The sequence below is a fragment of the Hylobates moloch genome, unplaced genomic scaffold, assembly GCF_009828535.3.
Source record: "Hylobates moloch isolate HMO894 unplaced genomic scaffold, HMol_V3 SCAFFOLD_23, whole genome shotgun sequence".
Lineage (NCBI taxonomy): Eukaryota > Metazoa > Chordata > Mammalia > Primates > Hylobatidae > Hylobates > Hylobates moloch.
In genome coordinates, this window is record NW_026652298.1 from 4,856,934 (window position 1) to 5,001,112 (window position 144,179).

Genomic DNA, 144,179 nt, shown 5'->3' on the forward strand with positions numbered 1-144,179 from the left:
AGCAAAACTCATGCAGGCTATACTGAATCAATGACAAGCACTGCACACTTCCCCTTGGGTTGTGCCAGAAATGAATCTCCTCCCATACCTGGTTGTTAAGAATTACTCTCTTTATCTGGGTAGCTAAAATAGTCAAATGCATAGAATTAAAGAGTAGAATGGTGGTTGCCAGGGGCCAGAGGAAGGAGTAAATGGGGATTTACTAATCAACAAGCACAAAATTTCAGTCAAGCAAAATGAATAAGCTCCAAAGATCTTCTATACAACATGTACCTGTAGTCAACAATAATGTATTATATGCTTAATTTGTTAAGATGGTACATCTCATCTTAAGTGTTTTTACCACAATAGGATTTTTAAAATTAAAAAATTACCCTCTTTATCCAGCCAAAGCACATTTCACTCAACAGTTTGTCAATTCCAGGCTCCTCCAGGCATTGTCACAGTCATACCCCCCCAAAAAAGGGACTGCTGCACTTCTCTTAACCAATTAGTGGTCCATTTGGGTCTGTCAGCAATTTAAAGTTCCAGAAACAGTTTGCCATTATGTTTATTTACATTTCTGCTGCCGTGAAAATGAAAATGATAGAAAAAAAGAGTGAGAAAGTAAGAAAATAAAGTTAATAAGGCTGGCAGAAATGCCTTAAACTAAAGCTCCATACTAAATCTTATCACAGATGGGAGGCCCACATATGAAAGATGCAGGCCTGAAATTGACGGGCCTTGGCCAGAACAGCGTGTTCCTCTGACAGGCCACAGAAGCAACACCTATAATCGCAGGGAGGATCTGGCCCTCCAAAGTCAAACAACATTGCTTTTGGGAATTCTCTTGGACTGGCTGTCCCCCTATTGTGGACAGTTTGAAGACCCTTTGACCCTAAGCAGGACCACAAACTCAGCTCCTATTCGATCTACTTTATCGCCCATGCTTTGAGGGAGGGGGAAGGGGAAATAACAACAGGGCCTAGAGAATGTTTTCCCAGAGCTATAGGCTATACCTCTAACTTATAATGATAGTCATGTAATATCTGTTGAGTGTCCAAATCATTTAGAAGACTCAAGAGAAGGAAAATCTATTGTACTTAGGCATATTTTGTCTTGCTATGTTCTTTCTTCCTGCCTGATGTTCCAAGATACCTTCTTTCATCATTTTCTTTCTGTTTAGAGAACTGCATTTAGCCATTCTTTTAGGGTTGGTCTGCTGAAAACAAACTCTCTTAGTTCTCCTTCATCTGAAAATGTCTTGATTTCCTCTTTATCCTTAAAGATTTACTGGATATAGGATTCTGAGCTGACAGTTTTTTCTTTCAGCACTTGAAAAATATTGCACACTTCCAGCTGGCCTCCATGATTTCTGGTGAAAATCAGCTGTAATTTGAATTATTTCTCCCCTAAAAGTAAGGTGTTATTTCTCTCATATGGCTTGCAAGCTATTCCTTTGTCTTGAGTTTTAGAGGTTTGACTACGATGTATCTTAGTATGGGTTTCTCTGAGTGGGAATTTCTCAGCTTCTTGAATTTGACCAAATTTGGGGAGTTTTCAGCTATTATTTCTTTGAGTACTTCTTCAGGCCCAACCTCTTCCTTCACTCCTTTTGAAATTCTGATGATACAAATATTAGATCTTTTGCTATAGTTTCACAGGTTCCTGAGGCTCTGTTCAAATTTTCTCATTTATTTCTCTCTGTTGTTCAGGTCATAAAATTTCCAGTTCACAGATTCTTCCTCTGTTCCCTCCCTTCTTCTAGTAAGCCTGTCTATTGAGGTATTTATTTGTTTATTGTATTTTCCAGTTCAAACATTTTCATTTGGTTCTTCTTTATATCTTCTATTTATTTGCTGAGGCTTTCTATTTATTAATTTGTTTCAAGCATTTTGTAATTGCTCAAAGAATTTTATGATGGCTGCTTTAAAATTTTTGTCAGATAATTCTAATATCCATCATCTCAGTGTTGACATTTTTGTAATTTTTTCATTCAGTTTGAGCTCTTCCCACTTTTTAGTATAACGAGTTATTTTGGATTGAAACCTGGATATTTTGGGTACGGGTGGTGTTTTAGTACATTCTCATACTGCTATGGAGAAATACCCAAGACTGGGTAATTTATAAAGAAAAAGAGGTTTAACGGACTCGCAGTTCCACCTGGCTGGCGAGGCCTCACAATCATGGCGGAAGGCAAAGGGGAAGCAAAGACATGTCTTGCATGGTGGCAGGCAAGAGAGCATGTGCAGGGAAACTGCCCTTTATAAAACCATCAGATTTTGTGAGACTTATTCACTATCATAAGAACAGCACAGGAAACACCCATCCCTATGATTCAATTACTTCCCACTGGTTCCCTCCTATGACACATGGGGATTATGAGAGCTACAATTCAAGATGAGATTCAGGTGGGGACACAGCCAAATCATATCAGGTGAATTTCTCAAGATTGCATTTGGTTCCCACTCATAATTGAGACATGAGTACAGGACACATTTCATAATCCATTAATTCAACTATAAGGAAAACAACAGTATAAGCACAATAATAAATGGTAAGTAGAGATCTCATTATGGAGGGACAACAGAGAGTGGTGGGGACTGTGGCAAACTGGAGGGTAATTGCTCGGTATAAGGTGGTAGCTGCTACTTACTTCTTCCTGGTTGTTGATGAAGGAGATTATAAGTCTAATGTTATTAGATATTCTTACCTTTTAGGAGAAGGCAGCCATCCAGATTTTTATATGTAATTTCTGTATTTTAAAATGATGAAAATGAATTTAAATTATTTTAAACAACGTATTGGTACACATCATGAAGACCAAACTAAACACAACAGTGATCAGAATATACTCTAGGTGTAGCCAGTCGACAATCTCTGCTTTAGAAAAATATATTTTCCTAAGCAAAGATATAGTGCCTGAAATTCATTTTCTGTTTTAGAGAAAGATATATGGCCTCATGTGTATTGCTCACAGAAAACAGCAAGTCAAGATATGAATCCTCACTATAGCTGGAACTGGAACTGAACCAATCTAGAGAAAGCTTAGTACTTTTGTCTTATTTGTGGAATTACTTAAGAATAAATTATCTAACTTTGGCAAAATGAACTAATCAAGGACTCATAAACCGATAGGAGTGCCCTTTGGGGGCCTAAAGGTAAGACCACCCAGTATGGGTAGGGGATGGGGTTTTCCCTGAAAGGGGTGCACATTCCCACTGTCAACCATCCTAGGAATGAAAGAGCCCATAAAAAACAAATAAGAAGTTGGAGAATGCGCCCTAGACTGAGAATGGGAAAATGTTGCAAACTGACCTAAGCCAATGTGTGCTTTTCACATACATCAGGTTTTAATTGCTAAAAATCTAGTTTTGGAGCCTCTAGTTTTGAGGTGAATGGGAGCTGCATGTCTTCTTTCCTAGAACTTCCTACCAGACAGAACTCTGCCACATCTTTCTCAGCAAGCACGAACAAAAATATTCAATGTGACTTGGGGGCTCAGAAAATCTCTAGCTGTCCTTTAGAAATCTGGACAAGCCCATTGCATGAAATATTACCTCATAGGATGATACAACAAGATTTCTGACAGCAGTATTAGGACAAACTCCTGCCATTAAGTGGTACCACATAAGACCACCCAGTTTTAGCCCTGCAGTTCTTTCCTGAAGGTATTAGACTCTCTTGATTCTTATATGCCATTCATTCAAGGGTTAAGGTGTCTACATAATCTTTCTAAACAGTCCTATTACAATCGTGTGCCACATAGACAATGTTGTAGTTAACGCCAGAATGCATATACAACAATGGTGCGATAAGATTACACAGTAGTACCATAATTTTACTGTACTTTTCTATGTTTAGATGCGCAAATACTTACTGTGTTACAACTGCCTACAGTAACATGCTCTACAGGTTTGTCACCTAAGATCAATAGGATATACAATGTAGCCTAGGTTTGTAGTAGACTATACCATCTTAGTTTGTGTAAATACACCTGTGACATTCACACAACAACACAATTGCCTAATAACGCATTTCTCAGAATATATCTTCATGATTAAGCAATGCATGACTGTATTTTGACATGACTCATTTCATCAATGAAAATGCATTCCCATTATCCTTTCTGCTACCTAACCAGTACATTGATACAGATTTACATAATGAACTTTGAAGCACGTCTGAGTGGTGACAACTCCTCATTAGAGACCTTCAAAATCTAACTCTCCCTTGAGTATGAATCATCCCCAACCAGGATGTGGATGAATGTTAATGCAAACATGCATACACACATACATATGCACATGTACACACACACACATACATACTCACACACATAAATATACAATATTGCACACACATACATACATGCACATATATGCATGCATGCACTCACACACACAAAAAAATACACATGCACATACACTCTCGTGCATCACATGGCTTCTAGAGCCTACTTTTGAATCTAGATGCACCCTTTAGTCAATGTTTGGCCTTAAATCAGTTACCTACCTTTTCTGTATTTCAGTTTCATCCTCTGTAAAATTGGTATGATAATAGTACCAATCTTACAGGATTGTTTTAAGGCTTAAATGAGTTAATATATGGAATGCTTTATATAGTAAACTCTATAGAAGTATAAACTGTGGTTGTCATTATTATTAATGTTAATATTGTTAGTGATCGATTTTAAAGTAAATGAATGATAATGTAGCAATAGAGAACGTCTTCCTCTCTGTTGAGGTTGAATGGGCGACACAGGTCACAGAGAACCTGATACTGAGGAGTAGAAATAAGTTTGTGGGGAGGGAGACATTGGCTCTTCTCCAGAACAGCAGGCTGGGTCTGACAAGGGACCAAAATAGAGGCTCCTGCCCAAGGGCAGCCACGTCCGGTAGTCAGTTGATAGTCACTCTTCATAATATAATTCCATTTGTTTACCCCTGAGTTATTAAAAAATACAACACAGGTGAACAGTTCTATAGGGAATTTAGGAGAAAGGATATGTATACACTCGCACTAGAGAAATGAAAGAGGCAGCATTAGCTGAGGAGTTGGCAGGGGGAGGAAGGAGAGGCATCCAGAGCTATAGACACAGTGGCCTGTGGCTGAGCAGGGAGAGGCAGTCCACATCTAAGTGACTGCAAAGGCTCAGATGCAGTGGGAACTGATGAGGCAACATCTGCCCCACCATCCCCCAGAACAGCTGGATAGGGGAGAAACTTGCAAAGAGGGAGTGGGGTCCTGCTCTCACTGAGTGGGAACATTTGCACAGCAGCAGATTTTGAGTTTACCTGCTAATGTAATCCCCTTTATATACTCAAATAAGTGAGAATGTAATTCCCTTTATATACTCAAATAAGTGAGACTTAAGGGCTATTTGCTTCACATCCATTACATAGACAAGTAATATTAGCCCACAGGTGATAACAGTAATAGCAGCCAGTAAATAACAGAGCTGGCATTTGCACCAAGTTGGACTGACCTCAGAATCTATACTGTGTTTACTAAGGGAGAGGGAAAGTGCTGAAAAAAAATACGTGGAGGACTAGGCAGATTTAATTAAACTCTATGAACAGTATGAGAGGAAACTTTAGAAAGTGGACACTCTAATGATGCTACCTAGGAAGAAGACACTAGAAGCCTGCAATTGGAGACCGAGAAGATTAGAAGAGACAGAAATGTTTCCAGCCAGGGCGTGAATGGCCAACCAATCCAGACAGAGCTAAGTCCTATGATTACATAATGAAGCCACGTATGTTGCTTCAAAAACAATGATAGTCTATTAGGCAGCATCCATTGACTGCAGGCAGAGTTCATGAAGTTAGAGGAAAAACAGAAAATGAAAAGCATACTGTACAGATGTTACCAGTGGAGGGTGTCCAGATTCTTGGCATTTTAAACAAAGAATTGAGGGAAATTGTATTTTCCCAACAGAAGTTACCTCTTTAGGGTCTAACATTTCTCCCTCAGTAAGACCTCTTTCCCTAAGCTCCCGGCTATACATTTCATCTGACGTAAATATTTGTATTGAATCTTCTGTGAAATGTTTAGACTGCCAACAACACTAAAAACTCTATAACAACTCCTTGCCCACATACTTTTCATATTCCACATAAATATTCGCTTAAGAGATACAGAGTATACAACATATGGTGAGTCCTGGTCTCAAATAACCAGACGTAACTTGAATAGGATCATTAAACCATCTTCCTTTCAGACACTAGTGAAAGTAACATTTGGGAATAGGAAATTCAAAAGAATGGTCTATCACAAGAAAACTAAAAATATTTCCTGTTACAATGGCATAGATTTGATTGGGTGAGATTTCCTGAAGTTTTGCAAATGAGATCTATTGGCACAAAAGGAAAAGGAAATAAATATTTGTCTACATTTGTAAAGCTAAGAGAGTAGGACTTAAAACCCTATTTACCTTTTAAAATTAAGCATAGCTGGAAATAACAATATACCCAGGAGTGAGCAGGAAGCCGTCTTTCCAAAGTAAGGCACTGTATGAACCAGAAACATGCCATGTAACTTGAACCATCTGGGAAGGACATGGATTGTACTCTAAGGATAACAGAGACGTGACATTTTCAAATGTATATACAACGATGATCAGAGCCTTGAAATCCTCGAGGAAACTCATTTCTGTTACAATACGTAAATAACTTCACCAGGAAAACACACATAAAATGCCTCCACTGAAAATTAAACCAGTTTACATAAATGTATAGTCAGTTCTGAAGCTTATTTTCAAATAAACATAATTTTAATCTAGATGTAGTCTTTTTTAAATTTAGCATTCTTTTATAAACTCTTTACCATGTAACAAAAAAGTCCACATAGTCACCATCATAACAACTGTCTTGGGTTGGGTCCCTCCAAAAACCAGGTGCTGAGACATGGATGTGAGTACAAATAGCTCTTTTAGGAGGTAATCCCAAGAAATACTTGCAGAAAACTAGGAAAATGAGGAAACCAGTGAAGGATATGTTATTGGGCAAGTTACCACTGTGAGTCACCAGGGCTCAATCCCCACTGGGGACCCCTGGGAGACAGTGTGGAACACACCTTAGAGTTAACCCAACCAAGGGGTGAAGCAGCCGGGGTATTTATTCACTAACTCTCATTGGCAAATGGCTGAGAGATGCTTCCAGGAGGTGTTAATCCTCAGCACTTTAAGGCTGCTCTGCTAAGGGGCTCAGAGGGCTTTGGCACTCAGAGAAAGCTCATTGGCAAAGATTTGCAGGTGCTTACAGTTGGAAGTGACTGGATAGCAAGCATATGAATGAGAAGTCCTGAGGTTGTGTGGTCATGGCACAAGAGAATCAGGTGAAATAACTGTATAATATTTCATCATATTACTATACTACCATTTTTCTATTTGCTTTGAGAACAGACTTTAATTGTCCAAGTTTTAGAAAGAAGTCAGTTAGTATAACACTCATATGAAACTTAGAATAGGTACCTAAGAGATGTATTAAATTGTTTTATAATTAACATTGTAGAAAGATGAATGCATTGTTTTTGTTCAAAAGTTGTTCATTCACTCTACATCATTAAGACGGCTATAATTAAAAGAAAGAAAGTGACGAGTATTGGGGAAGATGTAGACAGATCAGAACCCTTGCCCACTGTTGAGTGGGAATGTAAATTGTGCAGCCACTGTGGAAAACAGTATGGTAGTTCAGCAAAAAAATTTAAATTGAATTAGCATATGACCCAGCAATTCCCCTCCTGGGTGTATACTCAAGAGAATTAAAAGCAGGGACTTAAACAGATAAATATTCATATTCCCCTGCTAAGAGTAGCTTTATGCACAGTAAACAAAAGATGGAAGCAACCCAAATGTCTATCAATGTGTGAATGGATAAAGTGTGGTATGTACCTATAATGGAATATTTTTCAGCCATAAAAAGGAAACATGGCATATTCTATTACATAGGTGAGCCTTGAGGATATTATGCTAAGTGAAATAAGCCAGTCTCAAAAGAACAAATACTGTCTGTATAATTCTACTTATATGAGGTACCTAGAGTAGTCAAATTTATAGAGACAGAAAGAAGAAGGGTAGTTTCCAGGGGCTGAGAGAGTGGGGAATGGAGAGTTATTGTTTAATGAGTGTAGAGTTTCAATTTTGGAAGATGAAGAAAGCTCTGGAGATGGCTGGTAGCAATGGTTGCCCAACAATGTAAATGGACTTAATGCCATTAAACTGTACACTTAAAAATGGTTAAAAGGGTAAATTCCATTTGTATAAGTCTTACTTTAATAAAAAGAATCCTGCAAAAAATTTAAAAATAAAAATAAGCAGATGAACTATTACAGGCCACAACATGAAGTTTTTTAAGCAAAAAAGATGTACATTAATTTCCTCAATATCTGCCATGCTATACATACTTAGCTTTTTGAAATAGCATCTAGAGCCTGTGAAAATAGCAATAGCCATTTTGGGGCTCTCTGATGTTCTTGCCATCCTTACTCTAAATTCATTCACACCCAAAGTCTTCCTCGTGCTAGAATAAAGCCAGCATTTGATCCAAAAATACAACAGTTTGACCTGAGCTCTTCCGCCAAGATACAGTAGTTCACTTGCAGTTGTGTGTTTCTAGTGTTGGTGAAGAAAAGCCAGGAGCCTTCAATGTCCAGAAAGAGTTGGCAACACGGGTTGGCCAGTGGTGTCTTATATTGAGAGCTGGTTCACCTGCCCTCTTCAGAATGGCTGTCAAAATCTGTTCAGGAAGCCCTCAAGGAAGGCAGTTTTCAGGCTAGCCTATTGGTCCCCTCCCCCAGAGTATGTTAGTTCAGCATCTTTCTAGAACAAGAACTCAGTAAATATCTCACAAATTAATGAATAAATAATTAAACCAATGAATAAATAAATGAAATTCTACAAGAAAAGTCCAGCAAGCCTGGAAAAAAGCTGTGCCACCATTAGTTATTCTAATACCCCTGCTCCCCCATCACTGAAGGAAATAGATGCTGCACTGGGAGGACATCATCTTCATCAAACCCCTGTCCGGTGGAAACACCAGGCAGGCAATAAGCCCCACAGAGCCCTCTCTCTGCACACTCCCATCCCTGTGCCTCACAGTCCCTTCCAACATGGGAGCCTGAGGATAGATCACAAACTTCCCAGCTGTTCCCTGGAGCCCTATCATCCAAGAAGGAGAAGGAGCTATGAGGAGGAGGCTGGGGTGGCAAGACTTGGGACCCCCACACGTATACACACATACTCAGTCAGAGCAGCTCTGACTTTCGTCTATTTTATCTTTTAGTTTTCCACAGAAGATTCAATGAGGGGGGGAAGTTTCCCCTCTAAAAAAAAAAAAAAAAAAAAAAAGATATTTGAAAACACTGGTCTAGCCACATGTTACGTGACTATAATCTCCCAGAGGGCAAGAGACTGGAATTGTACCACCATCCCCTAATACCTGGTACAATGCCATAAACTTGATCGGGAAGTGTCTTGGGGCATCAGGCAAGAAGTGCCAGTTACCTGGGTCCTAGTCCCAGCTCCAACATAAACCAGCTGGGCAAGCTACATGATAAATACTGTTCCATCTTTACTCTTTAAAATAGTGCCACTCTGGAGATTTTTCTACACTAACATCTCCTCATGCATACCTCATTCATGATTTTATCAGCTTAGTTGAAATGTTTTATTTTAGCTGAAGACATCTGAATCGAGCCTTCACTTTCACATTGGGTCAGCATCCTGCACCCATGCATATGCACACGCTCTCACCCGCTCCATTCCCCAACACTGCACTCCACATCCCACTGCACCCCGCATTCCCATCCTGCCGCCCAGGGCACCCTGGGACTCCACTGCATCCCTCTCTAGATGCCAATTAAGAAAATAAATAGTTCTCATTATCTACTTACCCTTAAATACCTTCCTTGAGAAGTACTTACATCTTTTTTAATAAAGTGATCTGGTGGACAAAGCGAAAACTATAACCCAAATTGCCAAGTGCCCCCAGAAGTCCCAATAATTAGTTCTATTCTATTCTCCCATAATGTAAGATATGGTTTTTAGCCTCTAAATATTTGCTATTTATTACAGTAAGATGTGGTGTATCTAACTCAAACAGCTAGGGAGCTGCCACTCTGCCCAACAGCTGTGCTTTCAAGTGGTTCAGTACATAACCACAAACACTGTGGCTGTATTGCTCTCTGTAAACACTATAAAAAGTCAGATGTGCCTATATGTTTCTCAAGTTCACTCGGACCAAAAAAAAACTCACCTGTCCCGTAGACTATCAATAAAATAACCCCAGAAAGTCCAAATAAACACAGAATAAACATTTAAAATACTCTAGGCTGGATATTTTTTTACATTGTAATTCACTGTAATTAGTCAAATCTTGTCAGAACGTTGATACAGGATATTTGGTGAACTGGTCAAGTTTAATCATCTCTCTAAATATGAATGGCAAGAATATATTAATATATTATAAGGTCACTCTCCTGTCAAAGGTACAATTAATATAGACAGCACAGGTAAGCCACCAAGGACTCAGTTTTTTAACATCCAAAAGTACAGAGAATAATGTAGAAACCTTTCCATATCTATCAGCCCCTATCACCAGTTAACTATCAAATTTTGCCAATTCAACTATTTTTGAAAGGTCAATTTATAAATGTCTTATAGTATAATCTTTTGTATGTGTGTTTACAAAAATCAAACAGGCATGTGGCTGTTTGGGGGCAGAGAAATCAGAAGAGAGCACTGTCCCCTCTGACGGGGCAGGTGCCGCCTCATATGTTGCCTTGGGCTAAAACCCTGGGTCTCTAGGAGCTGAGAGAAGCTAGAAGGAAGGATGACAAAGTCTTAACCCCCTGTAATTCCTGGGAAATGAGACAGGGAGCATAGCCCATCCAGGCTCTGACTCACTTGGAGACCTCTCTTCTGACTCCATCCATCCCCCACGTCAATCATAACAAAGAGGAAATCAGCTTTGCCCTCGGGGATGCATCTGGCAACGATTATGATTTGGGGGTGAGTCCAGGTTTAGTTAGGGTATAGGAGATGCACTGCCATTTGCTGAGTGCCAACTATGTGCCATGCAACACTTTACCTTAGTACTTCTCTATGCTGACAACCAGTTCATCATCACCTGGAAAACAGGAAGGAAACGTGGGAAGGCCTGGGACCACTCCAAACCAAGTATTTCACAGTCAGAACAATTACTTTACCGTAATCCTCTCAACAGCCTCATAAACTAGGTACTGCTGTGCTCAGATATGACATAGACATTAAACTGCAGGGCCAGAATTTAGAGCCATGGCTATCTTCTTTCTAAAGTCCTACTCTTTTCCCTGACCACAGCACTAGAGACTAGCTACTCTGGTCTTCATTTAGACCGTAAAATCAATTCAGAAAGTAACTCCCAGTTCCAGCCCACAGTAGATACTTCATAGGTATTTTAAATGGAATAAATGAATATATCATGTTCTAAAACTTGAATTAGAAAGGTAAGTTTGTCCAAGTAGATCAGATTAATGAAACAAAGAATCAGACTGCAAATGTAGGCCCAGGTTAACAAAGAAGAGTGCAAAGCCTTTCATTCCTTCACTGTGGATAAAATGTTCACTCTATTCATCATGTCTTCAAATATTCTTCAGTCTCCTTGCCTGTTTTCTGACTGGGATTCCAATTACATGACTATTAGTCTGATATTGTCCCACAGCTCTTGGATAGTCTGCTCTGAGTTTATTTTTGTCTTGTCTTGGTTTTCACTTTTTTTCCTTTGTGCTTCAGTTGGGGCAATTTCTACTGACTTGTCTTCAAGTACCCTACTTCCTCAGCACAGTCACGTCTACTACTGAGAATAACAAAGTTATTAGTCTTTCATTATGTTTTTCATCTCCAGCATTTCCATTTGGTCCCTTTTTATGGTCTCCATCTCTCTGCCAATACCCTTATATGTTCATCCATGCTATCCCCCTTTTCCACTGGACACTTTAATATATTAATCATTATTACTTAAATTTTCTTTCTGATAATTCTAACATCAGAGTCATATCTGAGCCTGATTCTGTTGGTGCAGGACAGGGGCAGCCCTACCCCCTGCATCTGGTGAAGGATGTGTAGGAACAGGATTTCCCTGAAGTGGGGTGGGTGGGAGAAAGGTAATTGCAACTTGCTTGATTTTCTGACCTGTGGACTTAGAATGAACTTTGTCATGAGAATAGACTTTTATGGGGTTCCCACCGCATCTTTCTGGTTGCAGTTTGGTCAGTTAGATGTGGTCTAGGACTGGAGGTTTCTATGTGGTGGGTTTTCTATGTAACGAAGCTGCTAGACCATTCTGCCCACCCCTGCTCCCCAGCCCAATGGAAGGTCTGCATCTCATGTCACCCCACGAGGCCACTCACTGCCTCTCACTATTCTGCGCCTCTCGTGATCACTTGCACAGTCCCCTCATTTCTTTTTTATTAACCACTTTATTGAGATATAATTTTCATACCATAGAATTTACCATTTAAAATGTACAGTTCAATGATTTGGGGTATATTACATTATTAATTTGAAAAATTGTTGTAAATGTAGATAGTGAACTTTGCCATTTTAACCATTTTTAATTTTATAATTCGGTGGCATTAATTATATTCACAATGTTGTGCAACCATCACTACTATGTATTTCTAAAACTTTTTCATCACCCTAAACAGAAACTCTGTAATCATTAAGCAACAACTCCTCATTCCCCTCTCTCTGTAGCCCCTGATAATTTCTAATCTACTTTCTGTCTCCATAGATTTGCCTATTCTAGGTATATTATGTAACTAGAATCATACAATATTTGTCCTTTGATTTGGCTTATTTCACTTAGCACAATGTCTTCAAGGTTTATCACATTGTAGCATGGATCAAATCTTCATCCTTTCCTATGACTGGGTAATATTCCATTGTTTATCCACTCATCTGTTGAAGGACATTTGGGTTATATCCACCTTTTGGTTATTGAGAATAATGCTTTACAAGAGTCTGTTCTAGTCCTGGCTTTCGGTCTCTTTGGGTATGTTCCTAGGAGTGAAATTGCTGGGTCATATGGTAATTCTATGCTTAGCTTTTTGAGGAACCCTCTCCTTTCTTGATAATTTAAACCTTAGCTTATTGTTACTTTTTCTATCACTATTTTTGTCTTAATAATTGGTGATTTCAATATCCTTGCAGCATCCTGGCCTTTCAATTCCTTAAACTCTTCTCCTTCACCTCAATAGCTTGTCCTTCACACTGTTTCACTTATCTCCTATTCCCTTCCACCCACTGTGGTCATTCCCTAGACCTGTCATCAGCATTAAGGGCATCTCCGTAATCTTCATTTCAATCGTCTCTCCAGTACCATGTAGTGCAAATCCTTCAACTCTGCAGGAACTCCAATTCTTTGACCCTACCACCTTTTCACACTTCCTTGGTCTTTTCATGTCTTAACTTCCCCCCACTCACCAAGCTTGAATTCCATAATCACTTATTTTCTTCTTTATTTATTTATTTATTTAGAGATGGAGCCTCGTTCTGTCACCCAGGCTGGAGTGCAGTGGCGCAATGTTGGCTCACGGCAACCTCCACCTTCCAGGTTCAAGCGATTCTCCTGCCTCAGCCTCCCAAGTAGCTGGGATTACAGGTGCCTGCCACCACGCCCAGCTAATTTTTGTACATAATCACTTATTTTCAATCACTGCTGTGCCTACACTTTCAACTCCAGTGTCCCTTTATGACTTGGTTGTGTTTGCTTAGCAAAACTACCACCCTAGTTAAAATAAACTCTTCTCACCTGTAACTCATCATAGGCATCTAAGAAAAATCACACAACTCCTTGGCCTTATCTTAATTAATGACCATGAACCTCAAATGGGTCTTGAATGCCCCCTGGCAATCAGTATTACATTTCCTTAGTTCTTTCATTTTCCCTGTTCTTCTAAATGACTGTTTCATACTTTCTCCTCTCTGCACAAACCTGCAATATCCACTCCACATTCTTACTTTGAGCTGATGACCTGGCTCCCTATGCACTGCGGAAATTGAAGTTGTCAGAATGGGACTTTTGCAGACTCCCTCCACCACATCCACCCACCTACCACATCTGCACTTGCACACTCCACTTCCCATCTATAACTGTAGACAGACTCAGCGCTCCCATCCAAGACCCGCTCCTCCACTTTGCACAGGACCCATCCCCCTCACTTACTTAAGAACATTACACCACCAATTCTTCCTTTTTGTAAACCTACTTCAGTCAAATTTCCCTTTCTACAGAATCAGTCCCTCTAGCATCAAATACACTGTTATTCATCTCACCTTAAAAATAGCCTCCCCTTGCGCTCCAGCCTGGGCGACAGAACAAGACTCCATCTCAGAAAAAAAAAAAAAAAAGCCTCCCTTGGCCTCACTTTTCTTTCCAATTACTTCCTGCACCATGAGGCAAGACAAGTAGAGAAGCCCATTGCCAGCCCCACACTCCAATCCAGCCCACTCTTTCCTGGCCCTGCCCCCATATTCCTCTTGTCTCTTTGTGGAAACTCATTATCACTGAACAAACTAATTTTAACCCTTCTTATCTGTTCCTTCCCTTCCATCCCCACAGCCTCTGTTAATTCAGATCTGTTCTATAGTTTCCTAACTAATCACCCTACTCTAGCCTCACTTTCTCCTCCTTCACTGGAAACTTTCAGCCTCCCCCTGCTGATATGAGTTTCTGTCATTCCCTCCCATTAAACACTTCCATCCTTAGTAAGCATTCACTCTAGGTTAAAATTGGGTATTGCTATGAAAACACTGCTTCAAGATAATTTCCAAATTCCCCCTTCCAACAGACTGCTGCTCCTTAAACCTCCTAGATACAGACATTCCAGAGCTGCCACTGCTTCCACATTGGTGTCAGAGTGGTCATGAAGACAGAATCCTGTGCCTGCTTCAAACTCTTCACTGGCTCCCCATTGTCCTGTGAGAGTCTATCTACCTTACTTACCATGGTGCTGAAAGTTCTCCATAATGTTCCTCTCTCTCTAACCTCATCTCTTACTTCTTCCACACGTAGGCTCCTGAAACACTGAGCTAGGTATAGTTCCCACGTCCTGTATATAATCCAGGTCCTTAGGCCCAGATTTATCTATTCATCCAACACCGTACCAGCACATAAGAAGCACCTGAGCAAACACATGCTGAGTGAATACACTTACTGAAATCATATTCTATACCAATTCCATATGTTAGGAAAATTATTCCACATCAGCTTCAAGTGCCCAAGATTCATTGTGATAAGGCAACATCTACTTTTCATGCCTTTTGCAGTTTGGAACAAAATAGACCATCATTAAAGACTGAGTGAGTGAGTAGATGGATGGATGGATGGATGGATGGATGGATGGATGGATGGATGGAGAACTGTGAGAGAAGATAAGTAACATTAGGAGAACTTCCCCTCTCAATGGTGACTTCTTGAGTACAGAGAACATGTCTTAATTCTTTGCATTTTCAATGCTCAAAACACAGTCTAACACAAAAAGTTATTAACAAATATGAGAATAAATGAATGCGAATTACATGAATTATATACATATTATTTCAATTGTAAACCTTGATTTAACAGATATAGTGTTCAATTAACTATCTTACGTGAAATAATGTTTCAGATATAAAAAGTCAAAATATAGAAATTTCTACTAACTAGAAAAAAGTTTCGATCATTAAAAGAAATCTTAACATCTGAAACAACATGTAAATATTATAACTGCTACTGTCACCTATCTTTAGGGGTATCAATACTCTAAAAAAAATGACAAAGTAAAGCATATAGTAGATCATATGTAGGAAAAAGTTTCATCATTAATATTTCTTAAAAACAAAGTTCTATTATTTTATTAACAATTTTTGTCCTTTAACACATTCATTGTAAAATGTTAAAGCTATAGAACTATAATTAAATAAAAGGAAGAAAACAAACAATCACCCATAATCACCAGGAATAACTCTTGTTAACATTTGGTATTAAAATATGTTCTGGCGTGGACACAGGGAAGGGAAAAAAACACACTGGGGCCTGTCAGCGGGGGCGAGGGGAGGGAGAGCATCAGGATAAGTAGCTAATGCATGCTGGGCTTAGTACCTAGGTGATGGGTTGATAGGTGCAGCAAACCACCATAGCACACTTTTACCTATGTAACAAACCCGCACGTCCTGCACATTGCACACGAATCCCAGAATTTAAAATAAAATAGATTTTTTCAAAAAGAAAATAAATATGTTCTAGTATTCTTCTTCCTGTGTGTTTAAATGTGTATGTGCATGTACATAATATAAACAAAATGAGAATATTATATAACCTGCTTTTTTTAGCAATTGTTTCTGAAAAGCAAAGCCTGAAGAACAAGCTGAGATGCTACTATTTTATTAAGCACTATGATAGCAGAGAAGCAGGGCAAAGAAGGAGAGAGGCAGGGAAGAAGTCTCTAGAGGGTGCACTGCCGTGATGGCTGCCTCTGGTATGAGGTGCAGCGGATGCCTGAACTCATGGAACCACCCTCTGAACCGAACTGCCCTGTCTCAGTCTAGTTCACCTAGGCAGGCAAAGGGGAAGGTTTACACTAGCTTCTGTCTCTCATTGGTCTGCTTTTACCCTGAAGGGCATTTACTGTCCCATCTCCACTTCTGAATTATGTGTGGGCGCTAGGAAGACCTTTGGCATCTGACACTCCAGTGGCCATGAGGAAAAGAGGTGGAATATGAGACACACGTTGTTAGGGCATAAGCTAAGGTGACATTGGGTGGTGTCTATGTGAAGTTGGTTGTAGCCCATGCAGCCCAAGGATTAAGTGGCCTAAGAACAGATGAGGCAGAGATCATCTGGTGTACACTTAAAGATGTAGGATATAGATTCATTAGTGCTGTCCCATTACGACTGGACTGCATAGTAAAATATGACATCTCCATTTTCATAATAGCCCTGTCCGCACTTCTTCCCCACAGAGGTTAGGTTGGGGGTGGAGTCAGCGTCCCCTCCAAGTTGGTGGCCAGCCACAATTTCTAAAAAAGCTTAAGGCAAGAGAGTTAATGAAAAAAAGCTACAGTCTCTTCTACCACAGTTATTCCCACATTGAAATATGTCATCTCCTTTCTCTGCCACTCATTCCAGAATTTTCTCAACTTTGGCCAGGAATTTGACTGCTCTTGGTTTCTCTCCTGGTATAATCACCCACACTTTCATCCCCAGGGAGCCCAAGCCCTTCATTGGCTTGCCTTTATCAGGTCATGATAGCTGCAACTGCTCATTTACCATTGTCCTTGGGCACAGAAAGTCCAGGCGATACCCAGTGAAGCCTCTGGGTTCCATATATACTCCTCCCTGTTCACAGTGTGTGACAACACCCCTAGCTATCCTCTGCTTTCCTTTTGTTAAACAGGGTCAATTATAATCACCCCATCCCAGTATAATAAGTCTGTTCTTTGCTTTCTGGTCCACTGACATGAGGGGCCCAAATTGGCCATATTAGTCCCATCTTCCAGTTGGATGGAGCTCTTACTGTCTTACTTCGTCCTGGGAAGAAGCGGTTCCCCACCCTCCCTGATCCTGAACCGAGGCCTCTGTACCCATCAGAACCTAACACTACAGAGATGAAAAGGACAAATTGTACAAAAGAGGCACAGGGAATCTTTGTAAGAGGGACCATTCCAGCTCCTTTGCCCCTGTAGATTTGCATAATCTGGTTTCAGGAGACACAGCCCCATAGTATTGGCCATTGCTTCAACATCTCAAACCACCAGTTTTTTCTCAACTGCCACCTTTCCTAAGCCTCTGTTAGGCTACTCTGCCCTTCCATTAGGTTGGCTATTTTTTCGGATAATGGATTACATGAGACCCAATGGTCATTATCCCTGGTTTCACTTCCTCTGGGATAAAATATGTCCGTTGGTCTGAAGCTATGTTGTGTAAACATCATGTCAATGGGTCAATCAATGTGTTCCTAGATGCACTGCTAGCAAGGAAGGTAAACCCACATCTGGAGTAGAAATCAATTACAAGAAATGAGGCCTGGTGTGGTGGCTCACGCCTGTAATCTTTGCCCTTTGGGAGGCCGAGGCAGGAGGATCACTTGTGGCCAGGAGTTAGAGACCAGACAGGGCAACATAGCAAGACTCCATCTCCACAAAAAGTAAATTTTTAAAAAATTAGCTGGGCACAGTAACAGGTGCCTGTAGTACCAGCTACTCAGGAGGCTGAGGTGGGTGGATCGCTGGAGCCCAGGAGTTGGAGGCTGCAGTAAGCTATCATCATACCATTGGAACTCAGCCTGAGCTACAGAGCAAGACCCCATCTCTAATATATATACATACAATTTTTAATTTTAGAAAAAAAATAATTGTTGCCCCTGTCAGGGTGTAATTGAAATGGTGCCATACTAAGAGCTGAGCATGAGTCTCTGCTGCTGGCAAGGGGGCACTCAGCAGTGGTGGTAGCTGGATTGCCTTGGTGATGAGGAGCCCCTACCACCAGGCACCTTGGTCTGAGCACAGGCTGTGTAAATATCATTTCAATAGATCAATCCCTCTCTCGAAGCCTCCAGCCCTACTACATGGCCACTTTGGCCATAGCTCACTGTGTCAGCACCAGAATGGCAAGGAAAGCCTGAATGATACCCACTTTATGAGTTTCTCTATTCATACATTGGACAGTGGAGTTTTAAGTTGTGTAAATAGAGAAGAGAGGAGAGAGTGGGAAAGAGTGAAAGGGAGGTATGAGCAATGGTTTGGGTGTCCTAGTGGGATCAAAGGATCAGTAGTTGAGGCTACTAAAGAGAGTGAGCTGGAAATAGGGACAGTAATATAGAAGGATCCATGAAAGCGAGATGAAGGAGGGGGTGCAAATGCTGGAGATATCAAGGTCTGGGGTATGACCACAGGAATGAGTGGCTGAGGGAGGTTGGAGCACCTTGGTCTCAAGGCTAGCACCTTCACGACGCAATTGCACATGTGTTCTCTCAGTTTGGGCTGTACAAACCCATCAGGTCCTGTGATTCCTTTGGCATATAAGCTAGTTTCTCCCAGAGCAAAAACCATAGTTCTCTACTCAGGTTATGCTGAGATTTGACTCTAGTTGTCAGTCTGGAGTCAATATGGGTGGCAAGGGCAGAGCCTTTCAAAAAAAAAACTCCTTCTGCAGACGCATGCACTGCATTGTCTCCAAGCCAAGGAATGCGTATAGCCTCTGGGATCTGGAAAGGGCAAGGAAATGGATTCTCCCCAGAGCCCCTAGGAAGGAACACAGCCTTGCCAAGTCCTTCATTTTAGCCCAGTGACACCCATGTCAGATTCCTGACCTACTGAACTGTAAAATAATAAATTTGTGTTTTTTAAGCCACTAAGTTTGTGGTGATTAACAACGGCAGCCATAGGAAACTAATACTCTTAACTAAGTCCTTGTTTGGGGGCATTTTGATTATTTTCAACTTTTTTCTCATTATGAACAATAATACAATGAAACTTCTTATAGCTTAATTCTTTCACATGTCCACAATTTTTCTTAGTTCATAGGTATAACTTGTTGGGTCAAAGACTATAAAATTTAATAGCCCTTTATATGTATTGCCTTCCAGAAAGACAATAGCAGTCTGAAATACCATCAGCACATGAGAATTTCCAACAACAGAAAGTGTCCTTCTTTTTGGTTTTTTTTCTTAGCAATTCGAGAGGCTAAAATAGTACCTAAGTGTTTTAAATTGCATTTTCATTACTGATAAGCTTGTGCTACATGTTTAAGCATTCTTTTATAGAACAGGCACATAGCAGCCATTTTAATTTCTTCTTTTGTAAATTATTTCAAATCCTCCATTCATTTTCTTTTCAGGTGTTCATCTTTTCTTACTGCTTTGTAAAAATATCCATTTATGTCACACATATTGAAAATAGCTTCAATTTGATTTTAATGTTTGATATTTTAAGATAGAGAAGTTTTAACTTTTTATAATCAAATCTATCAATCTTTTCCTTTATAATTTCTGCTTTTAATATCACATTTAGAAGTACCTTTCTCATTTCTACATTTGTATAAATATTCATCCATATCTTCATTTAGTGCTTTTATGGTTGAATGTTGTGAGTTAAGAATCTAACTTCAGTTTTTCCTCAATGATTACCAGTCTCAATAAAGAATGCATCAAATGTCTATCCTTTCTCTACTATAATAAATTTGAAGATGATATTTCAAAACCAATTGATACAGACTTGAATTCTCGGCTTTTAAATAAACTCCTACTTGAAAGTGAAAAAGTTGTCAAAGTAGAGCAATTTAATGTTTTAGATTCTCAGTCTCACAACTTCACATTTACATTTATGTAGCAGACCTCTAACCCCTAAGGAAATGATCTCATTTGTGAAACAAGTAACCACACCACAGACAAAATAGGGTTATATTTTCCAGTAATAAAACACCCAAATCTTCAGCAGCACAGCAGAGAAAGAAAAATCCCACATCCTTTGTGTTTCATTGTATATTACTAATGTCATACCTGAAACTGAAAGGTCTGCATATGTGGATCACAGAAGCCAGGAAAATTTTTTTTCCCTTCTCTTTCCCTACTACCATGCTTCTCCTTCTAATTCCTGGAGATCAGACATGTTTTCATAGCTCTTCAGTATTGCTCATGAGAAAGTAGAATTCTATATTGGCTTAAATAATGTTTCACATCATGTAAAAAGGAAAAAGTAATCATAACTTAATTTCCAATCATTTTTAATGTTACCATTTGTCTTTCTAAAAGGAACATTGGCTTTTTAAGAAGAAAATATGTCCTGTGTGTCTACAGCAAAAATATGAAAGCATCGACTCTATCTGGCGGCTCTCATAAATTCATGTCAGATCTACAGAGAAAAATCTTTAAGTGAAAAACTGACAGAGCCATTAAATCAGGGATGTATAAATTACTCACTAACTGGATCTTCCAGTCATACAAATCCAACTGAATGGTCATAGTCCTCTATAAATCTTTCAACTTTTGGTTTCATGGCTGGGAGCGGTGGCTCACACCTGTAATCCCAGTACTTTGGGAGCCTGAGGAGGGTGGGTCACTTGAGATCAGGAGTTCAAGATCAGCATGGCCAAAATGGTGAAACCCCATCTCTACTAAAAATACAAAAGTTAGCCAGGCATGGTAGCACACACCTGTAATCCTAGCTACTCAGGAGGCTGAGGCAGGAGAGTCGCTTGAACCCAGGAGGCAGAGGTTGCAGTGAGCAAAGACCACACCACTGTACTCCAGCCTGGGCAACAGAGATTCTGTCTAAAAAAAAAAAAAAAAAAAACTTTTGGTTTCAGAATTTGTTTTTGACTATTTCCAGTGGTGAAGATTATAAAGAAAATAATATCAATGTGCACATGTACCCTAAAACTTAAAGTATAATAATAATAATAATAAAAATCTAATGAACCATATGTACTGTATACCTATATATATTTGCCAACACTTAATAAAACTTTAAAATAGAAGTATTCTAAGTACTTCATATATATTAATTCATTTAATCTTCTTAAGTATCGTTGTTATCAGCCCCATTTCACATGTGAGGAAACTAAGACACAGAGAGGTTAAGTCAATGTAATGTTTATCATCCAGTAAGTAGCAGGATTGGTATCTGAGCCCAGAGCTCATATTCTTAACCACACACTGTGATATAATTCAATGATACCTTCAGAGCCAGGGTCGTTCACATGAGATCCATGAGCTAATTCACAGCCATGGGTGGGCATCAGGAAGTCTGTGAATCTCCCAAAACTGTATGTAAATATTTACATGCACACGTATATCTATACTTCATCAGATTCTCAAAAGGCTCTGTAATTAAAAAAAAAATGTAAAGAGCTACTACTTTAGGAGTCAGTGCTTCATAATGGAAACAGTAAGGGTTTTGCCTGATATGAAACTGGTTAGAACACCACTTTGCCATTTATTAGCTGTGTGAACTAGGACAAGTTAATTGCCCTGTCTAAACTTCATCTTCCTTATCTCTACATGGAAATAATAACACCTACCTTGCATTGTAATAATTAGAGCCAGTGTCTGACACTAACAGGTGCCTGGTAAGTCATAGATGCTTTCATTAGTGTTGTTCCTGTAGTTGTTGATTTTTTCCTTTGATTTTAATATAGCTTACTAAACTATCATCCCACATAGTACTCTTGCCATGAAATATTATGAGATTTTTTTTTTTTTTAGACGGAGCTCAGTCTGTCGCCCAGGGTGGAGTGTAGTGGCACACTCGCAGCTCATTGCAACCTCCACCTCCCAGGTTTGAGCAATTCTCCTGCCTCAGCTTCCCAAGTAGCTGGGATTACAGGTATGCATCACCATGCCCGTCTCTACTAAAAATACAAATATTATAAGATTTTTAAGGCCCATAACATAGTGTCCAACTGAGACTGAGACAATCCAGTCTAAAGTAGGAAGTGAATGGCAAGGAGTTAGGAGGAGGGGTCCCTTCCCACTCTACCCTGTGATGGTGGGTCTCTAATCTTTTTCTTTCTTGAGCTTTAAGAAATTTCCTGACATTCCCTAATTCCAAAGGATAAGAAGGAGATATATATTAGAGAGATACATTACGTTAAAAGTGCTTTGAACTCTTAGGGAAGAGAAGTACTGTTTAAATTCAAAATACTATTATCCAGACAGATTATGGAAAATTGTAGAAGCTCGAATAAACTTAACCTGAACAATTAAAGAATGACAGCAAATCAAGTTGGAGCTTAAAAAAATCACTTTGCTAACAGTTAAATTTTATGGACTGGCTGTAAGATACATCTCAAGTCTGCAATTCGAAAGCTTTAAACATAATGAATCATTAAGCTCAATTTAATATTCCTCTGTGGGTGATCCGTTTCATTCTCATAATCCTTGAGCATATTGCCTTTTTTTATTATACTTTAAGTTTTAGGGTACATGTGTACAGCCTGCAGGTTTGTTACATATGTATACATGTGCCATGTTGGTGTGCTGCACCCATTAACTCGTCATTTAGCATTAGGTATATCTCCTAATGCTATCCCTCCCCCCTCCCCCCACCCCGCAACAGTCCCAGGTGTGTGATGTTCCCCTTCCTGTGTCCATGTGTTCTCATTGTTCAATTCCCACCTATGAGTGAGAACATGTGGTGTTTGGTTTTTTGTCCTTGCGATAGTTTGCTGAGAATGATCGCTTCCAGCTTCATCCATGTCCCTACGAAGGACATGAACTTATCATTTTTTATGGCTGCACAGTATTCCATAGTGTATATGTGCCACATTTTCTTCATCCAGACTATCATTGTTGGACATTTAGGTTGGTTCCAAGTCTTTGCTATTGTGAATAGTGCTACAACAAACATATGTGTGCATGTGTCTTTATAGCAGCATGATTTATAGTCCTTTGGGTATATACCCAGTAATGGGATGGCTGCAAATGGTATTTCTAGTTCTAGATCCCTGAGGAATCACCACACTGACTTCCACAATGGCTGAACTAGTTTACAGTCCCACCAACAGTGTAAAAGTGTTCCTATTTCTCCACATCCTCTCCAGCACCTGTTGTTTCCTGACTTTTTAATGATGGCCATTCTAACTGGTGTGAGATGGTATCTCACTGTGGTTTTGATTTGCATTTCTCTGATGGCCAGTGATGATGAGCATTTTTTCATGTGTTTTTTGGCTGCATAAATGTCTTCTTTTGAGAAGTGTCTGTTCATATCCTTTGCCCACTTTTTCATGGGGTTGTTTGTTTTTTTCTTGTAAATTTGTTTGAGTTCATCATAGATTCTGGATATTAGCCCTTTGTCAGATGACCAGGTTGCAAAAATTTTCTCCCATTCTGTAGGTTGCTTGTTCATGCTGATGGTGGTTTCTTTTGCTGTGCAGAAGCTCTTTAGTTTAATTAGATCCCATTTGTCAATTTTGGCTTTTGTTGCCATTGCTTTTGGTGTTTTAGACATGAAGTCCTTGCCCATGCCTATGTCCTGAATGGTATTGCCTAGGTTTTCTTCTAGGGTTTTTATGGTTTTAGGTCTAACATGTAAGTCTTTAATCCATCTTGAATTAATTTTTGTATAAGGTGTAAGGAAGGGATCCAGTTTCAGCTTTCTGCATAAGGCTGGCCAGTTTTCCCAGCACCATTTATTAAACAGGGAATCCTTTCCCCATTGCTTGTTTTTGTCAGGTTTGTCAAAGATCAGATAGTTGTAGATATGCGGCATTATTTCTGAGGGCTCTGTTCTGTTCCATTGGTCTATATCTCTGTTTTGGTAGCAGTACCATGCTTCTGAAGCAAGTATATATTTCAATCAGGGCTATTTTGTTGTTTTTGTTACTGTCATACCTGCCTAAAACTCCATTTCCTGTCTGTTTTCTAGCTGGAAGTTAAAGCAAGCATGAGCAAAGCTGTAGGAAACTTCATCTACCAAAAACAGGACAGGATGTAAAACTTCACACCAAGTGTCATGTGGCAGGATGGGGAGGCACAAAAAGACACTCATGCAAAGTTTTGAACACACCTTCAGAGAAGTGAACAAACATCACTATGACGGACCAAAAAACATGCAATGATGCAGAGCACTATAATTTCAAGCTGGTTATTGAAAACTGCATGACCTGTGCTAGTGGTAGAAAAGGTGAAGATGCCAGGAGGCTTCCAAGATGGCCAAATAGGAACAGCTCCAGACTGCAGCTCCCAGCGAGATCAATGCAGAAGACAAGTGATTTCTACATTTCCAACTGAGGTACCTTGTTCATCTCATTGGGACTGGTTGGACAGTGTGTGCAGCCCAGGGAGGGCAAACCGAAGCAGGACAGGATGTCGCCTCACTGGGGAAGTGCAAGGGGTCAGGGGATTTCCCTTTCCTAGCCAAGGGAAGATGTGACAGTCTGTACCTGGAGGAACGGTACACTCCTGCCCAAATACTGCACTTTTCCCATTGCCTTTGCAACCGGTAGACCAGAAAATTCCCTCCCATACCTGGCTTGGTGGGTCCCATGCCCATGGAGACTTGCTCACTGCTAGAGCAGCAGTCTGAGATCAACCTGCAATGCTACAGCTTGGCAGGGTGAGGGACGCCTGCCATTGCAGAGGCTGGAGTAGGTGGTTTCGTGCTCACAGTGTAAACAAAGAGGCCAGGAAACTTGAACTGGGTGGAGCCCACTGCAACTCAGCAAGGCCTACTGCCTCTCTAGATTCCACTTCTGTGGGCAGGGCATATCAGAACAAAAGGCAGCAGACAGCTTCAGCAGACCTAAATGTCCCTGTCTGACAGCTCTAAAGAGAGCAGTAGTTCTCTCAGCATGGAGTTCGAGCTCTGAAAATGGGCAGACTACTTCCTCAAGTGGGTCCCTGACACCCATGTAGCCTGACTGGGAGACACCTCCCAGTAGGGGCTGACAGACACCTCATACAGGCAGGGGGCCCCTCTAGGATGAAGCTTCCAGAGGAAGGATCAGGCAGCAATATTTGCTGTTCTGCAGCCTCCACTAGTGATACCCAGGCAAACAGGGTCTGGAGTGGACCTCCAGCAAACTCCAACAGACCTGCAGCTGAGGGCCCAACAGTTAGAATGAAAACTAACAAACAGAAGAAATAGCATCAACATCAACAAAAAGCACATCCACACCAAATCCCCATCTGTAGGTCACCAATATCAAAGACCAAAGGTAAATAAAACCACAAAGATGGGGAGAAACCAGAGAACCTCTTCTCCTCCAAAGGATCGCAGCTCCTCACCAGCAACAGAGCAAAACTGGACAGAGAACGAGTCTCACAAGTTGACAGAAGTAAGCATGAGAAGGTCAGTAATAAACTTCTCTGAGCTAAAGAAGCATGTTCTAACCCATTGCAAGGAAGCTAAAAACCTTGAAAAAAGATTAGATGAATGGCTAACTAGAATAAATAGTGTAGAGAAGATCTTAAATGACCTGATGGAGCTGAAAACCATACCATGAGAACTTCGTGACACATGCACAAGCTTCAATAGCTAATTCAATCAAGTGGAAGAAAGGATATCAGTGATTGAAGATCAAATTAATGAAATCAAGCAAGAAGACAAGATTAGAGAAAAAAGAGTGAAAAGAAATGAACAAAGCCTCCAAGAAATATGAGACTATGTGAAAAGACCACTTTGATTTGTGTTCCTGAAAGTGATAGGAGAATGGATCCAAGTTAGGAAACCTTCAGGATATTATTCAGGAGAATTTCTCCAACCTAGCAAGGCAGGCCAATATTCAAATTCAGGAAATACAGAAAACACCACAAAGATACTCCTTGAGAAGAGCAACCCCAAGACACATAATTGTTAGATTCACCAAGGTTGAAATGAAGGAAAAAATGTTAAGGGCAGCCAGATAGAAAGGTCGGGTTACCCACAAAGGGAAGCCCATCAGACTAACAGCAGATCTCTCAGCAGAAACCCTACAAGCCAGAAGAGAGTGGGAGCCAATATTCAACATTCTTAAAGCAAAGAATTTTCAACCCAGAATTTCATATCCAGCCAAACTAAGCTTCATAAGTGAAGGAGAAATAAAATCCTTTACAGAAAAGCAAATGCTGAGAAATTCTGTCATCACCAGGCCTGTCTTACAAGAGCTCCTGAAGGAAGTACTAAATATGGAAAGGAACAACCAGTACCAGCCACTGCAAAAATATGCCAAATTGTAAAGACCATCAATGCTAGGAAGAAACTGCATCAAATAACAAGCAAAATAACCAGCTAGCATCATAATGACACGACCAAATTCACACATAACAATATTAATCTTAAGTGTAAATGGGCTAAATGCCCCAATTAAAAGACACAGACTGGCAAATGGGATAAAGAGTCAAGACCGATCAGTGTGCTGTATTCAGGAGACCAATCTCACGTGCAAAGACACACATAGACTCAAAACAAAGGGATGGAGGAAGATCTACCAAGCAAATGGAAAGCAAAAAAAGCAAGGGTTGCAATCCTAGTCTCTGATAAAACAGCGACTTTAAGCCTACTACTTTAAGCCAACAAAGACCAAAAAAGACAAAGAAGGCCATTACATAATAGTAAAGGGATCAATGCAACAAGGAGAGCTAACTATCCTAAATACATATGCACACAATTCAAGAGGACCCAGATTCATAAAACAAGTCCTTAAAGACCTACAAAGAGACTTAGACTCCCACACAATAATAATGGAAGACTTTAACACCCCACTGTCAATATTAGACAGATCAACGAGACAGAAGGTTAACAAGGATATCCAGGACTTGAACTCAGTTCTGCACCAAGAAGATCTAATAGACATCTACAAAACTCTCCACCACAAATCAACAGAATATACATTCTTCTCAGCAACACATCACACTTAATCTAAAATTGACCACATAATTGGAAGTAAAGCACTCGTCAGCAAATATAAAAGAACAGAAATCACAACAAACTGTCTCTCAGACCACAGTACAATCAAATTAGAACTCAGGATTAAGAAACTCACTGAAAACCGCACAACTACATGGAAACTGAACAACCTGCTCTGGAATGACTACTGGATAAATAACGAAATGAAGGCAGAAATAAAGATGTTCTTTGAAACCAATGAGAACAAAGACACAACGTACCAGAATCTCTGGGACACATTCAAAGGAGTGTGTAGAGAGAAATTTATAGCACTAAATGCCCACAAGAGAAAGCAGGAAAGATCTAAAATCAACAACCTAACATAACAATGCAAAAAACTAGAGAAGCAAGAGCAAACAAATTCAAAAGCTAGCAGAAGGCAAGAAATAACTAAGATCAGAGCAGAACTGAAGGAGACAGAGACACAAAAAACCCTTCAAAACATCAATGAATCCAGGAGGTAGTTTTTTGAAAAGGTCAACAAAAATGATAGACTACTAGCAAGACTAATAAGGAAAAAAAGAGAGAAGAATCAAATAGATGCAATAAAAAATGATAAAGGGGATATCACCACTGACCCCACAGAAATACAAACTACTATCAGAGAATACTATAAACACCTCTATGCAAATAAACTAGAAAATCTAGAAGAAATGGATAAACTGCTGGACACATCCACCCTCCCAAGACTAAACCAGGAAGAAGTTGAATCTCTGAATAGACCAATAACTGGTTCTGAAATTGAGGCAATAATTAATAGCCTACCAACCAAAAAAAGTCCAGAACCAGATGGATTCACAGCCAAATTCTACCATATGTATAAAAAGGAGCTGGTACCATTCCTTCTGAAAGTATTGCAATCACTAGAAAAAGAAGGAATCCTCCCTAACTCATTTTATGAGGCCAGCATCATCCTGATACCAAAACCTGGTAGAGACACAACAAAAAAAAGAGAATTTTAGACCAATATCCCTGATGAACATCGATGCGAAAATCCTCAATAAAATATTGGCAAACCAAATTGAGCAGCACATCAAAAAGCTTATTCGCCATGATCAAGTTGGCTTCATCCCTGGAATGCAAGGCTGGTGCAACATATGCAAATCAATAAACATAATCCATCACATAAATAGAACCAATGACAAAAACCACATGATTATCTCAATACATGCAGAAAGGGCCTTCAACAAAATTCAACAACCCTTCATGCTAAAAACTCTCAATAGACTAGGTATTGATGGGACGTATCTCAAAATAATAAGAGCTATTTATGACAAACCCACAGCTAATATCATACTGAATGGACAAAAACTGGAAGCATTCCCTTTGAAAACTGGCACAAGACAAGGATGCCCTCTCTCACCACTCTTATTCAACATAGTGTTGGAAGTTCTGGCTAGAGCAATCAGGCAAGAAACAGAAATAAAGCATATTCCGTTAGGAAAAGAGGAAGTAAAATTGTCTCTGTTTGCAGATGACATGATTGTATATTTAGAAAACCCCATTGTTGCAGCCCAAAATCTCCTTAAGCTGACGAGCAACTTCAGCAAAGTCTCAGGATACAAAATCCATGTGCAAAAATCACAAGCATTCCTATACACCAATAACAGACAGAGATCCAAATCATGAGTGAACTCTCATTCACAATTGCTTCAAAGAGAGTAAAATACTTAGGAATCCAACTTACAAGGGATGTGAAGGACCTCTTCGATGAGAGCTACAAACCACTGCTCAATGAAATAAAAGAAGACACAAACAAATGGAAAAACATTCCATGCTCATGGATAGGAAGAATCAATATCGTGAAAATGGCCACACTGCCCAAAGTTATTTATGGATTCAATGCCATCCCCATCAAGCTTCCAATGACTTTCTTCACAGAATTGGAAAAAACTACTTTAAAGTTCATATAGAACCAAAAAAGAGCCCACATTGCCAAGACAATCCTAAACCAAAAGAACAAAGCTGGAAGCATCATGCTACCTGACTTCAAACTATACTACAAGGCTACAGTAACCAAAACAGCATGGTACTGGTGATGGCTGCACAACTGTGCAAATATACTAAAATCCATTGACTCGTACACTCTAAATGGGGGACCTTTATGGTGTGTGAATTATGTCTCATAAAGTTGTTAGAAGTCAACATAATGGAAGAGCAACCATTCACATAAAAATAAACAAATTGTCAATGTTTTCTTTAAGAATTTTTCAGTAGGTGTAGTTAATTACAATTTGACTTTTTTAAGTCTGCACTAAAATTACTCACCAAAACCAATAGCAGGGTCCTCATTGCTATTACTGAAAATGATTAACCTTTGATACACTTGTAATATCTGAGAAAAAGAAACACAGGGGTCTCAGCAGGGCTCCCTTCTAAGGTCACTTGATTTCTAAAGAAGTAACCACTAGGTTTGAAGTCATCAGGGTGTTAACTATGGGGATGGTTGGTTCAGTACCCAACATCCTGACAGCACATCTGACCATGTGTATTGTATTGGAGACCACATCCTCAGGTCAGAAAAAGAGCTGAACTCATTTCAAATAGAAAGCACACTGCATACTGTTCCTCCGGGGACTGAGGTTGACTCTTCTTAGAGTGAGACATTCCCCAACATTGGAACAAAAATGACTCCCACTTCTTTTCTCAGCTAAACCTGTTCAGAAGAAAGTAAGGAAGAAAGGCAGGAAGCAGGGGTAGGGGGGCGGAGGGAGGGAAACTCAGTTATAATTTCAGTATCTAAAGCTGTGAAACTAGATAAACAGGAACGCACAATCAGAGGGCTGGAAAGGGCCAAGAACCCCTACCCTCCTCCAGCCCATGTCCCCACACCTGCCACAGACCAGGCAGGAGCACAATAAATACTCACCACAAAGTGGGGAAAGAAAATCCAGGCACGAGCCTCTATGTAAATAAATCTCCCTCCTGTCCCTAGCTTGCACTTGGCCTACTAATTCTTATATAACCCAAGGAGACAGCTAGAAAGAAGTTTGATTGGTGACCAATTTTGAGGACTTTTATTAAAATTCTAATTTAAGTCTTCGAGAGTTTCCAGTCATGGATACTGCAGATAATATTGCAGATGATGAAAGCGTCTTCAAAATCGTAGCTGAGACACTTTACAGTCTTCCCTGGTGTACTCTGATGGCAACAAGGTCCCTTGCCCCTCTCCCACCCTGTAGAATTCCAGCGCCCCTCTCAGCAGTCCTAGCAAAGGAAAGCATGCCTGCTGGCAGTGAGCCATCATCCACCATTCTCACTTATTTGGATTTGGTTTCCTAATGCTAAACTTTGAAACTTGAAAAAAAAAAAAAAAGAAAGGAAACCACATCCTTTTTACTCTCAGTATATAGATAGGGGCAGTTAAGAACTGAAAACAGATTTTCAGGTTGATTGATGTGGGACAGCAGCCACAATGAGGAACTCCTATAGATTTCTGGCATCCTCTCTCTCAGTTGTCGTTTTTCTCCTGCTAATTCCTGAAGGTAAGACTGATTCTTCTCATTTCCATTATGACCATGAAGCAAAATGGAGCAGACTTTCAATGAACTTTTGGTAATATTACCTTCCTATACTGAAAGAAGATGTTTTCCCCCAAGCCTTATAATGTTTAGCCAGGCACAATGGCACATGCCTGTAGTCCCAGCTACTAGGAAGGCTGAGGTGGAAGGATCACTTGAAAGCAAGAGTTTGAGTCCAGGCTGGGTGACATAGTGAGACTCTGTCTCTATTTTTTTTTTTAAATAGCATTCTTTATTGGATTTTAAATATTTCTGTATTTTAGAAGAAAAAAATATCTTTTCTTCTCATAATTATTTTGCAAAAGATAGCAGAACCACCAGTGCTTATTGCTGCCAATTTGTAACTTGAAAATTGCCAAAAAGGACAATGTAAAAATAAGCGAACAAAACTCTCTTGTTAGTAAAACAAATGGTACATTCCAGGAAAGGAATAGTGGCAACTTAGTCAGCTCAGCCTTTCCTGCTGCAGAAAATGCATAAAAGCAATTAAGACAAATCTGACCTAGACACCAAAAGTGAATCAGGAATTATTAGAATTTTTATACTTACTTCTCTGGTCTAGAGACTCTTTGGCAATAAATTAAGACATGAGGCCAGTTCTCTCATTGACCCTTTGGGAGTGCTATAGTATTTTTTATTAAGCTAAATTTTTGTCTACCAAATGGTAACCAATATTTCTGCTTTTGTGTGAGTTGCACATACATGGGTTAAAATGCTGTATAATTCATGGTATTACCACTGAAAGGGTGACAGCTCTTGGGGAGCTCTAGATTTCCCTTGAAGAACCTGCTAGGAAGTGAGGACTACTCTCAAGCTGTGGCAATATGGAGCCAGCCACGGTTTTTCCCAGGATTCATCAGCTTTTGGAGGCAGGGACTTATGTAATAACCTGCCTTGCCAGGAATTCCCAAAGAACTCTGGTTTATCATGCACCTAAATATGAGAAGACTTTGGGAGGCTGAGGCGGGTGGTTTACAAGGTCAAGAGATCGAGACCATCTTGGCCAACATGGTGAAACCTTGCCTCCACTAAAAATACAAAAATTAGCTGGGTGTGGTGGCACGTGCCTGTAATCCCAGCTACTCAGGAGGCTGAGGCAGGAGAATCGCTTGAACCAGAGAGTTGGAGGCTGCAGTGAGCTGAGATCATGCCACTGCACTCCAGCCTGGTGACAGAGCGAGATTCTGTCTCAAAAAAAAAAGAGAGAGAGAGAGAGAGAGAGAAAAGAAATAAAAAAATAAGAAGGCTGCAGGACATTTGGGACAAAGGTTGGCTATGTTATAAGCAGGGCATTGTATGACTATATTCAGGCATGTTAAATCCTCCATAACAGAAAAATACAGGGCAGATAAATCCAGCCATATCTTTTCTTCAAAGGAAAACAACAAAAGCAACCTGCTGTGCTCCTCTTTGTTTCCTGTGTTCAGAGAGGGCAGTGTGGGCCCATATAAGGAACAGACACAGCAAAGCAAGGCACAGTTGAAATCTATCTGTACATGAACCACCCTAGGAAAATTGGGATTGGGTGAAGGTCTTTTGTTTCTATAAGCTCTTTACCCTTTTGTTTCTAGAGCCTAGAATTTCTTCCTCCTAGTTCCCTTTTTAAAAGCAGAGACCTCTGCTTTTTCAAATCACACTAGCCACATTTCATGTGGTCACTCTCCTCCTTGCTCTTACCCTCATCAAATCTTCAAAAGGCTTCTAGAGCTGTCATTAATACTTGCCTGTGAATTTGGCAATGACTTAGTCCTAATTATGGAACAAAAGGCACTGTGCCCTATTCAAGAAACCATGAGTCTCAGCAGAAGTATTTTGGGAGAATCCAAGAACATCTGGTGCAGGAGGTGGAGAGCTCAGAGTGTATCACTAAGACATAAGGTTCTCTCTATCAGCATATATGGTTTGCCTTGTGTTTAGTTCTCACTGTTCCTTAACCATGGGTCTCTACTTCTAGACTATCATCAAGGGAATGTCACTTAGGCAGAATTCTCCGCATACGGTATCTTCTCTCCTCTCTTCCCTATCTCATTGGAAAAGACCTTAGATTAAACCACATGGTTTGGTCTAGAGATTGAAGGGGAGGTGCAATTGATGTTATTTTCTTAACTTATGAGTGAGAACAGTGCAGTTTAACAACCAAAAGTCTCATAATGACCAAAGGACTGAGGGGTAGGGTCACAGCTAAACGATGCTAATATTGGTTCATAAGCTGTATTTTTGCAATGGCTTGGGGTTAAAATGGAAGTTATGAGGCTTCTAAAAGTCTTATCTATTTCCCCCAAATTAATACTTAGCCAAAAAGGGTGGGAGCACTTGAGGTTGTCACTACCACTGGCATCTCCTGCAGCAACTGTTGATGGTAAAGACCAAGGCAGAGCTTTCTGCCCTGGGGCCTGAGGTTGCTGGTTTGTGACATCCAGCCTAATGATCCTGGAACAGTCAATGGCCTCGCTTCTGTGGGTGGAAGAGCAGGACCCTAGAGTCCAATAGGAATAGGATTTGCATCAGATGTCTGCAGGTCTACATAGAGTAAAAGCAGGGGAAATGCTCTCATCCAGACTTCCTCTCTGAGTGCAAAAAGCATGGCTGGTCTTAGAAACATGACTTTGTGTAGAGCTCTTTGGGGGTGAGCACCAATCTGATTTGTCTTTTTCCATTGAACAGATGTCTGTGAAAAAATTATTGGAGGAAATGAAGTAACTCCTCATTCAAGACCCTACATGGTCCTACTTAGTCTTGACAAAAAAACCATCTGTGCTGGGGCTTTGATTGCAAAAGACTGGGTGTTGACTGCAGCTCACTGTAACTTGTAAGTGCCTGAGTTTTTAAAAAAAAATTTGTAAAGATATTCCAATTTGGGGAAACATTAATAAAAAGAGTAGGCCGGGCACAGTGGCTCACGCCTGTAATCCCAGCACTTTGGGAGGCCAAGGCAGGTGGATCACATGAGGTCAGGAGTTTGAGACTAGCCTGGCCAACTTGGTGAAACCCCATCTCTACTAAAAATACAAAATTAGCCAGGCATGGTGGTGCATGCCTGTAATCCCAGCTACTTTGGAGGCTGAGGCAGGAGAATTGCTTGAACCTAGGAGGCGGAGGTTGCAGTGAGCCGAGATCACACCATTGCACTCCAGCCTGGACAACAAGAGTGAGACTCCATCTCAAAATAAATAAAATAAAATAAAATAAAATAGAGTAGATCCCACTAAAGCCATGGGAGGTTCACATGTATCTTCACATCGCTTAAGTCTTTGGGTACTTGCTTGAGCCTAAAAGGAAGTTAAGCCCAGACTTCCCACAAAGAATCAAGCAATGAGGAAGCAGCATCCACAAGCTCTTTCTGTACATCTCCACTGAGCCATTGGGTACAGGTGCTGCAGAGCTTTGCTTCTGTCATGACAGTGTGACCAGGTAGAATTAGCCTCAGCATGGAAGGGTGAAACTTTCAGTGCCCCCTCAGAGCCCTGGGTGCAACCATCAAGTACAGAAAGCTTGTGTCCAATGCCTTCCTGTATGCCTCCGTGAATTCCTCTCACATCTTTGGCTATCTCTTCACTCCTGTCGACCACTACATTCAAACCTCTTCCCAGGCCTGGTCTTTTCCTACTCTCTAAATCAAGCCTCTAAACCTAGGCCATTCAATATGATAGCCACTAGCTACATGTAGCTATGTAAATTTCAATCAATTAAAGTTAAATAAAATCTCAAATTAGTTCCTCAATTGCACTAGCCACATTTCAAGTCCTCAGTAGCCACATGTGGCTAGTGCAGATTCATAGAACATTTCATCATAAAAATATGCTCTACTGGAAAGCACTGTTCTAAGGTCTTTTTCTTTTATTTTTTAATTATTTACTTTTTATTGACATATAATAGTTGCACATATGTTGGGGATACATGTGATCGTTTAAGTGAGACTAATCTCAGCTGATGTAATGGAAAAGAGGCAGTGTGCATAATCTGGTTGGTGTAGTTTATACTGGGTTGTGAATGATGATAGCCTTAATCATCAGTACATCAGAAAGCATTTTGATTTTGATAGCCAAAATGAACCTTTAAGAGAAAAAAAGACTCCTGGACCCCTCCTTCAGACCACCATCCCTTCAACACACTCAATGCCAAGCAAATAGGGTCCTCCACGGGGCAATCTGTTTCTGAAAGTTTTCCCATTTGAGTTTGTTGTTTTCTTGAAAAGATCCCTTCAGTGCATTACTTTACAACTATTGGCTGCTTTTTGCTTCTGTCTGTGGACTACTGAGATCTTTGCTTCCCATCACAGCTAATAAGTAATTCTCCATCACAGCTAAATAAGGCAGAGGTAGAGGGGCAGACAAGCACAAGACTTGGCTTTGCTGCCATGGAATTCTCTTGTTTTTCAATGAACCTAGTTTAGCTTTTTATAAATAAGCTGGTGATGATGATGATGACGATGAATTCATAAACATTCTTTTATTCATAAACATTATTTTATTCTTTAAAGCACACATTTTCTTTCTGAGCCACAAAGAAATCTCTCCACCTCCATATTTACAAATGGGACAATGAAACTGATCAGCATATATGCTCAATTGCTAATACAAAGAATAAATCCAGTAAACAATGTTGTGTCTGTTCTCAGGAACAAAAGGTCCCAGGTCATTCTTGGGGCTCACTCAATAACCAGGGAAGAGCCACAAAAACAGATAATGCTTGTTAAGAAAGAGTTTCCCTATCCATGCTATGACCCAGCCACACACGAAGGTGATCTTAAACTTTTACAGGTACGTATCTTTGATTGTCTTCTCAAAAGTCATAGAACCTTCTACAATCTGGCCACCGATGTGAGAATCTTTCCTTGGTGCTCCTGTTGTAAAAACTCACATAAAGAGGATCCTGAAAATTTGGACTATAATTTAAAATGTAAATATCTTATCCCATTAACACTTTATGTTTTTCTTCCAACAGCTGACGGGAAAAGCAAAAATTAACAAATATGTGACTATCCTTCATCTACCTAAAAAGGGGGATGATGTGAAACCAGGAACCATGTGCCAAGTTGCAGGGTGGGGGAGGAGTCACAATAGTGCATCTTGGTCCGATACTCTGAGAGAAGTCAATATCACCATCATAGACAGAAAAGTCTGCAATGATCGAAATCACTATAATTTTAACCCTGTAATTGGAATGAATATGGTTTGTGCCGGAAGCCTCCAAGGTGGAAAAGACTCGTGCAATGTAAGTAAAATAAGATCCCACATTTCAGCTATTGAATTAAGTCATGCAGACAGAGAAAATGTAATGTCATGCTTTGTTTTGTCATGGCACTGGCTCCTACAGGATCCTAGAGCTTTTTGAAATAAGTTTAATAAAACCCCAGTCAAATAAATGAATGTTCTCAGCTCAAGTGAGTCATTAATCAAAAATAAGAAGTTCACTGCTAGTGCATGGGGTGACCTACTACATATTTTTGATTTTTTACAAAAATTACTAAGAAGCAATGTTTGGTCTCATTTTTCATATTAACATATGTAGATCTAAACTTGAAGATATACAACACTTATGAGAGCTGAAGTCAGGGTTCCTCAAGGCCATTCAGTACTCTTTCCCCATTTCAGTACATTCCCTCTCCTTCCCCACTACGTTCCTCTGCCATTTAACGTCGGCATGTCTGAAATGTCTGTCAAGCCTGGCTGAATATTTCCAGCCAGACCCCATAGCTTCCTAGAGCTTAGTTTAATCCGCAGCAAACTTCAAAGCATGACTCATACCAGAAAATGTGTAAGCTTCCATCCTAGAACCCCCTGAGAAGGGGTGGGATAGGGCCATGCTTAAAGATGAGAATAGAAGAAACATTTTACAGATTTTTAAACTGAGTACTACCTTGCATTTCTCATTTGTCCCAAAGACCCTACAGAGTCTTACCCGAAGAAGGGTGTGCAGTATGCATGGTTTGGGAGTTACCAGAGATTGAGAAATCCAAAGGTCTCTGTCCTTCCCTAGATCTATGTCTTGCCTTCAGAACCAAAGCCAGCCAAATCCCAGGAAAAGAAAACATTTGTCTTTAGTACCTGTCCACTTTCTCTTCTCTGCCCTAGTTCCCCCATTCCCTCCCTTGTGCAGTACCCTGGGCTCCCAGGAACCCAGAACCTTCATGCTTTTGGAACCCACATGCAGCATCCTAAGGCCACGGCAGCATCCCAAGACACTAGTCCCCATCCCACCAGCCACCTGCCACCACCAAAGCTTGGCAATTCTTGCCTGTTCTCTCAATACCCTGGAATTGGTTATTGATGAATTAAACCTAAAGGACTAATTCTGCAAGTGCCAGTTACTGTAACAGGCAGGGGAAATAAACCTGTCCAGGAGGATCCTGGGTTCCAACATGGTTCTTTATTTCATATCTTTATAAGGCCAACTTTTGCCTGAAAGGGACTGATTTGGTTTTGTTTCTTTTGGAAGGCAATTATCTGCTAGAAGAACCAGAAAACATAGTTTTTATTCTTTGCTTCAGTGTACCATCTGCATTTGACTATTTTGCCCCTTGAGTTATTAAGCATTTTGAGAAGATGACAAACGGGAGACCTTCCTTTCCAAAAGCAGAGCAACAGTCTCAAAATTAGCTGATAACATGTACAAGTTTCACTTCGATTTTCACTAGCTCATAAATAAACCAAGCGAACCAATTCAAAAATATTAAAATATTTCCAAACATTTTAATTTTTAAGCACTATCTTCAATTAAGTCAAGGTTGGTCTTAACTCCATATTAAATGCTGCAGAATTTCTTCCATTTCACTAGTGGTAATGCTGAACACTGACCCCACACCCCACCCCTCTTGTTTTCCTCCAGGGAGATTCTGGAAGCCCTTTGTTGTGCAAGGGTGTTTTCCGAGGGGTCACTTCCTTTGGCCTTGAAAATAAATGCGGAGACCCTCATTGGCCTGGTGTCTATATTCTTCTCTCAAAGAAACACCTCAACTGGATAATTATGACTATCAAGGGAGCAGTTTAAATAACTGTTTCATTTCATTTACTGTGGCTTCTTAATCTTTTCACAAATAAAATCAATTTGCATGACTGTACCTGTTTCTCTCTTGTAACCTTAGTGGGCAGATCTGCACCAGCAAAGTGAAGCAGAGTTACATGGCAGCCTTGTAGATAATGCAAGGATTACGTGATCAATGTCACCAGAGTCATTGTGCGTCAAGTGACATGGGAACGCTTCCTGAATTATTCATCTCTCTGTCTCAGTGAAATCCAGCAAGAACGACCCTAAGATCAGGTCTAATAACAAATGCAGTAAAGGGCTCCACAATTCCACAGGAAACAGAAACAGCCAGTCTGGAACATTTGTGTTAAAAGGAAATATAGGGCATTGTTCCACATTAACACCTGCTTTTCATGTTATACACAAGAACCTGAGTCTATGGGAGAAAAAGAAACAAGCAATGCCTTACAGTATTTTCCAAATTCTAGGGCATACAAATAAAGTGCTTGGGCAGCCAAGAAAATGATACAATAGAAAGTCAGCCTTCTTTCTCAGTGGCTTGCATTTAAGCCTTGGATTACCTAGGTGATTTCTCAGTTCTCTTTGTTGTTGAGACAGGGTAGATCCAATCAACATGGTGGTTACAGTGGCTGCCAACCCATAGTAGGGGGTGAGTGTTGACTTGTATCCAGAAAGTTTTCTTTGGAAAAAGCGCTCATAATATTTTTTCAACATAGTGACTTTAGTAGGTAGTCATCAGCCTGCAGTCATTTCAGGATGTGATTATGTGAACAGATTCTTTCAATTTCTATAGTCCCTTTAGTAATATAAATTTTATATATGTATATTATATATATTATGTAATACAAATTTCAATATGTACATATATTATATATGTATGTATATACACATACACACATATATATACACATATACACACACATATATACATGCATAATACATATTCAAACCAATAACATACAGCAACACTAAGAGACAGGCTCTTAAAATAAAAGAAAGTGCAAAAAAAAAAAAACCAACAACAAAGGAAGGAGCATAGCTCAAAGACTGGCTAAAATAATAGTACTTTGGTTTTCAACCATGGTAGTTCATTAGACTCACCAAGCTCTTTAAAATGACCAGTGCCCAGGTCCCACCTCTAGAGATTCTGATTTAATTGGTATTTGGTGGGACCCAGGATGTAGTATTCTTTGTATGAGCTCTCCAGTGATTCTAATATGCAGCCAGGGACAAGAACCCTTCTACTAGAAAAGGAGACCTGGTGCTACTATATAAAAGAGAGGCTCTGAGAGAGTAACTACGATGATATTTTAAATACTTGCTACAATCCCTCATTGCTAGTTAGTATTTTAACTGCAAAAAGAGGATGGAATATTCCCTACTGTCAATATGTATTACAGATTTTGAACTCTGTTTAAAAAGTGGTTGTATGGAACCCTTGTTAATTGCTGGTAGAAGTGTAAATTAGTACAACTTCATACAAAAATTAGCAGTGTCTACTAAAACTCAACATATATATAAACCTATGATCTAGCAATTCCACTCCTGGGTAGATCCCAAACAGACATGAGTGCTTTTATCCACCAAAGACGTGTTCTGGAATGTACATAGCAGCTTTATTCTTGGAAGTCAAAACTAGAAATAACTCAAATATCCACACACAATAAAATGGATAAACAACGTTACACAGGCATACAATAAAATATTACACAGCAATGAAAAAGAACAAACTTGTTTTATGCAACACAAATTTAATGTTAAGGAAAAGTGAGATAAAAAAGAATATGCATGATGAGATTCCATTTATCTGAAAGTTGGCATAAGGAAAAACTAATCAATGGTGACAGCAGTCAGAAAAATGTAGAGCTGCAAACTAGGAGTGAGTATGAGGGATCCCTTTAGGGTACTAGAGATGTTCATATCTTGATCTAGATGTTGGTTACACAGTTATTTATTCATAAATTTAAAACTCATCAAGCTATAAACTTAAGATGTATGTGCTTTACTATATGTGAATTATTATTCCATGAAAAATTTTTAATTACGAAATTTAAAAATAAGTTGTAGCCCAGGTTTTTGTGTGCCATCTGAAAGCTTACCTTTTTCTTTATGAAAACCATATTCCAAACTTCCCAACAAAACTAATCGTAGTAACAGATATATTAATATTTTTCTTAAATGAGAGCCTCTTGTTCACATGCCAGTATTAATTGAGAGAAGTGCCCTTTGGTCATGACATAGTGTCATGAGAGTATTAAAACAGAAGTATCCAGAACAGAATGGCAGGAGACACTGGAAATGGTCTAATCATTTTGCTCATTTTCTTCTAAACATTTTCTTACAGTTTATACCTGGCATATTAGGAAGATCAAATTAAAACCATTAAAGAAGAGTGTGCATTTCAGAAAACTATCATATCTGTGGCTTTCAGTGGCCTAAAATTTTCTAAGGCAAGAATTACTAACATTACCAAACAGATCTAAATTTAAAAAACAGGGAAAATAAAAATATATATTGACAAATTAACACTAATTTAACAGAAGAGTCCTAAACTCCCCTGGTATATACTATTCTACTTTTGAATTCTTAAAGTTTTTGTTTTGTTGTGTCAATTTTGGGGACATAGGGAATAGGTATGTATTAGTAAAAAAAATTCATGTCAAAGCAAAAAAAAATAATCAACCAATATTTGTTATCTGGCACATGTAGAACATATGAAGGAGCACCAAAAAATATAACGCATGCTCCCTCAAGCCCTCAATTTAAACTCCTCAGGATGTTAAAACCAAAACAACCAATGATTCAAACAGTAATAAAAGATTTTTTTAAACAGCTATAATAGTATAATAATACCAAATAGATGATACAGGCTAATGCCAAGAACTCAAACCCAGGTAACATCATTTCAAAACACTTCCTGGAGAGGTTAGGACTTGTGTGGGTGTGTAAAGGAAAAGGAGAGAGAAGCAAGAATTCAGATTAGAAGAAAAGCTCCAACAAGTCAAGAAATCACAAGACTTAGCCAAAGTCTTAATATAGGAGATGAATGGGAATTCACATTCAAAAGACAGAACCGTGAACTGATCAAGTTTGAAGGAATCTTAGCAGTGATCAAATCCAAATTCCTATCCTTGCAGATGTTGCAACACATCCAAGGTTACAGGGTGTATTTATGTCAGAGCCAAGGCAAGAACAGATCTCCTAACTTCAAGTCCTGGGCTCAGGACTCCTGAGGTTGAGGTCAAAGGTGTTTGGTAAGAGGGTGTCCTTGAGAGTTGATGAGCAGGGGACTGAGAGGATTAGCACAGGACTTTTAGATGTTCAACCTAGCAGTGGTGTGGAGTCAAGAGGATCAGTTCTAACACGATTACAGCAGACCGGCTGTCAGGCACACAGGATGTGACTAGGTGAAGCAAAAGAAAAGAGAGCAAAGGGTGAACCGAGGAAGCACAGAGCAGAATAATCAGGAGGTTCCCTGAGTAGGAGTTCAGGATAAGGATGAGACCATTAGGAGGGGAAAGGGATTCCTACAGAACTGATTTTTAGAGAGAGTAATATGCATGCTTAACATACTGCCTAGCATATAGTGAGATTTTAATAAGTGTTTTTCAAGTGAATGAGTTGTGTTTTCAATGTGTTGAGATTGAGCTAAAGACAGGAAAGTATCTCAAAAGGGAACTATCCTGAGGCAATCAGAAATATGAGGTTTGGAGTTGGGGAGAAAAGTCATATGGGAAAGAAGCAGAAATCTTTGCTGTAGATGTTATTCTGAATAAAGTAGTGAAAATGAATCTCTGGAAAGGGGTAAGAATGGGAGGAAAAAGAGGAGGGGGAGGAAGGGGACAGAAAGAAGAAAGCAGAGAAGAAAAGAAGTCGATCTCTGGGAAGCAGAGCAAGTAAAGCAATCTGCGAAAGAAGAACAGGAGAACAGGCATTCACACCAAGAAGAGTATTTCAACTTGTTTGATACTCATAAAAACCCCATGGAGAAGACACAGCCAACATCATCATCTTCACTTAGAAATAAGGAAACTGAAACCTAGAGGGGCTGGGTGCTAGTAGCAATTCCATACAGAGGCTGTCCCATCAGCTGCAGCAGAAAACACCCGGGTCTGGTCTGGACTCAAAGCCAGGTGCAGCACTCTGCCCCTGTGGCCTGGGGGAAGAAGGAAAGACAGTTCATACTCTTCCATGTTACATGGGCTGCTGCTCAGGATTGTAGGCAATGTAAGTTGGGGCCATGAGTCCCATCCCAGGATAAAGGGCTTTCCCACACCCACCAGGTTCAGAGCTGCCACCAACTGAGCCATGCTGGGAGACAGCAGTCAGGGCCGACTGGGACAGTTTTCTCCCTCAGTGCTCTTGCCCCTCTATCAGTGTCCTGTGGCTGCCATAACAAATTACCACCCATTGGGTGGCTTAAAACAACAGAAATTGATTCTCACAGTTCTGGAGATGGGAAGTCTGAAATCATGGGGTCACAGGGGCTGTGCTCCCTAGGGAGGCTCTCGAGGGGATTCCGTGCCTTGCAGCTATTGGCAGTCATTGATTTCTGGCCACATCACTCCAGGCTCTGCCTCTGAGACCACGTCTCCTCCTCTTCTGTGTGTCTGTTCTCCTCTGTGTGTCCCTCACAAGGATTCTTGTCATTGGATTTAGGGCCACCTGGATAATCCAGGATGATTTTATTTCAAGATCCTTAATGATATCCCCAAATGCAATATTTCTAAATAGGTCCCATTCTGAGGTTCCAGAGATTTAGCATGGGTATCCTTTAGGAGACCACTTATCAGCCTACCACACCCTTCATGCCCTATACTGTTGTTAGTTCTGTCCTCTCTGATCCACCCATTCCTGCGAATGACAGTGCCATGCTCCTGCCACATATCCCAGCCCTCACCCAGAAGTATCCCACTGGGCCCCAGGTTTCAATAAACTAATCAGATAAACTGAAGCAGCTTAATGAAAAAGCACCCAAAAAGCTCTCCCACAGAGCATGCATGAGCCGCACTTAGGAAATTCTGGAGACAATACTTCTCCTTCTGTTAAATGATTATTTGCCAAAGAACATTCTATGGCACATAACCCATGGGAGGTTAATAGGTATTAAAAATGAAAAGACTGTTTAATATTCATGCTAATTTGGAAGCTTTGAGTTAAGAAAATTCAACATTTCCTTATTTCATGATTTCTTTATTTTAGGACTACTAGAAGCATTACAAATGTTTTGGAGATGAGGCTATAATAGGCAGTACTTCTCAGACTTGTCTGACCACAGAGTTCTTTTAATTTGAGCATCTCAAGGGACTAGTGCTCCTTGGAAAATGCTTTGCAGTGATGATGAGCATTTTTTCATGTGTTTTTTGGCTGCATAAATGTCTTCTTTTGAGAAGTGTCTGTTCATGTCCTTCGCCCACTTTTTGATGGGGTTGTTTGTTTTTTTCTTGTAAATTTGTTTGAGTTCATTGTAGATTCTGGATATTAGCCCTTTGTCAGATGAGTAGGTTGCAAAAATTTTCTCCCAATCTGTAGGTTGCCTGTTCACTCTGATGGTAGTTTCTTTTGCTGTGCAGAAGCTCTTTAGTTTAATTAGATCCCATTTGTCAATTTTGGCTTTTGTTGCCGTTACTTTTGGTGTTTTAGACATGAAGTCCTTGCCCATGCCTATGTCCTGAATGGTATTGCCTAGGTTTTCTTGTAGGGTTTTAATGGTTTTAGGTCTAACACGTAAGTCTTGAATCCATCTTGAATTAATTTTTGTATAAGGTGTAAGGAAGGGATCTCACACCAGTTAGAATGGCCATCATTAAAAAGTCAGGAAACAACAGGTGCTGGAGAGGATGTGGAGAAATAGGAACACTTTTACACTGTTGGTGGGACTGTAAACTAGTTCAACCACTGTGGAAGTCAGTGTGGCGATTCCTCAGGGATCTAGAACTAGAAATACCATTTGACCCAGCCATCCCACTACTGGGTATATACCCAAAGGACTATAAATCATGCTGCTATAAAGACACATGCACACGTATGTTTATTGTGGCACTATTCACAATAGCAAAGAGTTGGAACCAACCCAAATGTCCAACAACGATAGACTGGATTAAGAAAATGTGGCACATATGCACCATGGAATACTATGCAGCCATAAAAAGTGATGAGTTCATGTCCTTTGTAGGGACATGGATGAAACTGGAAAACATCATTCTCAGTAAACTATCGCAAGGACAAAAAACTAAACACCGCATGTTCTCACTCATAGGTGGGAATTGAACAATGAGAATTCATGGACACAGGAAGGGGAACATCACACTCCGGGGACTGTTGTGGGGTGGGAGGAGGGGGGAGGGACAGCATTAGGAGATATACCTAATGCTAAATGACGAGTTAATGGGTGCAGCAAAACAACATGGCACATGGATACATATGTGACAAACCTGCACATTGTGCACATGTACCCTAAAACCTAAAGTATAATAATAAAAAAAAAAAAGAAAAGAAAATGCTTTGCAAAATCTGGCCCAATCCAACAGTGACTTTAATGATCAAAACTTTAGGCCAAAATAGGTGATGCTGACTCTATGAAAGGAGCCTGAGGCTAGGAGAATGAGGGAGGAAAGGAAGTCAGATATGATTCTGAATGCGTAGGTATTTGTGGGCACAGCTGAAATCAAACTAGATGGGTGGTCACTGCTCAAAGGACCAGTACTGCCTACGACTCAATGGAGAGCTGGAATTTCGGAAATGATCATGTACTCTGATACAAGGTTCTCAGCAGAAAGGAGTGTGAAAACACTATTCCGCTCCCAAGAGAGACATATTTAAGACACTTATTTTTCTACACACATCACTCCCAACACTCTCCTTTGTGCCTATGCACATGCGTGCGCATACACACACACACACACGCATACACACACACCACACACACACGCACCAGTAAAGGGTGCCTCCAAGGGGACATGGGATTGGCCCTGGGTGTGTTGTGACATAAAGAAGTTTACATTTATAAAGACAATGCAGGCCCCTTACTTTATAGGTGAGGGAAAAGATTTGGGGATACCAAATGTGTTGCCCAAGGTCACACAGCTAATTAATGACAGAGCCAGAACTAGGATCCAATTCAATGCTGTGACTATTCAGACCACACTCCAAACCCTGACGAAAGAATCTCTTTTTTTATGGAAGACCACTGTCTATTATCTAAAAAATAATAAAACCATATAAACGAAAAGCAACTTGATTCAGTTGTTTTAAAAGGATAAATATAGGAGATGGACACAGTGGCACACACCTGCAGTCCCAGCTACTCAGGAGGGTCACTTGAAGCAAGGTGTTTGAGGCTACAATGCACTATGATCAAGCTTGTGAATAGCCACTGCACTCCAGCCTGGGCAACATAGCAAGATCCAGCCTCTTAAAAAGAAGAGGATAAATATATAATAGAACATTACTCTAATGTTTTTATTTATTTATTTATTTTGAGACAGGGTCTCACTCTGTCACCCAGACTGGAGTGCAGTGTTGCAAACACAGCTCACTGCAGCCTCAACCTCCTGGACTCAAGTGATCCTTCCACCTCAGCCTCTCAAATAGCTGGGACTATAGGAGAGTGCCACCACGTCTGGCTAATTTTTGTAATTTTTCTAGAAATGGAGTCTCACCATGTTGCCCAGGCTGCACTAATGCTTTTAAATTATTAAGAAAGAAAAGTCTATTCAATAAATATAATAGGTAATAAATATGCCTTCACTCTTTTGTGTTATGATGAAGAGAAAAAGGGAAAAGGAATAACGTTGGGGGGAAATCCCAATCTTTTCTAAAGCATGTACTGAAAACTATCTTGACTTAAAAATTGGAAAGCTACTTCTAGAATTGGTTAGGAAAATGGCATTTGGATTGGATGCAAAGGCATTCTTGAAGTTTTTCTCTCACATCAGTGACAATCTTAATTTACCAGACAGTGGGAAATGTCGTCTTATCTCGGACAAAGGTCCTTTTTAGGGTTTATTTTCTCAAGTTCTAAGAATACAGACACTGAAAGCATGAAAATGTTGTCTTCTTTCTGCAACTATAGTCATAAATGAGACCACATATTGATACATGGAATGATGAAACCAGCCAAAAGCCAGATCTCACCCTATAAGCTAAAAAGCTACCTACTCCAACATCATTCTCAGTAAACTATCGCAAGGACAAAAAACCAAACGCCGCATGTTCTCACTCATAGGTGGGAATTGAACAATGAGAACTCATGGACACAGGAAGGGGAACATCACACTCCAGGAACTGTGTTGGGGGGGGGGAGGGGGGAGGGACAGCATTAAGAGATATACCTAATGCTGAATGACGAGTTAATGGGTGCAGCAAACCAACATGGCACATGGATACATATGTAACAAACCTGCACATTGTGCACATGTACCCTAAAGCCTAAAGTATAATAATAATAAAAAAAATTACAACTCTTGAGTAGGTGGGAATAATCATAAGTTACCTTTCTTCTGTGGTCAGGTGGATGAGGTCTCTTTAACTAAAATTTTCCCCCCAAAAAAAATCATGACTATGGTTAACAGGGTAACGCTTAGTAAAGGTGTGATCAGAATCTAGAATAGTTTTGTTCCAAACTTTGTGACCACAACCCACAGCCAAAACTACATTTTATGTAGCAACCCCTTACACAGGCACGTACGTGTACTACATAACTATAACAAAAGTTTCATAAAATACTATCTAATTTTCCATTTTCCCATCCTACACTATTCTATTTTACTTTTTATTGCTGATCTTGGCTCACTACATTCATAATCCAATGGTCATGACCCCCAGTTTGAAGACCCTGATCCAGATCTCAATCATCAGGTGTATGTCAAGAGTGCTGTTCTTGACCCACAATGGAAACACAGCCTCACAACGAAAGCCATAAAAATTAAATACCTAGGCCAGGGGACACAGCAGTGCTCCCTCAGTGTGTTCATGGAACAAATACTTCAAGATGCCCCCCACTACAGATTTCCCAAATGTGTTTGGGAAACAACAAATGCTATCATCTTCTCTTGGTGATGCACAATACACATAATCTATCCAAGCCTTTGGAAGGTCCCTAAGAAAGATAACACTGGCCAGGCGTGGTGGCTCATACCTGTAATCCCAGCACTTTGGGAGGCCGAGGTGGGTGGATCACCTAAGATCAGGAGTTCGAGACCAGCCTGGCCAACATGGAGAAACCCTGTCTCTACTAAAAATACACAGAAATTAGCCAGGTGTGGTAGTTGGTGCCTGTAGTCCCAGCTACTCGGGAGGCTGAGGCAGGAGAATCGCTTGAACTTGGGAGGCAGAGGTTGCAGTGGGCCGAGATGGTGCCACTGAACTTCAGCCTGGGCAACAGAGTGAGATTCTGTCTCAAAAAAAAAAAAAAAAAGAAAGAAAAAGAAAAAACCATTCTAGCTTAACCCCAAATTTCCAAACTTACTGACCACATGGCATGTTTTTGTATTAACAACTTCGTATGCATGTTTTGTATAACTGCTAAACACTTTTGAGAAATACTGTACGTAGAAGAAACTAATGGGTTAGAGATGAAAATGAGTGTCTAAGAGCTCAAAAGTAACCTCATCTCCAACTATAAGCATTTTAAGAGAAAAGGTTAAATGCACTCTTGGAAATTCTGTCTAATATTAATGAAAAAATTCACAAGGAGTTAAAACTAAAGTACTTATAGCTTGTAAGGACCAGAGAAACAAGGAAATACACCTGGTAAGTACATTCTTTATTCTAAGCATCAGCAAATTGATTTGAATATCCTATCACATGCCCCCACCTAGCTGAAGGCCCAACCTAGCTGCTGGAATTAGTTTTGTAAAGAACCAGATTTTAAGGCTTGATTTACAATACTTCTCTAATCTGAAAAGGTCCAGGGAATTGCATGTCTTTTGATTAAGAATATGAGGATTGACTCATGCTCTTCCTACACTTGCACCTGATCACCAAAATGGCTCTGCTAAAAGTTGCCTGTATTCTGATCCAGGCCACAGAGTGTGACAGCTGAAGAATACAAAGGTCATTCTGAGGCTGAGGTCCAGTCAGGCTCATCATCAGAGGCAGGAAGTCTATCTGATAAGGCTGTTTCATTATTGCCCATTAACATTCTCAGAATCTCCAAAGAGAGTCATGGTATTATTACCACCTAACATTGTATATATTTGTTTTCTGCATGTCTCCTCTCACAAAGGTGTAGGCTCCCTGAAGGCAAGGATATTGTCTCTCTTGTTCACCTGTGCATCCCCAGCACCCCAAAAAGTACCTCCCACATAATAGATGCTTCATAAATAAATAATCAATAAGTAAATCCCAGGGATTGGCCAGGAGGCCAAGTGGGTGGAGAGAGGAAAAAGATGGGATATACAATCAGAGTTCTACAAGAGATTGGATGCCGGTGCCCTGTTCTTGCATCGACCACCAGTTTTGTCTTTCTGTTTCCCTGGGCTGGGTAGGGGAGATATTCTACTCACCCTTGAGCCCCCTTTAACATTCTAGATTGCACAAAAGGGGATTTAAGGCCCAGAGGACAGGGCCTGGGTCTCGCTCCCCATCATGGGGTCTTTCTCTCAAGAAGTACCCAGTAAAAGTTTGTAGAACTAAGCTGAGAAGAATAGTGGTCTACCTTGAAAGGGCAGATGTTCACAGAGGAAGCTCATGATCATCAGTGGCCTCCTGACACATAATAATGTCTTGCCCTTTCAGATCGCCTTATCTTCCACCCATTCTACACTGCTGGTTTTTCTTCAAAATAAGATGATTTGTGATGCTAACTCGAGTTCAAAAGCTGCCCAAGATCACCACTCCATCATTCATATACATATGCAAGGAGGAGATGACTTAATTTAAAGTGATGAACAATCTTAGTCAAATTCAGAAACATTCAACTATACGTTCTCTGAGGTAGGGTGGGTGTAGGACTTTTTCCTCTGATGAAATATGTACTTAGAAAAACCAGAAGGAGAAAATCTTTCATTCAGGGCTTTTCTCCCAAACAACAGCTCACTTTGCTATAGGTGCATGACATTTTACTCACCCATTTGCTTACCAAAAAACCCACCTGACCTGGACACAGTGGGACAGGTCCACACAGTCACATCATTCTTGGGAGTACCTTGGCCAGTTGCAATCTCCTTTGTCTTAGGTAGCCAGATTAAGGAACAAATCTGTAATAATGATAAAAAATAGATAATTATTGCAATTTCTGACTCCTTATGAATATAGTTAAACTGGTTATAGGCAGTATGCACTGTCCATGACCCAACCTCCAGTACAGCTGGGGTAGGATGTTAAAGAAATTACAACCATTCTAGGAAAGTTTATCCCAAGGCAACAAAGGACCAAGTATACAAATAGGCTTAGGTGCAATAAATGGAAGAATTTAAGTGAACTGTGATCATTGGCCAGGAAGAGCCAGACTACTCTCAAAGTTCATGGTCAAAGCAGTGATGGGAAAGAAAGGAAATGTGAAAAAAAGAAAACACAAATTACATTAACTTTGAACTCACAAATGAAGAGGTTTTTACAATAAAAAGAAACTCTTGAGAACTCAAATTCCTTATGGACTCAATAGAGAAAGAGAGCTTGTTGGGGGCATAGGCTCTGTCGTAAACTATTTTCACAAGATTCCAGAAGATCAAAATGAAGATGAAGCCCAGAGGAGATATTAACCTGTGAGTTTGTGCTTGGAGTCTGGATGCTCTTCCCAGCATTTATATCCAAGATGTGTAAGCGTCCATCCTTCATTCCTCCTCCAATGGCAAGGACCCCAGACTGCCAGGGACACCAATCCATGGCCTTTAAAGTTTCACATAATAGCACAGACAGGTCAGCTTCAAAGAAGGTGCACTCATGAATGTGATGCACTTAGGTAAGCAGCAAGTCCCCAGGTCTGCACCTGTCACAGCTCTCCTGGGCCTGCTATCTAAAGGCAGGAGCAACTGCACCCTCCAGAGATTACTCCTCAGGGACTAGCGGTCACTTCTGGAAGGGAAGGTACCTAATACAACTCAAATGATGATAACAATTGCGGATTTTTTAACATAGACTATGTAATAACAGTTGAAAAACTACATGCAATACATCCTATGGGGCAAAAATCTGCTGCTGGAGTAGTTTACATGTGCCCTTGCAAATTGGCTCTGAAAATGCAGGCTTTCTCTGATTTGTCTACCTGTGTCCTTATGTTCTAGGTAGTGGTCAGATAAGAGAAAAGAGAACTATATGTGATTGCTCACAACTCAACAGTCTCAAGCACTTCAAATCTTAAGGCAGTTCAGAAAATAAAATTGCCTTCTATTTATTTATAATTATAGTTAATTCTAAAAAATAGGATTTAATATCACACATTTATATTGATAATTGAAACTACAAATAATAATCACTTTAAAGGACATTTTAACAAATACTACAGTTATATGTATCTGTGTATCCTTATCAATCATCTTGGTAACTACCTTCATTTTTGCATCTTCTCTTCTACACATAAAAATATTTTATAAAGTAGCAAACATAGTGTTTATACTATTTGATTATTTTCTGTTATTTTCACCTATCATATAAACAGTTTTCCATGTTTTAATATACTTTTCACAATTATAATTTTTAACAATCCCATAATATTCCATCATGTTATTGTATCCTGATTAATTTTTGTTCTGCTTATGCTGGATCTGTTTTGGTTTTTTGTTGTATTGTGGTTTGATTTGTATTGGGTTGGGTTGATTTTTTTTGGAAAGGAGTATTTTTTTTGTTTTTGTGCGTGTGTTTTATTTGTTGTTTGCTCTCGTAAAGTACACTGTAATGAATATATTCCACGTGTCTTTTTTTTCTGACAAATTTTTAAGTAAATTCCAAAGTTCAAAAGAGTTGACATAAAGTTTTCCAAGCAGTTATAACTTTTTACAGCACCAGCATCCAATGAATATACTAATTTCACCCTGGCTAAAGGTTATATGAAGTTAAAAATGTTATTTTACATCTAGTGAAATTAAAATAATTATAAAACAGATTATAAGGGTAATTTATTTTCTTCTTAGCAAGAATGAACCTTTTTCTGTGTATTTATGTTCCTCTAGCACTTCCCACCATGTGAATTTTTTGCCATTTAAGCACCTACATCTTAATGCTTTTCTTACAAGTTTGAGTCCATTTTTTGAAAACACACATCTGAATATACAATAGTTCCTCTCATTCTTCATTTAACCAACTTGCTAAATTTACCAAAGTTCTCCACTCCTTCTGTAAAAGATATTTACTCCTACCCATAGCATGCTAATCTTCTGTTCTCTAGAATGCTCCACGCTTCTGCTCCCACTAATTAAGCTGTAGGTTTATAGAGCCCACTGTGTTTTGCCAAACCTGTTTATGACAGGTGAACTTGTTATTATAACTGTGATTTCATCAAATTACATGTAAATGTTTAATTAAATCACCTACTTTATTTGGACTAAAGATGATTGTTACTTCTATGAACTAAATTAAACAATTTGGAAGCTTTTTTTTTTTTTTTTTTTTTTAAGACACAGTCTCACTCTGTTGCCCAGGATGGAGTGCATGCAGTGTTACCACAGGGGTCACTGAAGCCTCGATCTCCCTGGGGCTCAAGTGATCCACCTACCTCAGCCTCCCAAAGTGCTGGGATTACAGGCATGAGCCACTGCACCTGGCCTCACTCTATTTTAAAGATTCTGTGGCAGATTGTATTTTCCAAAGATAGCTACAACACTATCTTTCATCCAACAAGTCCTTCTAAGCCTTGCCCATTCCCTCCATCAATAGGTACAATCTAATTCCTCTACCTTTGAATCTGGGAGGACTTGTGACTAACCTGGAACCAATAAATGTGACAAAAGTGACACTGCATGAATTGCAAAATTGGGTTATATTAATAAAAGGTGTTACCGCTTTCACCTTGCTCTCTGAAGCACTGGACCTATTGCCCTGGAGCACAAACTCCAACTGGCTTGAGGCAACCATGTTGTGAGGAAACCCAAATCAGCCCACACAACATGAAGATGCTCTGGAATTACAAGAAGGAGCATGCGCAGCCAGCCGGCAAACAACTGGTCCAGCCCCCCACACTTTTAGCTTCCAATGCTGTCTGACTGCAACCTCATGAGTGATTCTGAGCCAGAACTGCTCAGATGACATTTTCCCAGAATCCTTACCCAGGAAACCATAAAAGATAATGAAATGATTATTGTTTTAAGCCACTAAGTTTTTGAGTAATTTGTTGCACAGCAACAGATAACCAGACAGATACTATAAATAGAAACCTTGAACAATGAAATATGGTTATAGTTCATACAAGAAAGACAATGATGAATTCTCATCAGCCTACCTACACTCAAAGTAAAGGCCTTGGTCTCATATGGTGAATTAATGTACAGTTTAATAAATCTGGTGAATGTAATGTTTTCAGTCAAAATAAAATATCTACAATATATATCATAAGTTAAAGTTCCCTGCTTTAATTGTCTTTTTCAAATAACCATTCTCCACCTCTGATTAGGCTGGAGAAGAGGGCTATTTCACAGAACACAAAATTTTGCAATTTCAAGAGGCTCAGAAACTCCCCTGAGCCCATGGACCCCAGTTTTACCATATGATGGATAATAATTTTTTATATTTATTAATAATCATTTTCTTAAATACCCTAAACTTCCAGATAGCTTTTATAACAAATATTTTGGCAAAACTAGAAGCTACACCATGAGAGGAATCACGCAGATGTCAACCTGCAAAGTCTACTCCTGCTCCACCAGTTGGTTAGCTGTTGACTGAAGAGACACGACTGGTGACTGTTCAGTGATTCCCCAGGTGCTGACTCCCAGGAGGCTTGGCTTTCTCTGGTTTCCGGAGACTTAGTGAAAAGGACTCCCATTTAGTAGTTTAGTGCATCAGATTTTTGACAAGGCATTTAAAAATGTAACTTGTCTTGTTTGGCTTGGGTTTTCAACTATTTTTTTGTTTGGTTTTGTATGTTGTTTTCAGACAGAATATTTTACATATATTTTGCCTACTTTTTTTCAAGTCATGAATACTGGGAATTTGGACCAATCATCATTCTCAATATCCTGTAGACATGAAAAACCACAAGCCAGGAATATTGGGCCAGCACAATGTAGTGGCAGCAGTCACTATATATTTCATCCTATATTAGGAAGCCCTGTAATAACTTTTAAATCCTCTTGTAATAAATTTGCTTACTGTTAATAAGGTAGAATCATTTCTTTGCTCTGTGAGCGACATATATTCTGGGACTATGTTGAGGTCAAGACATACATCTGTGTCACCAAGTCCTCAAGAAGGAAAGTATGGATTTTTTTTTACTAGAAATAAGAATTTAAAAGTCAGAGACATAAATAATTATGCAGAACATGGTGGAGCATTGATCTAACTCCACAGCACCCTGCCATCTTCTGACAGTGGGTCTCCTTTCTTACGTGTGAGCTTGGGACCCAGGCCTGTCAGTGTGCCCATCTCTCTGGCCACAATTATTAACTGAGAGATGAGAATGTGACCAAAGGCAGATTAGAGTCCTCCCTGGCACATTTCCACCAGAGCTATAAGGAAAGATGGCTTCTTATCCAGCGCCCATCTGGAAGAATCTGAATCTGAAGCTGCCAAGAGCCATCTTGCCCAGAAAATGAAGTCTGAAGGAAGAATGAAACCAGAGATAAGCAGAGCCAAGAGCTAAAAAGATGGGCCCAAATGACATTACTCAAAGCCTTAGATCCAGCTGATATTTAAAACCAGCTGTAAGTACCCAGGACTCCATAGTTACATGAAAAAAATAGATTTACTTTTATGCTTAAGCTTAAGTTTGACTTTGATTTCAGTCACCTACAACTAAAAGATCTGACCAGTGGAAAGTATAAATAGGGTTGTCTTTCAGGAGAGCGATTACAAACTCCAAAGCAAATTCTAGAGAAAGAAAAATCTCAAAATATTGGCTTAATCATTTTCTTTTTATATGTGAAGGATACCCAGTGGCCTCCGAGTAACAGGAAACCTAGAAATCTATTGGGTTTCTTACCTTGACTGCTGTAGCCTGGGGTATGACTTTCAGCGGCTGGCCCTGTGCACTGGCACCTGGATCGTGGGGCCATATTGTCAGCAGTCCATCACTGCAGCCGCTGGAAAGCAGTCTGCCATCCGGTGACCACTTCAGAGCACACACAGCTTGCTTGTGGTGAAGTGTTCCAACATGATGCTGGGCTACCCGAACATCGTGATGATAAACACGCCCCAGTCTTGACCCACTGCAAGTTTACGTAACAAAAAAATTAAGCCCTGTTGCTACATAAACATTTGAAAACATGGAGGAAAGCACAGTTCAAAGTAAAACTTCTGAAAGACCCCTAGGACAGATTCAAAACACAGGTGGAGATTCCTTGGGTTAATAAGGATGGAGTGTTCTGCCTGGAGGATTCTTTTCACAAGTGAAATTGATTTGTCTGGCAGAGTTTGAAGTCTAGATTTAAAAATATCCTTTGATAGATGTTTCTAATGACTTTAATCTGATGTAGGCAGCGATGGAAAAATAAGCTGAGAAGATTACCAGATTTTCCCAAATAGTAGTTTATATATGGGACCTAGGAAATATTAATACTTTTCTGCAACTTTGAATATTTCAGATTATCTCAATTAAATGGTTTCAGTATATATTTATAGTAAAATGTTAGACACAGAAAAAGGAAATAAATTTCTAACAGGTAGATTCCTATTAACCTATAGATCCATTCTTAGTTTTGCTAAAGGTACTAATATGTAAAAGAAGTTTAAAACCAATTGAATGTCACAGCAAACTGCAATATGATTCCTAATCAGTGGATAATGTCTCCATTCATGCTCAGTGGTGTGAATCTAAACAACCAAAGATCACATCACTTTTTCAAAGATAATGAACTCTTTCTGGATTAATTTAATTTTCTCTAAGGAGTAAGTAAATGATGTTCCACAATTATTTCAGACATTTCTCAAAGTCCAGTGTCACACTGTTTAAAACTATGCAATGCTGAACAGCATTGTGATTAACAATATGGGCTCTGGAGCCAGAACAGCTGGGTTATTCCAACTCTGTCACTTACTAACCATGTGACTTCAGGCTAGTGTCTTAGTTTACTCATTTGAAAAAACAAAATTGAGGGTAAGAGACCACCTTATCACGTTACTGCAGTGATTAAAATGAAATTACACACATAAAAAGTATAGCACAGTGCCTGGCACAGAGTAGTCTGAAAATGTTAGCTGCTATTATCATAAGAAAGGATCTGTTCATTTTCCTCGTGGATAATAAAACTAAACTTTAACAATGCAGATTAGAAAAGGAGCTTGAGTACATAATTGACTGCAATAACGAAGTTGTTTTAAGTCTGGCCAAAAACAAGATATTCAAGTCTCAAGTTTACATCAAATTACTTAAATACATTTTAAAAGTCTTTGGGATGGCCAGGCACGGTGGCTCACACCTGTAATCCCTGCACTTTGGCAGGCCAAGGCGGGCGGATCACAAGGTCAGGAGTTCGAGACCATCCTGGCCACCACAGTGAAACCCCATCTCTACTAAAAATACAAAAATTACCCAGGCATGGTGGTGGGTGCCTATAGTCCCAGCTACTCAGGAGGCGGAGGTTGCAGTGAGCCGAGATCATGCCACTGAACTCCAGCCTAGGTGACACAGCGAGATTCCATCTCAAAAAAAAAAAAAAGTCTTTGGGATTTATCTAACTTAAGTCTACCTTAACCTTAAGAACTACAATATGAAAATGAATGGCTATGGTTAAAAGCAATATATATTTAGACCAGTTATGTAGGCTCATAGGAAAAAGTCACTTAATTTTTCTGGTTAAAAAGAAGCAGTTAAACTAAATCACTAGTTCTCAAAGGGATGTATCATCAGCATCACTTGGGAAATGAGAAATGCCAATCATCAGCCCCTCAAGACCTAATGAACCTGAACTCCCTCAAGTGAAGCCAGCAATCTGCGTTTTGAGGAGCCCTCCAGGTGATTCTGATGCATGTTCAAGTTTGAGAACTACTGAACAGGATAATCTGTAAGGTTCCTTCTGCTCTAATTTCTGTGGGTCTATGAATTGGAAATGTGCCCCAGAGAGCTTAACGTATCCCATAGTGTAGATACTGATAGCAATAAATACTTGATTTCAGCAAAATATCCCTTTAGTACCTATTACTTAGCACAGAGAAACCTTTTGCTTGAAGGGAGTTTCACATTTTACCTGAACAATTTAGTGCATCCCATGCAGAAGGCACACATGGTACATGTGGCCACCAAGACACTTACATCACCAGCAGATCTGAATATCTGAGAGGGTGGGATCATACCTGATATTAAGTCCAATGGCCTATTTTATTTTTGATTGGTTTAGGTTTTGAATATTATAATTGTTTACTCAGGCCCCATCATCAATTGTTAATACAAACATAACTGTCTCCAACAAGACGCTTCTTACCTGCTGAGGATAAAGTGATTCCAGCTCAGAGCCCCAACTACTGACAAATGACCAAGCATATTTCTCAGCCGCTGTTTAGTTACCACATCCCATAACTGAAAAAATGAACAAGGAGAGTTATGTAGCATTGGAGTTTTCACAGCCCATTGTCTTCTCAAAGGCCTGAGAGCCAATTACTGTTGATACTGTTAGTTTTTGTACTAAGTGACAAACCCAGCACCTCTAGCCAGCAGTTCTCAATTCTGACTGTGTATTAGGATCAGCTGGGGAGTCTGTAACACTATGGATGCTGATTTAGTTGGTAGAGTAGAGCCTGGGGATATATGGCAGTTGTTTTAAAGCTCCCCAGGTGAATTCACTGTGCAGCTAAGAGTTGAGAATTATTACCACATTTCTAGCTCCTTCTAAATTGTAAGAATTCCAAATCTGGAAATCTACCCACAGTTACCAACAAATGTATTAATAAGATGTGGGTACCCGGACACTTCCTAGAATCAGTAATTCCACTTACTGCTAAGAGACTCCCTTCCTGCCAGCTACAGATAATATTCTGATCCACATGGGGAATGACAACTTTGGTGTAAGAAGAAATCATGACATAGACTTCACAGCATTCATTATCACTGCAGAGATGAGAAAGCAGTGAGAGAGCTATCTGTGGCCCTCCTAAATCATTTGCACATGAGTGATATTGTTTATTCTATTGGTAATAAATAATAATAATGAGAAATTAGATAGATTTATGGAAATTTGATAAACCCCTATCTCAAGGAGCCTATCAGAAAAAAAAAATTCACTCATTTTCTATAACTGTACTCCTAATCACGGCTTCAGGTGAAAAGGAGAACTGAAAGTATCTTCCTCTCTCCAAAGCTCCAAAAGTGGAGATTATACAAGCCCAACTTTAGTTTCAGAGAAAATATATTTTTAAATATGACAGAAAGATTGTAGTGGGAACTAACCAGAGTATCCTTAAGTTTTCATTAGAAACCATTCAGTAAAAAAAAAAAAAAAAAAAAAAGGAGAATGTCATCTCCTTTTATTCCCCATACTTCAAGAGCCACATCTAGTTTCTCTATTTTACACTAACTTGTTATTAAAAGTCAATTACAGTGTAATAATACACAGAGAACATGATGAGAAAAAAAAAAAACTGGCCAGTACTTGCACTTCTCCCTCGCTGGTGCCAACTGCCAGGCAAGTTCCCTCTTTTATCCAGGACACAGAAGAGATATAGTTACAAGTGAGACTTAAGTCTATGTTTTCAATCCCATTGCGGTTCTCCCCATTCCAGATGTATACAGCAGAGCCCAGGGCTATGGCAACAAGATTCTGAAAACTCCAGTCTAGGATATTCAGATCTATAAGAAAAGCACTTCAAATTAGTATAATTATACAGCCAAATGAAAACATGTTCAAATAAACAACTTTATAGGTAGGGGAAAAAGACTAATACCATCCCCCTGGTTAGCTGGAAAACGGAAACATGGAACCAAGAAAATCCTTAAAAGTTCAAAAATGAAAACTGGAGTAGAATCTGGTGTCAACACTCACAGTCTAATAAGCAATAATGCTTATTATTAACACTGAAATATACTTATTTAGAGCCATTTAAAGAACTTGGCAGATTCATCTACCATTATTAGTACATGTAGACTTCGTTTAACAGATCAGTAAAAATTAAAAGCACATAATTCTTATGGAGACACCCTTGGACCTAGAATATCTATATGGGAGATGCCACCATCATTTCTACCCAAAAACACCACCCAGCTAGAAGAGGTGGTGGTTCATGTATGATACCTACACGTTCTCAACAGTATTCTATAGCTTATACTAATAAGAAATCTTTGACTGCTAAGAGAAAACATATTTGTATGACCATTTATTAAAATATAAAATAAGATTTTCTTATCAGTCAGAAACTCCTGACATGTATCAGTATAAAACTAAGTAGCACACCAGTTCCCCTACAGTAGTTAAAACCCCTACAATACATTCCCTCCCCATGATAAATATAAACTCTAAATGAAATATAAAAAACAAACACCTGGAGACCCTGGAGAGTAAGGAAAAGCAGTAAACTAAGTAAGGGAGTCAAAATTTGGAGAAGCAAGCTGGCGGGGGGGGTGAGTTTCCCACTTTTCTTCTTCCACACCTTTGCCCTGAGGACAGGCCCCAGTCATGGAGTGCCAGCGAAGACTCTGACAAAAAGGCCACCATCTTTCTGGTCAGAGAAACCATGGAAAAGAGCCTGAGGCATAGAACTGATACCAGTATGAGGGGAAAGTCCTAGACACGGGAAAGCCAAAAGAAAGAGATCCTCTGAGTGTGAGTGTATTAATTCACACACATCTCAGCCTTACCCCCAAATCATCTACATGCAGAAGAGACTCAAATCAGCTTAGCAAAGGCTTTAAGAAATGAACTGAGATTTGAAACATCCATACAAGTCTCAGCCTAGGCTCTGATCCACATATATGAGATACAGACCCAAACCAGCATGGTCAAAGTTTAAGAAACTGATCTAAGATTTGGAACACCACCCACAAGTGGCAAGACAAAACTTAAAATGTGAACCCAACTAGAACAAAAACATCAACCAGAACAAAACATCAACATTCTCCACGGGACCCAGTGACTATAACATAACATCTACAATATCCAGACACAATTCAAAATTACTGGATAAATGTAAAGGCAAAACATAACCAACAGATGAAAACTCCAAGGTGACCTAGGTAGCATTGGAGTTTTCACAGCCCATTGTCTTCTCAAAGGCCTGAGAGCCAATTACTGTTGATATTGTTAGTTTTTGTACTAAGTGAAAACCCAGCACCTCTAGCCAGCAGTTCTCAATTCTGACTGTGTATTAGGATCAGCTGGGGAGTCTGTAACACTATGGATGCTGATTTAGTTGGTAGAGTAGAGCCTGGGGATATATGGCAGTTGTTTTAAAGCTCCCCAGGTGAATTCACTGTGCAGCCAAGGGTTGAGAATTATTACCACATTTCTAGCTCCTTCTAAATTGTGAGAATTCCAAATCTGGAAATCTACCCACAGTTAGATTAGAAATTATCAAAGACTTTAAAGCAGCCATTATATTCTCCATGAAGTGAAGAAAAACACACATGAAATGAATGAAAATTCATATGAATCTTTATACGAAGCTTTAACAGATAAACAGAAAAATCAAAAGCATTTTCTAAGTAAAGAAAATAGAAACCATAAAACAAAGCTCTAAAATGGAAATCAAATATACAAAAACCATAAAATACAAACTTTAAAATGGAAAAATATAATATCTGAAAAATTCCTTGGATATGCTGAATAGCAGGATAGAGGTGATAGAAGAAAGAGTAAACTTGAATATAGATAACAGAAATTATTCAATCTAAAGAATGTGGAGAAAAAATTTGTTAAAAAATGAAGCCTCAGCGAATTGTGGAATAATATCCAAAAATCTAACATATGTGTAAGTAGAGCCAGGTCTTAGAAGCAAGATAACAAGATGACCATGGGGTTCTCACCAGATACCATGGAGGCCACAGTCAATGGAACAACATCTTTTAAATGCTGGGGGTAGGGAGTAGTGGTGGATCTTTCAACCCAGAATTCTACATCCAGCAAAAATCTCATAAACTGGAAGATGGAAAATCTAACAGAAGTCTGTGCCAACAGACCTGATCTGCAAGAACTGCTAAAGGAAGCTCTTCAGGCTAAAGGGACATTATATGAAAGAGAAACTTGGATCTTCAGAAATGAAGGAGAACACTGAAATTGGTAAATATTTAGGTAAACACAAGAGCCATTTTTTCCTCTTAAGCTATTTAAATACTTTCTAAATTTTAAAACGTTTACAATTGGATGGTTTTCAGTGTATGTAAATATAAAATGCATGACAGGCCAGACACAGTGGCTCACACCTGTAATCCCAGCACTTTGGGAGGCCAAGGTGGGAGGATCACTTGAGCCCAAGGAGTTCAAGACTAGCCTGGGGAGTAAAGTAAGAGCCCATCTCTACAAAAAATCAGAAAATTACCTGGGCATGGTGGTATGTGCCTGTGGTCCCAGCTACTTGGGAGGCTAAGGCAGGAGGATCACTTGAGCCCAGGAGGTAGAGGCTACAGTAAGCCTCTACAGCCTCCAGCCTGAACCACTGCACTCCAGTCTGGGTGAGAGAGTGAAACCCCCCCTCAAAAAACAATAACAAACAAACAAACACATGACAACTACAGTAACCTAAAAAGCAGTGGGGAGTTTGAGAGACCTATGTGATTGCAAGATGTTTACATATTGTGTGAAGTGTACAATAGTAACTCTATATAGACTAAGAAAGTTTAAATTACATTGTAATCCCTAGAACAATGACGACAAAACACAATACAAAGAGATATAGCTAAGATCAATTAAAATAGAACAGAAGTAAAAAAAGAAAAGATGTCCAAGGAATAGGCCTTGGGTACTTCAACATTTAGAGGTCAGGGAAATGGAAGAGAAACACAAATCAGCAAAAAAGGATGAGAAAGAGTGAACAAAAAGACACTCTTGGACAAAACCCAAAAGAGTGGGATATCAAGAAGGAGGGATTGATCAGCTGTCTCAAATATAGTTGTTAGGGTTCAGTATGAAGTCTAAGAAGTAACTGTTGGATTTAACAATGAGGAGTTCTTTGGTAATGTTTGGAAGAGTAGTTTCAATTGAATGATGAGACTTAAAACTTGACTAGAGTAGATTTGAGACAATATGGGGAGAGAAATAGAAAATTATAAGTATAAAGATCTTTCGAAAGTTTTACTGTCAAAGGAGGAAAGAAAGAGGGCTGTGCGTCTGGGCATGGTGGCTCATGCCTGTAATCCCAGCACTTTGGGAGGCCAAGGCAGGCAGATCACTTGAGGTCAGGAGTTCGAGACCAGCCTGGCCAATATGGTGAAACCCCCTCTCTACTAAAAATACAAAAATTAGCCAGGCATGGTGGCACATGCCTGTAGCTACACGCCCAGCTACTCAAAAGGCTGAGGCACGAGAATCGCTTAAACCCAGGAGGCAGAGGCTGCAGTGAGCCACTGCACTCCAGCCTGGGTGACAAAGCAAGACTCCGTTTCAAAAAAAAAAGAAAGAAAGAAAAAGGGCTGTGGCTTAAAGGAAAAATGGGAACAAAAGTTGTTACTTTTTAATATGAGTATAACGGTTTTTTAACATTTTTTGAAAATGCATCCTTCTTAGTTGGTCATGACAATACATTCTCTTGGAGAAGGAGCTGAAGGAATAGGGAGATAGAGAACTGTTCCCTTTACGGATTTTGCTTTTTCCAGCTCATGCCTCTTTGTAGATATTCCATGGAGCCCAGGCCCCTTCCCTCTGCTCCTCTCTCCCTCACCTAGGGAGCTTACACTGGCTCCTGGCTTCAATCATAATCATCTGACCTATGGGCTAGTCCATCCTCTTTCAACTACCAGCATTCGTTTCAAATAATCTGCCAAGCTTCTTCTATGTCTGATTGTCTCCTTTAAAATAATATTCAAGCATAGTCTTTCCTCTCCAAGTCACCTCCTCTGCCAATCTGTCTTCTCAGTGATACCAACCTTCTCCTGCTTCAAAAACTTTCAATAATCATGAATTCATTTCTCATCCCATTTCTTTTCTTCATGGAGGAAAAATAAGCCTTTACTCTTTGGCAGCTCTTTCCTACTAAGTGCATTCTGCATACTCTGCCATGAATTTTCCTTTGATGTTTCTCTTAGTCAACAACTCCCAAAACAAATCTAAATTTCTGAATTTGAATTTTTCTCCATAATCTGTACCCACCTATTCACCAGTCCCCAATGTATTTTCTTCATTGCCATTAAATATCATTAATTACCAACATCCTGCCTTCTTCATGCTGTTAACAATACCAAAAATGGTCCTTCTCCTCTATACCTTTCCAAGTTCTAACAATCTTTCAAGACCCAGCTTAAGTATAAATATCTCCACAACGTCTTTCTGGACAACACTGAAGCTCACTAAGCTCCTTCTAGTCTTTATAGCTCCTTATATCCCACGATTTATTATTTATAATCTACTTTGGCATATGGTATCAGTTCCATGTCACTTAGTCCTGTCCTCCAAACTAGATTACAAGCTGGGCACATAACAAGTAGACTCAATGCAGTTGTTTGACTGATTCGATTTACATATAATACATATACATATACATATACATATACGTATACATAAAATGTATATACAATATACATAAAATGTATATTTCCCACACCATGCCAATATTAACAATACCCATCCCTGAATATGAAAGTTGCACCAGGAAAAGCTAAGTATATTAGCCATATTTGGATGTTACACTATTTGGATATGAGGCATAAAGTCCATCTGGTTTAATCAAATTTCAAGTTTATACCAGAGCACAGGATGCATTTTGTCATTTCAACTTTTAATTCCCAATCTAAATGATAACTTACAGTAGTCATTTCGAAGACCAGTAAGATGAATCTTCACCTCTGGTTGGATTATGGAATCGTTTATATCACCGGACCTTTTAAGATGGAAGGATTCATCTCTGACTCCATCTTTGCAACCTACAAGAAACAAACACTTCTACACAGCTCTATGATCCTGAAAATATAATATTTATTCTTGTGGGTATTAAGAAATAACATTAAGTGGAAAAGCTTAATTAAGTGGAAAATAAGTAGTCATCATGATAAAACTACAGTACAACGAGCCAGGGAAGGAAGGAAATGAAGAGCACTTCAGTATTAATTTAAACAAGAAGATTAAAATTTTTTTCAATGACACTTCCTACTAAAAAGCACATGCATACAGACCTGAATGTAGAAGATAGAGCTTGTGAGGAGTACACAGAGATACTACATCATGCTTTGAATATTTATTCTGTTATTTGGGATTTTAAAACCAAAGTGAATTTTGCTTTTCCACACCGAGACTTACCTGGTACACCTATGCCCTACTCTGAGACTTCATCAATAAATATTTATTGATTCATTGATTTTAGCTCTTTCTCTCAATATTTCAGTATCGGAGCACACAGACTTACTACTTTTGGTTAATTTTGCCCATGACTATCTAAGGTCAGTATTCTATCTTTTGTTCAGTTCTCATCAAAAGACCATACTAAGTTCAAACCACAGGCCGCTGTCTTTTCATCTCCAACCACTCAGCTTGTGATCAAACTGAGAATGATAAAATCAAAAGAAACCAAGACCACCCAGGTGACATGTGGTGTCTATGACCAGATGGCTTCTGATAAAAGCATGAGAGCTTCACAATGCTACACCAAGAAACCAACTTGTTACTCATAAATTCCTGCTTCCAGGTTACCTATGAAAACCTGTAGTTGAGGGCAAAACTGCAAGATTACTAAAAATACTTAGGCTTGCTGATAAAGTATCAATAAGGTTAAAAAAAAATCAATACCCAAAGAATGAACAAAAAAACTCCTGGGGCTGGGCACGGTGGCTGACGCCTGTAATCCCAACACTTTAGGAGCGGAGGCAGGCAGATTGCCTGAGCCCAGGAGTTTGAGACCCACCTGGGCAACACGGCGAAACCCTGTCTCTACAAAAAATACAGAAATTAGCCAGGCATGCTGGTACATGCCTGTAGTCCCAGCTACTTGGGTGGCTTAGGTGGGAGGATCGCTTGAGCCAGGAGGTAGCTGCAGCTACCATGGCTGCACCACTCCACATCAGCCTGGGCAACAGAGTGAGGCTCTGTTTCTAAAAAAAATAAAAAATAAGACATGAAGAAACCTTAAATGCATATTACTAAGTGAAAGAAGACAATCTGAAAAAACTAAATATTGTATGATTCCAACTGTATGACATTCTGGAAAAGGAAAAACTATAGATACAGTAAAAAGGTTTCTATGGGAAGGGGAGAGACAGATGAATAGACAAAGCAGTGAGCATTTTTAGGGAAATGAAACTATTCTGTATACTATAACAGTGATACATGTCATTATATATTGGTCAAACCCATAGAATACATAACATCAAGAATGAACTCTTAACGTAAACTATGGACTTTGGGTGACAATGATGTGTCAATGTAGGTTCATTGATTGTAACAAATGTACCACTCTGGTGGGAGATGTTGATAATGGGGGAGGCTGTGCATGTGTGGTGACAAGGGATATAAGGGAACCTGCACCTTCTGCCTAATTTTGCTGTGAACCTAAAACAAATCTAAATAATGAAGTGTATGTGTGTGTTTGTGTGTGTGTGTGTGTCTATATATATATATATATAGAGAGAGAGAGAGAGAGAGAGAGACTCCTAAAATATCAGAATAATATAAGTACATTATCTCTGGCTTCATAGAACATATATTTTTTATTCTAAGCCAAATATTCAGCACCTTACAGAAACAAAAACTTGTTGCTGTTTAGGACAAAAGAGGATGAGAGAGCTGAGGAAAGACATGTCCCCACATATTTTATTTTGCTTTTAAGAAAATATCATTCTAAGGAAAAGACAAGGTTCACACTCTCATCCCAACCATATATTCCCAAACCCCCAAAAGAGCATTTAGAAGGCTTGAAATTTTGTGCCTATTTTTATGCATCTAACTCAATTTTTTTCCCCTTTTTACTGCTGGGAAACAGACGCTTGAGGAATAAACACGCACAAAGTTCTAGATAGAAGCTTGTCCAATCTACAGCCCGCAGGGCACATGCAGCCCAGGAGGGCTTTGAATGCAGCCCAACACAAATCTGTAAACTTCTTAAAAACACTATGAGTTTTTTTTGTGATTTTTTTTTTTTTTTAGTTCATCAGCTATCTTTAGTATTAGTGTATTCTATGTGTGGCCCAAGACAATCCTTCTTCCAATGTGGCCCAGGGAGGCCAAAAGATTGGACACCACTGTATTTAGAAGTTAAAAGTGTGTATCTCTGTGTTATCTACATAATTTTTAAAAGAAAATTTCCAAAAAGAAAAAAAATTTTTTTTTTTGAGACAGAGTCTCACTCTGTCACCCAAGCTAGAGAGCAGTGGCATGGTCTCAGCTCACTGCAACCTCCGCCTCCTGGGTTCAAGCAACTCTCCTGCCTCAGCCTCCTGAGTAGCTGGGACTACAGGCACCTGCCACCACGTCTGGCTAATTTTTGTGTGTATTTTTAGTAGAGACAAGTTTTCACTATGTTGGCCAGGCTGGTCTCGAACTTCTGACCTCGTGATCCACCTGCCTCGGCCTCCCAAAGTACTGGGATTATAGGCGTGAACCACCATGCCCAGCCCCAAAAAATATTTTTAATAAAAAATTGGGACACGACAGGTGCAGTGGCTTACACCTGTAATCCCAGCACTTGGGAGGCCAAGGTGGGTGGATCATTTGTGGCCGGAGTTCAAGACCAGCCTGGGCAACATGGTGAAACCCTGTCTCTACTAAAAGTACAAAAATTAGCCAGGTATGGTAGCACAGGCCTGTAATCCCCACTATTCAGGAGGCTGAGGCAGGAGAATTGCTTCAACTCGGGAGGTGGAGGTTGCCATGAGCCAAGATCACACTACTGCACTCCAGCCTGGACAATAGAGTAAGACTTCATCTCAAAAAAAAAAAAAAAAAATTAGGACAAGCCATAAAAACAGAAGTCTACTTTACCATTGAGGATTTCTGTCTCCTTGTTCACATTTATATTTCAGACCTTGCCAAAGCACCCCATGGATATGCTTACCAGAACTCATTCCAGAGGGAAATGTAGCAGGCAAGTTTCCTCGGCATTTATGAAATGAACCACACTAGTTCTCTCAAGAGGATTCTCACACAGAATTTTGGCTCCCAAACAATTGTTTTCCAGCCATGACAATAATCTCATGAATAACACAAAAATGTCCATGATGGCAACAGAAAGTAGGAATGAAAACACATGGGGCTCAGGGTCAAAAGACTTTGGGAGGCCAAGCACGGTGGCTCACGCCTATAATCTCAGCATTTTGGAAGGCTGAGGCGGGTGGAGCATCTGAGGTCAGGAGTTGGAGACCAGTCTGGCCAACATGGTGAAACCTCTTCTCTACTAAAAGTACAAAAATTAGCTGGGCATGGCGGTGTGTGCCTGTAATCCCAAGCTGAAACAGGAGAATCGCTTGAACCCGGGAGACAGAGGTTGCAGTGAACTGAGATCGCGCCACTGCACTCCAACTTAGGCAACAGAGCGAGACTCCGTCTCAAAAAAAAAAGAAAGAAGGAAAGCACTGAGAGCTCCAAATATAGCATGGAACAGGACCTTCTAGAAATTGCCACAGGCAATTATCTCCCCACTGCACGGCTACAGAGCTTCCCTGACACACTCACAACACCACCATCCAAAGTTTCCTACCAGCTTTGGGCAAAGAGGTACACCTGAAAGTTTACAGGGGCTGCCTGCTGTAAGGTTTCAGAGTCATTAGATACGGACAAGGCATAAAGAATTGCCTTATATACACAGCACCTGGATAACATTTGTCCCCGTGATCCACTGATGAGCAATTACTTGGTGTATGTGGGATCTATTTCATAGTTTAAGTTCCCTTAAAAGAATCAATAACAGAGCCTTGCATAGAATATTCAGAGGGCCTCTCAATTAGTCTTTGCTACCAACATCCTCCTGTTCAAATCGTTTCTTCATGCTGCCACTAAAGTGATCTATGGGAAGCGGAGAGACATAGGCAAGTCAAGTTGGAGGAATGGCCGTGTATTTCCTCTGCCTCCTATTTTCAACCTAAGTACAGCAAATGACTTTTTTAAGGGGTGAAGACACAAGAACAAACACTATGAGAGTGAATATAGGAGGGGGTAAGAGAGCACAATAATTTTCTAGAAAGCGGATAAAGGATTAATAACTGACCAAGAAGAGCATAAGAAACTACCCCTCAAGTGCCTGCAAAGGGAGACAGTGAAGAGAAACAAGCTGATTTGCCCTGCAAAATCCCACAAGGGCTCTGAGGCACGGAGAAGACTGAGAGGTGGGTTAGTTGAAAGACTGTCAAGTTCCCACACATACACACACACCCTGCCCAACCAAGTAAATATATATACACATATATGCATATACCAGAAGAAACCGGATGTTTATTCTCTGGATAAATAAAAATGACAATTTTTTAATTCAATAGCACCAGGCACCATGGAGATGTATGAAACAAAAAAAATAGATTTTGAGTTTAAAAAAAAAAAAAAAAGCTCACTCTGTTGCCCAGGCTGGAGTGCGCTGGCATGATTTCGGCTCACTACAACCTCCGCCTCCCAGGTTCAAGTGATTCTCCTGCCTCAATCTCCCAAGTAGCTGGGATTACAGGTGTGAGCCACTATGCTCAGCTGATTTTTGTGTTTTTAGTAGAGATGGGGTCTCACCATGTTGGCCAGGCTGGTCTTGAACTCCTGGCTTCAGGTGATCCACCGCCTCGGCCTCCCAAAGTGCTAGGATTGCAGGCTTGACCCACCGCGCCTATACTAAAATCTTTATACTGAATTTACCCTGGTACTCTTTAACCTAGGAAAGGAGAACTAAGCTCTTTACCCTAGTACTATTTTTAAAACAGCACACCTTTCAGGAAAGTTTTTACTCTGAAAGAGAGAAGCCAAAGTAAATGGGGGGTTGGAGGGAGAGAAAACCAAAGCAAAGGAAAACAACGCAGAGAGCACAGAAGTACTTCCAAAAATCTATAAAATAATATTGTCAGAGATATAGGAGAAGATAGTATATCTATGAAGCATGAACAGGATGCTGTAAAAAAAAAAAAAAAAAAAGGAACAGAGTACAGAGATTGCTTTTAAAAAATTAAAAGTAGGATAGCCAAAATAAAAAGTTTCATAGCGAGGTTGGTGAACAGAGTTAAGGAAATCACCCAAAAGGTTAAAAAATAAAAAAGTGAGATGAAAAACAGAAGATAAAAGATAAGAGAATTGGAGAGTCAATCCAGGATATTTCATAAAGAAAGAAAAAATAAATGACAATGAAAAAAATTATTAAAAAATAATTCAAGCAACTTTCCAAGAACTATAGGATATGGATCAGATCTCCAAGAATGAAAATATCCACCAATGGACTTTTGATTTACAATGAGTTTTTTTTTAATGCCAAGCTTTATCATCACGAAATCTTAGAACACTGGTGATAGAAGACTTTTCTAAGAGCATCAAGAGAGAAAAAGCAAAGTTAAAGTCAAATTAACACATGACTTCTCAACAGCAACAGTGGATGCTAGAAAACCATAAAGCAGTATCGTCAAAACTCTGAGTGAGACTAGAATTTATAGCCAGCCAAACTATGAATCAAGCATAAAAGAAGAATAAGGACATTTTCAGACCAGCAAACCCAGAAAGAGCACAACATAGCTGCCCAAAAATAGTGGATCTAATATTGATGAAAAGTCCTGGAAGACAACGGTGCAACTGGCCATGAAAGCAGCCTGTTCGGCAGGCTCTGAGAGGGAAGACATCAAGGAAAAGAAGAAACTGGAGTGAGGGAGTGCATGGAAAATGTTATTGACAGCTATGGAATAAAACATTGGAGCATTTAGAGGAAATATTAATAGTGTCATAGATATCTAGTAAATGAAAAATAAGGCAACTTTTAATACTCAGCAAAATAGTTATACTAGAAAAGAAGCATAATTATACTATTTGGCTTGATAGTGAATAATAGTTGTGTAGTAATATGATGTAAACATTAACTACTAATTTTACTTTTTTAAAGTGTGATATAAGCATGTCGAGAAACTGATGAAACCGAATGAGGCAGAAAGAGAACTAAATTCTTATCTACTATGCCTGTAATCCCAGCACTTTGGGAGACTGAGGCAGGAGGATCACTTGTAGCCAGGAGTTCGAGACCAGCCATGGCCAACATGGTGAAACCCTACTCTACTAAAAATACAAAAAAATTAACCAGGCATGGTGGTGCATGCCTATAATCCCAGCTACTCAGGAAGCTGAGGCATGAGAATCCTTTGAACCCGGGAGGCAAAGGTTGCCGTAAGCCAAGATCGCACCACTGCACTCCAGCCTGAGCAACACCAAAAACAAAAAAGTCATGATCGAGTCTAAAATCACAAGAAATAGCAGTTTACCAATATTATTGAGAAAATAGATGTAAATACCAGGAGGACAGCTGGAAGAGCTAAAGGTGGTCACCTATAGAGAATGGGACTTAGAGGTAGGGGTAGTTAGAACAGAGGATTATGAGAATTATTCAAATTTTACAATTAGGTTGACTTAGTCTAGTAAACATTAAAAATAATATATTTTAAGATTAGGAAGAAATGAAGGAGGCAGAGAGAGAGCAGCGCAGGAAAGAGGGACAATGTCTTGACCCTGTACCTTTCCAAACACATTGGGATTGCTCACAGAGCTGCATTTTTCCATTAGCCTGCTGAACCACCTTCTGGGTTACAAAGAGTTGTTTTAGGCATTTCTGAAAATAAACACACATAAGGAGAATACTTCTTTAGAAACATATATGTACAACTAAAATGTATAATATCGAATTACAACTGGTAATTCACTAAGGAGTTCAAAGATTCCACATTGTCAAAGCCAACACCACAATAATCGCTATTATTTATTAATTAAACAATATATTATGAACAGTGCTGAGCATTTTACATATATTATTTATCCTGCTCTATGGAGTTGCTGAACTCCATAAAAATTTTATTCTAGCCAAAAAATACCTGCTCTATGGAGTTCAGCAACTCCATAGAGCAGGTATTTTTTGGCTAGAATAAAATTTTTTTTATTTTTCTAGCCTAAAAATCTGTTTAGCCTATACACCACAGGCCAGCGATATCAGCAAAGCCTGCCACAGCTGAACGGCCATCTTAAGGTCCTTTTTTGTTAACACCTTCACAGAGCTCTTAAGTAACTTTACTAAAATTCCATATGCACAAAAATCTGGGTCCTATCCCTTTGGGCCAATATATAAAGAGCACTTCTGACCCTCTTACATCCAACTTCAATCAAAAACACCTGTGAAAATTAGTAATAAGTGGAAAGAAAAATAACTGTTGGAATTTCCTAAAAACATAGTGATAAATGATTAAAGCAGAGAAGATTCTGTTTTGCTTCTTCACAACAAAATATTTGCTCTCCCAAATATGACAAACACTGTGGCAGGTTCACAACTACGCCAAAGGTCATGTTGAGGTCTGGAGGGAGTGGGTGGATGAGCAGAAAGAACACTTGGGGGGGGCGGTAGGCAGGTGAATGATTTTATTTAGCAGCAGCTCTCATCAACAGCTTTCTTACCCAAGCTCTCTACACTGTTCACCTTTATCTCAGCTGCTTAGTTGACGACCCACACACACAGCTGCAGGGCTGGCTCTCCCTTGCCTTCAGGGTCAGCAGCTTAACACTTTCTTTCTCTGGGCACAAGCAAGCCAAGCTGTGTCCTGGCTCCCTTCATCCATCTGCAAAGATGGACAGCTCTGGCTTTCTCTTTCGCCAGGTGCCAGCTCCTGCACAGTGTCAACAGGGCAATTATACAAGTGATGGCCTTCCCCGTATTATAACTATAGTGGTGAGCTTCTCTATGTTGTGTCTACATGGCTATGATAACAAGTGGAGTTATACGCCTGTGCTCTAGACTCACTGAGTCATGAAGAATGTAAACATCCTACCTCAGCCTATCCTTGACCAAAGCATAGCCATGTTCCTTAACACTCTGGGTCCCCACGGTTCAGACAGAAGTCTCTCTGACAGACAACATTTTGGTATTTTGTTTTTCTTCCTTGATGTTATGTCACATAATTGGCATTGCTGTCAATGAATCTTGGTTTTTAGTTATTCAAGGTAGAACAACTAACTAGAAAGCAGGGTTTCCCAATCTTGGCACTATGGGCATTTGGCGGCCAACAATCCATTGTTGTGGGAGCTGTTCTGTGCATTGTACGATGTTTAGCAGTAACCCAGGCCTTCACCCACAAGATGCTCTCCCCCTGAGTTGTAACAATGAAATGTCTTTAGATATTGCCAAATGCCCCTTGATGAGTAAAATCACCCTGAGTTGAGAACCGTTAGTATAAAATAATATTCCTAAAATGGCCTGCTCATCAGTAGTTCAATGAACTCTTCACAGACTCACTTCTCCAGAATCCCACAGTTAACACAAAGCTGATCACAGCAAGGTTTAGCAGGCGCTTCTGTTCTGTGGGTGCAGGGGTGCTCTTTCCTAGATGAGATCTACTTACTACTTTAATCAGCAACTTAATATGGAGCTCCTGGAAGATGAATTCTGAAAGTCTCCACGGCTATGCAGGCCCTCGTTGTGGAAACACCCTCCAGATGATCAGTGAGGACCACATGAAGACACACGTTTACTCTACAGGGGAAAGACCTCGCTTTGGCTTTGTGTCTTTACCACTCTCGACGCTATTTGACTTCTAACTAATCACGACAAAAAATGCTCTCCTTAACACCATAGAACAGCTTCCATTATCCCCTGCCCAGGTTCTTCAGTGATGCTGGGGTGATGTTCCAGCTGGTATAACAATTGCTAAGGAGTATCTTGCCAACACCATCACGAGCCCACAGATGGAACCACTAACCTTGCTGCTACCAGTTACCAGAAAGGATAAGAGGAAGGAAAAGGAAGTCCTAAGGGGTAGGGCAGCAAAAACTCCAATCAGCAGTAGAGGGTGGAAAAGACAGGAGTATTAATAATCTGGCCCAGGTTTGAAGCCACCAGTGCCCCCTAATTATCTCAATAGGACTCCCCGGCCATTCGCTATCCCCCAAACCCATATCCAACAATAAAGCACACATCAAAATACCTGCTCTAAAACATTCACTTCCAATTGCATATGAGTTCAGATAACTAAAATTTATATGTACAATATTTTATTATTCTTCTAGCAAAATAGCCAAGCACAGAAAAAGGCATACACTGAATAAGAAATTTTGCCTAAATTGAGAATTTATGACTTTTCTAGTTCAAAGCTTTCAAACTGATTCCTTCAATCAGTTTCAATCCTTTGAAGGATTCCTTCAAAGACTTCATTGGATTTGATAAATTCAAAAACACGATACTGATATTTAATGTGCCCAAAAGATTTATGTCAGACTCCTAAGATCTAAAAACTATAACAAATAAGAGATACCTAAATGTAATAAATGTACTTAACCAAGAAAAAAACAAACAACAAGAAAGGCTTAAGGGAAATATTTAAAAGACCATCATATAGAGCAATAATTCAACTTTTCCTAAGAGACCCCAAAGGACAGATCCCATCATGAAATAGTCGGAAATGATGACAGCAAGAGATCCTTAGGCTAAGAGGAAGCATACCGTAATAAGTATAATTTCATTATATTTTTAACCTTTACCTGTTTGTAAAGATAAAATAGTTATTCTCATTTTCACTTTTTTAATTAATCCCAACTCAACATTTTCTCATATATTTGGGGGATATCTTCTTTCTTTTACAAAGTGGCTCTATTCATATCCTTCAATTATTCATTTTTTATCAGGAATGCATCATTTTCTTATTCATTGGTAAGAGAACTAAGCAGCTCTTTCCTTACATTTGCGACTAAGTTGTCTGAGCTTCTCTAGATGTGGGATCTTCAGTTTTTTTCTCTTTGCCTACCTGCCCTTTTGAGGCAACATTTTCTTTCCAGTCTCTGTCCATTGCATGAGGTGCCTTGCAAAAATGGAGAGCAGAGCTACTTGTTTCAGAAATTCCCTTGCTGGGGGTCTTCAGTGGTTCTTTGCAGGATCCTACAAGAAAGACATTTATCTTTGAATCTGGTTTTTAAAACAAGATAATCACTTTGATTGTAGGTCTGGCTGTGGCATCTTTCACAGTAGGACAGAGTGAAAAAGCCCAGGCTCTCGTCACTCCAAAGTCCATTGCAGAGAGCAGGACAGAATCTTACCCAGACTGCTGACTTCGCCAGGCGCGGTGGCTCACGCTTGTAATCCCAGCACTTTGGGAGGCCAAGGAGGGGGGATCACGAGGTCAGCAGATCGAGACCATGGTGAAACCCTGTCTCTACTAAAAATACAAAAAATTAGCTGAGCGCAGTGGCGGGCGCCTGTAGTCCCAGCTACTCGGGAGGCTGAGGCGGGAGAATGGCGTGAACCCGGAAGGCAGAGCTTGTAGTGAGCCAGGATCGCGCCACTGCACTCCAGCCTGGGCGACAGAGCGAGACTCCGTCTCAAAAAAACAAACAAACAAAAAAAAAACCAGATTTGCACATTTGAAGAATGGATAGAAACAGTTCCACAGTTTTAAATGATAGTGGAAAGAGTATCTGGTTTGCCCAAGCTATGGTCATCCTGCAAGGAAAACATTATGGGATGCTTGCTTTGCCAGCATTGACATTCACTACATAATCATGAGCAAATCACTTTGCCTCTCTCCCCCTTTCTATTGCAGAAAGACGTTTTAAAGATAGTTTAAGATGGCGTCAGTGAAATACTTTCTAAGTTAAAGTAATAGAAGAGTCAGTGTTACTTGCATCAATATTATTCCTATCTACTCTCTTCTCAACATTGAGAAAGCCCTTTACCAGACTTTCAACTGCCCTGGAAACCTGTCAAGTCATTCTCTAAAACTAAATATCTGCCATATCACTTGTTCATCACAGGAGCCAAGGGACCATTGGAAAATCTTGGCCTTTTGCCATGTGACAATCTCTTCTTCATTTGGACAACCATGGGCTTGATAGATTCTCACTAATGTTCCTAGAGCCTAGTACCTCAAGTACTGGGACATTCAAAATTTAAGCAACATATATTACATTTAGGGAGAAGAAGGATAAAAATATGAAATGTTGGTCAAAGTTTTAGATCTTGCTCTTTGTCCTGAGAAATTATGCGTGCTTGCTTTCTCATGCTATTTGTAAAAGAGTACAGGGAAGAAAAAGCCAGCTCTCAGAACTTCAAATGAGGAAGAAAAAGTCTCAGTCAGAGGCTAGTACTGACAATCATCCCAGTTATATACAAAGAGGTCAGGTCCATCAGCCTAAGAAAGAAGGGACCTCTCAGGTTCTGTCCACAGAGCATGACTGAAAATGAACCTCTCTGTAATTGTCCCTTTGGGATGGGAGGATCTTCAGTATCTGCTCTTCTAAAACAAGAAGAAAGAAACCCCACTAGCAAAGCACTGAGAAACCAATAGATCTGATTAATCCCTAGTATTAACTTCAGTAGAAAATAAAATGGCCTTTCTTGTAAAATCCTTTTGGTTAATATCTGATTTCTGAATTTCTCACACAATGTCATACTTTTTTAAAAAATCAATAAATTAATTTAGAGCCTAGAAAGTAAAAGGGAGCTCCTAATTTTAGCCAGAAATTCTTCCAAAAACAATCAGCATCAAAACTGTCCCTCAATTGCAATGAGATACAAAAGATTTCTTTCAGAAGATAGTCATAACAATGACGTTTTTCACAACCCCTTATCTCCTACTGCTTCCCTCCTCGGTTATTAAATACTTTCAGTATTAACGCTTGTCGTTACATGGGAATTTCACTGATTTGAAAAACATCTGGGCTCCCTTTCAATCTGCAGAACTGCAATGCATCATCGTGTCTGATGTCATTGAAAAGAGTTGGCACTTCTATTAAAATTTGTCTTAATAAATAGGCTGATACTCAAAAGAATTATGTTGCCTGGGATTCTCAAAAGAAAGAATGGGAATTACATCAGCTGATGATAGGTGGCAAATTTTGCTTCTGAAGGATGGGAATGAAAATGGCTGTGCCCAAATGAGAATTACATATTTCAGAGAGTTTGTGTTTCGGGGCTCTGGCAGGTTCATCATGGATCTTGTCCATCACACTGGTGGTTTGGAGCCCACTCCCCCATCTCTGCCCCATGATAGGCATCAGACTGTCTCTCACTCTCCTTTCCTTCCCTCTTCTTCTTCCCTACTACTCTTGGAGGTTCTTCTTTCTTCTTTCTTCCTCCTCTTCCTCCTCTGTCTCCTTCTCCTCTCTTCTCTCTTTCTCTTTGTCTCTCTCCCCCCATCCATCTCCTCATCCCTCTCTCTTGCTTCCTTCCTCTTACTTTCTCTTCCTCTCATTCTCTCCTGCTTCTGTCTTTTTCTTCTATTTCACATCTGATTATTCCATTACTAACGCATTTTTTCTGACTGTATACCAGTAACCTTACCAGTCACTAAAATTCTATACTTTGCAAAACAAAAGCACATACGTGTGTGTATACATATACATATATACATATACATGCATACATACAATCTTTACAAAAGTAATCATCTAACCAATGCAAGTCTCAAAAACATATTAAAATTAAGCTAAATTTGGCCTGAGGATGTGGGATGAGTCCCTACATCTTAAAGTGCAACCTAACTTGGGATGTAAACTAACTGAAAGCCTAACTTAGCTGAGTCTCCGCCAATCACAGAAGCTGAGCTTCAGTCAATCACAGGCGGCCAACCAATCAGACCACGTGCAAATAAGGTGAACTGAGCTGTAGCCAATCAGGCTGGCTTCTATGCACTTCCAACTCCTGTCCATAAATGCTGCCCACCCCCACATGGAGTGGCTCTCTGGTTGCCCATTGGCCAACGGTTCTTTGCACAATTAACTTTGTTAAATTTAATTTGTCTAAAGTTTTGTTTTTGTTTTTGTTTTTAAACACATACAGTAACTTTCCTTTGTTTTTGTGTCATTTCTCCCCACCTTGGAAATTTCTTATTCAAAGGGAGAAAAAGAGAAAAGAGTTGACTCAATGTGACACTCCTTAGTTCTACAAGACAAAGATTCTCTCAGGAATATATCTTTAATTCACGATGCAAAACGGGGCTGTGGCACCTCACCTTCGGGACACCTCACCTAGAGTCAAGGTCTCTTTCTCAGGCGTTGTCTTCAGCGCTGCTCCTGAAGCTTCTGGGAGGTAGGTGGTTGATTCCCCAAAGGAATCGGAGGACAGAGCCCTAGTTTGACTTTGCTGCCACCTTGTGGTAATGGGGCTACTCGCAACAGGAACCTCTGCGGACAGCCTCTTGGCAAAGTTGCTCTTAAAGTCAGAATACGTAGCATTAACTGAATCAAGTACCTGTTTAAAAACAAAAACAGCTGTAACTCCACTGGCCTCAGTGATGCAAAAGTAAAAATTCCCTATAAGAGAATTACAAATGACTCATCTAGTACAACACCAATAAAATATACATAATGAGTTTTTTTAATTTTTGTAACCTGGATGTTATTTTATATATTTATATATATTTTTGTATATAGTTATACATAAAATGTTATATTTTATAGTTATATATTATATAAACATAAATATGTTATGTTTTATATATTTATAGTTATATATAAAATATGTTATATTTTATATATTGTATATTGATATTTATATACAAAAGTTATATTTTATATTTATATTTCTAAAACATGTTATTTTACATGTATTTATATATAAAAGTGTTACATATTTTTTATATATTTATGTGTAAACTGTTACATTTTTATATGTATTTATGTGTAAAATTTTTTTTATGTTTATATGTGAAATATATTATTTTATATGTAAAATAGATATATATTTTTTCTATCTAAAAAACATCAAAATGCCACTACTTACTTAGAGCCTCTGCTCAAGGGTCTGTAGGTATACCCATGTAGTTTAGGGAGTAATTACATTTATAAATATTACCATTACATATCAGTGTAAAATATGACATGATATAACACTATGTACTGAACATGCAAGATGTTTGTATGAAATGATACAATTTCAAATCTGGATATAAACAGCAATTTTCTAGTCCAAACCCTTCATTTCACAGATGGGGAAGCTGAGGCCTAGAGAAAGTAAGTGATTTGCTCAATATCTGTCCATCCTCTCTAAGAAACACCAGGAGTTTGATATTTATAGAGCCTGTAGTAGTGAACCATCCCATGTAGCCATGTGAAATTAAAATGCAAGTGACAAACTGGAATTATCTTTTAATAAAATGACGGACAAGTTAGGTTAAAATCCTAGTCATAAAGAGCTCTTATAGAAATTGACAAGTTTACCAACTCAACAGAAAAACTGGGCCATAGGACATTAAAAAGGCAATTCATAAAAAGATATATAAATGCCCAAAAGATATTTAACCTCACTAGCAATCAAAGAAATGCAAATTTAAACCAGCAATGAGATGTTAGCAATAATTTTTTTGTGACAATCCCTGGTGTTGAAGGTGCCAAAAACAAACGCTGGCATACACTGCTGTGGAGGTTAAATGAGTATCTGGAAAGGACTTTTGGACAATGTGCGTCAAAAGCCTTCAAATATGTGCATAACTTCTACTGACCCAGCAATATCACCTCTAAGAATTTAAAAAAGAAATCAGCCGGCCGTGGCTGCCCATGCTTGAAATCGTAGCTCTTTGTGAGTCTGAGGCAGTCAGATTGCTTGAGCCCAGGTGTTCGGGACCAGCCTGGGCAACAAGGCAAAACCCTGTCTCTACAAAAAATACAAGAATGAGTCGAGCGTGGTGGTGTGTACTTGTAGTCCTAGCTACTTGACGGGGCTGAGGCAAGAGGATTGCTTGCTGCAGTGAGCCGCGTTGTCGCTGCTGCATTCCAGCCTGGGCGACAAAGTGAGACCCTGTCTCAAAATAAAAACAAAAAAAGAAAAAAGAAATCTAAGATATGAGCCAAGATGGAGAAAACATCCAGCATTTATTGAGTGGTTACCATGTATGAATCCATATGTACAGGGTTTTACACATGTTTGTATTTAATCCTAAGAAACATCTGTGAAGCAGATCTTATTTACACCCATTTTATCAGTGAAGAAACTGAGGCTTAGAAGTCAAGTGAATTGCCCAAGACTACACAGTAAGTGGAGATGCCACACCTGAGGCTCAGCTCTCTGACCCCAGAGTCCAGGCTCTCAACTGAGAACATGAGGGTGTGTACTGCATTTTACATGTTTGTAAGTACAAAAAGATGTGAGACAGAGACCAAATGTTTACCAGTGGAGCACTGACTAGGCAAACTAACAGGACATCTCTAAGAGGGACTGCTCTGCTGCCATCAGAAATGACATACATTAGGGAAATGTAAACTAAACCACACCAAAGCACCACCTCACACCCACGAGGATGGCCAGAATTTTTTTAATGGAAACTAATAAGCATTGGTAAGGATGCGAAGAAACTGGAAGCTTTGTACATTGCAAGTGTACAGAATGTGAAAGGATGCAGTCACTGTGGAAGATTAGTTTGGTGATCCCTCAAAAAGATAAACCTAGAATTACCACATGACCAAGCAAGTCCACTCGTAGGTATATGTACTCAAACTCAAATTCATGTGCACTTATGTTCATAGTAGCACTAATCACAATAAGAAGGTGCAGACAGTCCAAACGCTCATCAACAGATGAATGCATAAACAAATCATGGGACGTATCTACATATGCAAGTGATCTACATATCACTCCCAAGAGGAATGAGTTGCTGATACATGTCATAATGTGCAAAAGCCTTGAAAGCATTATGCTAAGTGAAAGAAGCCAGACAGGAAAGGTCATGTATTGTATGATTCCATCTATATGAAATAGTCAGCACAGAAAAATCCATAGGCAGAGAACACAGATTCGTCATTGTCAGGGATTAGGGGAGGAGGGCATGGGGAGCAGCTGCTTAATGGGTATGGAGTTTTCTTTTGAGGCGATGAAAACATTTTGAAACAAGAGAGAAGTGGTGGTTCCAGAACATTGGGAATACACTATAGACCACTGAATTGGTGACTTAAAAGGTTATTTTTGGCCAGGTGCAGTGGCTCACACCTGTAATCCCAACACTTTGGGAGACTGAGGTGGGTGAATCACCTGAGGTCAGGAGTTCGAGACTAGCCTGACCAATATGATGAAACCCCATCTCTACTAAAAATACAAAAATTAGCCAGGCATGGTGGCATGTGCCTGTAACCCCAGCTACTTGGGAGGCTGAGACAAGAGAATCGCTTGAACCCAGGAGGCAGAGGTTGCAGTGAGCCGAGATCACACCATTGCACTCCAGCCTGGGCAACAAGAGTGAAACTCTGTCTCAAAAAAATAAATAAAAAATAAAAAATAGGGGTTTTGTTTTGTTTTTTTTTTTTTTTTGAGACGGAGTCTCACTCTGTCGCCCAGGCTGGAGTGCAGTGGCGTGATCTCGGCTCACTGCAAGCTCCACCTCCCGGGTTCACGCCATTCTCCTGCCTCAGCCTCTCCGAGTAGCTGGGACTACAGGCGCCCGCCACCACGCCCGGCTAATTTTTTGTATTTTTAGTAGAGATGGGGTTTCACCGTGGTCTCGATCTCCTGACCTCGTGATCCGCCCGCCTCGGCCTCCCAAAGTGCTGGGATTACAAGCGTGAGCCACCGCGCCCGGCCATAAAATAGGTTATTTTTAATATGTGCATTTCACTTCAATAAAAGAAATCTTTTTAAAAATGGTAACATAGGATAATAGTGAATAAAACATGCAAATGCTTACAATATATTGCTAGCTGTAAAACAGGGACTATAAAACAGTATTCCAATACAGTCCCACTTCCTATATCTAAATGAAAGATAGGAAGGGAATATGCTAGAATGTTGAAGCAGTAAGCATTGGTTCAGTTTGGGTTTTTTACTAAGCGTGTGCGAGGGTGCTGGCCCACCCTGCCTGCAGCCCCCAGGGGGCGAGGCCGGCTCTCTCTCCACTGCTGCTCTGTGCTCTCCCCACCAACTGACCGAAGAGAACGTCTTTCGCAGGAGACAGGAGTCGAGAGGCTGAGGCCACAGCTGTTGTAAAGTGTTGTTGGGGGTCAGTTGTTCTGTCTTATAGTTCTTGGTTTTTGAGTAGGAATGGGAAAGATGAAAAGAGGCTGTACATGTCAATCAGCCTTCTCAATCTCAGAAAGCTTGACTAGAAGGCAGCAAGTAAGGTGATGAGTAATGCCAGCCTGGATGAGAAGCATGGCCCACTCCGGCCTTCTTTTTTGTTTTGCTTTGTTATTTTGAGGCAGTCTCACTCTGTCACCTAGGCTGGAGTGCAGCAGCACGATCATGGCTCACTGTAGTCTCGACCTCCCAGAGCTCAAGCGATCCTCCTGCCTCAAGCTCACCAGTAGCTGGGACTACAGGTGTGCACCACCACACCTGGCTAATTTTTGTATTTTTTGGAGAGACGGGGTTTCACCATGTTGCCCAGGCTGGTCTTTAACTCCTAGGCTCAAGCAATCCTCCCACCTAAGTCCCCCAAAGTGCTAGGATTACAAGCATTAGCCCCCTCACAGGGCCACTCGGACTTTCATTTCCCCACTTTTTTTATTTCTCTCCACTAAGGAAACAACCACAGTACCAGCTCAGAGGCTACGGGGTCTCAGCCCCAGAAACTGAGGGAATCTCTCAAACTTTAATGTTTGTGTTTTAGCCACAGCAAGAACACATTGAGACACATTGTCTTATTTCATAAAAGATGTTAGAAATTTAGATTTTTCATATGAATTTTACCACTTTTTAAAGTGTTCAACTGACTCTAATTTTTCAAAAAGACTGGAGGAGTGAACAGAGCGTGTCTGTGGACCACATTCAGCGGGCTACGCTTGCAATGGCTCCACCATGTCCAGGTAGCCCTCACCTCACAGGTACCAAGAAAGGGAGGAGACACCGCACTGGAAGATAAACTTAGTTTGCAGAAAATGTGGCAGAGGACAGAGACACTTGCTCAAAAGCTTCCTTGGAGCAAAATTCCAAGGAAATTCTAAACTTTAAATATACATTTTTAAAATTCTGGGTTTAAAAGAGGAAATTAAAGAATAATCATTTGATGCTATGTCAGCTATGTCCGCGGAAACGACTGAGAAGTTGCACATTGACAATGTCCTACTGCCTTAGCAGGTCTGAGTTTCTGTGATTCATCTACTGTCACTCTGTCCACCCCGAATGTTTCCCACTTGGGATGTTCATCCCCAGTTTTCTGCCAGGGTAACTCCCAGCCACCTTCACTTCTGAGTTCAGCCATCAACTCCTTCAGGAAGGTGTCTCTGACATTCCCTTCCTCCCGATTCCAAACTAGGTTAGGCAGCCAATGGTAGCTAAATAACGGTCCCCAGAGATATCCAGATCCTAACCCCTGGAACCTATAAATGTTACTTCATATGGCAAAGGGGCTATGCAGATGTAAGTGCAAGATGAAGTTAAGTTGAGGTGAGGAGACTATCGTGAATTGTCAGGATGAGCCCTAAATGCAATCACATGTATCCCTGTAAGAGGAAGGCAGAGGGAGATGTGACTGCACACAGAAAAGGAGAAGCAATGTGACCAAAGAGGCAGTGACCAGAGTGATAGGGCCACAGGCCAAGAAATGCTGGCAGTCACCAGAAACCAGAAGAGGCAAGGAATGAATTCTCCACTAGAGCCTCTGGAGGAGGCCAGGCCCTGCTGACACCCCGGCTTCTGCTGAGTTTGGACCTCTGGCCTCCATAACTAGGAGAGAATATGTGTGTCTAAGCCACAAAGTTTGTGGTAATTTGTTGCAGCAGCCCTAGGGAACAAATACTCAGCCCTGTGCTTCCACACTCACCGTGCGTGCTCCAGCATGACCACCTTGTGTTCATAACATTTACCAAACACTTAATCCGTGCCAAGCCCTGGGATATATGAATTAGAGGGAGTGTTTATTTTAGTTTCATCACAACCCTCTGAAATAGGTACTAGTATTATTTCAGAATACAGAGTTGGAAGACAAATCTTAATGGGGTTAAGTAATTTGAGCAAGGATATAGAGCTAATAGACAGCTGTATACTACATACAGCTGTATAGATCATTGTCTCTATGAATGGCACCCTCTGGAATATGCAGGGCACAACCCTCACAACCAACCAGAGCAACCCTGCCACGGTTTGAACTCTGACAAATCAATCTAGTCTAATCCCTATGCTAAAAAGCAGGTCTGCTCATATTCCACTTTTTTACTTTCTCTCCTGCTATATCATACACTCAAGACCAGGGACTTTGTCTTTTACTATCCTCGGGACATTGGTATCTAGGAACCCCATAATGAATAAATAGATGAATCTCTTCCCCTAGAGGCAGTTAGTACTAAAAAGGCACAAGGGATTTGAGAAAGAATCCAGAGGCAAGGAAATAAGCTGTTTTCATCCTTCTCCATTAAGGAGAACAACTCTCAGGCCGGGCATGGTGGCTCACGCCTATAATCCCAGCACTTGGGGAGGCCAAGGCAGGTGGATGGCTTGAGCTCAGGAGTTTAAGACCAGCCTCGACAATGTGGCGAAAGCCCATCTGAACAAAAAGTACAAAAATTAGCTGGGAATGGTGGTGTGTGCCTATAGTCCCAGCTGCTCAGGAGGCTGAGGTGGGAGGATGGCTTGAGCCCAGGAGGCAGAGGTTGCAGTGAGCCAAGATCGTGCCACTGCACTCCAACCTGGGCGATACAGCCTGACCTTGTCTCATAAAAAAAAAAGAGAGAGAACAATTTTCAAATTATACAGAGTAAAATAAACATTTCTGCGGAAATTAGAGAATGAGATAGATGAAACAACAAAAGTGCATCTGGACTTTTAAAACAAGTTCAAGTCTGTAGGGCTAAATAAATAAAACCCAGAGTAATGACAGCACTTTCAGAACCAATACTTGTTAGTGATCTATGAGCAAAACATGACAAATAAGAAAAATACATGCCCCTGATAGAAGATATGTATTATTTTTCATGGTTCTCCAATACGAGGAGCAAGTAACTAGTAATAAATTTGCTGCCAGTGTCCTAGATGGCACAAGTCAGCAGATCCACATGCAGTGAAAAAGATTGGCAGTGTTAGGCAGACCCCACTACAATATGAGTGAACAGTATGGTGAAATTATTGTAAAAAATCAGTACGATTTTAGGTCCCATTAACAGAGAAAATAGTGTCCAGAACAGGAGCAATCTGAACGCTGTGTCTCTGCACCGCTCAGAACGCATCTGGAGAACCACGTCCAGTCCCAGAACTGTTCTTCAAGAAGGGAGATGGACAAGTCAGGATTCAAACCCTGAGTTCATCTGGAGGAAAGAGACCACAGTGACAGGGGTCAGGGTAAACACCATAAGCGGGGGCAACACCCCAGCACATCCAAGGGTGGAAACCTGGGGTGCTTAGTCTAGAAGAAAGAAGACTCAAAAGGGTCTGGCACAGGGGCTTCCACCTGTACTCCAAGCACTTTGAGGAGCCAGTGCAGAGGGGGAATCACTTGAGACCAGGAGTTCCAGACCAGCCTGGGCAAGTGAGACCCCATCTCTAAAATAAAAATCAAAAAACTAGCTGGGCATGGTGGCACGCACCTGTGGCCCAGCTACTTGGGAGGCTAAGGTGGGAGGATCGCTTGATCCTGGGAGGTCGAGGCTGCAGTGAGCCATGATCATACCACTGCACTGCAGCCTGGGTGACAGAGTGAGACCCTGTGTCAAATTACAAAAAATAATAATAATAAAGAAAAAAGAGGAAAACCCAAAAGGAACTGTCTTCAAATATTTAAAGGGACGCAATTTATGAATAAAAGAAAAACTTACTTTATATTGCTCCCTGTGATACAACCAGGACCCATGAAGGGGTAGATTCAATTCAGAGAACTTTGAAAGAGAGCACAGTTTGAATATAAAGTAAAATTCTGTCAGTCCCTGCACTAGGGACATATGGTTCACAGTGGTATAGATGAACACTAATAATTATGTATTTAATGTCATTTTACAATTTTTCAGTTTTGATGTAAAGTTTTCCTTATAAAAAATTAATTTTAGAAAAATAAATTGTATTTAAATACTCATTTGTTAGTATGAGTATTAAAATGTTAAGCAAATAACGATATACAGATATGGCAAAATCACAGAGGTGGTATTCCTTCAATGACTGCAGTGAAGGAAACACTGCTGCAGTTTGTGCTATTTCATCTTCAGTATTTTTAAACTTCTGTTCCAGGATCTATCTCCTGCTGAGGAAATGCCTGTCGCATAGTTTTGAATGACTCAAGTATTTATTAATAGAAAGGAAGAGGAAGATAAGAAAAGTAAGACAAAGAAGGGAAAAGGGATGAATGACTCGGTACTCCAAGCACATCAGTTCAGCTTGTTTACCTGTAGAGTTCACATCATAGTGACATTAAACCAGGAGGAATTCAGAGCACCAGTGCCAAAAATAATTAGAAAAGAACCCAGAGGGGTTAAAAAATAAGGTCAGGAAGTAGCAGAATGAAACAACTGAGAAAATAGAAACAAATATGTCTACTGACAAATAATTTGACACACAAATATCCAGTCGGTGGGAAAAACCTAGACATGCCAGAAAAGACCTGCTGGCGATGCCAGTCTTGCTAGAACCTCAAGACAAAGATAAAAGTAGCAAAGACAGCCCAGGTAGCTCTGAAGCATACCCCAACCCCATTCCCTAACCTCTGAGTGTGTGCCGCTCCCACCCACCACCAGCCCAACGCAGCAGCATTCTGTCCACAAGATGTTTCAAATGTAGTGTCTCAATACTATTTCAAATTAGTCATGAAGACCAAAATGTTCATCTTCTCATGTCTGAACCTTCAATGCCCCCCCATCCTAGTAGGCAATATGATCCACACACTGTCAAGGTCATTTTCAGGTAAACATCATCCTTTATCTCCATCGCCAGCAGCTGCCCATGGGGTCTACAGAGCATCCTTAGCACCCACCCCCTTCCTTCCATCGTGCTGGCCAAGGCTACCGTCACTAAGACTCTTCGTCTATCATCTGGACCTGCTGCTCTGCAGACCTCCCGTGGCCCCTTCCAGATAACTTCAGTACACACAGACAAGCCTTTTGGTGGTGTTCTCCACGCCCTCTCCTTTTTGGGCACTTATACAGTGATTTTTTATAAAACAAAATGCCTCCTGATGAATGAAACCCCTTGTATTAGTCTGTTCTCATGCTAGTAATAAAGACATACCTAAGACTGGGTAATTTATAAAGGAAAGAGATTTAATGGACTCACAGTTCCACATGGCTGGGGAGTCCTCACAATCATGGCAGAAGGTGAATGAGGAGAAAAGTCATGTCTTACATGGCAGCAGGCAAAAGCTTGTGCAGGAGAACTCCCATTTACAAAACCATCAGATCTCCTGAGACTTACTACCACAAGAACAGTATCGGGGAAACCACCCCCATGATTTAGTTATCTCCATCTGGCCCCACCCTTCACATGTGGGGATTATTACAATTCAAGGTGAGATTTGGGTGGGGACACAGCCAAACCACGTGACCCCTCCACCAGAGTACTACAGCCATCTCACCTACAATGTTTTCTTCTAAATAAATTTATTTACCTATTACACAGAAACAGTTTCATGAAGCTGAAATAATTTTGGTTATGAAGTCGAAAGTTTAAAACTCTATTATTCATTGTTCCATTCACTAATTCTGTGATCTTGGCTGAGTTAACGGCTCCCTATTTCAAAGAATTGTTGTGCAGAAAATAATGTGTATACTAAAGACGATTGTGTGCAGTATAAAGCTCTCTAAAAACATAAGTCATTGGCCAGGCGTGGTGGCTCACACCTGTAATCCCAGCACTTTGGGAGGCTGAGGCGGGCAGCTCACAAGGTCAGGAGTTCATGACCAGCCTGACTAATATGGTGAAACCCCATCACTACTAAAAATACAAAAATTAGCCAGGTGTTTTGGCGCGTGCCTGTAGTCCCAGCTGCTCGGGAGGCTGAAGCTGGAGAATCACTCGAACCCAGGAGATGGAGGTTGCAGTGAGCCAAGGTTGCACCACTGCACTCCAGTCTAGCCAACAGAGTGAGATTCTGTCTCAAAAAAAAAAAAGAAAAGTCATTTATTTAGCACTCAGTTATTTGCAGCCTTGTAATCCTTCGTTTCATGTGTGTTCTCATATTTCCAAAATTGATTTTACATTTGCGTGAGGCTGGCTCCTTCCCTTGCACCTTATTTGTATCCTTTCCAGTGCTTGAGTTGGTTGATAACTGAGTCAGCTGCTTTATCCCCTTCTTGACCCAGTAGCTTCCTCCTGCCTTCGCCATGAACTCATCAATCTCTTCCCCTCCTGTAGAAGCCTTCCTTCATTTATTGAAAGAGTGCTGGTGGTTTTTCTAACATACTACCCCTTACGCAGAGAAATGTGCCATTTTGATGTATCTATAGTCTGAGAATAGAGTTAGTATAGACAGAACATGGAAACAATGATGGCAGATCCCCAGAAGGCTGAGAGATGATGACATCAAAATGTGTGCAGAGAAAGACTGCCAAAACAACAAAGAAGACGTGTGCCAGGGCCAAAATCTGTGTTCATCCAATGCTGTCCAGTGCACGAGTTCTGCAAAGTGCTGTCTGAATGTTTGGTTAGTGGGCCAGTATGAAAATTTTTATATCATCCTTCATTATTTGAAGCTCTTAAGCCTTAGGAACATTAAATTAACAAACTGGCTCTGATTTCATCCTTGACAGGAGACATACACATAAGTTTTCAAAGTTATATTCATATAATATGAACTTTTGTGGTCAAACCAACCTCAACATCAGGCCTGCATAATGTTTTATTTCTGGTGTAAAAACTGGCTTATTCAGCAATCACATGCAAGTTTGTAACAACATAATTTTGGCCTTTTCAAATCCATTCATCTCTGGATCACTTGATAAGAGTTTCTGTACTTATAATACAATGGACTAGAAACTATCACAGTGATTTTATCAAAATAATATCACCCTATGGGGCCCTGCCTAAGCGGTGGTCAGTCAACATCCCTGCCAAAGATAAATCACTCTCTTTCCACCTCAAAACACAGTTATAATGAGTTGAGTTTACACGGCTCAAATTATAGCAGGTATTCTATGAATTAATTTTAACATACATGTTCCTGATCCATTTGCTTGTACAGCCTGAGGAGTTAAAATATCTCGTGTATTCATAGAGACATGAAACACATCCACTGTGGAAAACAAAGGCAGACCAAAGACACTTGTTGCTCTAAAACCAAAAAAAAAGGTTGAGGTCTAAAGGTTCTCAAACTTAAATGTGTGTCTGTGTCATGAGGAGATCTTGTAAAAGTAGATTCTGACTCGGGAAGTCTGGGGTGGGGCCCAAGATGCTGTGTTTCTAACAAATGCCCAGGTGATGGTACTATGGAATGTCCCAGATCCCACTTAGAGAGCAAGGCCAGAGAGCTTAAATAACGTAGCAGTGTCCATGTCATATAAACACAGGGACTTTGACTTTTTAAACAATTCAGCCACAGAACACCAAAGTAAAATTATCAGGAAGTGATACAACACATCTTACGTACATTTTTGTTCTTTACTAGGAATTATGTTTAAAAGGGAAACTTCCTGCATAATCATTGCTTTTTCTACTGCATCCATTCTACTGGGCCATGAGAGTGGCAGTCGGGTGGTTCCTCTCACAAGTTTTACACAGTAGGCTATGGGCTTTGCTCAGCCACCCGAAAACACACATGCCACAGAGCGGGCACCAGAAGAGCAGGCAGCACCCTGAGCACCCTCTCTGAAGCTCCACAAGCTAACAGTGACAGGAAGGGCACTCCATAAGCATCTCAGCTCATTCCCTGCGCTTTCTGGAAACACATCATGATCAAATGGCATAATGCCCCTTCATCCAGATCTTGCTGTGAGTCTTAAACAGAGCAGAACTAAAAGTGAATGGCTTTTAGGATATACAGCCCTCAATTGCCTCCCCATACCCACCCCTAAAATTCAAGACCGTTAGCAACAGCAAAGTTAGGCCCCCTGTGCCAGGCAACAGCCAGTGGAGGGAAATAAAGAGAAAAAACAAAGCAATTAGATGATGTGCCCAAGTAGAGTTTTGTAGGGTTTGTTTGTTTTCAGGGTTTTTTTGGTAGAATTGCCTTATTTAACTGTTAAATTACTACTTTATTATGGAGTTCAATTTTTTCTTTTTTCCCTCTTCTTCTTTTGTTCTGATTTTAAGACAGTCTCACTCTGTCACCCAGGCTGCAGTCTACAAACACGACTCACTGCAGCCTCAACCCCCTGGGATCAAGCGATCCTCCCACCTTAGCCACCTGTATAACTAGGACCACAGGCATGCACCACCACAACCAGCTAAGTAAAAAAAAAAAAATTTTTTTTAGAGACAGGGGTATCGCTTTCTTGCCCAAGTTGGTCTTGAACTCATGGGCTCAAGTGATCCTCCCATCTAGGCCTCCCAAAGTGCTGGGATTACAGGCGTGAGCCACCATGCCCAGCCTCAGTTTTTTCCATCTACAGGTTGTAGTGCATTGGAGAGTGATGAAATCATTTTGATAGGTCAGAACTGGGTTGTTTAAAAATGCAACAGGTGGGGGTGCATCAAGTTCAAAGGAGAAGTGTTGTTTCTCAGTTATGTGTTGGTTGTACCCAGTTACGTTGTAAAGTGCACTGCTGACTGGGGGTCATGATTAGAGATTTGAAAAACACTGGACTGTAGTTTGCTTTATGATAGAGAAGGGTTTAACACCTTCACTGTTTTTAACATATTTATTTTGACTGTATTCACCTGGTATTTGATTGCCTTAGCTAGATGAATCAGGGTAAATAGCCTTTTCAGATATTTCGCTGCTCTTTCCACTACAAATTTCCTGAACTCATATAGCATGTTTAATCCATACATGTAATAGTAACATCCTTCAGGCTATACATCATATGAGTAGCTCACATTTAATCTACATTCTAAACTATTGCTGAGCATCGTACTCCATCCTCTGCATCCAAACAGTTGCTCAATAAATACACAGGATGCTTAGAATGGGGATGAGCCCTCCATATCTTTCAAGTTACAAGAGCATCATCTTCTGGCGAAATATTTTCTTTGTGGGGAGAATGTCAAAGACCTACCAAAAATGTCCTGATTTTTCTAGCAAAAATTATCATTACATCACAAATACTTTGAAATTCTGTAGAGCTCCTTGCTTCATTCAGGAGTTTCGCTTCATTTCCCCTCTGAGAAGGGGTCTTTCTGTTCCTTAGCAGTGAAAGCAGTCAGTCTGTCCTTCCTGGTTTTCCGTTCAACTAAGCCGGTTTCAAGTTTCAGCTCCTCCTTGAATTCCAGGCTGCTGAGACTTCCCTCTAGAATCCTCCAACATGGAGCCTCTTGCAGCTTACCCGCTAAAATGTTCCGGGCCCAGAGCAAAGGTATTTGCAGTTTTGCTGTCTATGGTTCTATGCACAGTAACGCTATTTCTTCTACAACTAAAATTCCTCAAACCTAAAATCAACAGCTTTTATGCCTTTGAAGTGAAGGATGCAAAAGGAAGAACTGTTTCTCTGGAAAAGTATAAAGGCAAAGTAAGTTGCATCATCTGATTTTTATTGTTATCGTTTTTCCTTGTCTCTGTTTATTCCTCTTAATAAAATCATTTTTTTGCTGTTACATGGTCATAAGTTGGAATTTAGTCTTCAGAGTAATGGTATTAGTACATCACTTTAGTTATTAGAGTTCTGATAGTTTGCTTCTAAATAATAAATACCAATTATCTCGTTTTCTTTAAAATGCTTTAATTTTGTGCTGAATTGATATGTAAAGTTGTTTGGAAAATACTTATAGTTAGTAATGTGAACATGATGACATTTATTAATAAAAGTATTGGTTCTATAATCTAATAACTTTAAAAAGCACTTATCAAGGATCATAGTTTTATCTTTAATTTAAAAATAAACTTTCATGAGTACCTAATGCTCTTTTAATGGCAGTAGTATTTCAGGGCCTTAACCCAGGCGTCTAGGTTACAGTTTTCAATAGAACTGTGTATGTCCAAAAATACGAAAAAAACATCAATCAGAGGTTATAGTCCCCCCAAATTGTTTAGGATTTTAACTACTTGCAGAATTTTTTAAAATCTTTTGCTTCACTTTCCGGTTGGATTTTTTTCTTTTTCCGGGAGGTTTCACTAGTTGTAAACGTGGCCAGTGACTGCCAACTCACAGACAGAAATTACTTAGCGCTGAAGGAACTGCACAAAGAGTTTGGACCATCCCACTTCAGCGTGTTGGCTTTTCCCTGCAATCAGTTTGGAGAATCGGAGCCCCGCCCCAGCAAGGAAGTAGAATCTTTTGCAAGAAAAAACTACGGAGTAACATTCCCCATCTTCCACAAGATTAAGATTCTAGGATCTGAAGGAGAACCTGCATTTAGATTTCTTGTTGGTAAATATCTGCCTTGCATATATTGTTTTAAATTGCTTCTCATTTTTAAACAATTATACCAGGACAGTCCTTTCCTATTTCATTTGAAACGTTGTATCGGGAAAGCTTCATAAAACTAACAAAGAGCCAGAATCTCATCCTTTGTAACTTCTAGGAGTTATGCTCCCCTGAAATCAATGTTTTAGTTTCTTAGATGGTAAAAGAATTCTATTCCAATGTATTTTATTCCTTATTACCATCTTCCTGAAGAATTTACTTAAAGTGTGCCCATGGCTATTTTCACAAAATATCTTAATTCTCCTGTCGTGTAACTAGCATCTGGAGAAATGTCCCTTCCCGTCATCATAGCCACACAGCTCTCATGAATAGTGCTGGGCATTATTAGTTAACATATGTTTGTGGCTAATTTTATGTTGCCTTTCTTATCTGAAACAATATTCTCAAGGATGAATATGTCAGCTTACCAGATTTTTGCTAAAATCCAAAAACATATAACTTGATTTTTTCAGAGGGCAATAGTGTTAGGCTATTTTTCCAATTAAGCTAGCTACAGAAATCTGTTTAAAGACTTGCCAAGGTCACTTAGCACAAAGGTCATGAGGCATAGTGACAGCATAGGCTTTGGCCTCAGCCTACCTGGGTTCAAACCCCTGCTCTTTTGTTTTTGCTATGTGGCTTCTTAACTTCTCTGCGCCTGTTTCTCATTTGTAAAATGGGCTATCAATAGTACCGACTTCTTAAGACTGTTTGGAATTAAGTGTGTTAATAGTAAAAATAAAGTACCTATACACTGCTCACTCTGTGCCAGACACTGTTCTAAACGACATTAGTCAAAAAAAAAAAAAAAAAAGGCCAGACGCAGTGGCTCACGCCTGTAATCCCAGCACTTTGGGAGGCCGAGACAGGCAGATCACTTGAGGTCAGGAGTTAGAGACTAGCCTGGCCAATATGGTGAAACCCCATCTCTATTAATAATACAAAAATTAGCCAGGCGTGGTGGTGGGTGCCTGTAATCCTAGCTATTCAGGAGGCTGAGGCAGGAGAATCGCTTGAACCCAGAGGCAGAGGTTGCAGTGAGCTGAAATCGCGCCACTGCACTCCAGCCTGGGTGACAGAGCAAGCCTGCATCTTAAATAAATGAATAAATAAATAAATACGGGACATTAGCTAATGTTCTCTCATCTAACTTATTCTGATGACATCTTCAGTCCTATTTTCACTGTAAATAAGTTGAGTTTTGATAAAACTATTACCTCACTCAGGCAATCAAGCTTCTAATCCAACAAACCAAATAGTGATCTATAATATTTCACATAAATGTGAAGTCAGAGTCTTCTAAAAACATTATATTTAATTTCTAGGGAAAGTTGGTATAATGCCTAACGCCATAAATGGCAACCACAGTGAGGTCTTTATTCCTCTTATTTTGAGGGTCCACTGAGGAAAGAAAAGCCCAAGCACATGCCATTGAATTAATCGTTCTTCAGTTACAGCAGCCAGATACGTGGGTGCAATAGCTCATAGATTATTTCTCTTTATCACTACAAACTTTCTAAAACCCTTCTCAGCCTGTGTAATCGAAAAGGTAACAGTGAGTTAAGGTTTCATTCCACTTAGATAGGGAGGATCATAGAGCCCAAAGGTTAAGAGCATGAGCTGTGGAGTAAAAAGGCCCGTATATCAATCCTGGCTCAACCACTCACTAGCCACGTGACCCTGTGTCTAGGCCTCCATTTATCTCATCTGCAAAACGGGGATGATAATAATACCTACTTCATAGGGTCCCTGTAAGATTAAATGAGAGGATCAATTTGAAGCACGGAGCATACATTACTAGGCACATAGTAAGCACTCATAAATTTTAGTTATAATTATTATATTTTTTCTCATGTTAGTCAACAAAATGAACATAAATCTTGGGTGGTATAAATAGAAAAAACATCTACATTTCTTGCATAAATTAAGATTTATCAAAAGGATATCATGGCTGGGCATGGTAGCTCATGCCTGTAATCCCAGCACTTTGGGAGGCCAAGACAGGAGGATCACTTTAGTGCCCAGGAGTTCAAGCCCAGCCTGGGCAACACAGAGAGACCCTGCCAAAAAAAAAGTTATTGCTTTTCAAAATAAGGTGATTATTCACTTTGGGAGGCCAAAACTGTATCTCTACTCAAAATACAAAAATTTGCCTGCTGTGGTGGCACACACACTTTCCAATTTTGCTTCATTTTTTTTTGGCTTTTAATTTTATTTGACACAGAGTTTCGCTCTTGTCCCCCAGGCTAGAGGGCAGTGGCGTGGTCTTAGCTCACTGCAACCTCTGCCTCCAGGTTTCAAGTGATTGTACTGTCTCAGCCTCCCAAGTAGCTGGGATTACAGGTGCAAACCACCACACCCGGCTAATTTTTTGTATTTTTAGTAAAGACGGGGTTTCACCATGTTGGGCAGGCTGGTCTTGAACTCCTGACCTTAGGTGATCCACCCGCCTCAGCCTCCCAAAGTGCTGGGATTACAGGCTGAGCCACCGCTCCCGGCCTACTTTGCTTCATTTCATGATACTAAGATCACATACTAGATGAGTAGACTCATAGGTGAAGTCATCAAGTATATTGAAATCTGGTTACTCTAACCTTGAGTTTCACTTTGTTTGAGTGTTTTGTTTTTGATATTATGACGATCCTAGAACTTGATACTAAAGTTGTCATTTATGCAGATACTAATAGAAGTGAAAATCTTGACAAAATAAAATTATGCTCATGAAAATATGTTCTGGATATTTTAGATTCTTCAAAGAAGGAACCAAGGTGGAATTTTTGGAAGTATCTTGTCAACCCTGAGGGTCAAGTTGTGAAGTTCTGGAGGCCAGAGGAGCCCATTGAAGTCATCAGGCCTGACATAGCAGCTCTGGTTAGACAAGTGATCATAAAAAAGAAAGAGGATCTATGAGAATGCCATTGCATTTCTAATAGAACAGAGAAATGTCTCCATGAGGGTTTGGTCTCATTTTAAACACTTTTTTTTGGAGACGGTGTCTCACTCTGTTGCCCAGGCTGGAGTGCACTGGTGCATTCTCAGCTCATTGCAACCTCCGCCTCTTTAAACATGCTGTTAAATGTGGCAATGAAGGATTTTTTTTAATGTTATGTTGCTATTAAGTGGTAATGAATGTTCCCAGGATGAGGATGTTACCCAAAGCAAAAATCAAGAGTAGCCAAAGAATCAACATGAAATATATTAACTACTTCCTCTGACCATACTAAAGAATTCAGAATACACAGTGACCAGTGTGCCTCAATATCTTATTGTTCAACTTGACATTTTCTAGGACTGTACTTGATGAAAATGCCAACACACTAGACCACTCTTTGGATTCAAGAGCACTGTGTATGACTGAAATTTCTGGAATAACTGTAAATGGTTATGTTAATGTAATAAAACACAAATGTTGAAAAATGTAAAATATATATACATAGATTCAAATCCTTATATATGTGTGCTTGTTTTGTGTACAGGATTTTGTTTTTTCTTTTTAAGTACAGGTTCCTAGTGTTTTACTATAACTGTCACTATGTATGTAACTGACAAATATAAATAGTCATTTATAAATGACCGTATTATAACATTTGAAAAAGTCTTCATCATTTTCAGTATTTCTCTCTGCATTATTTTTTAGAAGCAACTCAAATTCTGTAATCATAATATTACCAAGTAAGTCAGTCTTTATTTTTGCATGAAAATCCCAAGTGTAGAAAAAAGGACATGAGTATAAGATCATTTAGCTTGATTCCTTATAGGCTGATTTGGGTTGCTAATGTATTCATACTAGATTAGGCACTTGGAAGGAATTCAATGCTGCATCATTCTGATAGCTGAAATAGTAAAAATCAACTGCAAACAGCCTAAACTCTAGTATAAACAGGGGGTGATCATACAAGTCCTAAAGTGTAGATCAGCAGTCACTGAACCTCTTAGAGTCACAAGGCATTTTTTCTCCCAAAGTCATGGCCTTTATATTTTGTTAGCCTTATAATTGACTAACAAAGCAACCTGCCAAGTTGGTGAAGGTTAATTATTGCCTCATGAAATATACATTCATCGCATAAAAGAATTAAATAGGAAGATGGCCAAAAATGTAAAAAAGTTATATAAATTTGTCTAAGAAGAAAAAGACCCAATTTAAGTAGTCTGTGACTTGACTCCCAAATTCTGACCTGATGGATGAAAGTGAAGATGTTTCTTATGGCGAATTCAGTAATGCTACCTCAGGATATAGTTCTGTATACGTATTTGGACCAAAGTTCTTAGATAAACCAAAAATAATTCATGAAGCATCTTCTGCTTCAGAGTACATATCCAGCCACCCAGCTATGAATGTATTTAGAAAGATACTTGGTGGAGGTGGAATTTCTACCAGAGGTAAAGAGGATTTGTAGAGATAGCCTCAAGAATGCCAGATGAGTGTGTCAGCAAGCCTGCTCCTACCTACCTCTCGCCAGCTGCGTGACTTTAGGCAAGTCACTTAAGTACCTTATTTCAGTTTCCTCACCTGTAAGTTGAACAGGGGTTGAATGGAATAAAAAGCCCTTTGCAACTCTAAAAGTCAATTAACACACTTACCAAGGTGTTTTAAGTGACCAGGAAGGAAATCAGAACTAACCTGGATTGTTAGCGAAGAAAACAGAAGCCACCAAGTCTATCTGTCCTTTGCAATTTTGCCTCAAGAGCCTATTAGCAATTTGCATTCTGAGCCTCTAAGAAAACTTTTGTTCAGGTGGCCCCTCCAAGCGTTGCTGCCAGAGCACTCTTGCCTTGTATCACCACCTATGCCTTCCATGAGCTCATAGCAGTGCTGTGGCACTGCAGGGGTGTTTAATGCGTTCACGTTAGGGGCATGAGCAGAACTACATATGCCAGCACCACATGGGCAGCAGAGACTCCCCACTGCCAGATGGATGATAATGGAGCTGCACTGGGAACAACCAGGACTGTCCCAGTCAACATGATACAGATGAACGTCCTGCCTTAAGTCACTAGTTCTCTCCAAAGCCAGATAAAGTGGGTTTCTTCACTTACATCTCTCTAATCTTGGTTGCCTTATTCAATCTACAGACTCTATGTCAGAGCTGGATTTTCTCCCCTTGCCCTTTAGGTTAGCAGAGTAGGCAGGAGGAGATTTGAAAGCATGTCATACGTATTGCCTTGAAAGAAAGGACATTCAGGTGTCCCTTCGGGGTTCTGTAACAATTAGGCTATGTGTGCTGAGACAGGGAGTGGAGTCATTTGTGGATGTGCTGCTACATGTAACTCAAATGCCTCATAGGAATACCAGCGGACAAACACACAGAGGAAAAGCTGAATCTTTCCTATATTGGACAATCTTCCTTCAGTCTTGTTTCTGCATCAAAAATTCTGGGACACAGAGTGCTACAGGATGCCTGGGCTAAGGACTGTAACAGAAAAATATCAACATCAGAGCCTGGCGTGGTGGCTCACGCCGGTAATCCCAGCATTTTTGGAGGCCAAGGCGGGCAGATCACTTGAGGTCAGGAGTTCAAGACCATCCTGGCCAACATGGTGAAAACCCATCTCTACTAAAAATACAAATATTAGCTGGGCATGGTGGCACGTGCCTGTAATCCCAGCTACTTGGGAGGGTGAGGCAGAAGAATCACTTGAAAACAGGAGGCTGAGGTTGCAATGAGCCAAGATCGCACCACTGCACTCCAACCTGGGCAACAGAGCGAGACCCCATCTCAAAGACCCTGTCTCAAAAAAAGAGAAAAAGAAAAAGAAAAATATCAGGCATCACATGAAAGAGTATTCAGCTGTTGTCCTTGTGAAAAAGGAAAAGGACAAAATCAAATGCATTTTAACTGTGGTAACTAATTCACTGACTTGAAGTTTGCTTTGTTTGTTTTCTTTGGTGCATAGAGAAGAATACTTCATACTAACTCCTGATCATATTACAGCAGACATAACAACAGAGTGTTAGAGATTTGAATAAATATGAATTTGCCTGAAATGTGCCCTGAAAGTTGTATTTCATTTTTTTAAATGTTTAACAATTACACTGTATCAATAGTATATACACATGTACATATATATAATTCTTAATAACTGCAGTGTATCTAGCGTATATATAATGGTGGCTGGTACATGTTTAATAGCAGACTGTGGAGGAGGAATCCTGACATACAGCATTTGCCAGCTCAATGTAAATGTTCATGCTCCCTCATGGTCAATTTCAATCTACCAATGGTTTAGTAACTAGGATGCACAATTTCTAAAAATGTGACAATTGGCGATGGGCATGATGGCTCAGGCCTGTAATATCAGGACTTTAAGCAGCTGAGGTGGGAGGATCACTTGAGCCCAGGAGTTAGAGACCAGCCTGGGGCAACATGGCAAAACCCTGTCTCCACAAAAAAATCAAAAAATTAGCTGCGTGTAGTGGCACATGCCTCAGGTCCCAGCTACATAGGAGGCTGAAGTGGAAGGACTGCTTGAGCCCAAAGAGGTCAAGCCTGCAGTGAGCCGACACGGCTCCACTGAACTCCGGGCTGGGCAACAGAGCGAGACCCCGTCTCTACAAAAAAAATTTAAAAATTAGCCAGGTGCGATAGCACACACCTGTGGTTCCAGCTACTCAGGAGGCTGAGGTGAGAGGATTGCTCAAGTCCAGGAGGTAGAGGCTGCAGTGAGCCATGATTGCACCACATTGATTAGTGGTGTTCCTTTGAAAGAAAAATGACATGTTTGGGTGGAGCTGATATGAGGACACTCTATCCATATTTAGTCCTCTGCTTGATTTTATCTTTCTCATCAAATAAAATTCTAATAATTGTTATGCCTAGAAACTAATCCATCACACTCCTTCCCACTCTTCCCTTCCCCTCGTCCAGCTGAACTGTTAAGGCTGTCTCTTGCAGAGCAGTGCAGGGGAATAAAAAGCAGCAGAGAGAGAGAAATTAGGAAGCTATCACTATAATAGTGACAGGTTCAGAGGGCAGTGATGGGAAGTAGTGACATTCCCAGCCCCAGTGAACAGCCAAGAGACTGCCCCAAGAGAAAACACCTGGGAGAAAACACTTTGCCATCAGCAGAGCCTCCCTCCTCTTTTTACGATCCCTTTTCCCTCTGCTTGACCCTTGACATCCCAGTGTGTATCCCTTTCTTTCCCTCTCCCACCTATGGAAACGTTTTCTCTTTTAATTTATATCTTCACTTTCCTCCTAACCCATTCATCTCTTTAACATATTTTTTTATTTCTTTAACATATTTTTATTTCATTCCATTCCTTCCCTCTTTTCTCATCATCTCAATAATATAAGACTAAACCACAACTTTAAATGTCTTCTGTTTAGTGAATATAAAGTTGGTTTCCCACAGAATCAACAGTTCTAAAAAAGAAAACTTAAAAAAAAATTAAGTTGGCATTTTCAGAAACAGAAAATCAATTACAGCATGTTCTCACTTCCAAGTGGGAGCTAAACAATGGGTATACATGGACATGAAGATGGAAACAATAGACACTGGGGACTCCAGAAGGGGTAGAAGGAAGGAACACAGGGACCGAAAAACTACCTATTGGGTACAAGGTTCACTATTTGGGTGATAGGTTCACTAGAAGCCCAAACCCCAGCATCACCTATTATATTCATGTAACAAACCTGCACATGTACCCCCTGGATCTAAAATAAAATAAAGTTGGCACTTTATGTCTTGCTCTTTAATTTAAAAAAACTAAAACACAAAATCCAAGCCTTCTAAATTTAGGTAGGTTTTATTTTTATCACCAGGTCAGTGATTCTCTATAGAAAATAACATGTTGAAATTTAACCTTAAAAAAAGACAAGATGAAAACAGTATTTACATGGAATATATACTTAAACATAAATCTCCTGAAAGTGAATAACCCTGGGCAACATCAAAAATAGGATGTGATTTGAAAGTAGTAAAATGCACAAGAATCAAATTATAGATATCTATTTAACCCATGTTCTAGAAATATGTTTAAATAAGGAAAGCATAAAAATTATTTTACCAATAACTTATAATCCAGTACAGTAGAGAATGCGAAATATTTCTTGCTATGGCTTAACTAACTGATGGCACCACCAAAGTCATTTCCACTAACTGGCTGCAAATGTCCACACAAGAATACTGCATGTTTGGAAGCCAGCACATGTCTATGCTGCTTCATGGGTCAAAATGTCTCCAAGGGAATGAGAATATATTGAAGGTCATATTGTATGGTCAGTTCTTCCCACTTCACAAGTTGTTAGATCTCATGCTCTCTTCCAAATATTTCATGAACCTGTGATTTTACAGAAAATGAAGTGAAAGGATTGAGGTAGATCTTCCAAAAAAATTTAAACCATCCCCCACCCAAAAAAATTCCCCAATATTCTTGATATTTCAAGTGAAAAATGTTTTAGTTGACTGACTCATCTGGAAAATTACCTCAACTTTCCCTTCAGCTGGTACACATACAGTCACGGCTATAGAAACCAATTCTAATGCTGTATTCAGAAACTCATGATGCAGAGGCTGGGAGCGGTGGCTCACGCTTGTAATCCCAGCACTTTGGGAGGCGGAGGCGGGTGGATCACGAGGTCAGGAGATCGAGACCATCCCAGCTAACACGGTGAAACCCCGTCTCTACTAAAAATACAAAAAAATTAGCCGGGCGTGGTGGCGGGCGCCTGTAGTCCCAGCTACTCGGAGAGGCTGAGGCAGGAGAATGGCGTGAACCCGGGAGGCGGAGCTTGCAGTGAGCGGAGATCGCGCCACTGCACTCCAGCCTGGGCGACAGAGCGAGACTCCGTCGCAAAAAAAAAAAAGAAAGAAAGAAAGAAAGAAAGAAAGAAAGAAACTAATGATGCAGAAAGAATCCTAAAGACTTCACTGAAAATTTGGGGACACATTGTAGGTCCATTCCACATTGTTATTACATTCTAAACCTTATAGTTAAAAACATATAATTTCACAAATACTTAAACACTGTCTACTCCGAAAGACTCCAAAGACTCCAAAAATATTTCTTAAAAATTTTTAGTTACGGAAAAGCAGGCATAAGTAAATTTTTCTTAAAAGGAAAAAAATTTAAGTAATTGTGGTACTTTCCTTACCATTATAAAGCTGTCCATTGTATTAGAAGTATTACTGTACTATAAGTTAATGGCAATAATATATTATAGTAAATAGTGGCTTGCTTCATAGCAGAAAGTACACATAAACACACCCTAATTACAGATTTAGCTACACTCTGATGTTCATTGTATATGTAATAAGACAGCAGTTGCATGTTAGCCGATGCCATTCACATATTCAACCAGCTAACAATACACTGCCAGCTCATCACACACAGGTATCCAGAGCACTTCATTGACAAGAAGAATTTATCCAGAAGCAAGTGGCAGGGTAGTTGTGGCTGCTGACTTGACCCAAGCAGCCAGCTAACAATACACTGCCTACCTGATTCAGGTCACCGCCGATTCTTGTGGCCCAGGCAGTCACTGAGGCTAAATTTGTAACATGAAACACAGTGGCCGAACTCTAATCTTAATAGTCACATTAAAAAAAACTTATAGACAAAATGTATTACTTCAAGACTATAAGAAATAAAATCAATATTTGTTTGAATCTAGTCAAAAACATAAAAGTTAAACAAAAACTTTAAAACTTTCAGAATACTTACACTTAGGTTTTCCAAATTAAATGCTTGGATAAAGATATGTTACTACAGTACAAATGAATTTTAAAAGTTACTTAACTGTAGGCTGGGCGCAGTGGCTTACACCTGTAATCCCAGCACTTTGGGAGGCCAAGGTTGGCTGATCCCCTAAGGTCACAAGTTCGAGACCAGCCTGGCCAACATGGTGAAACCCCATCTCTACTAAAAATACAAAAATTATCCCAGCGTGGTGGTGCTGCCTGTAATCCCAGCTACTCAAGAGGCTGAGGCACGAGAATCACTTGAACCCAGGAGCTAGAGTTTGCAGTGAGCCGAGATTGCATCACTGCACTCCAACCTGGGCAACAAAGTGAGACTCTGTCTCAAAAAAATAAATAAAAAGTTACGTAACTATAGCTTTTCAAATCACTTCTATTTACTGATCCAAAGATTACTTGTCTGTATTAGACAGTAAAATATCTAGGAGTCCTGATAATACGTAAGCTGTGCATGACACAAAACTGCAGCAGTGTTTGGGGGAAAAAAATCAACATTAAAGTATTTAAGAAATGTAAGGGCTTAAATGTAATTAGTTTTCTCCTACTAGAAATGACATTAGTAATCGAGTTCTGAAAATCCAATTATGTATTCAATATAGGATGTTACCACTTGAATATCGAATTTTTTTTTTTAAGAGGCAGGGTCTGGCTCTGTCCTCCAGGCTGGAGTGCAGTGGTGCAATCACAGCTCACTGCAGCCTTGAACTCCTGGGCTCAAGCGATCCTCCTGCCTCAGGCTCCCAAGTAGCCGGGACTACAGGCACATGTCATCACGCCCAGCTAATTTTTGCAGTTTTTTTGTAAAGACAAGGTCTCCCCGTGTTGTCCAGGCTGGTCTTGAAGTCTTGGCCTCAAGTGATCCTCTTGCTTCAGCATCCCAAAATGCTGGGATTACAGGCATGAGCCACAGTGCCTAGTTGCAAAATTTATATAAGATCTAGAAAAATCTATTAAAATGGTGGTGGATTTGGCACCACAATCTATGAGTACAGGTCAAAGGAAGATGAAGTATTGAGCCTAGAGAGAAGCATGGTAAACGGTGACAGAGATTTAAAGCAGATGAAGGCTGTTTATGAAACACGTTTATAAAACCATTTAAATTTGTTTCCTTTTACACTGATTACAAGAGACACTAAAGACCTTTGGGTTTGGTCTTTCAAGGAGAACAGGTACTACATTGGATCAACTTTAAATTTCTCACGTTAAGAACCATGGTTTACGCCACTTCTCCACATTGTCCACAAGATGGCACCATTTCCATTTCTTTGGGGGGCGTGCTTCTGAATGCTGCAGAGAGGAGTGCAACTAGCAACTGTTGAAATTATTAACAGCCGCTAGCAATACACTGCCTACCTGACACATCCCAGCTTTATCCTTTGCTGTGGAGGCAAAAACTAGAAAGTACGATTCAGATGCAAATGATTGCATTATTTGTCTGGGATCTTCAGTTTCATAAAGAAATTTTTTTCAGTATGTAATAAGATACTGTAAATTCTTGTATTTTCAGACCAGCTCATACTTCCTACAAATACATTATTTACCAAGAATTCGTTTGTTCAAGATCAGAATTAAAACAGAGAACAAGAACAAGCCCTGGACACTCACCTTGGCGGAGTCTTGACTTCTCTTCTGCTTCAAGTCTTTGGAGAGCACACGCATGATACTTTCCTTTGAAAACACAGATAACATATTGAGAGAGAAACTACTTAGGAAAATCATAATTTCAGGTGTGGAATTTTTCTAGATCCTGTGCTTGTCAGATTACACTTTTTTTTTTCTTTTTTTGGCAACTAGGCACCTTCAGAATATAACTAAATTACATCACTCAAATTTATGACCAGGGCTTAGAGTTTCGTAGCACCTCTTGGTCCTAAACAGATATTACGAACAGGGCCTTCGGGCCCGCATTAGAGAGTTAGGGAGAATGCAGAAAAGGGCGTTACTCACCCACAGCATCTCCTCTTCCGTGCGGACCCTCCGAGGCGCGATGCGCTCCAGTTTCCACTCCATCTCCAGCTGACTTCGCCCTGCCTGGCGTTTGGCCTCTCTGCTCGACTGCCTCTGGTTTTCTTCCCAGGTCTAAGTCAGTCTTGACGCCTAATCGTCGAACCCCTGGAGTCCCGTCCCCCAGGACCATTCTATTTCACCACCTCCCTCCAGGTCCCCCACTCCTCTCACCGCTGCTGCAAGGTGTTCCCCAGGGTACCATTTAAAAAGCCTGCGGGGCGGCAGTTGGCGCGGGAATCCCCTTCGCCGGCTTCTTATTGGCCGGCGCTGAGGTGACGTCAGAGCCCGAGTGGGATTCCCCGGCGCGCGCCGCGGCCCCGCCCCTGTCGGCCCTCTCTGGGCCCCGCCCCGCCACCGCCTCCGGCCGAGGCGCTCACCCGGGCGCCAAGCTTTGCCGCGAGCCGTGGCGGGCCTGCGGCTAGGCCTGGTGCCTGGGGCTGCCACCGCGGCAGGAGGCGGAGGGGTTGGCGGGCGAAGAAGCGGGTTCTGGGAGTTCACGATCTTTCCATTTTCAGAAACAAGACTGTTTCCTTATAACGGCCCTGATCCCTGTTCCTCGGCTCCCACTTCTCTTTCTCCAACCACACCCTGCCTTTGCAGGATAGGAGCGTGCACAGCTCTCTGGCCTCTGTCCGTTGGTAATCGCTGTGTCAGCTATTGATGTGATGCGTGTTCGTCAGCTCTTCGTTTTCAGACGGGCAAGAAAACGTGGCAAGATTTCTATGCCGATCAAAAGGGAGAGAGTTGACATATTCATGCAATAAATTATTCCCTGCTCTATACATTGGGAAGTGGTCAGGTCCTCTCACTCGGGCTTCTGAGCCCTGTTCCTTAGCGGGAGGTAGGTGAGAGAGGTGAAGAGGTAGTGAAAGAACCAGTGACAGGCAGGACCTCATAAGGCGTGAAGAGGGGGCCAGAAAGCTGAACACACTGGGGACTCCGTGATAAAGGGGGAGAGGAAGATATTGAGGGTTGAGGAAGAGGTCTGGCGGGAAATGACAGGGAACCAGATGGGCTGTGCAGCCTTAGCTGCCCATCTGAGCTGCCAAGAGAGCCGAATTGTGCCATATGGCAGGAGGGGACACTGCATCTGGGAAGCCTCTGACAGCCTGGCAGCCTGTTTGTCCCTCCCTTGCTAATCCCCCAACCATTTATGACATTGGATTGTATTTTGCTCTAAGGCAATGTGAGTTTGTGTGTTTTTCTGGGGAAACAGTTCATAGATAGCAGATACTCAAAAGGGTCAGTGATCCAAAAAAAAAAAACAAAACTAAAACTCATTCCCCTGCTTTCCTTCATACTGAAAGCGAGAAAAAATGGCATTAGAACTAAGACCCAATCTTAGACCAGTTTTCTACGTACAATAATAATGCTGCATAGGGTAACTTAATCTTCAAATGACATATATCAAAATGTTTGATAGTTAAATAACTAGTGGATTAAAAGATCTCTAAGTTTCACCCACAAGAAGTCTATTTTCCTTGCAGTGGAGTACTCATTCCAAATTCCAGTAAATCCTTTCAGCAAACATTAAGACTAAATAAAAGTAAACTATTATTGGATGAGAGTCAGATGCATTGTTAATTTAAATGATCAGTTTTGCAAATGCCAACTAAAACTCAAAGTATATTGGAAATAATACGAAGGACATTTTATCTTTGTTCTATTTTTAAATATAGTTTACATTTAACCATTTTGTATAAACACAGAATAAAAGCAATTCAACTAATAAGCTCATAAATCCATGTAAATTGGGATTTTTAGCATCCAGTTTCTTACAAGTACTAAGAATAGTGAATTATTCATTTAGAATGCAATTATCTGTAAAAAATACATTTATAAATTCCATTCTAGCCATTAATTCCACAGCATACATATACACAGCCTCCAAATGCCTTTTTTTTCCCCTGGTGTGAAGTAGAAAAGTATTAGTCAAATATCTTTAGGAAGTTATTATGCAGTTGAATATTCAGATTAAAACTTAACTTCAGAATGGTGGAAACAGAAACTCGCCACTTGGCAAATATTACAGTAATAACTGTCAAGAATACTAAAATTACCTTGCATATGATGAGAATACTTCCTCCTACAATTAAACACAAAAATTAAAATCACAACTTTTCACTGGCCAAAACTGGCAGAGACCACCTTAACCAAGTGATCAAAGTTAACATCACCATTAGTGAGACATGTTGACATACTGTGCCTCATGAGAAGGACACATCAGTTCTGTGATATTTTTGCCCCACAAAATGCATAACCTTAATAGTGAGAAAATACTAGACAAACCCAAATTAAAAGACATCACAAAATTGGCCAGTACTTTTCAAAAGTATCATGGGCATTAATAAAGAAAGACTAAGAAACTGTCACAGATCAAAAGAAACAAGACTTACCAACCAAATGCATTGCGAGGTCCTGGATTGAATCCTGGACCACAAAAAAGAAGATATTGTTTAGATAACTGTAGAAATTTGAATTGGTCCATATCTGCAGATTAGTTAATAGAGTAGTAGTAATGCTGATTTCCTAGTTATGATTATTGTACTATGGCTATGTAAAATGTTAAGATTTATGAACGGTGAGTGAAGGATATAATGGAATTATTTGTACTATTTTTGTAACTTTTTTCTAAGCCTGAAATTATTTCAAAATGAAAAAATATTTAACATCATGTGGTCATTCTAATAAAAAGCACTTTGGTAAGACTGTTTGGGGAAAACAGAAACATCCTGTAAACATATTATCATGATTTTTATCAAATATGGTTTAGGAACAATGTCTAATTCAAATATTTACGCGCCTGAGAGTAGCTTTACTATCTTTCAAATGTTTCCTCTTTGAGAATGAGTTTTGCAGGGAGGATGTGACAATGAGAAAGGCTGTGAAGAAGACTCCTCGACAAAGGCCAACAAGAAGGATTTTGAGAAAAGAAAGGCGACGGGAGCGAGCGGAGGTGGAGTAGTGGAGGAAGGGAGAGAAAGAATTTGGAAAAGCTTCCCTTAACTCTCAAAGTCACCGATGCTCTGAGAATCTGAGTAGGTCCCTGTTAATGGGAAGCAAGAGGATATTCAAGCTTCCCAAATGCGATTTCTTTTTTTTTTTAATTACACTTTCATTCTAAACATCAAGAATGTTAAATATCTCAGAAATATGCCATATACATGGGCTCGCTTCAGCGGCATATGCACTGAATGTGCAATATACCAAGTACACTCCCTTCAATCCCCTCTCCCAACCTCCTCCTTCCCCCAGCTTCGTCAGACCCTTTTCAATGTATTTGCACGTGCACACATAGAGTCTGGCCCTGTGGATCTTCCCCCACAAATGAGATCTCATTATACTTATCATTTTTCAACTTGTTTTCTCTAATTCACTGTATTCAACTGATTTCCGAGCAGTGCAAACCGGAGAGCTCCCCATCCCCAGCGCCAAAGGCAGATTTGCGCGCCCCTCAGGCCCGCGGTTCCTCCCCGCCCGGCTCCAGGCTGGTGCAGCGCCCTCAGCCCGCTGGCGCCTGGCTACGCCCGCGCCCGCTCCCGCCCCTAGCTTCTGCGCGCCGCCCGGCAGCCCCTGCGCGCGCCTACTTGGCCAAAGGGACGGTTGGGAGTTTGCTCCAACTGTCCCTGGGGCACGCGTTCCCCGCCCGGCAGGGGTTGGGGAGCGCGAGCTGGGAGTGTGAGGGAAAGCGCCACGCCAGTGGGGGCTGATACAGCTCCAGCCTGTGCGGGGCAGGCGTTAGACTGCAGAAGGGGAGAGCTTAGGATAACCGCACTCAGGTGGCGCAAGGAAGTCAGCCACGAAGAAAAAGGGAAGGAAAACATCGTCCCAGACTGATAAACTCTCTGCTCCCCAGTGTAACGTGGCTCAGTATAGCGCATGGATGGACGAATGAAGCCCTCATGATGCAGACTATCCAAAAATTTAATTTACAAAGGGCTCCAAAAATTTAAATTGCAAAGGTTCCAGCAGTGTAAAAGCCTCAGTCAGAAGAGTGGTCAATAAAGTAGCACATCACCTCTGGTTACATGGATTATTACTTATTTTTTCGATTACAAGTGGTTCGTGTATATGCATATTTTTCTGTTACTGCCTGATTTCTAAGTACAGTACAGGGTCTGTCCTTTAAAATTATTTCTCCATTCATACCCAAATTAACAAGGATAGAGGAAAAGGTTTGCCCAGCTTCACTACATGAAAATCTTAAGATCACCTGCAGCCACTTATTTCCTTTAAGGCATTTTTTCTTTCACTTTCTCCTTAGGGTCGTTCTTGCATAGGGTCACTGCCCAAATAGGGTAGTTCCCTACCATTTTAAGGCAATGCAACGAAAATTTTAAAAAGAAATTAATTCAAATCTGCATAAAACAATGGATGAAATCAGGCATATAAAAATGATCCCCTCTCAAAGAAAAGCTGGTTCATGAATGCTCTAGACCTGAAAATCTGTTTTCACTAGATATTCTTCCAGAACTTCAAATGCAACATAATCCAAAACAGAATTGAGAGTCTTTCCTTATTCCCATTCTGCCCAGACCATCTATCTATTCCTCCCTCTGTGTGCCCTGTTGCCAGTATCACCATCTTCCTGGTGGAGCAGAGGCAAAGTCAGCTTTCCTTAACTCTTTCCCTTCCCCATATGCCCAAATCCAGCTGTCAAAGACAGTCATTTCCCCCTCTGCTGTGTTGATTACACCTGCCCTCTTCTTAAACAATAATGATTATCTGATAACCTCCATCTATTCCTTCTCCAGTCCGTTCATTTAACATATGTCTTTGCACCCAGCAAGTGTCATGCACTATGCAAAGAAGTAGAGATCCAATAATAAAGCCATAAAAGGCAATAAGCATTATCTTAAGCTGATCATATTTCTCCCCTGCCCCAAGTCCCTTGAAAGACCTTCTTAACACATAGAATTAAGTTCTAAGTTCTCTAATTCACATAAAACCCCTTTAGGACTTAACTTCTCTCTGCCTTTCTTTCATAATCTGCCACAACACCACCAACACCTCCTATCTTCAGATGTACTTGATACTAGCACTCTCTTGCCTTCGGGTCTTTGTTGAGGCTGCCTTACTTTTGGATGGTCTTTTTTCTTATCTCTTCCTGCCAAATTCTTACTCTCAAATTTCAGCCACCTTTTCCAAAGAGTCTTCTCAAATCAAATCATGCTAGTTAGAATTTCTTTATATTGCCTCTGTTCCCGTACCATATTGTTTGTACTTCTAGTCTGCTTACTTCCAGATTTTGTGTGTGTGTTATATACCTTCTCCACTGTATTGTAAGCTCCAAGAATACAAGAATCTTGTGTTTTTCATCTTGGTTTATTCTTCAGAGATTCGCTCAGTGCTTTGCACATAGTAAGCTTTGCACTTGGTTGATGATCAATAATTTGTTCACTGAACCAATTTGTAGATGAGATTAGAACCTTTTCCAAATCATGGAAGTGGCAATACAGAATCATAAAAGAAAGACTTTCACATGCCACATTTGGAATGTGATAAACTCAGTTTTAAGAAATATGTGAGTTAAAAAGTATACAGGACCTAGGCCTGACACCTGCTAATTGTGTAACTTGAAACATGTTATTCTACCCCTTTAAGTCTCAGGTTCCTCAACTGTAAAACAGGATAATTATTACCTACGGATTTATGATGAGGATCAAGAGAGAAAATACAAAGCTTCTAAAAGTATACATTTCTTTCTTATAGATCGCAGTGGTGGAACGTAGATGACTAAGTAAAATGAGTATTTGGACAATAAATATGTCTTTATAAAGCCCTTGTCCAGAAGACAATATCCTTAGGTCCAGAGCCATATACTAGGTATGCGGCACATAGTAGGTAGTCAATAAATATAACATGAGTGAATTCTAAATCTCCAACTCAGTTCCTTAACTAGTAATATACTAAATCAAGAGAAATCCATATGGCTAGTTAGATGGTTATGTCACCAGAGAATAAACATTTGCATTCAAATGTATTCCAATTCTGTGCCCACCAGGCAACCACTTGATTTATGACTTAAGGTTAAGTCTGGGAAGACTTGCTTCTGAAAGGTCCTGATTTTAGGTAGCTACATGCCTCCAATTGTAAGTGAATTGGATTCTGGCTTACCTACCAGACTTGAGCTTAGTTAACATAAGTCAGTATCCCATGATTGCTATGTCTTGATAATAGTTCTGGAGAAGTAGATTTGAACCAGAGTGGTGAATTAAACAATGGGGTTCGCTCCGGACCAGATATTCTTGCTCTGCCATTAACTTGCAGTATAATTTTGGTCAAGTTACTCTTCCCCAGAAGTCTGGTTACTTATAAAATGAAGACATTGAAGAGAGGAAGCTCTAATATTCTTTCTACCTCTGTATCATTATAGTTCACGAATTACCAACCAGAGTGACCTCAGCACAGAACTTCTCGACTGGGAAGCTATCTGTATTCACAGCCAATCAGCCTCTCAACATGTCTGATCATGGCAACACTAAAGCCCACAGAAACAGTACCCACCAACACATGAGAAGTTAGTTTTCTAGAACTTAACATGCAGTGAAGCAGAGCAACACCAAGGGGCAATTTGAAGTTTTAAGCCCTAAAACCAGGGCTGCTTTCCAGAGGGTGAAATGTTGAAGAAAGAGTTTAGATAAACTCATACACAAAAAAAAAGTTGACTAATTTAAAGATCAATACTTGTCCTTTTTTAACTTATTTTATGATTGCTCTTATGCCTTCTTTTTCCAAGTTTTCCAGGGACTACTGATACTTTAGATATAAACTTTTGGATCTGGGATTTCATTTTATTCTATCTACAATCTAATAAGTCAGCCTATTACTGTTTTGTGGATGCTATTAGTAGCAGAAGACACAAGACTCCTGGATCAAAGGACTTTATTACAACACAGCAACCTGAATGGGCAAATTTACATCAATTCGCCTTGCCCCCAAATCTCGTGGGGTGACAGAGGGAGCCCAAATTGATCCCTGCACCTGTAATGGATTGCGTTAGAGGAGAGAAAGCCTTAGCTTGAAGAATCTTCTGCTTTTATAGTAAGCAAAAGCAAGGTTGCTCTTTGTCCCAGATTACCTCAACCTGTAAAATGGCATGCTACAAACCAATTCTGAGCCCAGATAAAGAGTCATCAAGATCTCACATTCTTAGCATGTCCAGCAAGACATGTAGGAACATGAGAGACCATGGAGGAGTGTCTTCCAAAACAAATGTTAGGGCTGCTGCCCCCAGCGAATTTTACTTTTAGTGATTTTTATCTCCTCTAAACTCAGAATGACATAAAATATCCACCCTCTTGCCCCTTTGCTTCTTTGTAACATAGAGCTGTGGGAAGAACACAGGCTTTAGAGTCAGAGAACCTGTTGGAATCCTAGCTTTTCCATGTACTAGCTGTGTGAACTTGGCCAAGTCATCAACACTCCCTTCCAGAGCCTCAGCTTCCTCATCTGCAAAATACTAATAATATCTATTTCATATGTTGCTGTGAAGACCAGATGAAAAAGAAATTGGGGCCAGGAGCGGTGTCTCACGCCTGTAATCTCAGCGCTTTGGGAGGCCAAGGCCGGCAGATCACCTGAGGTCAGGAATTCGAAACCAGCCTATCCAACATGGCAAAATCCCTTCTCTACTGAAAATACAAAAAGTAGCCAGGCATGGTGGTGCGCACCTATACTCCCAGCTACTCGGGAGGCTGAGGCACAAGAATCACTTGAACCCAGGAGGTGGAGGTTGCAGTGAGCCGAGATTGCGCCACTGCACTCCATCCTAGGTAAGAGCAAGGCTCCATCTCAAAAAAAATAAAAAATAAAAAGAAATTGGGAGAAAACTTTGTAAAAGGCAAGAAGCAATCACTAAAAACTGGAAACAACCCGAATCCACCAAAATGCCTTTCATCTGGTGAATGAATAAGCAAACTATAGTAAATCCACACAATGGATTCGACAATACAAAAGAATGAACTATTCATACAAGCAACATCATGGATGTATTGGGAATGCAATATGCTCACTGAAAGAACCAGCCTCAAAAGGCTACATATTATGTGGTTCATTTTATAGGACAATCTGGAATAGACAAAACTATGGGGATGGGAAATAGATAAGTGATTGCCAGGGAGGAGCTAACTACAAAGGAGCATAAGGAATTTTTTTAAATGATGGAACTGTTCTATGTCTTGATTGTGGGGTGGTTATAGAACTGTAGGCATTACTCTACACTCATAAAACTATTCACTAAAAACGAGTAAATTTTACCCTATGTAAATTATACCATTATTTTTAAATGGTTTTTTAAAAGGAAGAACCATACCAAAATTTGTTGTGTTTCTGCAACTTCTTACATTCTACACACATGTTCTATATTCTGATTTTTATTTCAGTATTCAAGACCAATGAATGAAATATTTGAGTCAAGATAGAAGAAAACAACAGCTGAATTGCTGTAAGAATGCCCGTGCTAAGTTTGCCATATACACTGCTTACTGGTGCCATATTCCAGAACTATGTTGTAAAGCCCCAAGACACACAGACTATTTATAGAGCTCTATATGCAATCACAGAGGGCCATTGCCCCACATGAGTACATCGGTGGATGATGTTCCCTCCATGTTTCAAGAGACTATTCTCTATGTGATTCTCTCCTTTTACCACATTAACACCCAAATTACACATTGTAGGGAGAAAATTCAATTCAACATACCATGATATAATCAGTTCCCACTTATCTGCTAATAGAGGAAAATTGCTTTAGATATTATATAGAAGCAATCCTGAAATCTCATTTAAGGAATAGTTTCAGCCATGTCATCATTCTACCATCATTTGTCAGAATTCCAAATGCAGTTGATATCTTTTGTATAATTTTGTCTTTACCTCCTCCCTTGTTCATCTTGTTCATGATTTTTTTGGATGCACCAAGGAACAATAAAACACTAGACAGGAGGCATTAAAAGAGAAGCAGATCTGTATATAGCCCACGATAGATAAATCCACAGGTACTTAAGAATTTACACTAGTAAGTAGACTTACGAGCTTCAGCACTGCCCTGAACAGATGCCTTCATTTCCTCATGATTCTACAATTTCCCCTCAAGTCGAAAAAGTCAGTGCATGATGTTATTTTAGTTACTTTTAAATGGGACACTGTTTAAAGAAAAACATACTCAAGAGATTATCACAAGCCTGGGATTTTTAAATTTAGTAACCAAGGATGAATTTTCTCTCTTTAACTCTTCATATTGTCTTCGTATTCTATTATTGTATGTTTGCTAAATGACCACAATGTACTTAGTAATGTGCCAAACATAAAAGCTTTATAATCTAACTTCTGACTTATCAACTCAGAGCAATTTATTATTGACTTTTTTATTTTTATTTTTTACATTTTATATTTATTTTCATTTAGACCCATCAGCAGGAGGCAGCTCAGTGCAATTTAATGGAGCAAGTGTAGGCCAGCTGAAGCCCTAACTTTTCCTGTATGACTTTAGGCAAGTTTCCTCACCTGGAGGGATTAAATGGCCCATACAGTTATGAAGTTTCTGAGACTAACTCTGTCATATGAGAGGTTCGTGAAAGAGGGATAGCCAAGGATTCCAACATGAATCTTGGCTGGGCGCGGTGGCTCAGTGAATCTCAAGAGTTAAAATAAGTCAGAGTTGAATAGTGGTCTTCAGATTTTCTAAGGTACAAAAAAGGCTACTATTACTTCATTATATTTTAGTCCTTTTATTTATTTAGTCCTTTCTCAATCCTCTTCAAATTGAATCTTTAAAGAAAAGATGCTAGACCATTTGGGGTTCCCATAGACCAGTACACAATAATAGTGGCAGCTTCTATACAAGAAAGTGGTATCATTTCTTGCAAATAGTGTAGAAAGTATTTGTGTCAGTATATCACTAATATGAAGAAATAAGGTTTTATAGGTAAACTGGAAATACTGTATTGCTTATATCTATAGGGAAAATATTTTGCTTTTTTGGTTGACTCCAGGTTTTTAACTCTGTTAAAAAATGATATAAGTAAATATGTACAGAGGCATATATGACATATATATACACACACATATGTATAAACATCTGTTGCTGGTGTTAATATTACAATGAAAAGGGTGACTTTCAAAATAGCTTAGGAATTAGCTCTGATTTTAAGAGATGACAGTTAATTTATTATTTAAATAAATTGGGCAATGCCTATAAATACAAATTTAAACTAAAACTCTGCTTCTTTTGGTGCTTATTAATCACTTCTGCATCCATAACCAAAATACCGAAATAAGAGTAAAGAGATTCATAGGGGTCAAAATGGCTTATTGCAGTTTAATATTAACATTTATTTTGCTCTCAAAGAATCTTTTCCTAATTAGTCTCTTTATGCTACTATAACAAAATACCATCAACAGGGTAGTTTATGAACAACAGAAATATCTTTCTCACAGTCTGGAGCCCAGAAAGCCCAAGATCAAGTTGCCAGCAGATTCAGTGTCTGAGGGCATTTCATGGTCTTAGACGGTGCCTTCTTGCTGCATCCTCACATGGTGGAAGTGACAAGGGGCCTCTTTTATAAGAGTACTAATCCCATTCATGGGGGCTCCACCCTCATGACCTAATCATCTCTCAGTGGTCCCACCTCCTAATACCATCACCTTGGGGGTTAGAATTTCAACATGTGAATTTTGGGAGAATCTAAACATTCATAACATAGCGCTAATGTAACTTTTATTTCAATGCTACTAGAAATATAGCACAATTAAGAATTTTTGACTTATGTGAATGATTCTCTTCCCACACTCCAGTTTGTTAAAAGGAAAACTGAGACACAATGAAATTTTAAAGAGTTTATTTGAACAAATAACAATTAGTGATTGGGATAATCAATATCTCAAATTTCACCTTTGAAAAAGTAAAAGCAGTATTATTATAGAGTCTACTTATTAAAGACTTTCTTCACTAGCCCAATAGCTATTATGGGCTTATCATTTGTATTTTGTAGTTGTATTAGTTGCTTTTAAGATATCTTTCCATCATCTAAAATACCCAAAAGATCTGAAAAAGAGTCAACATATCTGTAAGCATTAATTCCATGGTATCAAAATCCAAAATTACCTCTACAGTTTATAACAGTGCATCAGTTACCAAAATAATACTTCATTAGACTGCATGTAAAATCTATACATATTCTAAAAGCAAAAACTCACAAACTAACAAAAATCATATCTTCCAAGTAAACGATAGTTATGGTGGAGGGGGAAAAGTGATGATTAAAAAGGACCACCGGCTGGGCGCAGTGGCTCACCCCTGTAGTCCCAGCACTTTGGGAGGCCGAGGCGGGTGGATCACGAGGTCAAGTGATCGAGACCATTCTGGCCAACAGGGTGAAACCCCGTCTCTACTAAAAATGCAAAGAGGAGCTGGGCATGGTGGCACGCGCCTGTAGTCCCAGCTACTCAGGAGGCTGAGGCAGGAGAATCACTTGAATCCGGGAGGTGAAGGTTGCAGTGAACCGAGATTGTGCCACTGCACTCCAGCATGGCGACAGAGCTAGACTCCTTCTCAAAAAAAAAAAAAAAAAAAAGGACCACCATAAAATATAGAATTGGGAGTTTTAACTTACTTCAAGCTAGTATGAGTCAATAGGATGATATTGATAAAACTACCATAAGAATTTTAGATGTTATTAATAGAAATGTAATGTCCCCAAAAGAGAAATGATTTTTCTTCCTTTGTACTGGACAGACCCTAACTGCAGATATTACACTCGAGTATAATACTTTATAATGGATATTGAGAATCTTATCCAGAGAAACCTCACAAGTATATTAAAGTATCTAAAGGTCATGTCAGAAAAAAAATTATATTAACCAGGAAAAAAATCATATTAACTAGAAAGCAAATCTCTCGTCCAAGTACTAACCAGGCCCAATCCTGCTTAGCTTCTGCGATCAGATGAGATTGGGCACATTCAGGGTGGTATGGCTATAGACTAGAAAGCAAATCTGAAGAAAATAAACTCAAGTCTGATTTCTGGGCAACAATACCTGTAACACCATCCTTCTGCACTTCTTCCTCTGCAATAGAGAAGATACCCCTCCTTCTAAGTTTAATTTCTCCAAGACTTTACCATTTTCTCATGTTCCATGCTGTAGTAGTATCCTCTATCTCTCCTCATCTGCAAGCTCTCCCTCTTTATTGGATTCTTCCAATAAGCATTTAAATGCCTTCAAACCTCCAACTATTGTTCCAGGCTATCCTTTCCACAGCTAAGATTCTCGAAAGATTTGTCTACATGCACAATCTCAATTTCCTAACTTTAGCTCACTCCTCAATCTATTCACCATCACTTCCCCATTGCTACCTCCAAAAGGTCTCATTTTTCATCCTACTTGATGAAAAAGGAATATTGCTCAGGAGAGAAACGATTTTTCTTCCTTTGTACTAGACAGACTCTATCTGTACATATCACACTTGAGAGTCATACTTCATAATGGATATCAAGAATCTCGTCCAGAGAAGCATCACAAGTATATTAAAGGAATTCATCATCTTCCTTGATGAAAAGGAATATTGCTTCCTCCAAAGGAGGAATTCACTGCTTCTTCCTGCTTAAAATTTTTTCTATTTTTTTAAATCAACACTATGCATTCCTAGCTTTCCTCCTTCTCAGTAATCATTACTGGTTTATCCTTCTTGCTAGGCTTTGGAAATGTTTAAGTGGTATGCTGGTGAAACAGCTTTGGGGCACCAGGTTAGGAGGGAGGAGGAAGACCTGATTTGAAGCAATTGACAATTTCTGTGATGTAAATAGTCCTACCATAGCTGATTTCAAGCTCCCAACATGATATCACTGAACAGAGTTGGGAAGAGAGGAGCCGAATTGGCTCGTGGAACGGTACAAACCAGCTCCAGCTCACCACTAGAGGGCTTCTTTTTTTTTTTTTTTTTTTTTTGAGACGGAGTCTCGCTCTGTCACCCAGGCTAGCGTGCAGTGGCGCGATCTCGGCTCACTGAAAGCTCCACCTCCCGGGTTCACACTATTCTCCTGCCTCAGCCTTCCGAGTAGCTGGGACTACAGGCGCACTCCACCGCGCCCGGCTAATTTTTTGTATTTTTAGTAGAGAGTGGGTTTCACCGTGTTAGCCAGGATGATCTCGATCTCCTGACCTTGTAATACGCCCGCCTCGGCCTCCCAAAGTGCTGGGATTACAGGCGTGAGCCACCGCGCCCGGCCCGAGGGCTTCTTCTAACACTGTACTCCATAAGCAGTCTCAACCTGGTGCATAGTGTCTGTGATCCGTACCTAATCCAGACCAGTAGGCTTCCCAGGCACCTCAAACTTCTATCCACACTGAACCTTCCTCCCAAATCTTGTCCTCTAATGTCATCCAAGCTGGAGTACAGTGGTGTAATCATAACTAACTACAGCCTCGACCTCTTAGGCTCAAGCAATTCTCCAGCTCTACCTCCCAAAGTGCTGGGATTACAGGCTTGAGCCACTGCATCTGGCCTTAAAGCTTTCTTATGAGCACGTAGTACGATACCAGAGACGTGGTATGTGCTTAGTAATCTATCATTATCATGGGGGCCGCTTCCACTACAATTTGTATGCCCTAGAGCATAACTGCCCAATAGAAGTATAACGCAAGCCACATAAGTAATCTTTTAAACTTTCTAGTAGCCACAGTAAGAAAATTAAAAATACATAGGTAAAATTAATTTAAATAATATATTTAATTTAATGTAACATATATGAAATATTATAATTTCCACATATAATCAATATAAAAAATATTGAGATATTTTATGATTTTTTGGCATTAGGTCTTTAAAATCCTTTATGTGTTCTACACTTATAGCAAATCCCGATTTGTACTAATCTACATCTCAAGTGCTCAATAGCTACATGCAACTAGTGGCTACCTAAGACAATGTAGCCCTAGAGAGTTCTGGGAGCTCTTCCCCTCCTCTTCCCAACGTTGTTTAATCTGATCCATGCTGACTTCCTATACCAGTTGTTCATTCATTGGGTACTATTTCAAGTACTAGAATTTATTGTTTAGTCCCATTTGTAATTCAATATAGTGGATAATTTTCTTATAAGATTGGTTAGAAGAACCAATTATCAAAGGAGATTGTTAAACCTCTTGGAGATATATAAAAATTCCATAATTTACATATGATGATCTAAGTTTGGTGTTGCAAAACAGAATAAATAGGAAATTATATGTATTTCATTTCTAATCAAATTTTTAATGCCCCATTTCAAAATTTAAAGGCTAGCAGTTTGTCTTCTGCTTTGAACACAACCAGGTGGAAATCAGAGTAAACATGCTCATGACAATCAATTAAACTTAAACATCGTCATTATCACACCTGATCTTTAGGTACTTGGCCTAACCTTCTCCAGTAAAGATGCATTTGCACTAAATTAAAACGCACACTTTCTTTCCTGAAGGTGGCACTGTGAACACGGAAAGTAATTAGCTCTCTCCACTTACTTTATCCAGGATTGTGGGACTATTTTATCAGATTAAAAAAAAATGCAAAATAGGCCAAGCACAGTGGCTCACATCTGTAATCCCAGCACTTTGAGAGGCCAAGGCAGGAGGATGGTTTGAAGCCAGGAATTCAAGACTAGCCTGGGCAACAGAGTGGGACATCATGTCTACGAAAAATTTAAATGAAAAAATTAGCCAGGTGTAGTGGTATGTGACTGTAGTCCCAGCTACTTGGGAGGCTGAGGTGAGAGGATCACGAACCTGTCTCAAAAAAAAGAAAAAAACAAATTGTATACATCTCAGTTATTCTGATGTCCTTGATAATTTAAATTGCTATTTTCCTTTCATTTTGATTCTTCTTCCTTCCTTTTTGAGATCAAATTTATTGTCTATACTAACTGTGCCCATTGACTTTTTGAGTGAGTTTTTATATTAAGATGTTGTTTTCTTTTAAAAAAAAAAAAAAAACCTAACAGCTAAAATGTATTGAATGCTGTTTTCAACCACAATACTAAGCACTTTGAATACTTTGTAGCATTTTCGTACTTCAGTGGCAAAATGAAGGCAGGAACTATTTTAAAAGAGTAGTTAATTCCCACAACTCCAACTGACATGATTTTGCCAGGAAAATTTAGAGTTTATAAACTTGTTTCTCTGCTTTTTTTCTGGGACAGCATATAGGGAGACAAGATACGATGTTTGTCTTTATTAACTAGAGACTTGACTAAGAGCTGTTATTTTGTTACCTGCTACAAAAAAAGAAGAAGAAGAAAAAGAAGAAAAGGAAAAGAAAGAAAGAAATGAAGATCTAATTGGGACATTTTCTGTTTGTTTTTTTTTTGTTGTTGTTAACAAACACATACTACCAACCCTCACCAGAATCAGATCTAGTTTAGGAAGGCACAAGCCAACTAAAATATTTTGTCATCAACTGTGGGAAATTATGACTCAAACAACCTAAAAGTTTGCGGTGACCTTACTGCTCAATAGGCTAAAATCTTACAACACCCCTCAATGGTTGAGACCGCGTAATTTGAATACATGAATTTGGTGTGTGCCAAAAGTGTGCTATCATTCTCAACTTTCCTATAGAGATTCTACAACTTTTTCACCTAAATGTTGAGTAAAAAGCAAAACAAAACAAAATAGAAAACTTGAATCGCATCACTAGTATGGAAAACTTACTCATCAGCTGCACCGCCAAATTGTCAGCTCATCATATTTAAATGAAACACTTCCAACCGTGCTTACCCAGTAAGCAAACATACCTGTGTAAATACAGAAGCATTTAGCTAACATTTCTTACAGTTCAACTTGGCCAGTGGGACATAATTTCAACACAATTGTGTTTACATTTTAGTAATAGGATACACAAGGACCTGTTTTACTAGAGTAAGACAGTGAGGAAAAGCCCTTAAATTCTTCTTTATAAGAAGAAGAAACAAACAGTAGCATACTAGTAAAATGGATAGAGTCACATGGCTGGTAATTCCTTTAGAAGTTTATAAAAATGAGCATAGTGACTATAAGCAGGACTAAACTATCCCTGTCTGCTCTCTCCTCTTTTGCAATGTCGTGATTATATTCACCTTTAGTTCAGAAAACATTTTTTCTTTAAACAGCACACAAGACTGGGGAAATAGATCAATTAGATAACTTTTTCTGGGAGCTCTCAGGCTAGATGGGAAGAGGAGACATATACGATAATGACTCTAATACTGACACACTGTGAGAGTGATATCATGAAAACACAAGGTCCTATAGGATATTCTTTCTATGTAAATAAACATAAATGTAGCCATCCTTAAGCTTTCTCTTCTTAAGGCTAAATAATTTCAATTCCTATTTCCCAATGCTTTGTTTACTGTACGCCTCTGAATCCTCAGGTTTCAATATTTATCTTAGATTATAGAACTCAAAACTGTACCACCATTATAAATGCCCAAAGGCTGAATTTGGGAAGAAATGCCTTACTTCCTTTAGTTTCCTAGCATTTTCTTCACTTTTGAAATAACTGTAGGGAAAGTTAATGATCCAGTGCATATTTGTTAAATATCCAACCACGAGGTATTGGTTAAATAAATTATTCCACGTCTATATAATGAAATCAAGTCATTAAAATATTTCAGAAATAAAAATCATAAAAGAATCATAAATACTATTAATTAGAAGAAAAAGGAGGCACATATCAGATTATAATTCTTATTTTAAGTATATATTTGTCTGAATATATATATATATATATATATATACACAAAGGAGCCTGGATGTTCCCATCAAAGTGGGAGAAATATGGGTGTTTTATGTACACTTTTGCTTGCAGTTGTTGATTTTGTAGCAAGAAAAAAAATAAGATGTTTCACTTTGTAATATAATTATCAAAATTAAAGCAAATTTTAGAATCTCAGTTTATTAGCATAAGAGATTTTATCTAATAAATGTAGTATAAATTGTGTGTATTAGAGTATTTTTATATTCTTAGGACTTTTTTTTTTTTTTTGAAATGGAGTTTCACTCTTGTTGCCCAGGCTGGAGTGCAATGGTGCAATCTTGGCTTACTGCAACTTCCGCCTCCCGGGTTCAAGCGATTCTCCTGCCTCAGCCTCCTGAGTAGCTGGGACTACAGGTGCACGCCACCATGCCCAGCTAATTTTTGTATTTTTTAGTAGAGACGGGGTTTCACTATGTTGGCCAGGCTGGTCACAAACTCCTGACCCTGTGATCCGCCTGCCTCGGCCTCCCAAAGTGCTGGGATTACAGGCGTGAGCCACCGCACTGGGCCCATTTTTAGGCCTTTTAAGCTAATTTTAGAAAAAACAAAATGTACATGCTAAATCATAGGCTAATCGTCACAAAAATCAGAGCCTAGTCTATGAAGTAAGAAGGACGGGCTGTCTCCTGCATGGTGTGATTGGAGATTTGCCAGTCCTTTGAATTCTACAGACCCTTTTGGTTTTTAAGATTTCTCTTTTAACACGGACATTTTCTTGGCTGGGTCCCATTTTTAAGTGTTATTTATTGGCATCTTAGCAGAAATTAGGTAAAAGCAAGAATCAAATAATGATAAACCCTGGGTATTATGGAGTAGAGGAGAGGTAGAGAGAGTAACAAATACGAGGAGGGTTTCGAGGGCCCAAAACAAGCTGCTCAAAACTTTACTGAGGCAGAAGGAATGAAAATTTCCCAAGTACTTGTGTTATCAGGTGAGAAAATGTGTGTAAGAGTACTTTAAAAATGTTAGAGCGCTCTACAAATAACAGCTAACTTTTATTAAACTCTACCCATGAATGTACATGGGCTCATTCACTAATGCAGTTATGCATAAAGCCTATGTACATGTGCCTATGAATGAAGTAGGTTCTGCCAGTATCTTCATTTTCCAAAGAGGAAACTGAGGCACAGAGAGGCTTAATAACTTATCCACATCCCACAGCTAGTAGATGGCAGACCTAGCATGAAAACCCAGTGGTCCGCACCGGAGCACCCCTTAACCACTCGGATACTTTTTATTGAATGCTGCTGTTAACTAGGTTTTCTTGTCGCTTTCTTCAAAGGCACTAGGTTTTTTAAACAGCTTTATTGAGATGTAATTCACAAAGCATAAAATTCACACTTTTAAAGTGTACATTTTAATTATTTGTAGTACATTCATAGTTATCCAACCACCACCACAATTAATTTTAGAATATTTTGATCACCCTAAAAGGAAACCCCTTACCCTTTAGCAGTCACTCTCCATTCTCCCCTCTCCCTATCCCTAGGCAACCACTAATTTATTTTCTGTCTCTATAAATTTGTCTATTCTGCAACAGTTCACATAAATAGAATTATGCAATATGTGGTCTTTTGTGACTGACTCATTTAGCATAATGTTTCCAAAGTTCGTTCGTGCTGCACCCAATACTTCATTCCTTTTTATTGCTGAGTAATATTCTACTGTATGGACATACTACATTTTATTTATCCATCAGTTGATGAAGATTTTAGTTGTTTCCACCTTTTGGCTAGTATGAATAATCTTCCTGTGAATATTGTGCAAAAGCTTTTTTTGAACTTATGTTTTCATTTCTCTCAGCTAGATACCTAGGAGTAAATTGCTGGGTCATGTGGTGATTCTGTTCAGCCTGCTATGGAACTGCCAAGCTGTTTTCCAAAGTAGCAGCACCATTTTGTCTTCCCACCAGCAGTGTATGAGGATTCTAATTTCCCCGTATCTTGTCAACACTTGTGATTATCTCTTTATTGTAGCCATTCCAGTGGGTATGATGTGGTCTCTTGCTGTGGTTTTGATTTACGTTTTCCTGATAGCCAACGATGTTGAGCATCTGCTATGGTTTAAATGTGTCCCCCAAATTCGTGTGCTGGAAACTTAATCCTCAATCAACGTTATTGGGAGGTGGGGCCTTTTGGGAGGTGTTTAGGGCATGAGGGCTCTACCCTCATGAACGGATTAATGCTGCTTTAAAAAGGGGTTACAGGGTCAGTGAGCTCTCTCTCTCTATCTTTTGCCACGTGAGGACACAATGTTCTTCCTCTCTGAAAGACAGAGAACCAAAGTGGCACCTGTGAGCCAGAAACCGAACCTACTAGCACCTTGATCTTGAACTTCCCCAGCCTCAGAACTGTGAGAGAATAAATTACCCAGTTTGTAGTATTCTGTTAACGCAGCATAAAATGAATGAAAACAGCATCTTTTTCAAAGACACTATGTTTTGGTTATTTCCAAAACATGGCAAACAAAACTTGAACTGATAATAATATGGGAAAGACCCTAACCTAGGAAAGATCAAGTTCCTGACACTAGGATCCTGGTCTCATTCATCTTGGTGACATTCTCAGCACAAAGCACCATTTGTACACAGTAAAGTTAGTTATTCCATGTTTGTTGAATTACACTCCTGATGTTCTTTTGTAAGTCAATTGCACTTTCCTACACAGTTCATTTTAAGTAGTACTTAACTTCTGAAATTAGTCCACAAAAGCCTTTTTAACCTATAATGTAGCAGAGCCATGGTATTAGTAACACAAGTCTGAGTCCTAGGTCCTATTAACAGAGCAATGCAGTATAGGAGAGTGTAGGAGAAGCAGAACTTTTTCAAACCTCTCCTACCTCAGGCAAAGGGCCAACCCTAGGGGGAAATACTTTGACTTTTTTACTGATGCATGAAATACATAAAGTGCACTAATCTTAAGTGTATAGCCTGGTGAATTTTTCATATGAATACACCTGTGTAATCATCATCCAAATAAAGACATAGAACATTTCCACCACCCCAGAGAGTTTCCTCATTCTTTTTTCCCAGTCACTACTTCTCACCATAGGTCACGCGACTCTGAGCTCAACACCCCACTGAAAACTTTATATATCATTTATTTTTGCCACCCTCCCACCTCTGTTTCTGGACCCCTTTCTGTTGTTATCTTGGAGGATAGAATTATGTTTCTCACAGCTCTGTCCCGACTTGTCCTGTCTCCCAAAGTACTTTAGAGGCCAAGTGTCCCATCTCCCTTCCCTTTAGTCAAAATTCTCATCCTTTTGGTGACACAGTTTTTCCCAAGCAGACTGTGAGCTCCTCAGGGTCAGGGACTCTACTTTCCCTGACTTTAGGCACAAAGTTGTTTAATGTGCCTATCAAATAAATAAATAAATGCATATGACCTTGGGTAGGTAGAAGCAGGGAAGCAACCCAGCATATCAAAATTGCACTGAATCCTAAATGCTACCCTGTCCTATATTCATCCCAGAAATCATCAAAGAAGCTGCTTATTCATGGGGAGGGAGTTCATGTTTAATAAGTGGAATAAAGGAGTCAAATGCTATGGACTGGATGATTATAACTATGAGAAAAATTAAACCAAAGGTTATAAAAAAGCAGAATAAATCCACCAAAATATGAACAATGGAATATTTGGAAGGTAAAACTACGGGTAATTTCTCATTTTCTAAAACTATATTAATTAATGAACACTTACAACTGGTATAATAGGAAAAAAACATATTGTAAATGAGGCTACTTATTAACCCAAATTATTCTCTAATCAAAGGAAGTTCAGACCATGTATCTAAGTGAAATGAAAAGATTTGGGGGAAGACATAGGAGTAGGGCAGGAGACTTCCCTGGCTTGCATCAGCTCTCCTAATCTAATTCTGTTTTTTACAGTTCTTTGCCCAATTCCATTTTTGAATCTGAAAATGACCAAATGCCCACCTGTTTCTGCACATGAATTCATTTTACAAGTTGAAGATGCCCTGGATTATAGTAATAATAGAGATATTCTATACTTTTATTTAAAAGATAAAATTAGAGCCAGGCGTGGTGGCTCACGCCTTTAATCCCTACGTTGTGGGAGGTTGAGGGGGGCAGATCACATGAGGTCAGGAGTTCAAGACCAGCCTGGCCTACATGGGGAAACCCGGTCCGTACTAAAAATACAAAAATAAGCCGGGCATGGTGGTGCATGCCTGTAATCCCAGCTACTAGGAAGGCTGAGGCAGGAGAATCGCTTGAACCTGGGAGGCAGAGGTTGTAGTGAGCCGAGATCATGCCACTGCACTCCAGCCTGGGTAACAGCAAGACTCCATCTTAAAAAAAAAAAAAAAAAAAAGAGAGAGAGAGATAAAAATTAGAATAAATAAGTTAAAATCCATTTTTAAATACCTTACATGTTCTCTTTGTATAGAAAGTTAGAGGGATCACTAAAGCAATTTTCAGAATTTTGTACATCAAAAATTGCTTTTACTGGAAACATCCAGAAAACAAACTGCCTCAATTCCCAATTTCACTTTGCATGCAAATAAATAGTCTTAGTCTGTCCAATTTTACATTTAATTTTTTTTTCTTAGACAGGGTCTTGCTCTGTCACCCAGGTTAGAGTGCAGTGGTGCGATCTCAGCTCACTAAACCCTCGACCTCCCAGACTCAAAAGATCCTCCTGCCTCACTTGCTTCCATCAGTTGTTCTAGTGCACAAAAATAAAATTGCCTATTTTGAAAATAATAATAAAATCTTAAAATAAAACCAAGATAACCATGTATTTTCAAATGTCTTTTTACTTACTTACTTATAGCGATCATTAGTTTGCTTTGAAAGAAAAAGAAAATGTTTTCTGCTTTCCAATAACCCTACCCTCTTTTAGATTCATAAGGATTTTCTATGAATTTATCTATGATCATAGAAGACGTAAGCTTAGAAGGGCCCATCCTCTTTCTCTCCTTTCAGAGGGAACAAACCCAAAGAAGGAGTTTACTAAAGTACATGATCTCCTAAATAATAAAAAAGAATATTTCAGGTAATGTTGAGCCTGAAAGATTCTGTTTTTCTGAACTAAAACCAAGACAATTTATAAAACTTCTTGTCATGCAGCAGTGATAATATACTAAGGATTGTGTTATAGAAGATAAGCATAAATATTAATAAGTACTTCCAGATAGAATAAAATTAAAGGATTGGGAGGCTGAGGTGGTAGGATTGCCTAAGCCCAGGAGTTCAAGGCTGCAGTGAGTTATGATGGCACCACTGCACTACAGCCTGGGTGACAGAGCAAGACTCTGTCTCTGAAAAAAAAATTGATTAATTAATTAAAGGGGAATCATATCACCTAAATGTCCTACATCGTACCAATTTACATAATAGAAAGTGAGAACAGAAACAGTCCACACCACAGATTATAACTAATGGAGTCTCCCTAGTTGAGGTGGAAAGTCTGTATTTGAAAGACTGAACCATAGAGCAACTGTCCACAGACCAAAAATCCAGCAATTGTCCTATCAATTCAGACACAAATAACTAGTCAATTTCAAATGGTCTATCAGAGAATATAGAAATAGGCCAGGGAATGGTGTTAACTAAAGAAATGTTTTAAAGAAGAGGATCGACCAAGAGCAGGTGATATTCAGCAGTTCTGGTCCAGGGCTTTGTCATCAACCTCATGGGAAATAACTGGTTAAATAACTGCAAACACACACTGAGGCTATCAGCCATTCTTCATCTGCTGTATTCACGCATCTACTTGTTTGTAAATTATACGTGATTTATTTTATAGAGTGTTATTTTCCAGTCAATCAGCCTTCTTTATAATCTGTCAAGGTAAAACAATCTCTTCAGGTATTTTTAAGGAGAAGCATTTGAAATGAGTTGACTCAACAAGTATTCATAGATACTATCCTAGGCAAGACCTATGTTCAGTCAAAATCTTCCCACTGTAACTGTACCTCCAAAAATTAATTAACCTAAGCTGAGAGACTATTAGACCTCTTAATAAACCACTAGTTACCCAATTAATTTAAAAATCACCTGTCAACAATACACTATATTCCATAAACTGTCTGATAAAAATGTGACACCAGTAAATATAATACATTTTGTTTGTTTGTTTTTTGAGACAGGGTCTCCCTCTGATGCCAAGGCTGGAGTGCAGTGGCGGGATCATGGCTCACTGCAGCTTCGACCTCTCGGGCGCAAGCAATTCTCCCACTTCAGGCTCCCCAGTAGCTGGGGCCACAGGTGCGTGCCACTACACCCCACTAATTTTTGTGTTTTTTTGTAGAGATGGGGCCTCACTATATTGCCCAGGCTGGTCTCAAACTCCTAGGCTCAAGTGATCCTCCCACCTTGGCCTCTCAAAGTGCTAGGATTATAGGCATGGGCCACTGCACCCAACAAATAGGATACATTTACTAGAATAAGGACATTATTGTTTATATAACAAAAAGTAGTTCACATTTTTACATTTTGACAGTGTGATACTGATGTTTTAATTTGACATTCTTCTTTGATCTAGTTCCATTTAGTTGATGGTTTTTCAATCTAGCTATAAAATTTTTACCTATTAAATCTTTCTGGGCCGGGCATGGTCGCTCACGCCTGTAATTCCAGCACTTTGGGAAGGCAAGGTAGGCAGATCACGAGGTCAGGAATTCGAGACCAGCCTGGCCAACATGGCAAAACTCTGTCTCTACTAAAAATACAAAAATTAGCCTGGCATGGTGGCACGGGTCTGTAATCCCAGCTACTCGGGAGGCTGAGGCAAGAGAATTGCTTGAACACGGGAGAGGAGGTTGCAGTGAGCCAAGATAGTGCCATTGCACTCCAACCTGGGCAACAGAGCAAGACTCCATCTCAAAAAAAAAAAAAATCTGTGCCTTCACAGATCTAGCTTTAGGGTACTTTACATTCTTTGTTCAAAAGATAAAATGCTTCTTGGGTAAATAATTTTCTACACTAAATTCAGATACAAATGTTATTCTCCTGTTATACATGTGGCTTTAGATGTTCAAATTTATTTCATATCACAGTTATATAAAACACTTTTTAAAAATGTGTAGGCCGGGCACGGTGGCTTACTCCTGTAATGCCAACACCTTGGGAGACCAAGGCAGGCGGATCACTTGAGGTCAGGAGTTCGAGAACAGCCTGGCCACATGGTGAAACCCCATCTCTACTAAAAATACAAAAATTGGCCAGGCGTAGTGGCATGTGCCTGTAATCCCAGCTCCTCAGGAGGCTGAGGCCAGAGAATCATTTGAACCCAGGAGGTGGAGGTTGTGGTGAGCCGAGATCGAGATCGCGCCATTGCACTCCAGCCTGGGTGACAGAGCAAGACTCAATCTAAAAAAAAAAAAAAGGCCATTTTCATTATTCATTTAACAACTTTGAATTCATTTAAAATTCCCATAGTAGTAAGTTTAACACACAGCTCCATTTCTTCAACCTTCCTTTTTACCCCAAGCTCCTCTGCCACTTGCACTTTTCTCTCCGTCCTCTCCACGTAGCAGAGTAGATACTCCATTCCTGGTGTACACCCATTATGGTTAAGCCACTTATTGTGGAGTGTTTACTTTCAAGACTAGGTATCAGCAAAACTTTCCAAATTTAAATGCAAACATGTCTTGTTTTCAATCCAGAGAGAAAAGAACTTAAAGCTAAAGTTCCTCTAAGTAGTAACACCTGTACGTTCTTTATTTGTTGTCAGATTTGCAGTTTCCATTTGCTTTGTGCAATACTGGTGCTCATCCTGCTTTCCAGCTAACATACTAATTTTACTTTGTAGTTTTTGCTCTTTCGTGGTTTCCTAAGCATTGCAGAAAACCCCAGCTGTAATTTCTCCCCTTCAGTCTAAAGTATGGGTATAATGTTCATTATGCAAAGACAGGGGAAAGTTTAAACTAGAGATCAAAAACAAGAAACAACTAGGGGGAATATTTTTTCTTAAAAGTCTTACAATTTACAAAGAGATAATTAAATGTGCCAAGGCCCAGTGAAGTGGGATCAACGCTAAGAATCAATTGTAGAGGCAGCTCATCTACTGATCTGCTGTAAGAACTTAGTAAGGGCTCTTAACCACCTTGTTCCTTCATCTGTAAAACAAGGCTAATGGCCCTAGTCTACAGGCTAAACTACTTCTTTGTAACTAATAAAGAAGTATAGAGAATTTTGACATTTAAGTAAAAGCCAAATATTAGTCAAAATGAAAGCAAATAAAATGAACATCATTCTGCTTACTTGTGGCATAAAGAAAAGATATATCACTTTAGATTTAGAAATAATATTGAACCTTACAGAGCAAGATAATTTTTACTGTTTATTGAACCTAAAAAGAAAAGAGCAGATATAGAAAGATGACAGATAGATAGATAGACAGCATTAAAATATAAATGTTATGGGGAATAAGACACAAATTTCCCTTGCAGAATTCCAAACAATTTATGTGGACATTCTGCTCCCCACAAATGCAGGGTGCACATAGTGACCTCCTTCCAAAGAGTACAGTATGGGGCGTGGGGAGGAGTATTTTTACAGTAGAAAATCTGACAAATATTACATCACCTATATTACATTAGCCAGGTGATCAAGGTCAGCATCAATAGTCATAAATCGTGTTGATGTAACCTTGCTATAATATGATTGTTCTCCAAAAAAATATATAATCTCACTCTAATCATGAGAAAACACATCAGACAAATCTTAACAGAGGGGGATCCCACCATATACCTGATCAGTACTTTTCAAACTGTCAAGGACAACAAAAACAACAACAAAAAAAAGTGTTAGAAACTGTCACAACCAAGAGGGTCCAAGGAGACATGACAACTGAATGTAATTGGTGTCTTGGGTGAAAACCCAGAATACAAAAGGACATTGGGTAAAAACTGAGGAAATCTGAATAAAGTATGGGCTTCTGTTAATAATAATGTATAAATATTTTTTCATTAATTATACCATATTAATGTAAGATAAGTGTTTATATTAGTACATTACTAATACAATGTAATAATATGGGAAACTGTGTGAAGGGGTATATATGAGAATTCTCTGTGCTTTTTGTCAATTTTTCCATTAACCTAAAACTGCTCTGAAAAATAAAGCCTGTTTAAAAGTATATATAAATGTTATATGTGTCAAACCAAACTAAATTATGTCAAAATGTCATCGTCCAAATTCTACAGATAATGTCTATCTATTCAGCTCATTTATGTCTGTATGTAGTTGATACCAAAGTAAAGTAAGAAAATATTAAGTAAAACAAAAGATTATTGAGTTAACCATCTCAGTCAGATGCAGGATGTGCACTAAACATCTATATGACTGGCTCCTTTTAAAAGTTTTCAAAAGATTTAGCCAGGCACAGTGGCTTGTTTCTGTAATCCCAGCCACTCAGAAGGCTGAGGTGAGAGGTCCGCTTGAGGCCACGATGTTGAGACTAGCCGGGACAACATAGCAAGACAATTGTCTCTAAAAAAAAAAAAAGTTTCAAAAGATTTAATATTGTGTTTGAAGAAATTAGCTCAGCTGCAATAAGAATAAAACCACGTTCACCAGTTTTCTTTCTTCTTCCTTTCTGATCTTTGTGACTTTTATTTCTTTTCCTTGCCTTATTAAACTGGCTAGAATTCCAGTACACTGTTGGCTAGAAATGGTGAGAGTGGGTATCCTTTCACCAATAGCCACCGTGTTAGCTGTATTTTTTTTTGTAAATGCTCTTCATCAGAGTGAGGAAGTTCCCTTCTATAAATAGTTTCTGAGAATTTGTATGGGGGGGATATCCTGGATTGTTGGGTTTATAACTTACAATGATGAAATATATATGACAACGGTAGCAGAAAGATGATGGGATGATCAATAGAATTATAGTGTTAAAAGTTTTGTAGATTTTGCCTGAAGTCATTCAATATCAACTCTAAGTAGATTGTGAGAAATTGAAGATGCAGATTTTAATCCCTATGTCAGGAACCACTAAAAAGTGACGCAAAGAGACATAGCTGAAAGATATGCATATACAATAGAGAAATTAAAATAGAATACGAAGAAAACGTTTTATTAAAACAAAAGGGCAGACAAAAAGAAGCAAACCAATTGAAAGCAAATGGCAAAGTGGCAGACCTAAATCTACCTATAACAAGTTATATTAAATGTAAATAAACTAAACACTACAATTAAAAGTCTGAGATTGTCAGGCTGGATTTAGAAAGCTGTAATCCCAGCACTTTGGGAAGCCAAGCTGGGAGGATAGCTTGGGCCCAGGAGTTCCAGACCAGCCTGGGCAACACAGGGAGACACCCCGTCTCCACAAAAAATTAGCCAGCTGTGGTGGAACACACGTGTACTACTACTCCAGAGGCAAAGGCAGGAGGGTCACTTGGAGGCTGAGGCCACAGTAAGCTGTGACTGCACCACTGCATTTCAGCAACAAAATGAGATCGTGTCTCCAAAAAAAAAAAAAAAAAAAAGACAAACAAAAAAAAAACTCAGTATGTGCTCTCTATAGAAGAAGTACTTTAAATAAAAAGATAAATTGAAAGTAAAACAAGAGAAAAAGATGTATCACACATACAATATGCATAAGAAAGCAGAGCTAACTATATTAATACCAGGCAAAATAAACTTCAATACAAAGATATTACTATAGACTTCATAATAAGAGTCAATACCTTAAAATATATATAACATTTATAAATAAATGTGTGCCTAATAATAGACTTTATTACAATACATGAAGTAAAAATTTATAGAACAAAAGAAAGAGACAATTCCACAGTTATAGTTGGGGATCTTAGTAGTATTTGATAAGACAAAAAAAGTAGTAAGAATATAGAAAATTTGGACAATAATATCAACCAGCTTAGTCTAATTGACGTTTAAAGATGACTATACCTTGGGCCTGGATGTGGTGGCTCACCCATGTAATCCCAATATTTTGGGAGGCCACGGTGGAAGAATTGCTTGAAGCTAGAAATTCAATACCAGCCTGGACGATAAAGTGAGACCCTGACTCTATGAAAAAATTTAAAAATAAAAAAATTAATTGGGTATGGTGGTGGTGGTGGTGGTGGTGGTGGTGGTGGTGGTGGTGGTGGTGTATGCCTGTAGTCCCAGCTACTCAAGAGGTTGAGCTGGGAGGATCACTTGAGCCCAGAGGTTTGAGGTTATCGTGAGCTATGATTACACCACTGCACTCCAGCCTGGATGACAGAGTGAGACCCTGTTTCTAAAAAACAAAACAAAACACAAAAGGCAGAAAAAGAACGGAAGACCAAAGTGGAAACAAAGAAGAAGGGCAACAAATAGAAAATAGTAACAATTACAGTAGCTATTAATCCAACCACATTGATAATCATTTTAAATGTCAGTGGTCTAAATACACTAACTAAAATATAGATTGTCAGAGTGCATCAAAAAACAAGACCTAACTATATGTTGTCTACATAAACCTACTTTAAATATAAAGACATATATAGATTAAAAGGGGATGGAGAAAGATATACCATGCTACCACAATCAAAAGGGAGAGTATAGTCAACCAATATTTGACAAGGATGCCAAAAATACTCAATGGAAAAGAATAGCCTCTTCAAAAACTAGTGCTGGGAAAACTGAATATCCACATGCAAAAGAATGAAATCAGACTCTTACCTTATACCACTCATAAAAATTAACTCAAAATGGATTATAGAGTTAAATGTAAGACCTGAAAGTCTAAACCCGGGAGGCGGAGCTTGCAGTGAGCCGAGATCCCGCCACCGCACTCCAGCCTGGGCGACAGAGCAAGACTCCATCTCAAAAAAAAAAAAAAAAAAAATTTGGAAAATCTCCTTGATGTTGGTCTTGGCAATGACTTTTTGGATATAACACCAAAAGCACAGGCAACAAAAGCAAAAATAAATAAGCAGGGACTAAAAAGCTTCTGCACAGCAAAGGAAGCAATCAACAAAATGAAAAGGCAACCTATGGAAATGGGAGAAAATCTTTGCAAACCATATATCTGATAAGGGATTAATATCCAAAATATATAAAGAACTCATACAACTCAATAACAAAAACACAAATAATCTGATTTTAAAGTGGGCAAGGGATCTAAAAGGACATTTCTCCTTTTCCTGGCCAACAGGCACAGGAAAAGACGCTCAACATCACTAATCACCAGGGAAATGCAAATCAAAACCAGTGAGATATCATCAAAAAGAGAAAAGATAACAAATGTTGGTGAGGATGTAGAGAAAAGGGAACCCTTGTACACTGCTGGTGGCAATGTAAATTGGTACAGGAATTGTGGAAAACAGTGTGGAGGGGTCCTCAAAAAATTAAAAATAGGCCAGATACAGTGGCTCATGCTTGTAATCCCAGCACTTTGGGAGGCCGAGGCGGGCGGATCAGGAGGTCAGGAGATCGAGACCATCCTGGCTAACACGGTGAAACCCCGTCTCTACTAAAAATACAAAAAGTTAGCCGGGCATGGTGGTGAGCGCCTGTAGTCTCAGCTACTTGGGAGGCTGAGGCAGGAGAATGGCGTGAACCCGGGAGACGGAGGTTGCAGTGAGCCGAGATCGCACCACTGCATTACAGCCCTGGCAACAGACTGGGACTCCATCTCAAAAAAGAAAAATTAAAAATAGAACTACATGTGATTCAGCAACCCCTTTTCTGGATATATAATCTAAAGGAAAAGAAATCAGTAGCTTGGGCCAGGTGTGGTGGCTCACACTTGTAATCCCAGCACTTTGAGAGGCCAAGGGCGGGTGGGGGCAGGTGGATCACAAGGTCAGGAGCTCAAGACCAGCCTGGCCAACACAGTGAAACCCCAATTCTACTAAAAATACAAAAATTAGCTGGGCGTGGTGGTGGGCACCTGTAATCCCAGCTACTCGGGAAGCTGAGGCCGGAGAATTGCTGGAACCTGGGAGGCAGAGGTTGCAGTGAGCCAAGATTGCGCCACTGCACTCCAGCCTGGATGACAGAGCTAGACTTTGTCAGAAAGAAAGAAAGAGAGAGAGAGAGGGAGGGAGGGAGGGAGGAAGGGGGAAAGAAAGAAAGAAAAAAGAAGAAATCAGTAGCTTGAGAGGATATCTGCACTCCCACGTTCATTGCAACATTATTCACAATACCCAAGGCATGGAAACTACATAAGTGTTCATGGACAAATGAATGGATAAAGAAATGGTGGTGCATATGTACAGTGGAATATTATTCAGCTATAAAAAAGAACATCCTGCCATTTGTGACAACATGGATAAACCTAGAGAACATTATGCTAAGAAATAAGCCAAACAGAAAGACAAATACTGCATGATCTCACTTATATATGGAATCTTTCTTTTTCTTTTTTTACTTTTTTTTAAATTTTATTTTATTATTATTATACTTTAAGTTTCAGGGTACATGTGCACAATGTGCAGGTTTGTTACATATGTATCCATGTGCCATGTTGGTGTGCTGCACCCATTAACTCGTCATTTAGCATTAGGTATATCTCCTAATGCTGTCCCTCCCCCCTCCCCCTACCCCACAACAGTCCCCAGAGTGTAATGTTCCCCTTCCTGTGTCCATGTGTTCTCATTGTTCAATTCCCATCTATGAGTGAGAACATGTGGTGTTTGGTTTTTGTCCTTGTGATGGTTTACTGAGAATGATGATTTCCAGTTTCATCCATGTCCCTACAAAGGACATGAACTCATCATTTTTTATGGCTTCATAGTATTCCATGGTGTATATGTGCCACATTTTCTTAATCCAGTCTATCATTGTTGGACATCTGGGTTGGTTCCAAGTCTTTGCTATTATGAATAGTGCCGCAATAAACATACGTGTGCATGTGTCTTTATAGCAGCATGATTTATAGTCCTTTGGGTATATAACCAGTAATGGGATGGCTGGGTCAAATGGTATTTCTAGTTCTAGATCCCTGAGGAATCGCCACACTGACTTCCACAATGGTTGAACTAGTTTACAGTCCCACCAACAGTGTAAAAGTGTTCCTATTTCTCCACATCCTCTCCAGCACCTGTTGTTTTCTGACTTTTTAATGATGGCCATTCTAACTGGTGTGAGAAGGTATCTCATTGTGGTTTTGATTTGCATTTCTCGGATGGCCAGTGATGATGAGCGTTTTTTCATGTGTTTTTTGGCTGCATAAATGTCTTCTTTTGAGAAGTGTCTGTTCATGTCCTTTGCTCACTTTTTGATGGGGTTGTTTGTTTTTTTCTTGTAAATTTGTTTGAGTTCATTGCAGATTCTGGATATTAGCCCTTTGTCAGATGAGTAGGTTGCAAAAATTTTCTCCCATTCTGTAGGTTGCCTGTTCACTCTGATGGTAGTTTCTTTTGCTGTGCAGAAGCTCTTTAGTTTAATTAGATCCCATTTGTCAATTTTGGCTTTTGTTGCCATTGCTTTTGGTGTTTTAGACATGAAGTCCTTGCCCATGCCTCTGTCTTGAATGGTAATGCCTAGGTTTTCTTCTAGGGTTTTTATGGTTTTAGGTCTAACATTTAAGTCTTTAATCCATCTTGAATTAATTTTTGTATAAGGTGTAAGGAAGGGATCCAGTTTCAGCTTTCTACATATGGCTAGCCAGTTTTCCCAGCACCATTTATTAAATAGGGAATCCTTTCCCCATTGCTTGTTTTTGTCAGGTTTGTCAAAGATCAGATAGTTGTAGATATGCGGCATCATTTCTGAGGGCTCTGTTCTGTTCCATTGATCTATATCTCTGTTTTGGTACCAGTACCATGCTGTTTTGCTTACTGTAGCCTTGTAGTATAGTTTGAAGTCAGGTAGTGTGATGCCTCCAGCTTTGTTCTTTTGGCTTAGGATTGACTTGGTGATGCGGGCTCTTTTTTGGTTCCATATGAACTTTAAAGTAGTTTTTTCCAATTCTGTGAAGAAAGTCATTGGTAGCTTGATGGGGATGGCATTGAATCTATAAATTACCTTGGGCAGTATGGCATCTTTAAAAGTTGAACAAATTAGGGAACAGGAAACAAAATTGTCTTTGTTTGCAGGTGATATGAGTATCTGTGTAGAAAATCTGAAAGAATTGACCAAAAAAAAACCGTCTTGCAACTAATAAACAATTATAGCAAGGCTGCATGATACAAGGTTAATATTCAAAAGTTAATTGCTTTCTAATGTACTAGCAATGAACAAGGTGCAATAAACAAGTGGAATTTGAAATTAATAACACAATATCATTATTTTAGCACCCAAAATACGTACAAGATCTTCAAGATGACGACTACAATACTCGGATGAAAGAAATCAATAAAGAACTAAATAAACAGAGAGATATCCTATGTTTAAAGTTAGGAAGACTCAATATTTCCAAGATGTCAGTTCTTCCCAAGTACTGAGAAGATTCGACTATTAATATATAGATTCAATGCAATTTCAATCAAAATGTCAACAGTTATTTTGTAGATATCAACATACTAATTATAAAGTTTATAAGGATACAAAAGATGCACAACAGACAACACAATATTGAAGAAGATAAAGTTGGAGGACCAGCACTCCCCATATTCAAAACTTCCTGTAATATTACAGTAATCAACACAATGTGGGCTGGGTGTGGTGGCTCATGCCGGTAATCCTAACACTCTGGAAGGCCAAGGCTGGAGGATTGCCTGAGCCCAGGAGTTCAAGACCAGCCTGGGAAACAAAGCAAGAACCATCTCTACAAAAAAATTTAGCTGAGTGCAGTGGACTGCACTTGTAGTCCCAGCTATTCAGGAGGTTAAAGTAAGAGGATCCTTTGAGCCCAGGAGTTTGAGATTACAGTGAGCTCTGGTTACACCGCTGCACTCCAGCCTGGGTGGCAGTGAGATCCTGTCTCAAAAAATAAAAAATAAAAAAAGGCCCGACATGGTGGCTCATGCCCATAATCCCAGCACTTTGGGAGGCAGAGGTGTTGGATAGCTTGAGCCCAGGAGTTCAAGACCAGCCTGGGCAACATGGTGAAACCCCATCTCTACTAAAAATGCAAAAGTTAACCGGGCGTGGTGGCACGCATGCCTGTAATCCCAGCTACTAGAGAGGCTGAGGTGGGAGAATTGCTTGAACCCAGAAGGTGGAGGTTACAGTGAGCCAAGATCACGCCCCTGCACTCTAGCCTGGGTGACAGAGTGAGGCTCCATCTCAAAAAAAAAAAAAAGACATTGGAGGTATTGATTAAAAAAATAGATTAATAGATCAATGGAACAGAATAGAGAACCTAAAAATAGATCCACACAAATATAGTCAACTGACCTTTGACAAAGGAGCAAAGGCAACACAATGGAGAAAAGATAGTCTTTTCAACCAATGGTGCTGGCACAACTACACATCTATGCAAAAAAAGTAATCTAGACACAGACTGTATATGCTTTACAAAATCAATTCAAAATGGATCATAACTCTAAAGTAAAATGCAAAACTGTAAAACACCTGGAAGATAGCATGGGAGAAAATCTAAATGATATTGAGTTTGGCAATGATGTCTTAGATACAATACCAAAGGGATGGTCCATGAAAGAAAGAAATGGTAGGCTAAACTTCATTAAAATTAAAATCTCTGCCAGGTGCAGTGGCTCATGCCTGTAATCCCAATAGTTTGGGAGGCCAAGGCAGGTGCATCACTGAAGTCAGGAGTTTGAGACCAACCTGGCCAAAATGGTGAAGCTCTGTCTCTACTAAAAATACAAAAAATAGGTAAGCAACTGTAATCCCAGCTATTTGGGAGGCTGAGGCAGGAGAATCACTTGAACCTGGGAGGCAGAGGTTGCAGTGAGCCAAGACTGTGCCATTGCATTCCAGCCTGGGCAACAGAGTGAGACTCTGTCTCAAAAAAAAAAATTAAAATTAAAATTTCTGCTCTATTAAAGACACTGTCTATAGAATAAAAATACAAGTCACAGATTTGGAGAAAATGTTTACAAAGGACATATCTGATAAAGAATTGTTATCCAAAATATAGGTAGAACTCTTAAAACTGAACAATAAGAAACCCCAATTTAAAAATTAGCAGAAGACTTTAACAGACATCTCAGCAAAAAAAACACAGATGGCAAATAAGCATACAAAAAGATGCTCCACCTCATATGTCATCAGGGAAACACAAATTGAAACAATAATGTGATACAACTACACACCTAGTAGATTGGCTAAAATCCAGGACACTGACAATACCAAATGCTGGAGAGGATGTGGAGCAACAGGAACAACAGGAGCACTCATCCATTGCTAGTACGAATGCAAAATTGTAGAGTCATTGTGGAAGACAGCTTGGCACTTTCTTACAAAACTGAATATACTCTTATCATACAATCCAGCAATCACATTCCTTGGTTTTATTCAAAACAATTGAACACTTATGTCCACACAAAAGCATGCACACAGATGTTTATATCAGGTTTATTCGAAATCAAAATTGCCACACTTGGAAGCAACCAAGATATCCTTCATTTGGTGAATCGATAAACAAACTGTGGTACATCTTAATGGGATAATGGGATATTATTCAGCACTAAGGAAATGAGCTATCAAGTCATGAAAAGACATGGAGGAAACATAAATGCATATTACTAAATGAAAGAAATAGGCCAGGTGTGGTGGTTCACGCCTATAATCCCAGCACTTTGGGAGGCCCAGGCAGACAGATCATAAGGTCAAGAGATCGAGACCATCCTGGCCAACATGGTGAAACCCCATCTCTCCTAAAAATACAAATTAGCCAGGCTTGGTGGCAGGCACCTGTAATCCCAGCTACTTGGGAGGCTGAGGCAGAAGAATCACTTGAACCCAGAAGGCGGAGGTTGCAGTGAGCCAAGATCGCGCCATTGCCCTCCAGCCTGGGGAACAAGAGCGAGACTTCGTCTCAAAAAAAAAAAAAAGAAGAAGAAGAAGAAGAAGTCTGAAAATGCTATATACACTGCATGATTTCAAGTACCTGACATTCTGGAAAGGGCACAATTATGTAAAAGGTGAAAGAAAGAAAGAAAGAAAGAAAGAAAGAAAGAAAGAAAGAAAGAAAGAAAGAAAGAAAGAAAGAAAGAAAGAAAGAAAAGAAAGAGAGAGAGAGAGAGAGAAAGAAAGAAAGAAAGAAAGAAAGAAAAGAAGAAGGAGAAGAAGAAGAAGAAGGAGAAGAAGAAGAAGAAGAAGAAGAAGAAGAAGAAGAAGAAGAAGAAGAAGAAGAAGAAGAAGAAGAAGAAGAAGAAGAAGAAGAAGAAGAAGGAGAAGAAGAAGACTGAAGAGGCTGTATACACTGCATGATTTCAACTACCTGACATTCTGGAAACGGCAAAATTATGTAGAAAGTAGAAAGATCAGTGATTACTAGCGGTTAGGGGAGAAAGAAGGCTGGATAAGTGGAGCACAGAAGATTTTTGGGACAGTGAAAATATTCTGTATGATACTATAATGGTGGGTACATGTCATAATACGTTTGTCCAAACCAATCAAATGTTCACCACCAAAAGTAAACTCTAACGTAAACTAAGGACTTCAGGTGATAATGATGTGTCTGTAGGTTCATCAGCTGTAATAAGCGTACCACTCTGGTGAGGAATGTTGATAATGGGGGAGGCTATACATGTGTGGGGTCAGGGAATATATGAGAAAACTTTATACCTTCCACTCAATTTTATTGTGAACCTAAAATGACTCAAACGTAAAGTCTACTCTTCAAATCACAAAATATCTCCAAGCAAAAAGGAATTTGGAAAAAAGCTATAGAAACAATATAGTTAATAACATTATATGGGGGTTCTTTCCTCTCAGAGACCCCTCTCTCTATAGAGAGAGCTGTTTCTCATTCTCTTCTCTTCTGTCTGTGAAACCTCCACTCCTAAACTCCCTGTGTGTGTCCGTGTCCTAAATTTTCCTGGCGCGAGATGACAAACCCCAAGGTATACATCCCAGACAACGTAGCCCCTTCATATTGGGCCCTTGTCCGGGATACCAACGTACAACATTCATCCAAACGGTGAGTAGAGCAGCGGACTCCAACTCTGTCATTTCATTTTAAGGTTCTCGGCCTCCATTTCAGAACCAAATCAAACCAAATACTGGGCCCCCTTCAGCCATTTAAAAACGATTAGCATGGCTGCCAGCCTTGCAAGACTTGGGGGACAGGATTGCTGGGGAGAACATGGAGAATCCCCAGAACGCACGGCTTGCAGGGAGTATTGGCCGTGTTTGAAATAGCTTCCTTTCACGGAGGACTTAGCCGTCATGTGGGGCTGGAAGTAGTCCTGAGGCAACTGAGGATTTCCTGCGGGGGCTACACCGTGGCGTTATCCAAAGGCTTCTGGACTGACCTCAGCCTCTGACCGCCCAATGGCATGTCGGCAACAGGATCTCCAACTTTTCTATCGTAATTTCCTCCTTTACTGTCCGTGATCTTCGAATAAAATCCAGTGCATCCACTGCCAGCCGGTCCTTTCCGCTGCGAGACCCCTCTATACGGAGAGAGCTGTTTCTCTTTCTCTTCTAAAGATCTCCCTTCTCTTTTTACTAGGAAAAAGAAGAGGGGCTGTATGCTCCTTAGTTGTGGGAGTCCTTTTGCCCTATACCCTTCCCCACCTGACAAAATGACTGTTCCTTTGCATGGAGAGTTTCAGTTGCTTCTCTTGTACACATGCAGCTCTTCCAGGTTCAGGGCTCACTTCCCTGATGGTCGCTCACCACCTGGAATGCTCCTCCATAGCCCCCACCCTGAATGATGCTTACCTGCAAAGTTTTCATCATGTTTTCAAGTTTTGGATCATCTCCCACAATTTTGACATTAAAATGACTACGAGTCACTAAACCTCAGTTCCAAGTCAGAGTTTTCCCAGGAAAGGGAATTACTAATTGGTTTATCTTGCATCAAGAATCTCCTGCATCCAAAAATCAATGTAATATAATGATAGCATAAAGGAGAAAAGCAACATGATTATCTCAATAGATGCAAAAAAGTTGGCAAGATCCAACACCCTTTCATGTTTAAAAACACTTAATAAACCAGGAAAAAAAGGAAACTTCTTTAACCTGATAAAGGGTATCCATGAAAAACCCAGAGCAAACATTACGCTTGATGGTGAAAGGCTGAATGTTTCCCTCCAAGATAAGAAAAAAGACAAGGATGCCTGCTCACCCCATTGCTACTCAACATTGTACTGTAGGTATGCACATGGGCAATAAGGCAAAGAGAAGAAAGAAAAAGAAGGAAGAGGAGGTGGGGAAGAGGAGGAGAAGGAAAACAAGGAAAAGAAAAAGAAGGAGGCAGAGGAAGAAGAAGAAAGGAGAAAGAGAAGAAGGAGCAGCAGCAGCTATTTAGATTGGAAAGGAAGAAGTAAAACTATTTTGTATACAAAAAATCCTAAGGAATTCATTTAAAAGACTACAAGAATTAATGTACTAATTTAACAAGGTTGAAGGGTACAAGATCAATATACAAAAATCAGTTGTATTTCTATGCATTAACAATGAACAATCTGAAAATGAAACTAAGAAAACCATTCCACTTACAATAGCATCAAGAAAAATAAAATGCCTAGATATAAATTTAACAAAAGAAGTGTAAGACTTCTACACTGAAAACTACAAAACATTATTGAAAGAAATTAAAGAAAATCTAAATAAAGAGAAAGATATACCAAATTCATGTATCACAGGACTTAATATTGTTAAGAAGGCAATATTGCCTACATTGATCTACAGTGTCAATGCAACTCCTACCAAAACCACAGGTGGCTTTTTTTGCAGAAAATGATGTGTTAATCCTAAAATGTATGTGGTACTATGAGGGACCCAAAATTGCTGAATCAATCTTGAAAAAAAGACCAAAGTTGGAGAATTCACACTTCCTAATTTCAAATTTTACTATAAATCTGCAATAATCAAGACAACATAGTACTACTTTAGGAATGGATACACAGATCAATTGAGCAGAATTGAAAGCTCAAAAATAAACTCTTACATTTATGTTCAATTGATTTTCAAAATGGGTGTCAAGACAATATGTGGAAAGAATAGTCTTTCCAACAAACCATCCAATGCAAAAAGATAAAGTCAGACATCCCATACCATAAACAAAAATTAATTCAAAGTGTATCATAGGCCGGGTGCAGTAGCTCATGCCTGTAATCTCAGCACTTTGGGAGGCCAAGGCGGGTGGATTACTTGAGGTCAAGAGTTTGAGACCAGCCTTGCCAACATGGTGAAACCCCGTCTCTACTAAAAATACAAAAATTAGCCGAGCATGGTGGCAGGCGCCTATAATCCCAGCTACTTGGGAGGCTGAGGCAGGAGAATCACTTGAACCTGGGAGAAAGAGGTTGCAGTGAGCCGAGATTATGCCACTGCACTCCAGCCTGGGCGACAGAGTGAGACTCTGTCTCAAAAAAAAAAAAAAACATAGACCTAAATTAACTAATAAAACCATAACATTCTTAAATGAAAGCATAAGAATAAATATTTATGACTTTGAGTGAGGCAATAATTTCTTAGTTATGAGATGAAAGGCACAATTAACAAAATAATTATGTTGGACTACATCAATATAAAAACATTTTGCTGTAAATGATACCTTCAAGAAAGTGAAGAGCAAACCACAGAAAGGCAGAAAGAACACTTAATTCAACAATGAAAAAAAGACAAAAGAAAAAAGAAAAAAACTAAAAACAAAAGAGAAAAAAGGAAAAAAGAAATAAAAGAAATTTAAAAAACGATTAAAAACAAAAAAACAATTCAACAATGAAAAGACAAACTAATTTCTATATGGGCAAAGGATTTGAAAAGACATTTCTCCAAATAAGTTATACAAATGACCAATAAGCACATGAAAAAATGTTCAAAATCATTAGCCATTAGGGAAATGGAAATGAAAACCACAATAAGATACCACTTCACACTCACTAGCATGGCTATAATAAAAAAGACAGACAATAACAAGTGTTGTCAAGGATCTGGAGAAATTGAAGCCCTCATACACTGCTGGTGAGAATATAAAATGGTGCAGCTGCTTTAAAAAATAGTTTGGCAGTTCCTTAAAATGTTAAACATAGAGTTACTATATGATCTAGATATTCCACTCCAAGGTATATAGGAGAGGTATTTTGTTTCCAAGAGAAAAAATATATGTCTAAATCCTTAACCAGGGGAGAATACATATATATTATTGTTGTTTTATATATATAGATATATGCACACACACACACAGACAAAAAAAGCTTATACTAAATGTTCATAGCAGTATTATTCACAATAGTCAAAAAGTGGAAACAACTCAAACATCCATAAACTGATGAATTGGTAAATACCATATGGAACGTCCATAGATGAAATATTATTTGGCAATAAAAAGGAATAATGTACTGAAGCATGTTATAACATGAATGAAGCTTGAAAACTTCATGGCAAGTGAAAGAAGCCAGTTACAAAAGATCACGTATTATATGAGCTCATTTATATAAAATGTCTGGAATAGGCAAATCAATAGAGAAATAAAATAAATTAGTGGTTGCCTGGGGCTACAGGATGGGGAAGGAGAATGAGAAGTGATTGCTAATGGGTACACAAATTTTCTTTCTTTCTTTCTTTCTTTCTTTCTTTCTTTCTTTCTTTCTTTTTTCTTTCTTTCTTTCTTTCTTTCTTTCTTTCTTTCTTTCTTTCTTTCTTTCTTTCTCTCTCTGTCTCTCTCTTTCTTTCATTTTTATTTTATTTTTTTTGTCTTACTCTGTCACCAGGCTGGAGTACAGTGGCACGATCATAACTCCCTGTAACCACAAACTCCTGGGCTCAAGTGATCCTCCCACTTCAGCCTCTCGAATAGCTAGGACTACATGTGGATAATTTATTTTTCATTTTTGTAGAAATGGGGTTTCACTATGTTGCCCAGGCTGGTCTTGAACTCCTGGCCTCAAGTGATCCTCCTGCCTCAGCCTCCCAGAGCACTGGGATTATATGCTCACTCCATCCCAACCAGCCCAGGTTTTCTTTTAGGGAGGACAAAAAATTATAAAATTAGATTGTGGATATGGTTGCAAAGCCCTGTGCAAATACTAGAAATCCTTAGGGAGAAAAAAATTGGATTTTACACTTTAAATTGATAAATTATATAGTGTGTGAATCACTTCTCAATAAATCTGTTTTAAAAAGTAATCTCCTGGCTCAATCAGCTATTGGTGGTGATGGGGACGATGGGGAGGTGGTAAGAGGAAGCGGGGTGACAAGTCCAAACCAAACAAACCCAACCCAGAAATGGGGGAGTCATTATAAGTTTGGAAGCAACCCCAAGAAGTATCTTCTACATTGGGAACTTTCATTTTAAAGAAATAAATGCAATATAAATCTTGAAACCTTAGGAGCTAGGCATGACCTTATGCAAGTGCACACCCACAGAATATGGTATTCATCTGTATTTGCTTTAAACCATGGCATGGCTTAGAAATAATTGAATTTTCCACATTCTGTAACTAAATGCAATTTCTAATTATTACTTGACTGCCCATATAAATCCTAAGTAAATCTGTGGAGTTTCTTTTCCCAGTACAATACAAATAAATGTAAATAACTGTCATGTCTGATTTACCTAGTATTTTGTTAACCAGCTAAAAGTAAATATTGAAAATAGCTGTTTGCTATGCAAGTTTGAACAGGTGTTTTCCTAAGGAAGGTTATACATCTTTAAATTTAGGAATGATTGAATCAAAGCAAATTACTACCCTGTCTAACCATGCTAATTTTCTTACATTCAATAGTACTCAGTTTAAGTGTTTTGTTTCATGTAAATTTTTATTACAAATGGTTTCAGAATTATTTTGGATGTAAGTGGCAATAAAATGTAAACAACTAGATGAAAATAACATACATTGCCTTGATAAATAAATGAGTGAATCCAAGTTCACTCCAGACAAGAATGAGGCACTGGATGAAAATGGCATTCCTTAATATGAGACAGGAGTTTTCAAAGCAAGATCTGTTAGGTAGTTAAGAGGGCAATAAAAAAAAATAGTTAAACAAATGAGTCAGAAAAAAATGTAAATCTTTTAAATAACATTTTTTAATAGGCTGGTGGTGACATTATAAGAATGCATTTCAGGCTGGGCGTGGTGGCTCATACCTGTAATCCCAGCATTTTGGGAGGCTGAGGCGGGTGGATCACTTGAGGTCAGCAGTTTGAGACCAGCCTGGCCTATGCAGTGAAAACCCATCTCTACTAAAAATACAAAAATTAGCCCGGTGTGGTGGCAGGTGCCTGTAATCCCAGCTACTAGGGAGGCTGAGGCAGGAGAATCGCTTGAACCTGGGAGGCGGAGGTTGCAGTGAGCCAAGATCTCACCATTGCACTCCAGCCTGGGCAACAGAGCAAGACTCCATCTCAAAAAAAAAAAAAAAAAAAAGAATGCATTTATAGACTGGGCACTGTGGTTCATGCTTGTAATCCCAGGACTTTGGGAGGCCAAGGCAGGTGGATCACTTGAGATCAGGAGTTTGAGACCAGCCTGACCAACATGGTGAAACCCGGTCTCCACTTAAAAAAAAAAAAAAAAAAAGAACGCATTTCTAGGCTTGGTCAGAATTCAAGACATTGAGACGTGCATAAAATACTCTCTTCTCAGCTCAGTGCACCTTTTCCAAAGGTAAAGTTTTGCACAGCATCAAGACCAAGATGCCTCCAGGACTCTGGCGTCTTTTCTTCCATAATACAGTCTGAGGTACCTTGAGGCAAGGAATTCCACAGGGAAGTGAAAACTGGATTTACTTCCTTGTTTCTGGGTTTTCTCCTCACAATTGCCTAAGAGTGTTAAACTGTTGTAAATGTCTTCTAGCACTTATAAATAAAGCTGCTCTTTGGATTTCCTCCATCTGACAAATAAAGCTCCGGAATAGAGCTGTGGGCAAGGACACCACTATTGCTCTCCAGCTAACCCATGTCCATACCTTTGACATTAGACTCATACCTATATTTTTAGTTTTGAGCAATTTTCTCCACTTGGAGGCAAAGGGGAGATATAGCACAAGGAAAAAGGAAGTCAGATTCCAGGCCTGAGTAAGATTTGACACACCGCTGCTGGCTTCAGAATACAGAGGCCCACGTGCAAAGACCAGAATGATGTCTCTGGGAGAAAAGACAGGCCCTAGGCTTACAACAAGCAAGGAGATAGAGACCTCAGTACTGCAACAGCAGGGAACAGGA

The 144,179-nt window shown here is 39.6% G+C and overlaps 3 protein-coding genes across 4 annotated transcripts; 2 read left to right on the plus strand and 1 right to left on the minus strand.

Annotated features, from left to right (window-relative positions):
- Positions 1–30,742: 30,742 nt before the first annotated feature.
- Positions 30,743–37,945, plus strand: GZMA (granzyme A). The gene is made up of 5 exons (XM_032144916.1): positions 30,743–30,849; positions 33,550–33,694; positions 35,504–35,645; positions 35,830–36,099; positions 37,714–37,945. The coding sequence occupies exons 1-5, from the start codon at positions 30,780–30,782 to the stop codon at positions 37,873–37,875; spliced, it is 789 nt and encodes a 262-aa protein (XP_032000807.1). The 5' UTR covers positions 30,743–30,779; the 3' UTR covers positions 37,876–37,945.
- A 2,730-nt stretch (positions 37,946–40,675) lies between these two features.
- CDC20B (cell division cycle 20B) lies at positions 40,676–104,688 on the minus strand. The gene is made up of 14 exons (XM_032144918.2): positions 104,654–104,688; positions 104,318–104,343; positions 102,198–102,362; positions 101,856–101,918; positions 76,188–76,410; positions 72,971–73,101; positions 69,705–69,798; positions 62,846–62,962; positions 57,549–57,745; positions 56,385–56,479; positions 53,948–54,173; positions 49,579–49,704; positions 48,968–49,073; positions 40,676–42,028 (listed from the first exon to the last, which is right to left on the minus strand). Exons 3-14 carry the CDS (start codon positions 102,258–102,260, stop codon positions 41,928–41,930), a joined length of 1,542 nt encoding a protein of 513 aa, XP_032000809.1. The 5' UTR covers positions 102,261–102,362; positions 104,318–104,343; positions 104,654–104,688; the 3' UTR covers positions 40,676–41,927.
- GPX8 (glutathione peroxidase 8 (putative)) lies at positions 89,432–96,537 on the plus strand. 2 transcript variants are annotated; one of them, XM_032144920.2, is made up of 3 exons: positions 89,432–89,657; positions 90,254–90,515; positions 93,298–96,537. In XM_032144920.2, the coding sequence occupies exons 1-3, from the start codon at positions 89,454–89,456 to the stop codon at positions 93,459–93,461; spliced, it is 630 nt and encodes a 209-aa protein (XP_032000811.1). In that variant the 5' UTR covers positions 89,432–89,453; the 3' UTR covers positions 93,462–96,537. The 2 variants fall into 2 exon arrangements, with proteins under 2 accessions (XP_032000811.1, XP_032000815.1); XM_032144924.2 differs by lacking the exon at positions 90,254–90,515.
- Positions 104,689–144,179: the final 39,491 nt, after the last annotated feature.

Coding starts and splice junctions, on each gene's coding strand:
- CDC20B (XM_032144918.2), bottom strand. CDS start 102,260: ATGGAGTGGAAACTGGAGCGCATCGCGCCTCGGAGGGTCCGCACGGAA. Junction 69,799..72,970: donor ATGTTGCCTCAAAAGGGCAG/GTAGGCAAAGAG, acceptor GTTTATTTTCAG/AAATGCCTAAAACAACTCTT. Junction 54,174..56,384: donor AATCACTTTATCCTCAGCAG/GTAAGAAGCGTC, acceptor GTAAACTTGCAG/TGGGTCAAGACTGGGGCGTG.
- GZMA (XM_032144916.1), top strand. CDS start 30,780: ATGAGGAACTCCTATAGATTTCTGGCATCCTCTCTCTCAGTTGTCGTT. Junction 35,646..35,829: donor GTGATCTTAAACTTTTACAG/GTACGTATCTTT, acceptor TTCTTCCAACAG/CTGACGGGAAAAGCAAAAAT. Junction 36,100..37,713: donor GTGGAAAAGACTCGTGCAAT/GTAAGTAAAATA, acceptor GTTTTCCTCCAG/GGAGATTCTGGAAGCCCTTT.
- GPX8 (XM_032144920.2), top strand. CDS start 89,454: ATGGAGCCTCTTGCAGCTTACCCGCTAAAATGTTCCGGGCCCAGAGCA. Junction 89,658..90,253: donor TGGAAAAGTATAAAGGCAAA/GTAAGTTGCATC, acceptor TTTTTCCGGGAG/GTTTCACTAGTTGTAAACGT. Junction 90,516..93,297: donor TGCATTTAGATTTCTTGTTG/GTAAATATCTGC, acceptor TGGATATTTTAG/ATTCTTCAAAGAAGGAACCA.